The sequence below is a fragment of the Nannobrachium achirus genome (assembly GCF_963921795.1).
Source record: "Nannobrachium achirus genome assembly, chromosome: 2".
Taxonomy (NCBI): domain Eukaryota; kingdom Metazoa; phylum Chordata; class Actinopteri; order Myctophiformes; family Myctophidae; genus Nannobrachium; species Nannobrachium achirus.
This window is the reverse complement of record NC_137811.1, coordinates 34,469,267-34,579,183: the sequence shown is the minus strand read 5'-3', so window position 1 is coordinate 34,579,183 and position 109,917 is coordinate 34,469,267. Positions and strand designations below refer to the sequence as shown.

Below are 109,917 nucleotides of genomic sequence, written 5' to 3'. Positions count from 1 at the left end.
GTTATAGGTAAAACCACAAATCGGGCTGTTATAGCGCCACCATAAGGCTGATTAAAAAAGAATTAAGTGGCATTTCTTCCTCGGCCTAGTGGGAACGTGTGTGCGCGATTTCATGATAATTGCACTTTGCGTTTGTGATTTGAGGCATTTTGTTCAAAACGGCTCAATCCCACAAACTTTGGAAGCCAATCTTAGCCAATCAGGATGGAATATGCAAAATCGGACAGATCCGTGTCGATCACATGACTGTCGAGATATTGCCTACCGATTTGTAGGATTTTTGGACAAAATCTGTAAGAGTAGTGCACAGAAATGTGTTTAGCAAACATCGGCCACTAGTTGGCGCTAGAAAAGGCCCATTTGAAAAATTTAGGGCAGAGGTTCTAGATTGGCATCCAGGGAATGTGTGTGCTCACTTTGGCAGCGACCGGGCCAACGGCGACTGAGATTTGGCGCTCACAAACTGCGAGGACGCACGGACGGACGCACGGACGGACGCACGGACGGACGCACGCACGGACGGACACACGGACGGAGGGGAAAACATACTCTCCCTCAGCCTTCGGCTGGTGGAGACAATGACACTAATCCTCCCACCTGCTCACTTATGATAAGCTGCTCTGAGTAGAAGCATCAGCCAGATGCCTAAAATCTCAATCATCATAAGCACATAATGAGGAGGAAATTCTGAAAAACCCGGGCCACAAACTACACACGATACCTGGCTTGGCTATATTGAGTTGAGGCTGGGGTCAATTGGTTGATTCTCTTGAAATGTATGATATACCATGGTTGGTGGCAGAAATCATGTCAATATAAAAGGTACAAATTAGTAATACCAGTAAGATGCCTAAGGGTGAAAAGATCGCGCAGGACGGAATTCACACAGGACGGAATTCATTTCCAAGTGATTCGAGTTGCGGTTGGTTGTTTAAGATGGACAAAATGTGGACAAAATATTTTCCCAAATATGGATATGACTGACGTCTGACCATCATAGATGACCACATGATGGGACTCCATATATGGGCATTCCAAGCTACGGGATTAATATTGATGACATCAGGGATCTCTATATATTTTGTCATACAAGGGACAAGGACTGAATGTGATGTAACAATGTGATGTCACAACAATGTGATGTCATAGGTCAGCTATAGATTGCCCATATATAGAGATCAGGGATCTCCATATATGGGCATACAATGGGCATACAAGGGACAAGGACAGAATGTGATGTCACAACTATATGATGTCACAACAGGTCAGCAGCTATTAATAGACATAAGGCGTTACTCACTCACTCACAGACGTACGGACAAGATGTGACGGTTTTCAAAGTTAAGTGACCGACCTATGGTAGCAATAATTGTCTCCACCAGCCGAAGGCTGAGGGAGAGTATGTTTTCCCCTCCGTCCGTCCGTCCGTCCGTCCGTCCGTCCGTCCGTCCGTCCGTGCGTCCGTCCGTCCGTCCGTGCGTGCGTGCGTCCGTCCTCGCAGTTTGTGAGCAGCTAATCTCAGTCACCGTTGGCCCGATCGCTGCCAAACTGAGCACACACACTCCCTGGATGCCAATCTAGAACCTCTGCCCCACATTTTTCAAATCAGCCTCATGGTGGCGCTATAACAGGCCGATTTGTGTGGCCTGGTTGTTACCAGCTAATCTCCGGCGCCGTTGGCCCGATCGCTGCCAAACTGAGCACACACACTCCCTGGATGCTAATTCAGAACCTCTGCCCCACATTTTTTAAATCAGCCTCATGGTGGCGCTATAACAGGCCGATTTGTGTGGCCTGGTGGAGACCTGTGCTCGGAAGAGCACTGCTTCTAGTTCAATATGATATGATATGATATCATATGATGGTGTTCTCCTTCTTTCACAGGGGGTTCTTTAGATTTGAAAGTTATCTCATTAACATAGTCCATTACGGTATACGTTATTCAATATGAACTATTCCATGTTTGGACACTTATTATTTATCAATATATTCTATTCGAATACGCAGCTCTATCTCTATCTTAAACACGACTGAGCAGTCAAGCACCATCTCTTAACCTCCAAAGAGATTGAACGCACACTTAATAGTCTTAATGTTATGATGCTAATATGAAGCAATATGTAAGGTCAAGCTAAGGTAAAAGGCTTGCATTATATTGCTTTATATACAGTATATACACTGTACAGTTTAGCAACTGTGTATTATGTTAATATCAATATCATTAACTTTGCTCAATGAAAGCACACACACACACACACACACACACACACACACACACACACACACACACACACACACACACACACACACACACACACACACACACACACACACACACACACACACACACACACACACACACACACACACACACACACACACTTCCGTTTGCTCCATCAATCCAGGCAGCTTTAGTGGTGTCATCTGTCATGTGACACTAGGGCACCTACTCCTCTCTCCTGCTGTTGCCCTATCAACTGACATTTAGGTTTTATAATATACGTGGGATTTCATTATCATCATTACAACAATAATAGCAGCAGCAAGAGCAAATATAATTGCTATAATCAACCCTGCCTGCTTGCTTTTTCTATTGCTCTGCCTTAGTAGAGCAATAGAACATGTATTATAGAAAATAATATGTGGCTTTTAAACATTGTGTCTGTACAGACTGTACAGGATGTTGTTTAATCACTATTCACACTTGTGAATAGTGTAATTTTATGAGTCTTCAATGACATGGATTGAAAATGTGTATATAAATAATGTAATATATTGTCTATACATGTTTTGTAAACGATTAACTATTCAAGAACCTGAGAGGTTGCTTTTTCATGCTGCATGAAAAGTAAAATTGTTGATCTATGTCGTTTGGAAATTGTCTTGAAGTGTTGGACATCTTTGCATTAAAGATTTCATGAGAATATTAAGCCCAAGAAAGTCCTGTCTCAGACCACATCTCCTGTCAAATAATAGCAATATCATCAATATGTGACGAAGATATTCAGTGTCTAATTCTGTTTGGTTGTGGACTTAAATGTCCATGCATGAAACTGAAACTAAAACCATGACATACCAGCATAGGTAGGTAGGGCATTCAAAGAAAATCGAGATGATTAAGCTCAAGTTTGACCACAGCACCAGGAGGTAAGTGTAGTACTAGTAACCCCCCCCCCCCCACACACACACACACACACACACACACACACACACACACACACACACACACACACACACACACACATCAGACTTGACCTGGGGGATGCTAGTTGAAGCGAGCTGTATGCATGCATGTGCCAAAGTTTGACTGAATGAATGAAACAAAACAAAAAAAGCAGACAGAACTATCACATCTATCAGTGGTTCTCAAAGTGGATTCCAGGGACTCTGTGGGTTGGTTCCTTTAGGAGGGGGGGGGGGGTCTAAATTGACCCTTACAAGTCTGTAACTCTGACAGTGTACAAATGGAACCAAATTAACCTGTTAGTGGACTGCCAGAGTTAAGGGAAGACCTTGAAATGTAAAAGTGTGAGAACCACACTGACATATTGATGAGCGTGAGATGGTCGTAATCTAGTTACTCATGCTTGCTCAAAAGTAAACTCGATCACTGCTTGGCGACAGCAAAACAAAGATCATCTGTGCTTTCCAGGAATCCAGGTAGATGACTTGTCATGTCAAACAGCAGTGGTGTAAAGTAACTCCAGTACTGTAGGGCCTACTTACTGTACTGTAAGTAACATTTTGAGATATTTGTACTTTACTGGAGTGTTTTCAATTTCCAATGCTTTACTTCTACTCCACTACATCTCAGATCCAAATATTGTTGTAGGCCTACTTTGTACTTTTACCCAACTACAATTATTTGAAAAATGCAGCTACTAGTTACTTGCAGACATAAATGATATTACAAAACACACAATAACCACTTTAGCCCTATTTTATACCTAGTCTAATTGAAAATAGCCGATCGCAAGCTTGTAGATCTGCTATGTAGATCTGCGATTTTCAAACATTTTGTAGCCTACTTTTACTTTTGATGCTTTCAGTGCATTTTGATGCCAATACTTTTGTACTTTTAATCGCGTACATTTTGAATTACGGACAGAGTATTTCTATTGCAGTATTGATACTTTTACTCAAAATTGAGTACTTTTTAAACCACTGGACGTAATGTCAACAGTTTGCACTTTGGTAAACAGACCGACGACAGGTTTAATGTTTACCTGTAGTTCCGATTTCCATTCATGAGGTCCCTGCCCGGTTCACTACCCGGATCACAGTTGTCAAACGCTGGCTGGGGGGAGACTCTTATCTCCGCTCGGTCCTGTTGGCCGGTGTGCAACGCCTCTGCTGCCTGCGACTCCCCTCCCTCCCTCCCCGAGAGAGGGCTGTCAAAAAGGCCCCTTCCTACCCTCCGTCCCCGGAGAGTCCGTTAGGCCGGGCCGGGGGGGGTCTTTTTGGTGTCTCCGTTTTGTAGACCCCGGTCCGGGGGCAAAGTATCCGATCAGGTCTCGCTGCCACCGGAGAAACCAGGTCGCTTCAACGTCGCTGGCCAGACCCTCGCTAGCCGCCGTTAGCTGGCGCTGTACCCGGGGCTTTGGCAAAGTGGACAGATCAAACACAAGCTGTCAAGATATCATCACAGCAGCTCCGTTTGACTTCAGATTCATCCCTGAAAAGCGATTCCCGAGGCTCCCCTCGACGGCGAGAACGTCCACAAGAAGTGCAGATACAGATTGGTTATGCTATGATAATTAACTAGCTGGCTTGGCTAAAAAAAAAAAAAGAGGGCTGCTGGATAGTTGTAAATTCTGACAGAAGATGGCCAAACACAGCTGTTGCAGCAGATTCCTGCGACGTCGTTCTTTTGCAGTTCAAGGTTTAGTGGTCGCTGTGTCGGATTTGAGGGCTGTCAACTCTCCCTGGTTGTTTTTTCCAGCAGTAGTGTGAGGATTCTTTTCAGCCCTTGGTGACAGATCCACTGTGCTGGGGCTCCTGCTAAATATGGTGAAGTTGCCTTTCTGACACCGGCAGCAGGAAGAGGTGGGCTCAGTCACCGTACGTCACACAGCATCAACTCCGCCTATTTTGTCAGTGGTGGAAAAAGTATTCATTATTTTTACTTTAAGCAAAAGTATCAATAGAGGGTTGCCAAGTTGCCAACCCTCCTGAATCTGGCAGGATCGAGTCTTCTGAATTTCGACCCCATCTCCTGCGATGCTCCTGAATAGAGGGTATGCGCGTGACATCATCATCATACCCGGAAGTTATGTGGACGCCTACTGAGTGGCAAAAAAAACTACTTTCTGGCATTGACAGCCCATACATCCAAACAGAAAAGTCCTATCTTATTGCATTAAACGACGTTACGTTAAACTCACTTTGCCACTCGAGTTGCCAATTCACTTTATGCATGCGCATACCCTCTATTGTCAATTCTCCTGAATTTCTCCTGGATTTTGGTGACAAACTCCCAAACCAGAGGGTGATGTCATAATATTGAGGCATAGTGCATACAGTATACAAGGGCCATGAGACACAAACGGGCATATGTCCAATAAGCTTGAGGATTGGTGGCTTTACATCAGGGGTTTTCAAAGTGGGTGACGGGGCGACGGCAGTCCAGGGGTGCCGTGAGATCATTTGATAATATTTGGAATTTATTTGGACACTTGAAATGTTTTTTAGTATCATTTTAAAGTACAAAGTTATTTTCAGTCAGTTCTAACCAAAATGGCTATTATCTCAACGTTTTCCTACAGTCAGGCAGAAACCTCTGTCGCACAAAACTAGTGAAAACAGCAGATCTACAAGTACACAACGTGTGCTTGTAGATCTGCTGTTTTCACTAGTTTAGTACATTTTATAGACGATAAGTACAAAACGATTATTATTTATAATTGGGATCTCCATATATGTTATTATATTATTCCTAATTGTTATTAGGAATGATGTCAATGGTTTGTGTTGTGTGATGTCAGACCAGAGCTCTGGTCAACCTGAATAAGATGTGACGTAGTTTCTAAATGTCACATTTAGTCTGAGTACCACCGTAGGAAAACCTTTTACAGCAGAGTGTACTGTGAGAGTCAGAGAGTCACGGACATATAGAGACAGACAAAGAGATTGACAGAGAATATACCAGTAAGACTCCCTAATCGGGAGATAAGCGACCGTTATCTCCACAAATAGGCCAAAAAATTTGTTTTACCAATTATCAAGACATACGGGCAGTTGACAGTTTGCCATGGTTACTCATTGAAGTTGAATCTCCATATATGGAGATAACCTACGCATCACACTAAGTCTGAACTCACCAGCCCATATTTGGGCATGAGCAACTTATGTCTCCATATATGGAGATATGATGACATCACACAGTCCTCAGCCGATGATGTGGCGTGATGTCATACAATACACAAACGAGCCCTACAGTATAAAGGGGCAATTCTTGCCAGGAAAGAAGCATTTCTTCGACTCAGACCTTATCGCCAGGGTTGGCTTATCGGTAGGACCATATATGGATTCTGTTAGTGTGGATCTCCTAACAGGGCATCATCTGGGATACAATCCCTTTTATGCCCATATATGGAGATCCCTAACAGAATCCCTTTCATGCCCATATATGGAGATCCCTAACAGAATCCCTTTTATGCCCATATATGGAGATCCCTAACAGCATCCCTTTTATGCCCATATATGGAGATCACTAACAGCTAACAGAATCCCTTTTATGCCCATATATGGAGATCCCTAACAGAATCCCTTTTATGCCCATATATGGAGATCCCTAACAGAATCCCTTTTATGCCCATATATGGAGATCCCTAACAGAATCCCTTTTATGCCCATATATGGAGATCCCTAACAGAATCCCTTTTATGCCCATATATGGAGATCCCTAACAGAATCCCTTTTATGCCCATATATGGAGATCCCTAACAGAATCCCTTGTATGCCCATATATGGAGATCCCTAACAGAATCCCCTTTATGCCCATATATGGAGATCCCTAACAGAATCCCTTTTATGCCCATATATTATGGAGAAATCCCTGCTCTGAGTATCTGACATCAGTGTGATGTCACCTGTTTATGCCCATATATGGAGATCCCTGCTCTGCGTATCTGGTTGCTATGGTAAACAGTTGGTTGCTAGGGTAAAAAAACATGGTTGCTATGGTAAACAGTTGGTTGCTAGGGTAAACAGTTGGTTGCTAGGGTAAAACCATGGTTGCTAAGGTGGTTGCTAACGTACACTAACAAACCAGCAACAACAGACTGTTGCCACAGCAACGTACACAAAGGTTTGTGTACACATGTGGTGTGATGTCATACTGATGCGGAGATATGAGCAGGGCAAAGGTGTGACGTGTGACGTGTGACGTGTGACCGACCGACGGACGGCCGGTGGAGGTTTTCATAGTAAACTGCTCCCTGACGGTCGCAATTAGTCTTTCCAACCTGCAAGAAACGCCTTCCAATTTAGAGTCCAAGTAGCAGGTGTCCTGTCCACGCCTGTCCACGTGTCCTCACGTCTCAGGTCACCCTCATGAACATGAAGAGGAGCCACAACAACATCTACCTTCAAATGATGAGCAATGGACAGCTGCCCTCATCTTCCTGCCCGACGATCACCAGCTGTGTAACCAGACAGAAACAAGGAGACACAGACAAACCGAGATCTTGCGAGGACTTCAACGCAGCCAGTAGAAGTAAAGAAACATTTGATGACTTACACAGGAAAGAAAACCTCTTATGTGATACGAGTTTCATTGAGGTATCGACACATCATGTCCAGCATGTCCACACCAAAGAAAAACCTTTGCAGTGTAAACACTGTGACAAGGGCTTCAGTCAGTTAGGTCACCTGGAGACACATAAGCGTGTCCATACTGGTGAAAAACCCTTCATCTGTAGACAGTGTGACAAGAGTTTCAGTGAGTTAGGTAATCTGAAGAAGCACCAGCGTGTCCACACTGGAGAAAAACCCTTTGTATGTAAACACTGTGACAAGGGTTTCAGTCAGTTAGGTCACCTGGAGACACATCAGCGTGTCCACACTGGAGAAAAACCCTTTGTGTGTAAACACTGTGACAAGGGTTTCAGTCAGTTAAATAACCTGAAGACACACCAGCATGTCCATACTGGTGAAAAACTCTTTGTGTGTAAACAGTGTGACAAGAGTTTCAGTGTGTTATGGACTCTGAAGACACATCAGCGTGTCCACACTGGAGAAAAACCCTTTGTGTGTAAACAGTGTGACAAGAGTTTCAGTGTTTTAAGTCACCTGAAGACACATCAGCGTGTCCATACTGGTGAAAAACCCTTTGTGTGTAATCAGTGTGACAAGGGTTTCAGTGTGTTAGCAACTCTGAAGAACCACCAGCGTATCCACACGGGAGAAAAACCCTTTGTGTGTAAACAGTGTGACAAAGGTTTCAGTGTGTTAGGGACTCTGAAGAAGCACCAGCGTATCCACACTGGAGAAAAACCCTTTGTGTGTAAACAGTGTCACAGACTCTGAAGAGGCACCAGCGTGTCCACACCACATAAGAGTTTCAATCAGTTATATTCTGATGACAAACCATCATCTCCACACTTCACCCAATGAGTTGTCCACCCAATGGCGCTAACCACTCAGGCCATTCTTATTTTTTTTATCCCACGATTTTGCAACCCATTTTCACCCAGTGCCAATTGCCTATGTAATCCTGGGCTCTGCTCTCCCTCTGCCGTGCCTGGGGAGACAATGGACTGACCTCATGCTTCCTTCAATGCATGAGTAGTCCAAGTTGTTTCTTTTCACCTGATAGGGGGATTTCCCCAGGATGAATGTAGCGCGTGGAAGGAACACGTTATTCCATCCAGTTCCTTTCCCCTCCATCAAGCGCCCCGGCTGGCCAGGGGGAGGCATTATTGAGACCAGGATTACTGCATGTTTTTGTGAGGGTATCAACCCTAGGAGACACGGGGAGAACATGCAAACTCCACACAGAAAGGCCCTATCGCCGACCCCACCTAGGGTGTGGGCGTTGATGACGCGGAGGGAGAAACACGACCCCAGCACCCACAGCGTCCCCCGGCGGGAATCGTACCCAGGACCTTCGAGCTGTGAGGCGAAGCGCTAACCACTGCGCCACCATGCCCCCTCCACCATTCAGGCCATTCTTAAGCAGAATGAAACACGATGGGGATGATCCAGCTAGGCGACTAGTAAGATGCCTCAGGGTGCCACGCGAGCGACCTCGCCCTTTCTGGCCAGTGATGTATATCGGACCAGTTACCCATATATGGAGACCCCTGGTACCCATATATGGAAATCCATATACTGTATTTAGTACATCCCTTTTATGCCCATACATGGAGATCCCTGTCTGAACCAGCCACACAGATATGGGCTGTCTTCCTCCATATATGGGCATTCCCATATGAAGTCCTGTTAGATATGGGCTTAATATTGATGACATCAGGGATCTCCATATATGGGCCTAAAAGGGATTATGTTAGTGGTTCCCATGACATCACAATATACAATATCTTTTATGCCCATACATGCAGATTCCTATCTGAACCATGTCTTTGCCATCTGGCCAGTGATATATAACGATGACATCAGGGATCTAAGGCTATGTGCATAAAAGGGATTCTGGGGAATACATAGGTGATGTAGGAGCCAGAATGACACCATTGGTGTAGAGAACTACACCAATTCGGCTTTTCATGACGAATAAAATGGAACAAGTCTAAAAACAACAACCCGACAACACTTCTTCGGACCTTTAGATCTGCTTCCCACCATGGCCGTGTTCGGATCCCAAGTCCTGGTAGCTGTGAGTCGTTCAAGGGGGTCACATCTGATCTCCAGACACCAGCACCACGCTCGTCTGGTGTCCACGAAGTCTCAAAGCGCTCCGCTGTCAGAGCCGCTAGAATGGACCGTCCCACGCGCACACCGCCACAGAGCAGTAAACTGGGCCGTAGCACCTCCACAGAACCAGAGACCTCAGGTCTTTGGACGCCCTACAGAAGCCCACCTGCATCACCTAGGCTGCGTCCCATCGCGCTTCTTCCACCAGTCATGTGAGCGGCTGGACGAGGCCAGGCCCACCCCCCCACAGACCCCCCCACAGACCCAGGCATCACCCGGCAGCGGTGCTGTTGACAGGCCGCTAGTGGAGGCCAGGAAGCCTCTGAGTAAGAGAGTAGTAGAGGAGCTCCAACATTACTACAACGGCTTCAGGCTGCTGGCCATCGACACCAACATCGCCTCCAGCATGGTCTGGAAGCTACTGCACGGACACAACCTCACCAGGAGAGAGCGCCGACGATTGCTGAGGACGTGTGCAGATCTGTTCCGTCTGGTTCCCTTCACGGTCTTCATCATCGTCCCCTTCATGGAGTTCCTCCTGCCCGTCTTCCTCAAACTGTTCCCTGAGATGCTGCCGTCCACCTTCGAGACGGAGTCCAAGAAGGAGGAGAAGCAGAAGAAAGCTGTGGCTGCTAAGCTGGAGCTGGCCAGGTTCCTCCAGGACACCATCACAGAGATGGCCAGCAGGAACAAGGCCCAGACAGGGTTCTCCACCTACGTCCAGAAGGTGCGCCACACGGGGGAGCAGCCGGCCACCAGCGACATCGTGCAGTTCTCCAAGCTGTTTGAGGACGAGCTGACGCTGGAACACCTGGAGCGCAGCCAGCTGGTGGCGCTGTGCAAGCTGCTGGAGCTGCAGCCTATAGGGACCAACAACCTGTTGCGATTCCGTCTTCTAATGAAGCTACGGAGCATCAAGGCTGATGATGAGATGATCGCTAAGGAGGGTGTGTCCGTGCTGAGCGTATCAGAGCTGCAGGCAGCGTGTCACACCAGAGGAATGAGGTCACTGGGTGTGACCACCCAGCAGCTCCAGGAGCAACTGCATCAGTGGTTGGATCTCCACCTGACAGAGAAGGTTCCTCCGTCTCTGCTGCTGATGTCTCGTGCCATGTACCTGACGGAACTCAAACCCAAGACGCCCGTCATCCCCGCTCTGCCCAAACTAGAGAGCGTTGCGGCCCCTCCTAAGGAGGATGAAGCTCCAGTGAAAGACTTCTCAGCCTCAGTAGTCATGGTGGACTCCCTGGACCCCGCCCCGGTCCTCATGGACAGAAAGATGGAGCACATATTAGACCCGGCCAGGATTCTGGACGCGTCACACGACATGCCATCCATAGAAGCCCAACTGATCCACGCCCAAAGTGCAGAATTGGCCCAAAAGGCTCAGATGTCGGCTAAAATGTGAACTGTGTTGACCTGCGCAGGGGAACGGTTTACCTTGCCAAAATGTCCCCCCTGAGTCGCTGATCCAACATCACTGGAACCCTGCCGTTCCACGTGAAAACCCTGGCGTCTCCATTCATCACACAGGCTTCCTTTTATCCTGAAGGAGATGCATGCTTTAGAGGAGCAAGAGGAACTTATAAGGAAGAAAAAGGAGCAACTTGAGCTTGAAGTTGAAATAGCAGCCTCAAGGGCAAAAGTGAAAGTGCTGAGAAGCTCTGGAGGATCTCGCACAAGCAGAACATCTAAGCCATCTAATGCCATGAATTCATATGCGGAAAGAGAACAAAGGAAACTCAAAACACTCAGTGCGGATGCAAAATCATTTGTGCCTCATGCTAATAAGTCAGCAGGAGGCCAGCCCAACCCATATAGTTTGGGTGCAATACCTAAAAGAAGGAATGGAGCTCAGCAACAAATCAATCACCCAACAATATCAGCCAGCCACTCAGTAATACAAACCAGTCCCCCAGCAATACAAACTAACCACCCAGGAATACAAAACAACCAACCAGCAATACAAAACAATCATTCACCAGTACAAAGCATTCAGCCAGCCACACCAAGGAATCGGTCCACAACAAGCAGCAGTGAACAAAGTCAAATAATACAAGTACTGGAGCAACAAAATCAAATAACCGCATTGCTTGTTCAACAGCAAACTCTTTCATTCCTGCCTAAAAGAGACATTGAGGTTTTTGATGGTGATTGTTTGCAATATTACACTTTCATAAGGGCTTTTGAGCACAGCATAGAAGAGAGGACTGACAACCCCAAGGACTGCTTATACTTTCTTGAACAGTACACCAGGGGGCAGCCAAGGGAGCTTGTCAGAAGCTGTCACCATATGGCTTATGACAGAGGATATGCCACGGCTAAGGCTTTGCTGCTGGAACATTTTGGAAATGCCCAGAAAATCGCCTCCGCCTACATGGAAAAGGCACTTTCATGGCCACCAATAAAATCTGACGATGTGAAAGCTCTACAGGCATACAGTCTTTTCCTAAGAGGATGTTGCAATGCCATGGAGGAGGTTGATTATATGTACGAGTTGAATACACCTACCAACATGCTGGCCATCATAAAGAAATTGCCCTACAAACACAGGGACAAATGGAGAACCAAAGCCTGTGACTTGCAGGAAAGGAGCGGCCTGAGAGCTACATTCATTGACATCGTTAACTTCATTGAGAGAGAAGTGAAGATCGCAAGTGATCCAATCTTTGGAGACATACAGGATGCTCCGTCAATGGCATTAAAAAAGGATCTGTGGAAACCCAGAGTCCAAAAGGGAAGTAGCTTTGCCACCACCATTGCAACAGTGGAAAGTGATGTTGAACCTGGTACAGAGGTGAAGGAGAGAAGCTCATATGAAACTACAGTTTGCCTGTTTTGTGGAGGTAGACACACGTTGGATCTTTGCCTTCAATTGGAGAAGAAAATGCATAGTGAGAAAATTGGCTTCTTAAAAGAACACGGTGTGTGTTTCGGATGCTTGTGTGTTGGGCACATAAGTAGAAACTGCAAGAAGCGCCTGTCATGTAAGGTATGCAGTTTGAAGCACCCCAGCATCCTTCATGTTTACTCAAGAGAGAGAGCAGAAAACGTTCTGCAAGCCACAGGAGAATCCGAGACCGCAGTGAGCAGTGCTCTGATTTCTGTGCAATCGAGTGGTCTAACAGGGGCCGGTGAACAAGACTGCACACTAGCTATTGTACCAGTTCAAGTCAAGGCCAAGAAAGGACAAGAGACATTGATTACATATGCCTTCTTGGATCCTGGGAGCTCGGCATCATTTTGTACGGAGCGACTGATGAACAAGCTCAATCTCAGGGGAAGAAGAACCAACATTCTCCTTAGAACGATGGGACAAGAGAAGGTTATTGGAAGCCATATAGTTGCAGGTTTGGAAGTGTCTGGTTTGGATGGCGAGTGTTCATGTGACCTACCTGACATCTATACACAGAAAAGTATGCCAGTTCATCAAGGCAACATTCCAAGACAGAAAGACCTGCAACGATGGCAACACCTTAAACATGTGGTAATAACTGAAGTTGATTCAGGTATTGACCTTTTGATTGGAACCAACGTGTCCAAGGCTCTGGAACCATGGCAAGTTGTGAGAAGTGCAGAAGGAGGCCCATACGCAGTCAAAACAATGCTGGGCTGGACAGTGAATGGACCTCTCAGAGGAGACGGAAGGAATGACACTGCTCGTGGACAACCAGATGTCACAGTCAATAGAATTTCCATTGCAAGCCTTGATGACCTGTGGAAGCAGCAGCTGAAAGTTGATTTCCCTGAATGCAGTGAAGATGAGCAGATGGGGTTGTCAAGAGAAGATGGTCAGTTCATGGAGTATGTGGCAGAATCTGCAAGGTTGATTGATAGCCATTACACAATTGGCTTGCCTTTGAAGAAAAGAGATGTGAACATGCCAAACAACAGGAGAGTAGCAGAACAACGCACTCTGAGCCTCAAAAGAAGGTTTCATAAAGATGCTTCATTTCATGCTGACTACACTGCTTTCATGAATGACATAATCTCTAAGGGCTACGCAGAGAAGGTGCCTGCCGAGGATCTGGAACGCAGTGATGGTAGGGTATGTATATACCACACCATGGTGTATACCACCCTAAGAAGAGAAAGATCAGGGTCGTATTTGACTGTGGAGCTACATTCCAGGGAACATCATTGAATGCTCAGCTTCTACAGGGCCCAGACCTTACCGGCTCACTATTGGAGTAATGACCAGATTTAGGAAGGAGCCTGTTGTACTCATGGCAGACATTGAGGCCATGTATCATCAGGTCAAAGTAACATCTGAGGATTCAGACCTGCTGAGGTTTCTCTGGTGGCCAGATGGAGACCATGAGAAGAACCTGATAGAACACAGGATGGTTGCACATCTGTTCGGAGCCACATCCTCGCCAAGTTGTGCATGTTTTGCTCTGAGGAAGTGTGTGATAATAAAGACCAGTTCGCAACCAGAGTAACTGAAACTGTCCTTAACAACTTCTATGTAGATGATTGCCTGGCGTCAGTAACATCTGAAGAGGAGGCGATCACACTGTACCAAGATCTACGTGCACTGTGTTCTAAAGGGGGTTTCCTACTGACAAAGTGGATAAGCAACCGACGCAGAGTGCTGGCTGCTATACCAGCAAAGGAGAGAGCAAAAGAAGTTAAGGATCTGGACTTGGATAACGACACACTTCCTGTTGAAAGAGCATTGGGTGTTTAGTGGTGTGTGGAATCTGATGCATTTATGTTCAAGCTCATGCTCAGTGACAAACCCTTGACCAGAAGAGGGATCCTCTCCACAGTCAGTTCGATCTATGACCCCTTAGGATTCTTGGCGCCTGTGGTGCTGTCAGCCAAAATCATCCTACAAGACCTGTGCAGAAAAGATCTAGGTTGGGATGACGTGATACCATCTACATCTGCTGAAGAGTGGACAAGTTGGCTGAAGGAGCTCTGTCAGCTTGAAGGTTTTAAAGTTCCCCGATGCTTGAAACCAGAGGATTTTGGAGAAGTGATCTCTGCGCAGTTGCACCACTTCGCAGATGCAAGTGAAAGCGGGTATGGAACAGTTACTTACCTGTTATTACACAACATCCACAGAGAAGTGCACTGTACCTTCATCATGGGAAAAGCCAGAGTTGCCCCATTGAAAGCCATTACCATCCCTCGTATGGAGCTGACAGCAGCAATGGTGGCAAGTCGAATGGACAGGTTGTGGAGGAAGGAGCTGCAAATGCAACTTCAAGACTCAATTTTCTGGACTGATAGTACTTCAGTGTTGAAGTATATCAGGAATGAGACCTCAAGGTTCTAGACTTTTGTAGCCAAAAGGGTCTCAAAAATACTCGGTGTGTCCAATCCATCTCAGTGGAGGTATGTCAACACCACAAGCAATCCTGCTGACATTGCCTCCAGGGGAGTCAAGGTGGAAACACTACTGAAAGATGACACATGGGTTTCTGGACCACGGTTTTTGACTGGGTCTGAAGAGGAATGGCCTGTCAACCCAGATGACAATTTAAAGATCTCCCCAGATGACCCGGAGGTCAAGTTGATTGTCTTGGTTAATGCGGTGCAGGCCGAAGAGGAAGTTGATGCTGTGGCCCACCTGATTGATCGCGTTTCGTCTTGGAGACGTTTGAAGAGGATTGTGGGCTGGATTCTCAAGTTTGGGAACCTGCTGCGTTGTCTCAGCCGGAGGAGGAAAGAATTGAGTGTCACTCTTCCTCAATCTGGTTTGAATAAAGATCAACAGGAAAGAAAGATGGAAGGAGAATTGCAGATGATCAAGGAACATGTCAGTTCTCTTTCAGTGGAGGAACTCAAAAGAGCAGAGATGGAAATCGTCCGCTCCTGTCAGAGGAAGAGGTTTCCTGATGAACTCAACTGTTTGCAGAAAGGAGAGAATGTGAAAAGGACTAGTCATATCTACAAGCTCAACCCAATACTTGAAGATGGCATTCTGAGAGTTGGAGGACGACTCAGTAGATCGGCCATGCCTGAAGAAAGTAAACATCCAGCCATATTGGCAAAAGATCTTCACATTTGTGATATCATTCTGCAGCAAGTACACCAAGATGTAGGACATGGAGGTCGTAACCACATGCTATCTAGCCTACGCCAAAGATATTGGATCCCTGGTGCTAGTGTGGCCATACGGAAAGTTCTGTCCAAGTGCATTGTCTGCAGGCGTCTGAATGCAACTCCAGCGCACCAGCAGATGGCAGATTTACCTCAAGACAGAGTTTCTGCAGATCACCCTCCATTCTCTCATGTTGGAGTTGATTTATTTGGGCCTTTCGAAGTTAAGCGAGGAAGGAGTATGGTGAAGAAATATGGAGTTCTCTTCACATGCTTGGCGATAAGAGCCATCCACATTGAAGTAGCACCGTCATTGGATACGGATTCCTTCATTAATGCCCTTCGACGCTTCATCTCAAGACGAGGACAAGTGTTGGAACTGCGCTCAGATAATGGAACCAATTTTGTCGGAGCTGAGCGGGAACTGAGAGAAGCAATGGAAAGTTGGAATCTGGCTCGAATCAATGACACCCTACTTCAGAAAGGAATTAAGTGGATCTTTAATCCACCTACTGGATCCCATCATGGAGGAGTCTGGGAAAGGCTGATAAGATCTGTGAGGAAGGTACTGAATTCCACCCTGAAAGTACAGAACCTTGATGAAGAGGGTCTGCACACAGTTCTTTGCGAAGTGGAATCTATCATCAACAGCCGACCCATTACAAGAGCATCAACAGATCCAAACGATCTGGAGGCACTAACTCCCAACCATCCTTTGCTGCTTAAAATCAAGCCTTCATTGCCACCAGGATGCTTTCAAAAGGAGGATATGTATGGATATGTATTCCGCAGATGGAAACAAGTACAGTATATAGCTGACTTGTTCTGGAAAAGGTGGATCAAGGAATACTTACCTCTACTTCAGGAACGTCAGAAGTGGTCAAGAGTCAAGCGCAACTTCATTCATGGAGATATTGTTCTTATGGTTGATGACTCAGCACCACGCAACTCATGGCTCACTGGAAAGATTGTGCAAACCACACCAGATAGAAGAGGACTTGTACGCTGTGTGCGGATCAAGACAAAGACCAACTACCTGGATAGGCCTATCACCAAAGTTTGCCTTCTACAGGAATCAGAAGATCCATGAGGACTGCGGTTGACCTATGAACTTCATAGACATGTATACAGACATTGACCCCCCCCCCACACACAATGACATTGATGTTTTTCCCCTGACTTGACTCACTGAGTGATGGATAACATCACTTTATTAGGCTGAACTTTGTTTTGTGCCTAAAGAAGAAAAGAAGATCGTTTTTAAGTGTTTTCTTGCTGTCTCCTACATGTTATGATTGTGTAATTATTGTTCCCATAATTAGGGGCCGGTATGTAGGAGCCAGAATGACTTAAATGTAAATGTTCATTGACATGAATAGATGCACCTTTGATTGACATTGGGGAATGTGGACGGAGAGGGGGTGAGCGTGGGAGCGACAATTTCTGTTGACCGCATCAAACGTAAAATAACATCAACGGTAGTATGTATAATAGTGTGCTGGGAACTGTTATACTTTATCTGTTTTACTAAGAATTAAATGGTCAAACGCGATTCCTGCTGTGGACCTGAATTCTTTTGCGTGCGCGTCATACAAGTGTCTACACTCTCATGTTTAGCTCCTCGCGGCTCTTTTTGAGCGGTGGTCACACCGTCTCCATAGCGTGGCCGTGTGTGTATCCGTGTCTGTGTGTCTGTCTGTCTGTCTGTCTGTAGCCTCTGGTGTATGTAGCCTCAGTACCCTGGGTGACCAGAGAGGTGCTGTTGAGTCTAGCCTGGCCTGTGCATCAACTGCAATACACACACACACACACACACACACACACACACACACACACACACCCCCCCCCCCCCCACCGCTCAGTTCACACGGGTGTGATTTTTGAATGGCCTACAGCCGCAATAGGTGATGTCACCTGTGATGTCACAGTGATGTGTCAAGGGAACCACAGTGTCTCACAGCTCTTTCTTGAGTTTTTTAGTGCCAATTAATTTCCAGGGGATAAATCTGTCGACCTATCCATCTATCCATCCACCCATCTACCTACTTAAAACAAAAACACAAAAACAAAGAGTAATAAAAAACAAATTTATTTTCTTTAAAAAATAACCCCCACCCCAACAGAGTCCCCATACTATTACATACACAGAGCCAAAATAAGTTGCTTCCATGTCCTTTCATTCAAATCTATTGGGAAGTGCTATGACAGGGACTGTTCTTGTTCAGTGGCTTCATATTGCTTAGTCAGTGAGGCTGGGCGGAGAGGAGCGGACTCTCCCGTGTCCACATGATGCGTTTCCAGGGTGACTACTGTTTTGTCCCCCTTCTTTGCAAAAGGTGCTTGGTGGCTTCAGTGAGCGAAGAAAACTGCATCTGGATTCAGCGGTGCCGGGACATGCCCACCAGGCTGAAATCTTAAACACAGATTGGGGGGTAGTATTGTAACACTGGCCCCAACTGTGAAAAAGGCCCCGCTACCGGTGAGCCAAAAAAAAATACATAACAGGTTAATATATATTTATATATACAAATCACCTTGGACACAATGAAGGATCAGAAAAACGGTGTACAAAGGCATTTGATTATGCAAGTTAATAAACATGATTCAAAATCAAACTGATCTGATTCATATCATCATAGGATCCCTTTTCGGCTCAAAGGGGCTCTACCCATCAGATAAAATTTGAGGCGCTTTAAAAGGGCAACTGAGGTGGAAATCTGAGACTGTCCCCACAGTGCCCTCTTGAGGATACACTCTGACACTAGTCACAATAATCATAATACAGGAAAATAAAAGCAGTCTTCAACCATTACACAATCGAGGCAAAATGACTGACAGGCAGCAGTGAGCCCGAGGCTCCTATCTCTAACAAAACCAAAATAAGGTGGCTCAGAATATCCAGTCATAAAAAATTGTTACATGCATTTCTTTTGTTCCATAAAGCCAGAAAGTGACGAGATGTGAAGGCAGGGCATATAAAGTAGCAATAATGACCCACCCAGACTTAGTAGCAACCCCCTATCTGTGTTGCTCATGCACACAGCGCACCAATGGGGAATGTCTAGCACAGACTGGGGGGCAGGGCAAGGAATGACACAGGTAGATGACGTTAAAAGACAGGATAGAGAGCATAGGGCGAAGATAGAAAACAAAGGGGGGTATTTGTCCATATGTTTTTTTTGGGTTAGAAGGAGATAAGGGGCCAAGTGCATTTGAAAAGGGGGAATCTCTACATGCTAAGAGCAGAACTGAGAGGCTGACATGTTAATGTGCTCACGTTGGCGAGGCTCAGAGTAATCAGTGCCTGTAAAACACCTGCAAGGTGTAAGTGGAAGAACTTTATAAGAGGTGCGGGTGTCTGTCTGGATTATGGGAAGGTGTGCGTTTGTCCAGTCATACATATTGGAATGTGGAGAATGATCATAGCAAGGTCAAGTGCTGAATGTTGTTGTTGTTTGCAGCACTTAAAGTGATCACAGGCTTCCATTTGCCTGCATTCAAATCTACAAAGGAGATCTGATCTTGCCTTTGTTGCCTTTAGTTCAAGCTATGAGAGGGTGAGAGCGATTTCCAGGCAAATTGTGTCTAGCCTCATAAGACAGGTATCCCCATTCAGAAGTGAAACAAACCATATCGTAAATTAAAAAAGTGCCTCGTAATTCTTATAAGAGCTATGTATACAGAAACACAAGATTATCTTCCTGTTTAAGTGCCCCATTTCCATTGGTTGGTATCACATTTGGCTGGTTAATAATGCTGGTTTAGGTGCATGGGGTGCAAGTATATTTGATACACTCTATGCAAATGGTCCCTCTATCGTTACACTAAGTTTGCCTTTATTGGCTAAAATTATCTAAGGGACTGGCCAACCAGCACAGAGTGTGGCAGGAATTTACTCCTGTATCTACAATATGCTACACCTGCTCTCCCTCTGTATTCAATATTATAAAGACCAGAGGGCTAGCCTCACACACTAACAAACTTGTGTGTGGGGCTGGCAGCGTCTACATGCTATCGCTAAGTGCTAATGTACCATACCACTGCCTCATCAAGGCCTTAAAAGAAAACAAATAAAATAATTATTCAAAAACATAACAAAAACAAGAATGCAGTTCATGACAATGTTAAAATTATGATAAAGGTGTAGTGTCCATTACCACCCCTCTGAAGGGGCCCCGTACCAAAGAGCTTGGAACACTGGCATCCGCCATTCGGATGGGTAAAGAGGCAGCATCGTGGTGGCAGTCAAAAAAGTTTCAGGATCGTCTTTTTTTTGTTGTCATTTACCGCCCGTTGTCCTCCCATCCATATTGCATACATAGGAGTGTGAAGGTAGCATACAATACAATAACAATAATATAATACCCACATTTTAAAAATTCAACATAAAAAAGAGCAACAGTCCTGGTAAAGTAAAAACAACAAAAGGACAATAATAACAATAATATTCATAACCATTTGTGAGTGCATGAGGCTGTAGAGTCTGCCTGTGTTTTACAGGAGAAGGATTTTATGTTTTGTTTTCCTTGGGGGGCTGACTTGGCTTTGTCAGTTGCGTGGGCAGTTGCAGGGAGGAAGGGATGGGGATGAGGTGGTTGGTGCCTTACTGTGGGCCGTATGCCCACTCAGGTAGGAATGAAGGCGGGACGATGGTCATGGAGTGCGTGGCTCAGGCGAAGTACATGGTCCTCAGCGTGTCGTGGTGAATCTGAACAGCTTTGGCCAGCGCCTGAGGGTCCCGGCCGTTGCTCTGACCGGACACATGGCTGCCCTCCCCGCTAGAGAAGACAGAAGACATACAACAGCGGTCAACGTCGGGTTACAAGGCATTCTTCATATTTTAAATGAGAAACAACTACAGTAATTTGATCAAGAGTGTCAAAAGAATTGTCAGTTACCTCTGCTTCCAAGTGATTGTGAATTCCCCATCCTATTCTGATAAATTAACCCAGCGCTAATACAAAAGTGAACTTGTGGTGTGCATTGTTAAGTTGTGAAACCTGTCATTATCATATACAATACTGTATATCTACAGTATATTGTATGGTCAAGACCTTTTAAAGTGTTTACTTCCAATGCTACTCTTTCCTGTACAATTATTTGTAGATAACATTTGATATAAATCCTTGATAAGCACATACCTGTCATGTTCCTTGTCCACCAGATGGTAGCGGGCACGAAATGCCACAAGACGGGCATAGTAGGCTGGCGCGGGGATGGAGACAGAGCGGGTACAGCGCACGTAAGTGTGGCACAGCTGGTAAGTGAGGATCTGCAACTCGTCTGCGGTGAAACGATTGTCATCCCACAGGACATAGTAATGAGAGGGTCGACTGGTACCCTGGACAAACAGAACAGGCAATAGAATAAGCAAAAAAAGGTTTAATTTTTACATTTTCCCATTCAAGTCAATGGAGAAAATTAATTCACGAATACATTTAACTATATATTATATCTCATAGCAAAAAGCAAGCAAGCGATTCCCGATGAATCCGGTCGATTTGACATATGGCCCAAGTGCGTGCCACCAAAACTGTGGGAGGAGTAGCGTGGCAAAATAAAGTTTATCCTGAAATAAAGTCAGACAAGTACGGTATAAAGTATAGTCTAGTTCTAGTATATACTATATATACTATACTATAGTAACAACTAAACATTTGGTTATAAAACAACCTAATTAGACATGATGAAACATGAAACAGACATGGGTCTATTGTCTATATCAACGTATTTAATTACATTATCTATGGATCAATGCTGAGAAAGATTAATTTTACCTGTATACCAGCATGGCTGCACAGGTAGAAATCAAACTCAAAGGGATGAGTGATGCTGGTGTCCACAGTGGTCCCTGCAGGAATATTTCCACTCTTCCCAATCTAGGCACAGACAATACAGAATGGTTGTTATTAAATACTACATGCATACCCAGCGAAACAAAACATCATTGTCTTATGAGTCCCTCTCTTTAAAGTAGGTCAGAGAAAATACAGTAAACAAAGCACTCAAACCAAATGAGACCAAAAATCTGCTGTTCGTCCAAGTCTTCCTACTCATAACCTATAATATAATAGCATGAATCAGATTGCTCAAACAAGGGATTGTATAAGACTTTACATAAGACAGAAGGAAATAATACGCTGGGGAAATGAAACAGAACTCAAACTATATCCTGCCTATTCACAATTCAGCTTGTCTTTAACTGCTGAATCTGTCCTTGCTCGAGGCATAGAACGCTATGAACACTGGTTGTGTTGCTGACATTCACTTTACTTTAATACTAACAAATTGGAAAACACGGTCGACCAATACGATTCTGCACATGAGTGGCGATGGCTCAGTGGTTAAGGTACCAAAGTAAAAACCCTTTAGTCCAGCACCCTGCCTATATGGCTCTGGATGTGCATGGCCTTTGTGGCTGTTTGTCAGCCTATGTTTCCATCAGTGGTTAAGGTACACAACACATATAGGCTCTAATGCTCTAGTGACAGTGAGTTGTCTCTCTCTCCCCGTTTCCTGTCATTCTCAACTGAACTATCCAATAAAGGCACACAAACCAAAACATTAAAAAAAGGAAAAAAAGATTAGCCAGAGCAGCACAGGGCTTGTGAAAGCAACTCACTCTTTCAGACTTGTCGGCACAGAAGAGGCGTGTGTGGTGGCGTTTCTGGACCACAATGTAGGTGATACCCGGCTGATAATCCTTCTCCAGCTTGATGCACGCATCTCTGATGGCCAGAAGCTCATAGTGGAGAATCTGCACAACACAAGTCAATCCATGACTTAATTAAGTAATAATTACAAAAAAAGGTTAAGCTGTGGTTCATCTCACAAAAGCACAAGGGGGGGGGTCTAATTACCAAAACATGAACTATCGATTTCAATTTCATACATACTTGTGGCAGCTGCCCTTCTGGAACTCCATCTCTGTAGAAGATGATCCTGGTGGGCTTGAAGCGGGTTGATTTGTAGAACTGGATCAGCAGCTCACGCACCATGTAAGACAGATCTTCAATGATCTCCTGTCTGGGCCTCTGGACTCTCACTGTGGCACAGTATCTGCTGGGGTGGGCGTCCATACTGCCTACCACCTGTTAGAGGAGAAGTGGCAGTACGGAGATGAAAGAAGAAAGTCACAACAGAACAATAAGCATAGACTCCAAACCTACAGGGAAAAGCAGTGGGCGTGGTTTACTGGTGGCACTCAAAGAAATCGGACATCAATTTTTATTAGAGATTTAAAAAATATTTATATCAATTAATGTAAGCCTAGAATCAATATAAATATTTTTGTTAATCTCTATGGGAAAAAATGAATGGCCACTGCCCTATACAGTATAGTTAGTGGACTAATTTTGAGTGTATAATGTATAAGCATGAACAGTCCTTCCTCCCCCACTAGTACTCATTCATAGCTATAGATTTGTATTCTTATTTATTTTTTCACTTGGTTGACATGGTCAAATAAGTCAGTTAAAAAAAGAGAATTACAATAGGGAATTATTTAATCATAGAATTAAATCATAGAATTCACTAAAAGAGCATAGCTTTTTGCTGTTCCCAGTTATTCTATTGGTGCAATAGCATCCCCTACAGGCTGTGAAGGCTCAGTATAATTAAACATTTATAGCAGCAAAACCAATACATTACCTATACTATCATTAACATACTTCTCCTGTGTCAGTCAGTCAAACCACTCTAAACCTAACCTCTCTCTGTGACTCAAGTGTTTGTCATAATCGCTTGGCAACTGTGAAGTCAACCACAGCCAAGCCAACATAGGGATGGCGAGGCTTGCGGTGATGTAATTTCCTCTTTGGACCGTGAGTCAGGGCTGAGTCCACTCTTCTTTCCACTTATCCTTCTACTTCCTCTCTTAGTCGTCTGTGTATCTTGTTCAGCCTCATTCATGGTGAATCCGAGACATACTACACAAAGACACAGTGTATATATATTGACTGCAGATGAAACAGCATATCGCACTAAGATCCTGAAATTCCATTTAGACAGACTAATGTTGCCTGACCACATTAGACTGTCTGCTCAGCTAACTTTAATTGAAGACACGGGACAAAGAACCACATGAAAGGGGACATAGCATCAGCAGTTGACCAGTTAAGAGCTGTGACCACACTGAGAATAAAGTGAATATCCTTCCTGGCTTTTAGCCCACCACACATATTGCTCCTTCCTCCGCACTGCACCGGCCCTATTCATCCATGGCTGTAAAATGTTTAGACCTACAGCAGTAATGGAGGGCTTCTTCCCATCTCCAGCAGGGGGATGTGTGACGTCTGCTCCCAGAAAGATAACTGGCTGCTGGAACACGGCCGACCTGGGAGAAGGAACGGATGAGGGGACAGAATCACACTCGTTTATTAGGAGGCTACTAGGTCAGTGAATTTGAAATCATCAAATTATTATTTCAGGCAGTCGTGTGGACTTGACATGGGGAGAGGCACAAAGGTAACTGAAACGCTCCACACCATGCTGAATTATTAAATCATAACGTTCCTGCGTAGATAGTCTCGCGTCGCCAGACAACTATTCCACAAACTCCGAATGCTATATAGAGTCTGGAACTACACCTCCCAAAATCCGAGTAACGGAAGCTGGCATTTCCGTTCACGAAAAATTAAATAAAAATCCATTTCTACGAAGCAGAAATGGAAACAATTTTAGGATACATTTGCGTGCCTGTAAAGACGAAACGGAATAGAGGAGGAGGCTTTATGGCTTACTCATGATTCCGTGCAACAGTCTGGCCACGCGAGACTACTGCATATACAGTATAAAGTAAAAAGTTTATCAAATAGCTGTCTGCCATGCACCTTTTATCTACCTCAAGATGCGTTAAACAAGTAAATGTTTTTGGTAAACTCAATAGGAAACATGATGCCAGAAAACATAGCTTAATAGTTAAAGAACAAGTGGCAATGCCTCTTTTATAGTATCGTTCCTACATGCTCCAAATTAACCCATCCATCCACCAAACTCCCATATCCACCTAAAGTTCCTTATTGATAAGATACCATCATACTCCTTTGATGTTCCTCTGTTTCTGAACACACCATTGGAGAGGTGGGTGGGTGTAGAGTAAAAACAGCTACGTGTGCTGAGGTGACCAGTGACCACCTCACCGCTTATCACCGCTGCTCAGTGACGTCATGATGTAATCCACCCACCCAGGTCGGTTGGTGGCTGGATTCATTTGGAGTTTAAAACTTTACTTTAAGGATGAACAAATTATAGTAATACATTTTTTGGGTGGAGCCAATCGGAATGGAATATTGACTGATACATCTTGATCACATGGCTTCAGAGATAATGTTTACCGATTTGTGTGAGTTCTATAGTAGTAGTAGTAATAACAATATTGTAAAAAAAGATGAATAGACAAGTAATGTCAAACCCTGCTTTCATATTTATTGGATTAAAGCAAACTCATTTCATGGTAGTGAAATTCATTCAGTACACTCACCGTTGGTGAGGTACCAGGATGTTGTTGATGCCTCCCAGCTTGACGTTGATCTTGAGGCAGAGGTTGGAGAGGGTCTGAGGGGACGTCTTCACCACATTCTTCACCTGGACGCACTGGGTGGCCATGCCTAGGAGGGTGTCTCCCACACGCTTCACCTCCGCTGATGGGGATCAACAGAGACTGTCAGGTGTCAAGAACTACATGCAAGTAATGTAGCCTGTATTGTATATAAAACATTTACTGACTTGATCATCCTTCTAGGGTGGTCAATATTTCAACAACCAGGCATGCTCAGAGATAGATTAATTGAATGATGGTTTGCAAGCTTTTTCCCTCTCTTCTGTGTTTTAGTGTATAAATACACAACAAAAGAAACATTAAACAAAAGCAGAGTCCTCCTCACATGGAAAAGCCCGGTCATTATCATAATCTCTAACTATGTAAAAAACACTCACGATAATCGTATCGTGGAGATTTCATTTATCGTGAAATCGTCCTCTGTCATGCTCTGGGATCAATTCACCTTATTTGCCGAGGTGCATATCCGGTTAAGGGTTTCCTGCAGCACTTTATTGGCCAGGGGGGCCCCCTGGCCTAAAATCTGTCCCCCCTGGCCAAGAGACAAGAGTCAACCTCTCCTTTTATGTTGAGGGCAAAAATAAGAATTAGTCTAAAATAAGGGAATTAATTTAGTTGTATGAGCGCCTTCCTAGGAAGGTCCTCGATGCACGTCCCATTGTGAGGAGACCCCGTCTCCAAACTGGCTTGGGAACGCCTCGGTATACTCCCTGAGGGAGTGGAGGAAGTTGCTCGGGATAAGGAAATCTGGAGGTCTCAGTTGGAACTGTTACCCCCGCGACCCGATTCCGGATAAGCGGTTGAAGATGGATGGATGGAATTTAGTTGTGTTTTCCGTCATCATGGGCACATTTATGTGTTTTTTATAGGGCAAAATTAAGAATTAATATTACAAATTAAGTGAATTAATTACTTGAATTAATTAATTAATTATCAAAAAATGTCGCGCGTGCGCCATGAGATCCCCCCTGGTCAAGACCTTTTCCTGCAGGAAACCCTGCGGTACCATTTAAACCCTCTATAATTGGTAAAACAGACCTGTAAATAACGTACTTGATACAGTCTTTTTTTCCCCACACTCTACCAAATCTTTGCCAAAAAATTGCCGATCTACAAGCTCACAACACAACGCGTTGTGACGCTTTGTGAGCTTGTAGATGTGCTATTTATTGTAAGATGTTCTGCCCCAGGATAATGGATGATGGGAATATTTTATCGCAATAATATCGTAAATCAAAACTTTCATATCGTCCCTAGTCATAGTACAGGTGAGATATCCTACCGTAGACTGGAGTCTTTCCGGGCAGGATGACGATAATGAGCTGCAGTCCAGAGTAGGTGTTCTTCAGGTGTCTGAACATGGGCTCCACGCTGTCGGCCCCCTGGGCGTATTTACAGAAACATGGCTGGCCCTGGATGGGCATCCCAGCATCCTTAGAGATCTTACGCAGCTGGTCTGTGAAGTTCCTGAGAGTCACAAAAATCAAAAACCTGGCAATTAGAAAAGAAACTCTGCAACACAAGTAAGTCAACAGCATTTAATGAATGACAATTTGTCAATGTCAATCATATGCCTGTCGCTTTTTACTGCAGGTTAGGTCCTACTATTCCTGTACCATGTAGGGGCTGTGTAATCCTAAGCAGGCAAAATGTCTGCACCTCTACCTCCGACACCCATTCCTGTACAGCAGGTACATTTATTGTACTTGTTGAGTAAAATGTAAAATATAGGTCTAACTCCATTATTCAAACGGACACGGGTCTCAAACTTGGGAAACCAAACATCATCCAATCACCCTAGACACTCTGACTAGGGGAGATACAAGCTGGCCGGGGCTACTCCATTACATTCACTCCCCTTTCACCTCGGATAGGGCTACTCTGTTACAATAGGCTATTCCAAGAATGTTTCGGATGAATGCAAATTTTCCAATGAAGCAGCAACAGCAAATGCATAACACTCATCTGATGTTTTTAAAATTCATTTTCATTTGTACAATTATGAATTAGCCTGTGTCTTTTATATGAAGAAATGCTTCAATACTGCTTGCATATTGTTCAATAATTTTAACTTTTCTTTTTTTGCATGCATTTTATGGTAGTTAGTTGAGCTCAAAGACCTCATTTTGAGCGGTGCTAACTGCAAAATATCTGTCTTTGTCCATTTGTCCCGAGACTCTGTCTGTTTGTACGTCCAGGGTCACTTTGGACAACCTTCGCGGGGGGACGCTTAATGAAATTAATTCATAAATAGCAACGCTCACTTCACACTGGGTGTGATGTTTGAAAAAGACCTGGCCGAAATGGCATAATTTAAAAACTAAACCACAGATCAGTGTATGATGACAAATCGCACTCAAGTTCTGATGCCAACTAGTACTTACTTGAGTACCTCTTCCCTGCACTGTTTCTGGGGGGCAAAGCAGGCGATGGCCCACACTTTGATCTCTATGCCATTATAAAACTGCTTCCCCCTCATGTCCCACACTCCCTGGTTGGGTGTAGCTATGGCACGGTTCTGTGGGTGAAGTAACACAAGCGAGCGATATTCAAACAAAACTTCAATGAGACAAAAACAATGAACACAATATAACAGAACAGTTAGCTGAAATGATGCTGGTTGCAGAGATTTGCATTACCGCTGCCATCAGCAAATTAAAGCCTATCAAGATTCCATTCACATTTGATCCGTTTCACAGCAATTAAAAGCACAATCATGCAAACAGACCTCTAGATTTTGGTTTTAATCATGGATGTTTGGTTTATGTTCGTGAATTAGAATTTTAAAGAACAACACAGGTTCATATTTTAGATGGTCATTAGAGAAAAGAAAAGATGAGTGTTAAAATGTTTTAATTTACTTCTTTCTATTGTTTTAGTGATTTTAACTATTTTGATTTGCATGCATGCTCTCAGGTTGGGGGCATGATGTGACTTATGGGGGCTGGTGTAAATAGCAACAAAGACATTGCCGGCTTATTGTGTCAAAAAAATACATATTTATCCCCACCCACTGAAATCAAAATACAAAAATCGCTAAAACAATAGAAAGCAGTAAATGAAAACATTTTAAAACTCTTTTCTTTTCTCTAATTACAATCTAAAATATGAACCCTTGTTGTAAAAAGAACAAAGTTGTCCTTTAAGGAATTCCATGAATGCACCCTCTTATACATTACGACAGCAGAAACGTTGGAATCTCGTAAGTTTGGATCAGCGCAATGAAAAATATGCTGGAGGTGTATGCAGTGATGCAGCCATATTATAGTCTTCTAATCCTATCGCTGTGTCACGCCATGGCAAAATGTTTAAATGTTTTAGCTGTGTGGAAAAAAGTCTTGCACACAGCGAGGTTTGGGCAGCTGTCTTTACCTCTTGATGCGGTTATGTTAACTGAAAACAATGGGACGTTCAGGAGCAGCAGGGTTATTGCCACTATAGTGCTTAAGTAGCTTAAGTAAATGGATATCAAATATCAAAGCCATTAATCATCAAAAAACTGTCAACAAGGGCCAAACAACAGAAAGCGAGTCATGACGTACCCTTCCTCCATACTGCAGGATGGGGGCAGGTAGAACTCTTCCAGTCACTTCAGCCATTTCATCCTTTACCTTGATCCCAAACTCCTGGATGTATGGATCCAGGTTGAAGTTTGCGTTCTTCATCTGTGCAGAGTAAATTGTGGGTGGGTGGGTGGAGGGAGGGGATGTATTGCATGTTTAATAATTTGGATAGTAATTAAACTTAAATGTGAATCAATATACATTAGGGCTTGTACAGTATGAGGCCCAACAATTTAAGCCTCGACGAACTAGAACTGTAGGTCTTGTATTCAAAACCAACCCCAGCCTAATTTCCCTATAGGCTATCACCCATATTCTGCAGAGCGCAACTGAACTGTCAGCCCAATACATAAATGCTGCATTTGTCAGTAGACTTATACTGAACTATATGCAAGCAGTCTAGAAGCATTTTGCATATACTGTAAAATACACAGGCTAATAATTAAATAACTAAGTCTACTAATGCATTAATACAATTTAATAAACCTTAACATACTCCCTGCAAATGACACTGACAGCGTTGTTTCCTGTGCAAATAAGCCAAGTGCTTACTAGGATCTTCTTTTAGTTGACCTTGTACCAGTGAACTGTACCGTCATGAAACTTTACCTTTCCTATGCAAACTTCAAATAAAGTCTTCAATCAATCAAACAGTGTACATAGCCAGCAGGCAGGACACCATAGGTCTAAAAACTTAAAAACATTAGAATAAAAATAACACTGTCTGTAACTTTAATCTGCAATCCATCAGATTTATGTCCTACCTAGCATTCGAACCCTCTTCTCCAGTGCAAGGAAGACGAATGCTCTACATTTACATAATGCTGAGCTAGCAAGACCTGTTCCCACCAAAAAAACAAGGTCAACATTTCTCTGTAGAAGATCAGGGAGACAGCTTCCAACCAGTTGTATTTAACATACTTTACTATACTTGGAGATTGACCAAAAGAACACTGTATTCATAATAATCTCCAGAAGACAAAAGGCATCACCTAGACCGGTTTTGTTAAAGTAATTGGTGAGATTTATTGCAAAAAACTAAAGTCAGATTAAGCCTGAAAGAAAAATGCAACAAGCCCCATCTGGTTCTGGCAGATTCAGAGATAACAAACTCTATGCATTAAGTAACATTAAGCTCACTAATGTACACATGGCAACTATTACTATACATCCTTTGTGACTTCCTTTCATTATGTCCAGTGCAGTATTAGTAGACAGCTGTGCAGCCTCTGCCCACTAGGGGTCTCCACCACTCACCAGTCTGCTGATCTCCTCCTGCCTGTCGGGTGCAGAGCGAGCTGTGGCTTTGATCATAGTGGAGGTCTGATTATCAGTCAGCTTCTTGATGCACCGCTGACCTGCTACAATGTTACACACCTGCAACGAGCAAGCACAAAGTCAGTCAGTTGTGTGTATGAAATTGAGAAACTGGGACTACACTAGCTCTGGTCCATCGCGTCTCCTCCCGGAGACGCTCTGACAGACCCGTCGGGAAATGGCTAGACTCGAGATTGTCGGCCCCTCCGAGCGCTCAACATCAGTCAAAATAAACTAAACTACTTCACTACTCACCAAACCAAAAGTAGTTTTGCGTTGTTGAAAGTCTATTCTCCGCGGTGGTAAACCTCTCAGCACCCCACCTACTCTGTAAAATACATTATTTTTGTCATGAAATAAAACCTCAGGCCACCTAGCGGCCACCGCAGATACAATGGTTCACAACCCGGAAATAAGCGGCGGTCGAGTTGGATGCACTTTATTTCATGACAAAAATAATGTATTTTACAGAGTAGGTGGGGTGCTGAGGGGTTCACCACCGCGGAGAATAGACTTTCAACAACGCAAAACTACCTTTGGTTTGGTGAGTAGTGAAACAGTTTTGTTTATTTTGACTGATGTTGAGCGCTCGGAGGGGCCGACAATCTCGAGTCTAGCCATTTCCCGACGGGTCTGTCAGAGCGTCTCCGGGAGGAGACGCGATGGACCAGAGCTAGGACTACACCTTCAGTAATGCCAGTGTATCATTTAAAATATATTCCCATTTAGGCCTAGGATTATTGAATGCTTTAACTATTGAAAAATAGTAGATATACAAGCTCACAGCGCGCGCTGCGAGCTTGTAGATCTGCTATTTTAGAAAAATCTAGAAAATTTGAATTTTGACCCGATTCTATAAGTGTCTTTTGAATCCTTCTAAGGTTTTTTTTTTAAATGTTTCTATGTCAGCAATCTGGCTAGCCATCGTCAAAGAAAAGGTCCTTTTCACTTAACTGGAGCTCAGTTAGTCTGTTCTTGAGAGACTACTATGTCAGTGGTTCTCAAACTTTTTCATGTGAAGGACCCCCAAAATGATATTTATTTGGCCACGGACAACCCATCTCAAAATATTTAGTTCCAGGGACCCCCCAGAAGCAAAATTTGAGTTACAAACGTTTGCTTTAATAATACATACGGTATATTCAAAGATTTGCACACATTTTCACGACTTTTTCAAAAATAGCAGATCTACAAGCTTGCAGCGCGGCATTCGCTACCACGCTGTGAGCTTGGATAGCTGCTATTTTCACTGGTTAGAGCATTCAATAATTCTAGGCCTAAATGGGTTAAGGCCATGTTCTCATTTATGTTTGGTTGTATTCTCTTCTCACATACTATTATTCTTTTGTGTAAGTTGTTGGTCACCAGAAAATAACTTGTGTTTATTCACAAGTTCTCATTTATCCTTTGATGTCTTTAATGACGAATGCCTGTATGTTAGGCTTCCATCTACAAGATCTTCTCACCTCCAGGGGCAGGTAGGTGTGCTTCTGTTCCTGTCCCACCTGTAGACATGGCAGGTGGGGATATTTCAGCTGCAAGTTGTACTTCTGCTTGAAGTACTGGGCCACTGTACATTCTACTGTCTGCCCACTCTCAAGTTGGAGGGGAAACCTGGAACAGAGCATGAGAATAAAAACATTTCAATGTCTACATCCCATACATGTGCAATAACGCAATAACTAAGCATTACTATTATGAATCACAAATATGATTTGGAGTGAATATCCCACAACACTCAGTAGGCTATTGGTACATTACTTTTTTTGATCACTTTAAGCACTGGATGATTTTGCTTTTCTCATCACCACATCAGGTTGTCTGAGAAAGTATAATTAATCAAGTATCCCAGGTTCACTTTCTACATAACGAAAGCCTGGTGAACATTGAAGTGAAAAGTGGATCAAAGTTAACGGGTGCTGCGGGCCGCTGAGAGTACAGACAGGAGCAGTTCCAGAGCAGAGGAGGGGTTCGACAAGGTGCGCACGTCAATACTGTCCACATTAAATTACTGCTCAGCGAATATATTATGCCAACAAAAGCTGTTGATATAAGTTTGTTTATATTGTGCAGCACGCAGACCTCAGGCAATGTTATAATACTTTTCTCTTCCAATTGTGCTGATGGATATACATTTTCGAACAAGTTTTGGTTCGCACCCGGTTGGAAAAAACAGACGGACTCTGTTCCTGTCACCGCTAACACCGTTTACCCACGCCCCAGCAGGTGAGCTGCTGAGTTTCAAATTAATGTTTCTCCAGACCTCCATTTGGAGTGGAGCGAGATTAGAGTGTGGCCACACGAGACTATAGGGCATGTATAACCCATCTTCTCTGCATTTTTGGCTGTGACTGTGCACCTGTAAGTGCACAGGAATTGTTTTAAATTCCTGAGTGTGTTTGTTATTTTGTGGGAGAATGTCATCCACAAACCATATACTGTCTAATGTGGTTGTGTGCATATAGACTATAAGTGGACATTTACGTCTGGTGGCTTGCAGGACGTCGGGTGACATTGCATACACGGTACTTCCTTTTCATTTGACCACAGTGAGTCACCTCCACCTTAAGGCCTGAACACCAACCAAATGTGCACGCACACACACACAGACACACACACACACACGCACGGCAAGTACAAGTTAGTGTAACAAACAGCACATCAAAGAGCTACCCAATCCCAGCCTAAAACTGAATATAAATGTGACATTTTTTATATAATGAACTTGCCTAAAAAGTGGCAAAGATGAAAAGCAGAAATAAAATGAAAATGGGGACTAAAAGGTAGACATCTCTCAAGAGGTGTGTGAGGAGGTGGCAAAATAGTTTCTTACTGTTAAGTAGCCCACCTTTGATCTCCTTGGTGAAGCGGACCCGCTGGGAGTCGGTGAGGGTCTTGGGCTGCTCGTCGATGTTACGGATGTCCAGGACTTCACACATGAACTCTATAACAGGCTGGGCTTTATAGAAGGCCGTAGCAGACACTAGAGGGGGACAGAGAGCAGCGTTGAACCACTGGAGGTAGAATTCATCCAAGGATTGTATTTTATCCCTTAGTTTTAAAGGCATTCACACATCCAGAAATACTCACAAAAGGTCTAATGAGCAGATATGCATTAGATAACCAGATATTGTTAGTATATATTGAGTGCAATTCGTTTCTTATTTTGACTTTCATTTTAGCTTTCTTTCTTTTTTATCACTTATATTTTCATAGTTTTTTTCAATAGCGACAAACACATTTAGTCTTTCTGAATGAAGGGTTGCTTAGCGTAAATCTTTCCATCTAAACATCACATTTTTACATGTTCACGGGGGGTGAGGTCATTGTCTGGTCTGCGAGACTCCGTTCACCGATGAGTTCATCTCCACTGACTCACCGTCAATGTTGAGCATCATCTTCCACATGGCAGGACGCACCGACTGGTGGAAACCAAACCATACCTCCCTCCCCCCGCCCAGGGGGTGGTAGTAACCTTCAGGAGGGGAAAAGAAGGAACGACCCACTGGTGTGTACCTACAGTAGTCGATAGGAGAGATTGGGAGAGGGTTAAGGGTTATGTTATACTCCATCACACGATGGTGTCACTAGCCAAAATAACACATTTCCAGTTAAAATGTGCCGTAATACAGCAGTGCAGTATAAATTAGGCTTCAGAAGCAATAGCATTTGAAGGATGACTCGACCAAATTGACAGTTATGACCTCAGTTTAAGTTAATGTCCCAATAAAGCTATTGACTCACAGGGGACATTTCAGAAGAAACGCACACACTCATCGCTGCCATCAGGCACACTCTTTGTTTACAAAGAATATATATTATGTTAGAAAGCCTGAAATACAGTCACGTCTGCCTATTTTCTTTAGTGTTAAAACAGGTTTTTAGCGTTAAAACTTGGAATACAATGAGATCTGTCTGTACTTGCACATTCTGAAATGTCTATCTTCTTGTCATTTATTGTGTTTAAATTGTATGCTACAATATGTTTACTGTAAACAGGGCGTCATTGGAAAAGGGAGCTGGCTCTCAATTGACCTTCCTGAATAAACAAAGGTGAATGAAAGAAAGAATGGAAAGTAAAACCAGGGAAAAAACACAAAAGAACCATTTCCTTGACATAGTGGTTTGACTACCAGGTCAAGTGTGCAAGCAGTTTAATGCTTATAAAGGCTAAATTACATGGTGCCGGATCAGTATATAGACTTGTGTATTCACCAATTCCACCAATTTAGGCTGTATTGGGGTATTGGAACAACTCAGCTAACAAGCATCTTTTATTTGTTGACTCAAGAGTCCTGACGCATGTGCTTCCGAACTACACAAAGAGAAGCAGAGAGAAAGACATTTGGGTATTCTATGTGTGTTTTGTGCTTGGACTGTACTATACTCATGTGAATTAATGCACCTGTCCACCGTTTGGGTGTGTACTGTGCGTGATGTACCTCATAGAGGCCAGGTGGCGCATGGCTACATCTAGGGCTTGGACAGAGTCCAGGGGGACCTGCAGCCGACCGCTGACCAGAGTCTCCTGGAGCAGGCGCCATGACACCTTGGCCAGAAAGCGGATGGACACCTTGAAGATACGGTCCTTGCCCTCCCCAGGGATGGTCACCTCAAAATCCACCTGGAGGTCATGTGAGGGGTGAGATGATAGGAGAGAGAGAGAGAGAGAGAGAGAGAGAGAGAGAGAGAGAGAGAGAGTGAAGACAAACAAGACAAATGAAGCAATTAGGGATGGGACGATCCGCGATATTATCGTTTATCGTGATAAAAAAACACTCGTATCGTGGAGATTTAATTTATCGTGATATCCTCCTCCGTCACGCACTGGGATCAATTGACCTTTTATTTGCCGAGCTGCATATACTGTACCACTTTAACCCTCTTATAATTGGTAAAAGGTACTTATAATATACGTACTTGATACAGTAATTTTTTCACTCTATCAAATGTCTTTGCCAAAACAATTGCCGATCTACTAGATCTGCAATTTTTTGGCAAATGTTCCGCCCCAGGACAATGGATTTTGATTATCGCGATAATATCGTAAATCGCGATTTCTTTTGTCACAATAATCGTGATATGAAACTTTCATATCGTCCCATCCCTCGAAGCAATGCTTGTACAGCATCAGTGGATACAAATAATAGACAATACCGTTCAAAGGAAGATGGAAGCACAATTAAATTGTGTGTGTACACAGTTAGCCGTACACCCACCTTCTCACTCCCGATAGGAAGTGCTAGCACCGTATAGATGTTCTTCTTGCCATCATACACTGGCTTCCTATCGCCAAACAGCTGGGGCTTGAAGTGTTGCACCATGTATTCCACCACCTCCCTGCAGGGGGCGGCACAGAGAAACGACACTGCATTGGTATACCGACCACACAACCACACCAGAGCATCAGAGGCCCCCAACAGATGTCGTGCTACAAATTAAAGCCATCGTCCTATCAGGATGTTCTTTTGGATAGGGGGAGGGGGGTTGAAGGTGATAGGATATATATTATCGATCAACAGGATACAGCTGGTGGAAGCAATATCTCATGGTCGTGGGGGAGTGGCAAGGACAAAAGAAGTAGGTGTGCGAGGGGCCCCCACCTTTCAATGCATGGTGCCTTGGCCTTCGTATAAATTGTGGGGGATGAGGAGACGCTTTGAATGGGAGAGGTCAACGCGGGCTTGACCTTTGCATGCCTTCTTGGACCCTTTGTCCCGTCCCTAAAAAGCGGGCAACTACCTCATAGGAAGAGAATGAAGCCCTATGATTCTTTTAGAGCGTTTTGATTGAAAATCGTGTTTCAGATTGCAACCAGCAACGCGTTGTTTTTCCAGGGGTTTTGTTGTATTTCTTAAACAAAAAACTGACTTTCAATTCCAGTGAAAGGTTTTCTCTCTTCTTTGTGTTTTCGATCACATCCAAGCTCACACAGACAGACCGAAGTTCAAAGACTCTCCATGCTCCATAGAAAACTGCCCATTTGTTCAATCAAGTGGAGAGAGCTATATGAGGAGTCTGCTTCTGGGTCGTAGTTTTCTCAATAGACAGAAATATAACATGTTGAGTTATGCCTTTCAGGGTCTCCGAAAGCTGAGGTTAATCAGTGTAAGGCAACGCGCAAAGGGAGATCAATACCTGGCCATGGAACCAATAAGGGCCTTGACTAATCTGTAAACGATGATGGAAACACAATACCATGACTCTGAAAACACAGGTCTTTCTGGCTTCGTTCCAACCAGTGATTTCAAAGAGAGCAGCAACCGAAGTCAGGAGATAGTCAACCAAAACTAGATTTCCATCTCCATTTACTCAACGATTTACACCAGTGGGGAAATACGGCTCTTAAAATCGGGCACCAAAAATATCTATTTTTTGTTTTCTTTTATATATGTACATACTGTATATTCTATTCTAGTTACACTAAGAACAAAGGTCTGCCTTGTTACACTTGTATTACCATTGTGTAATTTGGTTTATTTAGTAGTAGTCATAACTAAGCAAGCTAAAATAAATAATATCATGCCCATTTAATCATGGGCATGATATTGAGTCAATGAGATCATGAGTCATGCTTCATCAGTTCTCTTATATGAACACCCGTTTATAATTATCTTCAACAATCCCTAACTACATGAACATTTTTGACTTGCATAATTTCAAATGTAGGCCAAGATTCAAACACCAAACACAGGCTCCTCGGTACATCAACACCAATAAAACACTGCAGGGTGAACAACAGCCAGGGTTGAAGGGTCAATCAAGTTAGGATTTACTTTCCATTCCACCATCTGTTCTGAACTATCATCATTGCAGTGTGGAGCAGTGTTTCCATACGCGACTTTGGGCTTCTTTTTCTGTAAAGTTGCTAGTAAATATTGTTATTTGCGGGTTGCGTTCTTTTGGGCTTGTTTAGTTGCTTATTTGGGCTTGCTTCCAAATGTTTAAATTATTATTTAAACCAGCGTTTCTAATATTTTCTTGTCATGGACCCCAAAATGTATATGCATTTGCCATTTGTCCCTAAAACCCATCTGAAAATGCCAGGGAGCCCGTACCAGATTTGTTTTGTTAGAATGTTTCCAAAATCTTCCAAGTATTCAACATTTTCTTCTTTCAAGATTTTTTGCTTTATACAGTATATACGTAGGTTTAAAGTGCTCATGTGGCGGCCTGGCTATAGCTGCTTCTTTTGGGCTTGTTTTCCTAGGCCAGGGGTTCTCAAAGTGGGTGCCGTGGCACGGGTGCCGTAGAATACTTTGATCATATTTGGAATTGATCAATATCACTTTGGTTTAAGCACTTGAAACCCTATATACTTTGTAAGACGGACCACCAAACCTCCTTACCAAAAATACACATCACAACGTGGGATTGGGATGCTGGGGTTCAAGTGTTAAAAATAAATCATAATTATAAATGATAATTATAAAGTTATTTTCAATCTGTCATAATGGAAACTAATATACTGTATAGGTTTTCCTCATGACTTAAGTACCATGCATAGTAGTACATAAGGACCGCAGGAATACACAAGAAACGGAGGGGGAGAGTGATTTAATCCGGTTCCTCCGGCCGTCCGGACGTAATTGATTGTCTCCGTAACCTTACGGACAACACTCAACCTGACGGACTAAAACCGATAAAAACGTACGTACACATGACATGAACTACCCGTGGCGAACTTGTGTCAACCGTGGGGGCAGTAGAGGGAGAAATGTTTCGTCTTTTTTCTTGTATCCATTTCGTAGGAGGAAGTAAAAAAAACAAACAAAAAAATCACAAGTACACGCTGAACAGTGAACAGGCCAGGACGCAGACCCATCTCTCGAATGCGTCTCTCTCCACTCCCGTGCACGCGATTTTTGCGGGTATTGGGGTGTTTTTAGTCGGTTTTGGGTCGTTTTGGGTGGCTACCGTGGCTCATTAACTGTCGGCGGCGCCCCCCTTGATATTGCGCTCTAGGGCGGTCGCAACGGCATGTGTCCACGCTCATCCATTCTCCAGTCCTTTTTATATTATACCCAGACAGCACAGTGACTAGCGCCGATGGTTAGTGTCGTTCAATCCGAGTGTATCCTCCAAGGGTGTCTATAAACCTCTCTGTCAACAATGTAGGCGCTATGTATGTAGCATTTGCTCATTGGGAAGATGCATTTGGGTGCCATCTAGTGGATATAGTATGTACATATAGGCTTTATTGAACCCTGTAACACAGAGACCGTACGGTAGTATGAATGTCAACGCAATTACCGTACGTACTGTCTCACCCCCAAACGTACACAAAATCAACCATACGTAACTATAAATGGCCCTATACTAGGCTACTGCCTCATAGGGGGCAGGATTTGCATATTTACGTACTGTCTGTAATATGACATGAATGTAAGGTGCTATAACGTAACAATGTAATTCAGGGGTGCCGTGGATGAAACCGTTATTACAGGGTTGACCTGAGCCAAAACAGTTTGAGAACCACTGTCCTAGGCTATTTCTCTCACAAAAAATCTGGCAACATTGGTGTGGAGGATGCTGACAGAAAGGTCTGCCAACCTGCCACTTATTCTGTCTTTAAGTAAGCGATAGCCCCAATTATAGCCTTGTTGCCACATACTTCATCTCTCTTAACTACTTCTTCCCCCTACTCTGATCAAAAGCTAATAGTAACCCTGTAGACTGGGCCCATTGTCTTTGTAGTAGAAATGGAAACATAACTGCAACTTTCTTGTTTACTACTACCGACTATTTGATCTGATGTTAAGAGTAACCTCCAGCACATTGCCTTATATTTGTCATAATCTAAAAGTTTTTAACTTAACCACTATTCACTACAATTACCCATATATTACTGCTGCTAAGTGAGTGCACAATAAAACCTCTGTGTTCACTTAACTCTGAGACTCTAAGACTGAGTTCCATCTAATTGTAATTTAACTTGACTAAGTTGACCATTGCTTCAGAGTTAAAGTAACACTGAGGAACTTACTGACAAGCATTGACAAAGGCCAGAAGGGCTGAAACATGTTCGCTCCTGATACATTAAACGTATACATTAAAATAATAAAAGGTTGATGTTCCTGTTTTCATTTTGTGTTTTTTTGTGACACAATTCCTAACAAAACAGGGGCTGGGTGGGTTGGATGGCAATCACAGCGATGCAGGCGAGGTTAAATTTGTTAAGAGTTTTCCAGCTCCATGTTTCCAACATCCACGAAGCATGCCCCCTAGAATCAAAACTCTGATCTGAAGTCGTCACGAACTGCAGCAAGGCAGTATTGAATCAAGTGTTATGTTTAAATTAGATAATTTGTAATGCACCGTCCGGCCGCCATCTTTGTTGAGCTTCAACAGAGTACCACCATCCTGTAGTGTCTAGCATAGGCTCATGAATAGCTCTGTTTGAAAGACCGATTGACTAGTGCTGGTCATGATAATATGATTGGCTAAAATTGGTTATAACCGAGGTTTAGATTTTTTGTATTGAATATTTTATTAGACAAAAATGGAGAACAGTAATCACGCATTACATTTTTGTTTGACAGGAAGTAATAAAGACTTTGATATGAAAGATAATCAAAAAAAGAATTGGGGGAAAAACATTTTTTCACTTCAGCTTGGTTTTTAAGATTCTGCTCAAGTGTTCAAGTGAGTCGGTCACTTCACCTGTTGACCCGCCGTGGGCACTTGTCGGGCTTGATGTCCACCTCATAGTGGAAGACGTCCATCTTGGGGATCTCCACCTCGAAGTAGTTTGCCAGCAGCTTGATGGGCTTGCCCACGGTGCCCATGCCCGGCCGGCGAGGCGCCTGGAACACCTGCTGCAGTGGTGGGGGGAAGGCCCCCATGGGCACTGGAAGGATGAAGAATGGGTTGACGGGGAAAGGTGAGCATGGGCAGGTAGAGAATGGGCACAATGGAAGGGAAGTGACAGAATATTTTAATTAGTGGGTTGGCAAGTATAGTCAACATTAGAGAGAGGGCAGAAACAGAGTATAAAAGTGCATTTATGGGTTGACCAGAAAAAGTTAAGTGTGGGATGTGGTAGAGTAGGCAGAGGATGCGGTTTTGGACAGCGGAAGATGGAGCCCAGATGGGGCAGCGATGCGGGCAATAGGTCCAGGAAGGAAGCGTAGGTGGCAGGGGCCAAAGGGGCATGATTGGTGGGCACGAGAATGCCAGGCAGGGACAGGAAGAGGAAGTCAGAGATGAGGAATGGAACCAGGTGTGGGGGAAGAAAAACAGTCGAGAAGCAAAAAGAGCATGGTGGGACAGTGGAGGGGAGAGATGAACGTCAGAGACGTGGTAAAGTGACAAAAGAGATAGATATTGGCGAGGAATAAAGAAGGGAAGGGTGAACAAAGAGATTAGGGAGGGTCTGAACAGAGGAGAGGGGTGAGGGACGATTGAATGAGAATTAGGGGGGTGGGGGGATATATTAGAGTAACGCTTATTTTTACAATAGTACAGACATTGAAGAATGCCAACAAACCTCATTCAGTCCTTTTCAGCTAATGGTCAATGCTTTCAACAGACGTCTTTACAATGAATTGTCTCATCAATGGCATCATGGAGGCTAATCTCTGTCAAGCATACTGGCCTACATCAGTGGTGCATTTTTTGGTTTCTGGAAAAATCGGGTTTCAAAAGACAGATTCCAGCTTTCCAGCACTGTCTGTTCTGGATCACACTAATGCTATTTACCGGTAGTCCGGTTGCCCAATCATATAGGCTTACACTACATGGGCAGCTACACCCCCAGTGTGGTAGAAGTCCTAATAGGTTAATAGACTGCATTCTGATTCCATGTCCCTCTTGTTTATGTCTATAATACTGAAGTGTAGTGTCTTAACACACAGGATTAGGCTATAGCCACAGCTTGCATAGCCATGGCGTTCCTATTAAGTTTGCACTTTTTTTCTTTTTTTTTTTTACTGTTCATAGGGATGGGACGATACACGATATTATCGTTTATTGTGATAAAAAACAAACACTCACGATAATCGTATCGTGGAGATTTAATTGATCATGATATCATCCTCTGGCATGCACTGGGATAAATTCACCTTTTATTTGCCGAGCTGCATATCCGGTACCACTTAAACTCTCAATAATTGGTAACTTTTATACTTTATAAATTTTTTTTTCACTCTATTCACAATGCGTTGCATTGCGATGCGTTGTGAGCTTGTAGATTGGCCATTTTTTGGCAAATGTTCCGCCCCAGGATAATGGATTTTGATTATCGCGACAATATCATAAATCGCGATTTATTTTGTCACAATAATTGTGATATGATCCCATCGTCCCATCCCTAAACGTTCATCAGTTTAACTGATAAATGACCGGCTACGACCGAGCACAGCATCATGCATGTGTCGAAGACACAAGTCTGAGCCAGGAGGCCTGGCAGAGAGGGGTCTGGACCTGGCTGCTAAATGTGAGGCTAGCCGTGACTCCTGCCTGAGAGGGGCCCTGTGTCTTAACCTCTGGACTCCCCAGAGAACAGCCCCCTCCACCACAACAAAGACCCCAGCTGCCCTGCTCCTCCATCACACACACACACACACACGTATGGATGTGAGAGAGAGGGAGTGCCCCTGCTAAGGCGAAACACACACTCACATACACACAAACATAGGGGGGCCCCCTCCACATTCTCAGCCTCACCATGGAGACACCACAGCAACACAGCATTGTCATGGAGATCAGGAAACCTGTGTCTGTGCGTGTGTGTTGGGGTGTTTGTGAGATGGGGGTGCCACTGTGGTTGATTGTGCTTAAAGGGACCTTGGCCTTTTAGGTCCCCGAGTGATCTTGTTCCCACATCGAGCCAAGACTCTCATCGAACTAGTGAAGAGTGTAGGAGCTCTGTTTTACCGGCTGCTCTGGTCAAACACGGTCCCTCAGTCATCATGTTTACAGTCATGTTGCCAGTTTTGGGGTGCCTTGCTGAAATTTGTGACACCCTAAAAAGGGACATGGAGAAGGTGCTTTCCTCTTTGTGTGTATGTGAGTAGCTAGCTTCAAGGGATCACTTACAAACAGTTGACACAGACATGTTCAGGCACTGGGCATGTGTTGATGACACAAAGTCTGTGGGCGTAAGCATTGCACGCACACAGCGACACACGGACGCACAGTCACACAGACACAATAACGCACACGTCACCCTCACGCCAGCGAAGACAGATGGTGAGAAGTGGAGCCAGGGCTCACACATATCCCCAGACAATAGCTGTCTTTCCCTGGCGCTGTGTGCTAAAGTAAAAGATGGCTCGAGCCATGTCATCTCTCTGCTTCAATGCAGCATCCCTGGATCACATGTATATATATATATGTTACAGTATGTTCAAGAAACCAGTAAAAGTTGTCAAGGAGCACTCGTTTTGACGTTCACCACACACTAATCACCACCAGATGGCGACGTCAGCCACTGCTCTGCCATTCACCAGAGTGTATATAAGAGAGTTACGTCACGCTTTGAACTCGCCGCAGACCGGAAGTGTTTACTCTTTATTTACTAGCCTAGCCTAGCCTAGCCTAGCCTAGCCATTAGCTCCATTGTAGTCACTTGGACAGGGCGTTTAACGTGCGCTTGCCCAGGCCTTACGGCCTGGGCATAAATATAACGATTGCATTCACCACGGCTTCGTAACTCGCGCGGCGCTCCGCCGGCCGCGCGGCCCTGGCCCGCTCTTCGCGGCCACTCGCGCCTGCGGCGCTCGGGGGCGAAGAGCAGGACCAAGGTCCGCTGGCCTTCGCGCCGCTTGGGGCTTCGTGGACCCAGGGGGGCCTCGTAACTCGTTTGGGCTTCGTGGATACAGGGGGGCTTCGGTAGCCGCTCGCAGTGTCGTGGACAATAGAGCGGCGCACCGCCTGGAGTACGTTGTTGTGGCGACCGCTTGCTCCGCCCCGTGCCGCACCACGAGTGCTCCGCGTCTCGAATGTGCTGTTTCTCTAATATACTATGACATATATATATATGACATTTCTATATTGTATAATATGGAACTACCAACTCCTTTTATAATGATAGGACCAGGGATCCCAGGTCAATTGCCCCTTAGAGAGGAAACTCATTTAAAAATTATAATGATATTTTGCTATGGCAGGACAGGACATTTTCCTGTTTCAGTGCATGCATACATACATACACATACACATATCATAAGAATGTTATTACATTACATGTTGGAATAACTTGATACCTCACTATGGGGGGGGGGGGGGGGGGGGGGTCGGAGTGCTTAAAGGGCAAAATGTTCAGCCCCAAGTGAAATGTCACATCATTGGTGGGAGATGAAAATCCCCATCTTATGCTAGAGGTAATTACAAGAGACTACCGTAACAGTATGAATGAAAAGGAATAGCCCATTATGCCCATTTTGGCTATACCACCTGGCTACCTGGCTATATATTCTAGGTTCAACATAATATACTGAACTGCAACTGACAGCTACTTTAAGTCAATAGGCGTAACTGTCAGTTATGACCAACCTAATTCACAACATGAACATAGCTATTTGTGGAAATGGCAGATCACACATTTTGACCTAAAACATCTGGACTGCCATGGACAAGAAAGTTCAAAGGTGCATTAATGTACGCAATGCAAGGGCTCAGGACTTTGCATAATTGGTGGACTTCAGACCACTAGCTAGTGATTTTAATAGTTCATCTGTATCTCAGTGTCATTCAAGAAACCTGGCCAAATAAAGAAATAAATTATAAACTTAGTTATTACATACTATAGTAGTGGCTATGGCTATAAACTTGATAATGCCAATATTACTAATAGCATTGTCAGCAGTCATGTGCCAGTATTGCTTCCCAATTCACCCACACTGCACAGATGTGGATATTTCATGTTGTGCTTTTTTTCTGTCTGTTTTTTAAGATTAGATATAGGTAAATAATTAAGTAATCACTGCATATGTTATGCCTATGCTCGTGTCCTGAAATAGTGCATGTAAGGACCAGTATCCAAGTTTTGACAACATAATAAGCTGACAAAAACCTGTGAATAACCTGGCAGGATGGGGCTGTGTGCAGTGCACTGCAGGGGTCATGACCAGTGTTGGGCAATATTACTCAGGACTCAGGAGAGTAATATGTTACTTATAACATATAACAACTTTAAAAAGTAATAATATTATTATATTATTTATTACTTGGACTCAAGAGTAATATATTACATATAGGCATAGTATATTACACATTAAGGTTGATAACCACTGCCCTACCTAGTACCTACACTACTCGTTAATGGGTAAAGTAATATTACAGTAATAAATTACTAGTAACTGCCCAACACTGGATGACATGGTGTGGCGTTGTGTGTGTGTGTGTGTGTGTGTGTGTGTGTGTGTGTGTGTGTGTGTGTGTGTGTGTGTGTGTGTGTGTGTGTGTGTGTGTGTGTGTGTGTGTGTGTGTGTGTGTAGGCTGCAACCACAGCCAGCTGCTGCTTGAAGGCGGGCTTTACCTCGTGCCTCCTCGCAGTGGAGATAGATTCCCACGACCCCCCTGCCCCACGCCCCTGGATCAGGACATTGTCAACGCACCAAAAGACCCCGGTGCACTGCCCATGAATCTTGATAAATTATTTCGTTTCATACAAAGTGCCATGCGTGCACGGGTGTCAAAAGATAAACCTGCACCGACGTTGTTGCAACAGCAGACAGATTTTAACAGCAGGCCCAATCTAACACCTCCCCGACGCTGCAAAGCATTGCTTCTCAAAGTGGGGTCCGGGGAGTCGGGGACCCCCAGGGGTCCTCGAGGGAGTTCCAGGGGATCCCCTGCTTAATGATAGTTAGGAACCAAATGGACCCTTATGGGTATAATGTAACTCATGGAGTGTACAAATGGTAACGTGTGTATTTGGTTCCATTTGTAGTGGAGTTAAATTAACATTGATTTTACAATACAAACGGGGGTCTCCGAGATAGAAATACCATTAAATGGGGGTCCGTGACCCTAATGCATGTTAAACTGGGGGGGTCCTTGAAATTAAAATGGATGAGAATCACTGCTAAAAATCTTCTCTTATTGGGAGGTGAGGTCCCTGGCATATCTTTTAAATGGGGGTCCGCGGGCTACTAAAAGTGTCAATTTGGGGGTCCTAAATTGGCATGAAAACGTTTGAGAAGCACTGCTCTAGCCGAATTAAACGACACAATGATGATGATGATGATGAACCCCCAGAAGATGAAACAATGAAAGATAAGACCTACCAGCGCCAGACGGTCCCGGCTCCATCCCATTCACTTAGCCGCACGGGTACAAAGCTAGCTAGTCCAGGGTTGTGTCTGCTCTGTGGCCACAGCGCCGGCCCCTGCCTCCCTTCAGGCTGGAAGCGGCGAAGAGTCGACCTCCAGCCCCCTCCTCTCCTCTCCTCCTCTCGGCGTGCAGGCTGCTCCGTTCCCGCTGTCCTGCCCCCCCACCACCGCCCCCTGCCCCTGTAGCAGCAGCAGCAGCAGCCCCAGACCCCGCAGAGGAGCGGAGGCTAACTACAACTATAACGGGCGTTCCGTCTGGTCTGGGTGACCCAGGCAGGAGGAGCTGCCGTCAGAAGGTGTCAAGAGGAGAGGGCCAGGGATGGTTGGGGAGTGCTGTTCCTTTCTAGGCTACACCACGACTTCGTCGGATTGTCCGCGGCGTTTAGTGTGACTTCTTGACTGCCTGATCTGATGTCCTCCTCCTCCTGCTGCTGTTGCTGCTGCTTTCACCGTTCCAGCAGGATTCTCCAGCGGAACAAAAAAAGGCCAGCCCCTCTCCCCCAAAATCTGAAGCTTCTTCTCCGCCTCTGATCAGAGACTGGAGTCCATAGTCGACGTGCGCTCTCGCCCCCAAAAGGAGGAAGGTAGGACATGCACCGCAGATTTGTAGCTTTTATCTAGCGCTGGTCCATTGGAAGGGGTTCTCCTTAACGCTATGTCACCGGTGAGCCCTTGTGCTCACACAGGCTGCTCAGCCTCTCGTCTGTAGTAAAACAATTAAAATACACTTTCGCCACTCACCAAAACAAAGACGGTTCTAAGATTGTGAAAGCCTACTTTCCTTAGTGGGAACACTCGGAGCCCCCACCTCACGTCTAAAATACACTTTTTGGACAGAAAAGAAAATATTTCACAGGATGTTTTAGTTATTCCACACCGCCCTCTACAGCTCGTGTCAATAGAAAATTCCATTGACCAGATTTTGCCTTCCGGTGAAATATATTCTTGTCTACCTAAAAAGTGTATTTTAGAAGTGATGTGGGGGGCTCAGAGTGTTCCCACTAAGGAAAGTAGGCTTTTACCTCTCTAAAGCCGTCTTTGTTTTGGTGAATAGCGAAACTGTATTCTTTATTTTTACTAAAGACGAGAGGGTGCACAGCCTTTCTTACGGCGCGACGGCTAATCGGTGACATAGCGTTCCTCAACGCTATTGCCGTGCACGCCGCGACAAACGTTGACACAATACAAAAATGCACGTGTAGTCCATCCGCATGATATACAGATCTGCTCCGCTAGCGAAGGAAGTAGTCACACACACACTATACGTCACTTACTCGAACCAGGAATTGAACGTCATCGTAAAAGCTGTGAGTTGGAAGGTCTGTACAATCAGGTGTAAAATAAACACCAATAGTCTTTACGCGCGATCGAACTATCCAGTTGTTTAAATTAACGAATGAAGCGACTGTCATACTGTTGGACTGTTTGATTGGCAATTTATTTCTGAATGCAGCGTTCAGTTGACAGTTTCCCTTGCACGTCTTGTATGCTCAGCTGACTGCTTGGAAGAAATGCACATGATGTATGGTCATTCCGAAATATTATTGTGTTATTTCTATTTAATTTGAGCTGACGAGTGCAGAAGCTATTCGGTTTTAAACGGTGCAGTTCGTTTCTCAGGTGTTATTGAAGCATCACTCATGTTAGTGTTTTTATCTATAGCCATCTTGATTTGTAGTACTAGCCCTATTATAGCTGTGTTATTACATAGGCTACAGACACACTCACACACACACACACACACACACACACACACACACACACACACACACACACACACACACACAAGTATGTAATATCTTGATTTGTCTAGAGTCAAGACCGACTAAGCTAAAATGGCATACTTATTTTATTCCGTCTGTATGGTACAGAATCAGATGTGTAACATGTCTATGAATCATGCATTCTTTTCCCCCCCCCAATCTGTTCAAAGGTTGAAGATGTCCTGGATTAGAGAAGGCGAGTTGAACTTCATTGAGAAACTCTCAGCCAACATACTCAAGGTATCACACATCTGTACCTGTACCTATCTCATAACCCAGGACAGGACATGTAATGCCAAACAAGTTAAATGTAGTTAAATGTAGTTATATTAACTGTTAATATATGTCAACAAGGCTATGCTATAGTGGGACTCTGGGTGGCGTGGAAACTGGAAACTGAGGATTTGTTTGGAGGTGTCACTGATCTGGCGACTCCTAGGAGTAGTTGGGACACCTGTTAAACAGGGAGCGGAACTGGGAATGATAGCGTGCCGTGTTCCTCCAAATGCGTTAAGCCCTCCTGAAGACTGGTGAAAAGAAGTGGCTGTTGATGTCAAGTGTTTTAGAGGTGAGAAAAAAAATGTCTTTTTGTCTCTCTTGAACAGGCTGGTCCAACCCCTAAGCATGTGGCTTTTATCATGGATGGCAACCGGCGCTTTGCCCGTAAGAAACATGTGGAGCGACAGGAGGGACATATGCAGGGCTTTAATAAACTAGCAGAGGTAAGGTCATGAGAGAGGGCAAATGACCCTCGTTTTCCCTCAATGCATTATATTCTACCGTCTCTACCGGCCATTCTGGAATGTGAATCTAGAGATGGACCCATTTAAAGAATGGACAAAATATGTGCCAAATATTTGCATTTTTGCTCCGTATCTATATTGACATTAGTTTAACACTATTTATGTAACTTTTAATGTTGTGTATTCTTCCGTGAAATTGTCAGTAATTGACTGATACTTAACAAACAGTACTAATGTTTGTTTGTTTGTTTGTTTGACATGTTAATAATGCAAATTGCACAATCCACATTGAAAAGTGTAGTTATGATGAATGATGAAGTACACAGGGCTGGTGGATTTCAGGCTTTTCAGGATGCTGCTACCAGAAAGAAAAAGCATCAATAATGATAGGGGATGAAGGCCATTCGTCTGAGATGTCTTTGCTAACATATTAGTGACATTTTGTTTTCCCCCTGCCAGACACTACGTTGGTGTTTGCATCTGAACATTAGTGAGGTCACAGTTTATGCCTTCAGCATTGAGAACTTCAAGCGGTCCCAAGATGAAGTGGATGGACTGATGGAGCTGGCCAAGCAAAAGTTTATTAAACTGTTAGAAGAGCAGTGAGTATCAAAAATCATATTTATTGAATCTAAAAGGCCTGTCACAGAGAGCAAATAAATCTTCCTGCACCTAACATATATCAGTCAGTCTTCTTTAGAAAGAGTGTCAGTTAAATGGGTTAGATGAGTCGGAAATGCAGAGAATAAATCTTGCATACAGCAATGTATTTAACAAATAGTAGGACTTTGGACAACAGCAAAACTATATAATAAATCGGATTATAAACTCTCAAACAACTCTCACAGTCTCGTTGTTCATTGGTGTTTCCATTTACGTGGAACTTTACTACTTTAAACACTTGGGTGTGTAAACAGTCTGATGCTCTGACAAATGATCTTGCTTATTATATTGATGTATTACCTGCTTTTTGTATGTCGCTTTGGATTAAAAGCGTCTGCTAAATGCCTAAATTGTATGCACAAAGGAAGAAGGCGCTTGGGCATGCATGTGGGTTTCAACACATGCTGAGTTCGCACCTGCACGCACTCACACATATGCGTTCCTTGTTCGTGCGTGAGACTGTTTATCCCAGAAGTGTTTTGATTGTAAAATTTGTGTGAGAATGTTAATTGCATTGTTTTTGGAATTACTGAGCATATGACTGCATACATAACACTTGAATTATATTGTATTGAGTAGTTCTACTGTTAATCTTGGCCGCCTATTAACTTGAATTCATAAAGTATTTTCCTCGTTTTTGGATTCTTTATTCACTGTAAAGGAATGCATCACAAACAAAGATTATCTATATCTATGCATTCAAGGCTTCACAGGGTGAGTAATTGATAGAAAATGTTCACTTTGGGGATGAAGCATTCCTTTAACCACTTTATTTTACAAGTTTTTAAATGAAGTGAAAATAGTAAATCTACAAGCTCACAATGTTTTGCATTGCGACGAGTTGTGAACTTGCAGATCGACTTTTTTCACTACGACAAATATAAAAGGTTTAAGTAGTTAAAGCAGCACTATATAACAACTATATAGTATATTTTATCCCACCAAATTATAAAGTTACATGTTTAAGCAATAACAATGAGTTTCATCCTGGCATTTGCCAAGGCACCAAGGCAGAACTGCCAGTCAAAGCGAAGACTGGCCATTCACAGCGCATCCTCATCGGACATGCTTGCAGAGACTCTTGGGTAATGAAGTCAAACACGTTGGTTTGGTTACACAATGTCAATTGTGTCCAGTATGGCCACTGATACCCCAAACTACATAGTTCTGCTTTAACAGAGTTGCTTCAGGGACAGCCAGTCACCATAGATATTGAGAGACTGGCAAATAACTCCATAGTTGTTGGTCCAATTCTTTGAACCCACATGCAGGTTTATTACAGGTTCAGCAGCCAGACGGTGGTTTGTGTAGGTTGTCTTATTAGGTTCCTGCCTTTAAATGAGGTCTACAATTGCTCCCAACCAACTTCACTATATGAGCTTCCTGAGAAGATTCATATGTGTAGCTAATGTTTCAGAGGGCATATGCAGAAAGGCAGAGATTTTGTTGTCCGTTGGCCGTTGGCTTAGGTGACAAATCAAGTAACCTCTCTCTCTTCGGCTCTTCTTTACCTTTTGTTCTTTTTTCTTCCCCAGCACAAGGGCAGATAAATGTACCGTCAATTTCCATCGAAAGGAGGTGTTATTCCCTGCCATTTCTTTTTCTTATATGTACACAAAGGGCCCTATTTTCGTCCATGCCTTACCCCTTATCCGTAAACCTCTTTGCCTTTTTAACTATTTTGAAAAACATTTTTAAACTAGCCCTTACCCGTTTAATGATATGAGCTCCGAAATGATGTGCAGTGTGTGGGTTAAGGGATGTGCACTGTGCACACAGTATATGAGGGATGGAAAGTAACTTTAACTGGTGCTTGCATGATAATATGTAGGAGCATCAATGTAAGAAATACCCGTTTCGTTTAATGGCTACAGAGATACTGTGTCCCCCCCGCCCGCCCGCCCACCCGCTTGCACACACACACACACACACACACACACACACACACACACACACACAGAGCTGGTTAAATATGTTGCCTCATGCTAGATGCAGAATAGATATGCCTCATGCTAGATGCAGAATAGATAGTAGATACATGATAAAAATGCTAATATATAGCATATGATTTGTGAAAGTGACAAACGGCCTTCACAGTTATGTCAGGTGTGTTCATATGCTAATGGTGATGCGATTTCAGATCAATTGCTCCAGCCACTGAGGAGAAACGCTGTTTCAGACAGACAGACAGACAGACAGACAGACAGACAGACAGACAGACAGACAGACACTCACTCAGACATTCCGAAAATTATATGTTTGATAGTTTAAATAGCTTTTTTGGTGTTAACCATTTAGCTTTAATGTCTGACTGTCCCACGTGCTGTTTACATTTTTGACTAATAAAGTATTCAATCAATCAAAACTAACCACTTCCCCTCCTCCCCCTCCCCAGGGAGAATCTTGAGAAGCACGGCGTTTGCGTCCGTGTATTAGGAGACCTGACACTACTGCCACTGGACCTTCAGCAACATATCGCCAAAGCTGTGGTCGCAACCAGATCCCACAACAAGTATGCAACTTTTTATTCATTCTAACATGTAAAGATATCCACTTTCATCTTACCGAGCATGATCACCTTTTTATTGCATTAAATAGTACAGTGTGCCAAATTGCAGTAAAGCCCCTTTTCGACTGCAGCTTTAGCACCACACTACACTACACTACACCGCACCACACCACACTCTACATTTTCCATGAAAGTACCCCTATCGGTGAGAAACAAATTGACCATTTTAACTGTGATTATAATACAATATAAATTTGTATTAGAACTATCCTAATTATAATACACTATAATGGATTATAACTGTGATTATAATACACTATATACATATTAATGTATTACTATAATAACTATAATACACGCCGCCTATCCTACCAAGAGTTGAAACAAGCAGGAGAAATGTTATGTCCAGTCTTTAGCTAGTCAGGTTGATCACATGGAAAAAAAATGAAATAAAAATAAATGAAAATAAAAAGGGATCCAACATGGAAATATAAAAAAAATCAAATACTTATGATAAGCTCATATTTTGTTATTGATTTAGTTGAATGTATTAGGCGCAATTCATGGCAGGGACTGACAGCCAACTAAATCAACTGGATGTCTCCTTGTGGGGCATGGTGGTGGCGCCCTCACATGGATGTTGGTGGTTGGGACATGGGACTTGCCATATTGTCCACTTTTCTATGTTGGAATCCTTTTGAGTACCTGCTAACAACCGTAACAAAAATATTCATCATATGTATCGAAGTGTATGTTCATTTGTTTGATATTAATTATTTATATCGGAGCACTCAGATCACCTTGACCTGATGAAGACCACATAACATAATCTGTTAAATGTATCACTGTGTGTATTCAGTGATATTATGTGTATAAAGTTGAATCATCTATACTGTATACTCACCTATATACAGATTTAGAAAACATCTTTATGACTGAACAATTATTTATTTTACCCTGTCTAATTACAAGAAATGTGTCTATGTGTTTACCTTTATCTGACAAAGATCAGATTTGGTCGAAACATGCTCACTCAAAGAAAGAAATAATGTGATCACGCTTCGACAACACATCTATCCTGACTACTCAGCACCTGCAAATAGCTTACATGTGCCTTGACTTTGTACAACCCTTCTCATCTGTGTCTCAGCTTTACTCTGTACCCTACCATGGCCACTCATCTCCTGACAAAATGAGCTTGTCCTGTTAAACAGATGCTTCCTGAATGTGTGCTTTGCGTACACCTCAAGACATGAAATCACCAATGCAGTCAGAGAAATGGCCTGGGGAGTGGAGCAGGGGCTTATCAAGTCAAGGTAAGTATCGGCTTCAGATACTATACACTGATTCTGTCTTGTGAATTCATCTTTTCCAATGGAACCAAACCCTTACTGGTCCATTTGATTTCCATTTGATTTCCATTTGTACATATACTCTCAGAGTAATTAAACTAATTACATTTTTCTCAAAGGATTTTTGTTTTTACATGGTGGATAATCTAGTGTTTTCAGTAACAATCCTAGTTTACAGAGGTTCTCAAAACGATTTTAAGTAGAAAAACAAAACATTGGTTATGGTATTGGTTAAGTAAAACACCTTCTATTTGATATTTCTGACCTGCCAGATATCTGTAATTGAATGCTATGAATAGCTGCTCATTGTGTACCATTAAAGAGCTTGTTAAGAACATTGTTGTGTGTTGTTGTTTGTGTGATGCTCAGTGATGTGTCCGAGGCCCTGCTCAGTGAGTGTATGTACAGCAGCAACTCCCCCAACCCAGATCTTCTCATCCGCACCTCAGGAGAGGTGCGCCTCAGTGACTTCCTCCTTTGGCAGGTGATTATGGGACTGGCCTCTCTATGGGACTTATCCAATCTACAAGCTCACAGCGCATTGCTTAGCAACGCGTTGTAAGCTTTGTAGATCTGCTCTTTTTGGCAAGGGACACTATTGCACAACAAGCCATTAATTAAAGTAGGATGTACATGTTTTTGTAAGATTAACTACTGCTAATTGCTACCCATTTACTGTTTGTGTTTTGTTTTTCTTCTTTTTTTCTTTTCTTTCTTTTTTACATTTTATTCCTGATTACCTTCAATTCATATACACATTTTGTTTAAACTTTTGTTTTAGTACATTTTTGTTTTAGTAATGTAACTTGACGATGGATGAATAATCCAAAAATGAAGAGAATACTATTAGGAAGTAATAACTAATATTAAGAAATATGGGTCCAGAATTAACAACAGTAAAACTAACCAATGTGGCACACTGGTTAGTTGGTTGGTTAGAGGGCAAAAAATACACAGCTTACACAGCTCTCAGGGTTTGCCTGGGTGAACACTGCAAGTGAACTCAGATGTGTTGAAGCTAGGGATGGAGCTCGAAACCAGAGCCTGTGACAAACTCGATAACAAATGTATTGAGTACCCGGTATCAATAAGCTTTGGGCTTATGATCAAGCCGCCTGTTATCGAGCATAGCGGCCCATGACGTCATGTTTAAACAATCAAGACAAGAGGCGATCAAGAAATTACTATTTATAATTTAAAGCCATTTAACACTTAATTGTCATCTTCATAGATGGTGGTCACTGGTCAACCACAAACTCACAGTCACAGCAACTGGCCAAAAGAAAAAAGATACCAGTTCTGTTCACAATTTGTCATCTCACGTCTTTCCACAAAATAGAAAACACTCGATAGTGGGCTCGATAAAAGCCTGGCTCAATAAGCTGGATCAATAAGGTGCTCCTTATCAATAGAAATTAACGAACTCCATCGCTAGTTGAAGCCCACATGAATGCCCAGGTGTGTTCATCATGGGTGCATGAGACTGTGTTTTAATACTATGTAATAATAATGTTTTGCAATTTATTTTTACATTATTGTCCAACAAAATATAAATGGTTGCGTTAATGACGTGTACACGATAATTTGAATCCAGTGTTAAATGGCACCGTCTTTGAAGGAATAATCAATGGTTCATTCCTACTAGCAGAATCAGGAGCAAAAGCTGTTACCATGACAACTGATCTATAGTGTTGTAGTACTCGAGTCAATGACTCGTCTCGAGTCAGGACTCAAGTCCAAATTTTCACTGACTCGGTCTCGTCTCGGTCTCGCCCTTAATTTGACTTGGACTCGTCTCGGTCTCGGTCTAATTTGACTTGGTCTCGCCCCCCACCGAGTCCACTCGAGTCAAGTCACTACAATGCAATGGAATAAATGTTATATCCATATGAGGAGCGCATTCACGTTAACATTAAGAGAGCTGCCTTGTTAAGTAACAGAGCATTCTGACGCGCATCTGATAGGCACACAGTAGTAGCACACACACACAGAGCCCCGCTCTGCACAGCAGCAAGCACCTAATCTTCCCATAAGTTATTTTTTTCGCCAAACAGACAACAGCACAACAGTCCACTTTCCTCTTACCTGCAGGATATCCTTGTGTCCCCAAATAAATAAGTCCTAACAGCTTCCAAACACAAGCCTTTGTGATCATGTGTTGTGTAGTTTAATCCACCCGCACAGCTGGATTAAGAATTTACGTCTTTTTGTATTTCCAGGTGTAGTCTATTACTCGTTAAGCAAGCCTCGTCCGAAAGTTTTAAAGTGCACTGATCAACAGAGAGAAGTGTAACATTGTAAGTCCCTGTAGAGAGGTTAAAACGAATCAAAACAACTTGAAGCAGTGACATGGGGTATTGTTTTGCCTTGTACTTGAAAGGCATCAGACTAATGACATAGGGTAGCCTACATTTCTCACCTTAAACAATGAAATGCAGACAGGCACATACTGCTATGTGTTTGAATGGGAAAACCTTATTTATTTATTTTAGCTTTTAGTCAAAATAAAATATTAAGATAAGAGTTTGTTTGAAAAACGTTTTGCTAAAATCATGCATGCTCTATTTCAATGCAACTATAACAGCAATGTTTAAAAATGTTATAGATTACAGTAGTAGACATAATTATTTTTTAAATAATATTATTTTTGTTATCACTTGGCCTTTTGGTGCATGGGCATCAATGTTATATCCATATCATGATATTAGACTGGATAGGCCTAATTATCGTCTGTGATTTGGGATATTGTACTGCAGTATATGCCAAGTCTTATTTGTACACTAAAGTACTTGTTCTCTGCTTGGGGGAAAATGTAATTGTAGGAACTCAAATGTCTAGTTCTTAGACAGAAAATTGGTATGGGAAAAAACTACCTCTCCAAAAAACTCCCTCAAACCTAAACCACAGCATTGACAGCAACCAAAGGTAATTTAGGGAGACATATTGATTTAATTTGAAGACAAGCCATTAATTTGAAAGGTATTGGTAGGAAACACCAGACAGGTGCATGCACATGAACGGGGGGTTCTTGCATTGTTTGTGTGTGTGTGTGTGTGTGTGTGTGTGTGTGTGTGTGTGTGTGTGTGTGTGGTGTGTGTGTGTGTGTGTGTGTGTGTGTGTGTGTGTGTGTGTGTGTGTGTGTGTGTGTGTGTGTGTGTGTGTGTGTGTGTGTGTGTCCGAAAAAAATATATATATATTGTTTTCTGCAGCCTACCTATCAAAAAAAAAGGAAAAAAAAGAAAACTGGACTCGGCTCGGTCTCGCCTGCCATTGGTCTCGGACTCGACTCGGACTCGCCTCCCATTGGTCTCGGACTCGACTCGGACTCGGCCCCCTCCCAGGGGCTCTTGACTCGGACTCGACTCGGACTCGAACCCCATATGACTTGGACTTGACTTGGACTCGCTTTAGATGGACTCGACTACAACACTACTGATCTAACTCAAGTGATTTCTATGAAAAGCTATTCCTTACAACAAAAAATATATATTTAGCACAGAATCTTAAGCATTATCTTGTGAATAATTGGCCTTTTAGCAACAACTCACAGAAGACATCAACAAAATAATCCATATAATAAACGAAACAAATAATTAGATTGTGTGTGCACGTGCGTGCGTGTGTGCGTGTGGTTCTTCTGCATGCCTAATGTAGTGTACCAGGTATTCATTTTCTTTTATTTCTTTCCCCCTGCAGACCTCTCACTCGTGCATAGTGTTCCAGTCAGTTTTGTGGCCAGAGTACTCATTCTGGAACTTGTGTGAAGCCGTCCTGCAATATCAATTCAGTTACAGATCGATTCAAGTAAGTATGCTATGTTATTCAGATTGCACAATAGCGTATACCTGCATTGGAGTAGAGCAGAGCTTGAACAGTCCGTTCCGAGCAGAGTATGTAGGTCGAAGTGGCTTATTGTCTGCCGGGCAAGAAAGGTGTCTTATCCCCCTTAGAGGGCTCTATACCACAGAGGTGGATTGATGAGGTGGAACGCCACACCTACTGTCAGCTCCCAGTACTTAGTGCACGTATTTGCTACCAAGCCGTACTACTCATATGCCGAGTTGGTGGTGCCTGGAATCGACCCCAAAAACTTGCATTTCAGAGGTGAGCACTCTACCCTGGCAAAACCAATATTTCTAAAGATATACTGTATATATATATATATTTCTTTTCTTTTTATTATTTATTATAATTTTTTAGCTTTTTGCCTTCGGGATCAACAGCCGAGGTGTCTGGACCGCTACCATAGCCTTCCAGGCTCACAACCATTATTTCTGCATTATTATAATGTTTCTGTTCTTGGATTCTACCCCCAACATAGTGTTTCTAAATCTTTTAGAAAAAGAAAAAAAGGTTAATGCCATTTTATTATTTATATGGTATTATTTTATTTATCCAGGGTTGGCTTGCTGATTGCGAAGGCTGTTTTTCAGCAACGCCCTGCTTCACTGTCATGCACACATTGACAACTGTGACAGGGAGCTGCAAAATACAACCACAGTGTTATACTGGAGCAGTTAATAATGTTTGCAATGTGCTCAAAAACACACATTATTCATGTTGCGCAAATAAATACTACAATTTACATCAGGAAGGCTAAGAATACGTAAGTTGCATTTCTTTAGCTTTCTTCCATATTTATTGTGAAAGTGTTTCACTTACAAATCAAACAGGATAATTGCCTTTTTATTCTTCAACATAATCTAGCAGTCACTGATTTACCCTCCATCGCTCTGCTTTTCACCTGGCTCTGTCAAAAACAGTACCACAAAATAAAACTGTTGGTACTACGTTACCAGCTTAATTCAAACATGCATCCCTGAAGGGAAAAGAAATACCAATAACACACAAACACGCACGCACGCACGCACGCACACACACACACACACACACACACACACACACACACACAGAGAGAGAGTTGAGGTCTAACTCTGGATAATTAAGCTCTTTATACAGTACATATCCCTGTATGACCCTCTTTAGAATAGAGCAGAGTGACCTTGGATTGCATGCAAACTCAGCATACTATACTATGAGACAAACAAGATTAAATTAAACAGAATAAAACTATTTAAATACATGTATTTGCGACCGTCAGGGAGCAGTTTACTATGAAAACCTCCACCGGCCGTCCGTCCGTCCGTCACACGTCACACGTCACACCTTTGCCCTGCTCATATCTCCGCATCAGTATGACATCACACCACATGTGTACACAAACCTTTGTGTACGTTGCTGTGGCAACAGTCTGTTGTTGCTGGTCTGTTAGTGTACGTTAGCAACCACCTTAGCAACCATGGTTTTACCCTAGCAACCAACTGTTTACCCTAGCAACCAACTGTTTACCATAGCAACCATGTTTTTTTACCCTAGCAACCAACTGTTTACCATAGCAACCAGATACGCAGAGCAGGGATCTCCATATATGGGCATAAACAGGTGACATCACACTGATGTCAGATACTCAGAGCAGGGATTTCTCCATAATATATGGGCATAAAAGGGATTCTGTTAGGGATCTCCATATATGGGCATAAAAGGGATTCTGTTAGGGATCTCCATATATGGGCATACAAGGGATTCTGTTAGGGATCTCCATATATGGGCATGAAAGGGATTCTGTTAGGGATCTCCATATATGGGCATAAAAGGGATTCTGTTAGGGATCTCCATATATGGGCATAAAAGGGATTCTGTTAGGGATCTCCATATATGGGCATAAAAGGGATTCTGTTAGCTGTTAGTGATCTCCATATATGGGCATAAAAGGGATGCTGTTAGGGATCTCCATATATGGGCATAAAAGGGATTCTGTTAGGGATCTCCATATATGGGCATGAAAGGGATTCTGTTAGGGATCTCCATATATGGGCATAAAAGGGATTGTATCCCAGATGATGCCCTGTTAGGAGATCCACACTAACAGAATCCATATATGGTCCTACCGACAGCTGCTATAAGCCAACCCTGGCGATAAGGTCTGAGTCGAAGAAATGCTTCTTTCCCGGCAAGAATTGCCCCTTTATACTGTAGGGCTCGTTTGTGTATTGTATGACATCACGCCACATCATCGGCTGAGGACTGTGTGATGTCATCATATCTCCATATATGGAGACATAAGTTGCTCATGCCCAAATATGTTTACTATGAAAACCTCCACCGGCCGTCCGTCCGTCCGTCCGTCCGTCACACGTCACACGTCACACCTTTGCCCTGCTCATATCTCCGCATCAGTATGACATCACACCACATGTGTACACAAACCTTTGTGTACGTTGCTGTGGCAACAGTCTGTTGTTGCTGGTCTGTTAGTGTACGTTAGCAACCACCTTAGCAACCATGGTTTTACCCTAGCAACCAACTGTTTACCCTAGCAACCAACTGTTTACCATAGCAACCATGTTTTTTTACCCTAGCAACCAACTGTTTACCATAGCAACCAGATACGCAGAGCAGGGATCTCCATATATGGGCATAAACAGGTGACATCACACTGATGTCAGATACTCAGAGCAGGGATTTCTCCATAATATATGGGCATAAAAGGGATTCTGTTAGGGATCTCCATATATGGGCATAAAGGGATTCTGTTAGGGATCTCCATATATGGGCATACAAGGGATTCTGTTAGGGATCTCCATATATGGGCATAAAAGGGATTCTGTTAGGGATCTCCATATATGGGCATAAAAGGGATTCTGTTAGGGATCTCCATATATGGGCATAAAAGGGATTCTGTTAGGGATCTCCATATATGGGCATAAAAGGGATTCTGTTAGCTGTTAGTGATCTCCATATATGGGCATAAAAGGGATGCTGTTAGGGATCTCCATATATGGGCATAAAAGGGATTCTGTTAGGGATCTCCATATATGGGCATGAAAGGGATTCTGTTAGGGATCTCCATATATGGGCATAAAAGGGATTGTATCCCAGATGATGCCCTGTTAGGAGATCCACACTAACAGAATCCATATATGGTCCTACCGACAGCTGCTATAAGCCAACCCTGGCGATAAGGTCTGAGTCGAAGAAATGCTTCTTTCCTGGCAAGAATTGCCCCTTTATACTGTAGGGCTCGTTTGTGTATTGTATGACATCACGCCACATCATCGGCTGAGGACTGTGTGATGTCATCATATCTCCATATATGGAGACATAAGTTGCTCATGCCCAAATATGGGCTGGTGAGGTCAGACTTAGTGTGATGCGTAGGTTATCTCCATATATGGAGATTCAACTTCAATGAGTAACCATGGCAAACTGTCAACTGCCCGTATGTCTTGATAATTGGTAAAACAAACTTTTGGCCTATTTGTGGAGATAAGCGACCAACGGTCGCTTATCTCCCGATTAGGGAGTCTTACTGGTATTAGAGAATATTGTATATCTCATTTCGATGTTCCACAGACATGAGTTATTTTAAACGGCATACAACAATTACGCTTTGCAAGCAAACAGCAGAATATTTTAAAATCCTTAATAATGATGTGATATCCGTGGCAATACAGAATGATAATCGTCTAGTAGTCTATACAGGCTAGTGGCTGCCCTACAGTCCCTATTGAGAATTCAAACGTATGAAAATGCATGTTGCTCATGGAGCATGCATTGATACAACGAGGCAATCCGAAACATGATGTTGTATGGAGTTTGAATGAGAAGGTTTTTTAACTGGTACTGTAGATGATTTCTTTTTGGAACAGTTAAAGTATCATTAAGCAGCTCAGAGCCCTGGAGGAGAGTAAAACAAAATGATCAACCCCGAGGCTAATCATTTAAAAAATCATATTAAACTACCATGTAGTGTTATAGCTGTTGCATGACATAACTGCCCATTTAAAACTGCCCTATTGTCCATGTACACGCTGTGTTTGCGTTTAAATTTGTATCAACAAAACTTTCCTGTTCATTTATCAAACATGAAATGAAGTAAACCTTTTGGCTTCATTAAATGACCATATTCTCACAGCAGGCATTTTGCTCTCATGTCATACTGACGTAATGATGAAAAATGGCTGCCGTGTGAATTTGGTCAATTAAACTAACCAGATCTGATCAGTGGTATCTGTGGCTTTGCAGAAAGCCAGAGAGCTCCACAGAGAGGAGCAGGCTCGACTGCAGCTGGAAGCAGACCGTGCCTGTGCAGCAGAGTTCCTGCAGCATCATGGCAATGGGAAGCCAGCTGATGCCCAGCGGAGACAGGAAGTTCTGTTAAGCTACACTGCCCGTCGGGAGGAACGGACTCAGGACTTCCTAGGAGCACTGAAGCATAAGAGGAATACTTTCTTCAGTGATTTATCCAGCCAAGCTGCCATGGCATAGAGAAGCTACAAAGAATAGACCCCCATGTTGAAATGGGGATAAACCCCTCTCCCTTCCTCTTTCTGAATACGACTGCCGGTCGGAAAGGGAAGAGCGAACACAAACTTGCAACAGTTTGTTTTTGTATTATTGATTTATACAAAGATGAGAGGCAATTTTTTACCCCTATGGGGCTATACTGTAGTTAGTATATGGGGGAATATTTATGGCTATAGATCTAAGTCTTAAAAGGACATGTCTGGTCAAGATGTAGCTTAAAGATGTATATGTTGTATAAATTGTGTGTCAAATACATGCCACTTACTAGAATTTCAGGTAGCCTACTGGGCCCAGGTTTTGAATACAAATTCGAAAGCAGTTTGTGATTAAGGTCAGAGAAATATAAACTAGTCCCATTGAGTGCTTTTCTTGTGGCCAAAAATGGTATCTCATTGTTAATTGTAAAATTTGTCTGTGATGTTGACAATATACAAAACTATATTTTGACCAGCTTTCTTAGTGAGAATAAAATCGTGATTATCTGTATGTTAATGCCACAATGACTCACTTAACTCTTTATTTTTTACTATGTTGCCACTCATTAAAAAAAATACAATTGGCTATTTGACTGTGACATGAGTCTGAGGTGTGGTGGTGTAAATCATATCAGATTCTTCCATCAAACTAATAAGCTGGCCGCTATTACTTAGCACTTTTATTATATATTTACATATTTTACTGAAACCTAATAACTTATGAGCTAATATGCAAAAGATATTAGTAATTATTCAGTGTTTTCAACAGATTCTACCGGTTTCCATAGATAGTACTACTTTGTAACATGAGGTTCACCCTTATTCAATTCGGTTGCAGTACACTACAGTACAGAGACAACTTAGACATACTTTTTAAAACAAAAAAAAAAATGTTTAAAACAAAATGTGCTGGAACATTCCATCAGCGATCATGGCTCGTGTCTTGAGTGAGTTGAGAAGGTTGATGGGTGAAGGAATATGTTTATATTTATGCTACAAACATTTACAACAGCCTTTTTATGAAAAATCATACCCAAGTACACAGGTACGGTTTGTTTGGCCTGGGAGAAACATCTTACATTTACTATTAATTAGTATTTATTCCAGTCACCTTCTTATTTAGGCTATTGGGAACTTGTAATTGCCTGTGTGTGAACGTATATGCTGTAATCAATCTTCACAAATAATATACCAAGTAATGTGCGCAACTGTTTAAGGTGCACCTTTGAGGATTCTAATAACAATTTTTTATATAGTCACTACTGAATATTATTGACTTGTATTTTGATAATCACACAATGACATTTAAGTACCACTTCACTTTGTGCCACACTCCCTCCTGCTTACAATATACGCGCGCGCGCACACGCACACGCACACAAAAGTACTTTTACTCAAGTCATTTTTCAATGTTTAGGTATTTGTAATTTAATTGAGTCTTTCCAATTTCCAATACTTGTACTTTTACTCCACTATATCTCGGATCCAAATATTGTACTTTTACTCCACTACTTTTATTTGAAAACTTTAGTTAATAGTTACTTTGTAGGTTTTGATTATTATTACAAAACATACATTACCCACTTCAGCCCTATATACATTTGGCCATTTAAAAATAGCTGATCTACAAGCTCACACCTGCGACGCATTGTGAGCTTGTAGATCTGCTATTTTCAAAAGATTTGTATACATTTCAACAGGCCTACTTGAAATGGGACAATCTTCATGAGTACTTTTACTTTTAGTAGCCTACTTTAAGTACATTTGATACCAATACTTTTGTACTTTTACTCAAGTAAATGTTTAATTCCAGACTTTTACTTGTAGCAGAGTATTGATACTTTTACTTAAGTAAGAAATGTGAGAGGGGCCTACTTTTTACACCACTGCAACTAACAATATGAGGTTTAAAACTAGTAACTAACTAACGATTTGCTGAGTCTGTCTTTTCAGACACTCAACAAGAAATACTGCCTGTAATACTACGCCCCCTTGTGACATAAATTCGAATTTATTTTTTTAAAACTGCCTCTTTGGCGTAGGGGTGGCGCTTAAAATCACGTGACACGGTCGCATCCAATGACCGACTCCAAAATACAAAACCGGTTCGAACCGGTTTCGTTCTTATATTTCAGTGTATAAAGTATTAAAACATTCTGCTTGTTATACATTCGCCATTATACCGCTCAAACCTATAGCCGGTCTCTATTTCCTCTTGGAGGGAAAATAATTTGCAGTTTCATTTTTTTGTGAAATTTTCTGTTCCTTTCCTGTCCTCAACATGCCCAAAAGAAAGGTAAGATTCTTTTATTTTTTAACAAAAAATTACTTTTCTCAGTTTATAGCTTGTTCTTCGTCTCAAAGCTTCACGTTGTTCTTTAGATCGAGGTTAACGTTTGATTTGATTTCTACATCAGAAGAACGTCATCACCGTTAACCCACACAGACATGGCGCTCTAAGCAATGGAGGAGACCTATTTTTGTCATTTTTATGCATCCTCTCGTGCGCTGCCTATTAAAGGATTTATTTATACAACATTTGACAAATGCATTGTTCACACTAAAGTCGGGACTGACGAATATAACTCTTAAATGTGCATATTGTCCATGCAAAAGCACCAGAATCTTGGATTGCGCCTTGCAAAAAAAAAGGCGCAATCCAAGGGGGGGATGTGTTTTCTGCCAGCGTCAGATTGTGCTTTTAGGGCTTGGTAATATTAACGTTACACGTCGTGCACGAAAATACAATGCTTGTGTATTTTAGACCGATTATTTAGTCTTTATGATACGCGTAAAATAATAGCGATTGCGATAAGTATTCGACGTTATTAAGCCGAGTGTCTGTGGCCGGGCGGGGAGGGTTTTTTGGGTGTGTACATTAGTCACCTAGGAGTCAAATAAGTTCAGCTTCCAAAGTTGACGAGGACGGTGGGGGGAGGGGAGTGGGGGACGGGTGTGTGGGGGAAATGCAAAATGTTACTGGTGGTTGAATGGCGGGCTGGCGGCCTACTAACCACATTTATAAAATAAAAAAAAACATTTTCTTTATTTTTTAATAAAGAACGTTGGCATTTTACGTCCATAAAATAGGGTTTTGCCTACTGTTTGCAGTTTGCCAAACGGCACTATCTCTATTTATTTAAACCTAGGAACAACAGCATGTGGGGGAAACGTTTAAAAGCACTGTTTCCCAAAAACTGGGTCGGGGCCCATTTGTGGGTCGTGGACACATTTTTTGAGTCCCTTTTTTTATTCCTTTATTTAGTTTTTTTTATTATTATTTTTAAAACATTCCCCAAAAAGAAAACATTTTTCATGAGTTAAAAAAATAAATAATCAAGTAATTTCATTAATAAATAAGAGAAATTTTAAGAAACCCCATAAACTAGAAAACAAATGTTTTAGAACTAGTGACCTCGAGCTAAAAAGTTAGGGAAACACTGATTTAAAGTGTTTAAATATATACCGGGTAGGCTATTCTTTCCCTCACGAATCCGGGAGGGGGGAAAAATATAGGAACTAATCAAAACGTCATTAAAAGTCTACTCGTCAATTCTTAATTTTCTTTGCAGTTGATTGTAAAAGTTGCTAACGTATGCGGCTTTGTATTCGGGGCCCATATGTTGTGTGGAGATAAAGCTTATAGCAGCATTGTACGGTTAATCTTATCATGTTCTTAACAGCTGTCGGGCGCGCACTCACTGAGTGCAAAACAAAGGAAGTGCCCAAGATAGCAGACCTACAAGCCCACAATGGCGTCGCGGACGCGTGCGTTGTGGGCTTGTAGGTCTGCCGTTTTCCATGCGCGCGACACCGTCGTACGACGGAGGGTAAACGGGGCTTCTTCAGCGCGCCAACAGGGGTGTCATCATCATTACTCGACAGAGGAGATTTCAAATTCGAATATGCGCGGGAGATCCTTTTGTCAGACAGCCCAAAACACTAATGATGTTTTTTTCCTCCTCCCCCTTGATGGGCCTCTGGCGCGTTACAATAAATAGCAAATAATAATTGATCTGTATACCAACTGCCACTATTATTCCCCGTTTTGTGTCATGTTTTGTTATTTTCAGAAAATATCTGGCTCTATTAGCAATAACAATTTCTATCTGAGTTTGACATTCTGTTTTCTTTTGAATTATCTGTTACAGGCAGCAGCAGGAGCTGAGGTGGCGTCCCGGCGGTCCCCACGGTTGGCAGCGGTAAGTTATATTGATGTAATATTAAGCAAATTGTACTTTTCTTTTTGATAATTCTTTTTGATTTTTTGATAACTTTATTATATTTTCATTTTTTATTATTTTCATGACATAAGTTAGTTGTCAGTACAGTCAAATGTATTTGACATTACTGTTTAGTAAATGTTATGTTTTAAAAGCCAACGCCCAGGTTTATACTGTAGTTTAATATATACAATACTGTAGATTAGAATGCATAGTTTAGATGCATGTTGTTGCATGTAATCTTCATGGACTAAAATCATCTTCTTTCTTGTGCTTCCCCTGCAGAATCCAAAGCCAGTCGCTGCCGCAAAGCCGAAAAAAGCTGCAGCTCCAAAAGTATGGAACAGACAGATGTCAATCATTGCTTCTACACCTGCATGCTTCAGCATTGGGTCACACATGTGAAACTGATTCGTGACCTTTAGTGTTTCTCAGCTATCGTGTCTGACCTAGTTTCAGCTCACGAGAAAGGGCCCTTGAAAAATAATTTAGACAGCTTGGTAGCATTTAAGTGAGCTTTGAAGCATATGATGCAAAAGCAAAGATTTAAGCAATAAGCATACTAACTGTTGATTATTATCTTACCATCTTCCAGAAAGCAGCCAAAGGAAAGAAGGCCGCTCCAGCTGAGAATGGCGATGCCAAGGCTGAGGTGAGAGTTGCACGCACACCCACAAACAATATATATAATAATATATAATATGCATAATGTTACATTGTACAGGAAAACACTGATGATGAAATAATGGTCACATTAGAAGGGGCCCGTCTGTCATTGTTTAGTATAAGATAAAAAAATATATAAAATATAAATCTAACTCCGCAGTGCTCTTCTTTTTCTTGTTCCAAGGCACCAAAGGCTGATGCCGCTGCAGATGCTAAATGAATAACAGTTCGAGTTTTGCTTATTCTGTGTACTTGGTGATTGTACAGTTTTAAAATAAGTATTTTTTACCAAGTTTTATATTATAGATGTCATTTATAGTTTGTTTTGGGCTTGCACTTGTTGTATTGAAGCTGTTCCAAGAGAGTGTGGGGGGTGGGATTTCACATTTCATATCCATTTTTATGCCATGTTGAAACGATTACCGTCCATATCTTGTAAAAGTAACATTTTTATCTTTGTCTAATTCTGATTTTTTTTATTTTTAACTGCTGAATAATACAGATATTTTCCTACGTTTTGGATTTTAAATATAATTTTAAAACCCAAATAATATCATGAGGCAGCTAAAGTGTGTTACTTAAACGTTTAGGGAGAATAGGAGTGTTGCCACTATCTCCTTGTATTTTATTGTAAGGGTAATAACTAATGCAATGCTTACCAAATGTTTTGAAACACTGTACGTCAACATGAGACCCAGTCATTGGAAATACCATAGAAAAAATATCTGTAAGGATAACTTGTATTAGGTCAACAGTTAAATACAACCAGACAACGAGTTATGTTGTGAACTCTGTCATCTGAAAATATTCTTTTGCTTCTTAAATTATGTTCTGTAACAGTGGAAGGAAGGAAACTTTTCTGATTCCTATGGGTTTCAATGTTCTAAATGTTATTGAATAAAACAATCCAAAATGTCTATTTGTTCCTCTGCATGTTTTTTTTATTCAATTAAATTCCTTCACTGACATTACCATTGTTGTAACTGCAAAAAATAAATAAAAACATGTGCAACTCCCATTGATAAGATTATTTTTAGTTAAATGTGTTAAAATAATGTGGGGGTTGCATGTTAAAGATGGGATTATATTGTATCAAAGTGTCAATACAAGTTTCCAACTCAGTTTTACACCACCATTCCCCAGTTGTAATCATAATTTATGTACAATGCCATTTAGATATAGATGTTTTAGGGCTAACAAAATAAATACAATTTCATTTTTTCAATTCAAAGGAGCATTATTGGCATGAGAAAACAGGTTTACATTACCAAAGCAAGTGTCAAAATATACATAAAAACAGTTGAAAATGGGGAACATAATACAGTTGGAGATGCATGGATTTTTCTGCAACACAATTTTTTATTGAGTTCATATTAGAGAAATGTAATGTATACAGTGTTTTATAAACACCACTACTACCAGCTTTTGCTGTATGTTCACCTACACAACATTTTTGAGACATGGGCTTGTGAAACCCATTGAGACAATGCACATGAATTCTTACAAAAATGTACTGATGAAACCCTCTGAAAAATTCAGCTATAAACTCAAAATGATAACCTGTCTGCAGGCAAAAGGCACATTTTGTCACTGCATCATTTTGTAAACTGAACTGCATTCGTATAAGTTGTAGAATCACCCAAATCTCATCTTTGCTATAGTCTCTTAATGTTGATGGTGTCACTTGCCTGCCTTCGTTGATAGTACTACAGAGTGAAGAGGGACAGTAAACAGGGAGAGTTAGAGGAGTGACATGCAGCAAGGGGCCTCCAGGCCATGGACTCGCTGCCAGGCATCAGAGCCCACATGGTATGTGGCCCAAACACACAGCCCCCCCAACACTGGCATCAGAGGTTTCTCAGTTGGCATAGCCCTTTTCTGAACTCTGAGCTCTTTCTGAACTCTTCCACCATCACGGCCCAAATAGCAATATATACTGTAAGTCTATTCAAAAATCTTGCAGATCTACCTGTGTCAAATACATTATGTGTACATGTACATACAGTATGTGTATATGACTCACTGAAAACATTGAACATAGGTATTTATATTAAAACAATATATCTATTTCTCATCCAACTTCTGCTAAATAGGGTAAGTTGGATGACAATGACATGGACACACATAATACATACTGTAGTGTACGTGTATATATACAATATACCCGTATGCATGTAGGAAAAGGAGTTAATAAATAAACAGTCAGTGGTTTAAAGCACAGAAGTTTATTCCAAAAATATATATTAAACATTTACATAAGGAAAAGGCCACAATAAAGAAAACAAGACTGGGTCTAATTAGCCTTGGAAACCCAGGCTAATAACACTGTGATTCCTATGTGGATCTTGGGCCTTGTGCAGCCAGTCTGTATGGTCAGTCATCTATGAAGCATCTACATCTATGAAATGATCGGTCCAGCCATTTGAGAGATTAGTCCAGACCCACTTGTAGAATGCTCACCTCCTACAGAGCCCATGGCATAACAAAACTATAAATAATCATGGTCAGCACGCGGAAGTTGGACTGCCAAGCTGTCTCGCCGACCATGCCCACTTTGTTCCCCCCTCACCGGGCGAGGTGGAGGAATAGGCACACTGTCCTCATCCAGAATGGGCTCAAGGGTGTCTCCTGCAGTCAGGCAGATGTTATGGAGGACGGCACATGCGGTGACGAGCGTGGGGACAAATTTGTGGGGCACATCCAGAGCCTTGAGGAGTAGGCACTTCCAGCGCATCTTCATCATACCAAAGACTCGCCCAATGATTGAGTGAGCCTTGGCATGGTGGTGGTTGAAGTGACTCTGCCTCCCCTGCAGTGGCTCCACATATGGAGTGAGGATGGCAACAGGACGGTCGATGCAGGGGTAGCCACCATCCCCTACGATGAAGTAGCCTGGAGGAGGGTACAGAGTCTCTTTATACATCCTGCTATTCTTCAGGACTCTGGTGTGGTGGACAGAGCCAGGACACCCCACAAAGGTGTTAAGGAGCCTGCCCTCACCATCACATACTGCTTGTAGCTGTATGGATAGGAAGAGCTTCCTGTTGACGTAGACCTGGCTGCCTGGTACGAGAGGGGTCTTGATGTGAACATGACATGCATCTATGGCACCCACACACTTTGAGAAGGCCGAGCTGTTGGCCAACTGCTCAAAACTTTGACCAATGCGGTCAAGCTCCTGAGCAGCGGGAAGGCGGATCACCTCGTGGCGTAGGGCTGCAATCATCTCTGTTCCCCTGTGGACCAGCCTGCACAAAGTGGATTTGGGTATGTGAAAAGCGTGGGACACGGCACGGTAGGACAATCCATGTGCCAGCCAGTACACCGTAACCAACACCATTATGAGCTTTCCCCAGCCTTGTGTCGCCTTCTGTCCAGGCAGCAGCCTAATAAGGGCTTGGATGGAGGTTCTTCTCATACGGTAGTCTGAAAGGAAGTCCTGTTCCCCGTTAAAAAATTGTTGCAGCACTGGCAGGGCTCTGTTGACCCTAGCATATTTCCGGGGCCCTGGAAGATTCTTGCCCTATGAAGGAAAATTACAAAGTGATTATTGACACACACACACACACACACACACACACACACACACACACACACACACACACACACATATATATATATATATATATATATACACACACACACACACATTAGATATCAATGATGGCATGTTAATGTATTAATGACATTACTTATTTATTTATCCAGATTTTGAATCTGAACTTATAACTGCTAGGTTTAAGGCTCCATGTTAGTCCTAGAATGGATGATATTCCATTCTCTGACTGCATGCATTCCATAGCCATAGAAAACAATGCAATTTCGTGGAGGGTAATTATTAGGTTATACACGCAATACATGCAATAATATCAGACTTTCTAGATGATGATGGCACTGCCATGTCAAACAGTGGAAGTGACAAACACAAGCTTTGCTTTGGGTACCATCCATGATTCATGAATGTTTCTGCCGACTTTTACTTTTATTTTCACATGTCAGTGTCATGCAAGATCCAAGATTGGCACAACTTTTTACCACAACTTAGTTCAAAGTAGATAGTGAGCTACTACCTCTTGTAGTTTTAAGAGCAGGATGGCTCGACGCAGCCGAGCTCTCCTGCGCGCTGAACGCCGCTGTTCCTGCAGTATCTCCTGCCATATGGCCACGACACAAGCTACAGCCGCTGCCTTCACCGCGTCTCGAGAGAAAGGGAGAGAGTACAGATGATCAGGGTTTGGAAAACGCACCATAACTTTGAATTCGAGAGATACAGCTGTTTGTGTACAAACAGTAACTACGTCATAAGCAATTGACAACGTCCCTTCAAAATGACGTTTCACTTGGGTCGTTAGGTAGGAGGAGCTAAATACAGTGTGGTTTTCAACCTTTGAGCCAGGGACAGGGACCACTATTTGATGAGATTTAAGGGTCATTCCCACCGGTCAAGATAAAGAAAAAAATCTTTCTCAATTGAAGTGGATGGTAGTGTCCACACTGGATGATCCATCCACCCCCATCCATATATTTTTCATCTTTTATCTTTATCTAGGAAATAAAGGATGAATTGACAGTGACTGTGAGTGTTGTAGTACGGCTATTTTCCCAAATTCCCAGTGTGGTAAAGATAAAGGGATGGCTGCTTTGGTGACATCAACTGAAGTAATGAACAAGAATACATTGGAATACACTGGATAAACCGTGTCAAAAGCAGTCAGATTGTAGCATGGAGACGTTAGGGCAGAAGTTGTCATGTGTTTTTCTATCCAGTAGAGGGCTCTCTTCATTCATTTCAAAACAAAATTGAAAACTAGGTCAAAGTTACAAGAAGGTTTGTTTTGGACCATGGGAAATAATTTGCCACGGTGGATGTACACATGTCATATGTCGCCCTTATTTGCGTGGTTAATATATAACCATTGTCTAATCTGAATAGCTCTCATATCTAACTGTATGTCTCGTGTCTGACTCTCTGCCCTATAGATCTGAGGAGGCAGCAACAGCTGGAGGCAGCTGGTTCTAAATGTGGGTCAAATTGGACAATGGGATCCTCATTTGAGCATAGAAGACAAAATGAGGCAAGCAGACGCAAAATAAATATGGAATACCTTTTCTGCCATATTCAAACACCACCACTCACAAATAGAGAACAGAGCCTGTGATATAAATATCAGACCATTCTGGTTATTGAAAACCTATAAGTTGAAAACCTATATGTGTTCATTGTCCACACAAAATTCAAGTGTATACAGTAAACATGAGGGTAGCCCAGAGCAGAATTTTGAACAGGACATCAATCAGAGATGTCAAAGGTACAATATTTACAGTATGTTTTCATTGGCCAGCATTGGGTGAATGCTGAGTAGAGATTAACACTTTTGAGCTTGAAGAACTGTTTTCCTTTCTGACTTCCATCAGTTAGGACTAGGATAGGACCCAGCCAGTCCCCAGGCAGAATCTAAGCTGGTTGTTCTAGCAAGGATTGGTTGATTGATTGAGGTATTTAATAGAAGTTTAGGAAAAGGTACAGTTTCATGACAGTACAGTTCACTGATAGAGCCTACAAGGTCAACTAAGGAAACTCAGGTAAGGCAAGCTTATCCTTGCCTTGCCTCATCCTTGCTTATCCTTCTCATTAACTCATAACATTGAATGACAGACGGATATGTTATGATATTTTGTAGCACAAACTTTAGCATGCACAACTGAGACCTTGCAATTACTAGCCTATATTACTCTGCCTGTTGTAAGTTGTAACCAAGGGTCGCTGTATAGGCTTAGGCTTCTCAGAACAGAAGCATCCTTGAACAACTTCATTTTCTATTTCACTTCATTTTGTATTAAGGGTGTGTGTTTCTGCCATGTGACCTTTCATTGTGTATGTCCATGGCAACTGGCAACATTCTAGTTTGACGAAATGTCCATCACAAGCTGGCATAGTGATAAATAAAGGGTCATTCCCAGTGGGCAAGATAAAGATAAAAAAATATATCTTTCTCAATTGAAGTGGATGGGAGTGGGTGGTAGCATCCAGTGTGAACACACTACCATCCACTTCAATTGAGAAAGATATTGTGTATCTTTATCTTGCCCGGTGGGAAAGACCCTTTAGGCTTAATAGACCTGTTCAACCCCCCTGTCCATCCACCATCCTGTGGTGGGCTGTCCAGGGGTCAACCAGTTCAATCTGTCCTTGAAACTAAAGTCACAAGGAGGTAAGAGTTCTAACATAAATGTGCTAAGTAGAATATTAAGATGTTAACAATAGTTTAGTAGGCCTACAGGCTAATTTACCCCCTCTCCCAGGGTTCCCAGTGGGGACCCTGGGAACCCCCTGGAATCTCTGGAAAACCCCTGGGGGTCCCCTTTGAGAACCACTGTAGGCTGCATCTCAGTCGTGCTAAATGAAAAAATAGGCAATATTTCCCAGAAGGCCCAATTTAAGCCAAATGTTTTAAACATTGAACCCAGAGCTGAGCAGACGAGTGTATTTTCCATCAGGGCCCAGGGGGCGCATAGTCTGTATACTGCATTTGCATGACATGCACAATGCACATGTGCTTGCCGTGTACTACGAACGTGCACTCTGTTCGCTGCAGCAGCTGCCCCACCCCCATCATGAATGTATAGGCTGGCCCATGCAGCTTCCTCCTATATAGTTTGCGCTGTGTGTGTGCGACTGAACATTGTGTGCTTATCTTCTCCACAGGCTTCAGCGTGACCCAAACTGCTCCAAACTATCTCAATTGCAGGTAAGCACAATTTACACACACGTTACATTTATAATTCTGTCCAAAAGTCTTCAATTTAGGGAAGAGATGTTCAGTCTTTTCAATTTAGGGAAGAGATGTTCAGTCTTTCAGAAACTGGTTTGCAGCGCGTTGGTGAATTTGGTTACAAGACACACAGACAATGGGCGTTCTGGTATTCTGCTTTTTTGCTTTTAATAGGCGCAGCAAACTTACACAAAATGCTGTAAAGTTTACGGAGTAATCTTTCGTTTTTAATTTGCAGTAAAAAACAATAATGAAAAATGACTCCGTCCGTCACTTTCATCTACTCCTGTAACAGGCTACAGCTGGTTGTGGAACTAAAACTTTTAAAGAGGGTCATTTTTATTTTCAGAAGTCAAAACATGATTTGCAGTTGCTATTTGTAGGTTCATCGCTTTGCTTATTGGGAAACCTAAGACTTTATTGTTTTGCAAACGCAATTTAACTCAATGTAGGCTAATTCTAGTAGGCTAGTTCAATTATATGATTTGTCAAATCATAAATTGTAGGCTGTTGGTTGCCGTGAGGTTTTCTATGTGTACTGGATTATATAGGGCAAAAGTGAGTTATTTTTTTTATTTTGTGTTAGGCCTATTATGTGCGCTTATAAACAGTTCAGGGGAGCGTTCTTTAGGTTAGATTATACTTTATTGACAAGAATGGCAGCAGCAACATAGCATATAAACATCAGCAAGATATGAAGGCAGCAGCACGATACATAAAGGCAGCAGCATACACTAGGCATACTAACGGCAGCAGGAGAGCGACAAATGCATGACATGTATACTGTGATACTATACTAAGGCCGCAGCATACCAACAGCCTAGGAATAAGAACAGGCATCTATGGCAACTTAGGCAGGAGCATAACTTGGCGATGGATTCTGTATTCGGGTCATTTCCTGCAGGCCCACGATCACACGTGTACCATGTACGGCGAAGTACATGTATGGCTGTGTACGTCGTGGGCTTAACATATCTCTGCAGGCAATGACCCGAGACCCCCCGCGGGGTCTAACACAGAACCTACGGTGGAGCTGGGGTGGTGGCGGGGCAGTAGCTTGCGCAACAATACCTTACCTACAGGCAGGTCTACCTATATATTGTATAGGGGGCGGGACGCGCAGGTCCCGACCACGTGAGCGCACGCAACCTCCAGAACACTCCCCCGAACTCGCTACGTCATTACACTCCTTCGCATCATTTCAGGGGAGCGTTCTTTAGGTTAGATTATACTTTATTGACAAGAATGGCAGCAGCAACATAGCATATAAACATCAGCAAGATATGAAGGCAGCAGCACGATACATAAAGGCAGCAGCATACACTAGGCATACTAACGGCAGCAGGAGAGCGACAAATGCATGACATGTATACTGTGATACTATACTAAGGCCGCAGCATACCAACAGCCTAGGAATAAGAACAGGCATCTATGGCAACTTAGGCAGGAGCATAACTTGGCGATGGATTCTGTATTCGGGTCATTTCCTGCAGGCCCACGATCACACGTGTACCATGTACGGCGAAGTACATGTATGGCTGTGTACGTCGTGGGCTTAACATATCTCTGCAGGCAATGACCCGAGACCCCCCAAAACAACAACCCCCAACACAAGCAAAAGCTAAGAATCCACTGCCAATGCCAACCAACGGTGAAGGTTGCTCTGCTGTAAATAGGCGACTAGTGCTGAGCACAACTACACTAACTGCCTAACCTTAATACTCTAGAGCGATACCAAATGAATATGCAGTAATACTGGAATTAATGAATACTAACAGCATGCAAAGACCAACAAACGGTGAGGAAGGTGGCGCTGCTGTACTTTTAGCGCTTACTGTGAGCAGGAGGCACTGAACTATATAACTACCTAACACAATACTCTGGAAAGGCCAAGCTCAGTTATTAAGTAAAGGCAGCGGGACAGCTCAGAACATCCTACCTAAAGGGACACCCCAGCAACCACCTTGCTTTGCAGAGAAAATGGAGTGCGGCAGAGCAATGCAACTATTCATAAAAACGTATACTAGAATGGACAGCAAATGAAATACGCTGTAGTACTGACATTTATTAATATTAGCAGCTTGCCAAAGGCCAACCAACGGCGAAGAAGGTAGCACTGCTGCAATTTAGCGATTACTGCGGTGGGCAGGAGGCAACTAAAGTGTAGATACGCCGACCAACACTAGAACTCGAGCGCTATGCTATACTAGAATGGGCAAACGCGATAGAAATACACAGTAGTACTGAAGTGTATTAATATTAGCAACCGCCAACCAACAATGAAGGTAGGTGTCATTTTAGCGATGCTATACTGAGCAGGAGCAACTGCGTATAACACTGGTTTATACTGTTAAACTTACCCATCTAACCTAAAAGACACCTTGGCTTGCATATTAAAATGCATGTGAAGCGCAGCAGAGAGGCAGCCATTAACCTAAAAAGACACCCCAGCAAACACCTTGCTTTGCATATTAGACATGTGAAGCGCAGCGGCAAATAAACACACAAACATATCGGGTACACGCCGAAGCAGGACGGCATAATGTAACCTTATGAAACCTGAGCTAGTAGCACAGCCGCTCAGTCCCGAGTTGCATGGCTTGATGCTCATTGGTAGCTGGGCGTGCCGGATTTCAGATTGCCGAGTCTGACGTAACGGACATAGCTGCCGATGCCCGGCGGCTAGAGGATTTCCTGGTTGATGACAGCACCCGGAGCGCTGCTGTTGTCACTGCCCCGGTCCAGCGAGAGAGCTATGCGGGTGGACGGGTAGCCGGGTGGGGGGCGGCGTGCAGGTGGGCAGCTGGTTGGGCAGGCCACAGCTCTCTCGGTTTTATGCCGTACCAGGCTCGTGTCATGGGTGCCGGGGGCAGACATCAGGCGGATGTTTCAGCATGGAAATAAAGGACGGAAAAGTGAATTAGTTCTGCTCCAGAGTTTGCTGATGCGTAATATAAGAAACTCAACAAAACCCCATCTTGACTTTTAAGTCAAGCAATGCAAGAGCGGCCAAGCCAATATACCAACCAAGCTAATGTGCTGCTATTTACTAAGGCTACCTATTGTTTCCAAGCTTAAAGCGACTGAAACCCCAACAGCACCGAACAAGCAAATGCGCTGCTATTTACCTGCTAGAGTCTGGCTCCGCAGTGCTTCTAGGATAGCTGTTGCTGGTGAGAGGAATGGAGTTCCCGCCACTGGTGCTGGAACTGCAGTTCCCAGGTTCCTTTGCGGCATAATGGCGGCGTCGGCGTGTTGCGCCTCCGGAAGACGAGCCTGCGCCCCATGAGCTTCTAGCACGACACGGCGGGCTGGCGGGTGGGTGGGCTCGCGGGCAGGCGGGTGGGCTCACGGGCAGCGGGCTGGCGGGTGGGCTCGCGGGCAGCAGGCAGGCGGCGGGCTAGCGGGCAGCAGGCGGGTGGCGGGTGGGCTGGCAGGCGTGACGACCGCCTTGCTTGGGTTGGCCGATGCTGTAGAAGCAAAGCCCTCTGCAGTGCTAATCGACTCCTGACTGGCCTCATGGTATTCTACAGCCGTGGACGAAGCTATAAAGATAACATGTTAATAGACAACGCAGCCACTGCAGCACGACGCTGCAATGGCAAACATGCTGTAGCGACAGCCATGCATCAGCTCCAGCCCGTATCTGAAAACCTGTTAGCAGGCATGTGGCAGCCGAAGCAAGAAGCTATGAAGAAAAACGCACTGTTAGCGGAACCTGTAGGAGATTAGCCAGAAGCTGCAATGATCAAAATGCTGCTGTAGTAGCGGGCCTGCCACAGCTCCGGCATGGATCTGCAGTGATAAAGATTATGTTAGCTGCTGCAGTAGCAGCTATGCAGCCACTCCAGCACGAGCTGAAAATATAGAAATGTTAGCAGCAGACATGTAGAAGCCGCAGCAAGAAGCTATAAAGTAAAACATGATTAGTGGAACATGTAGCCGCTTTAGCATAAAGCTGCCATGATAACCTGATGCCGAAGCCGTGGGCCTGCAGCCGCTCCGGCCTTGAGCTGAAATAATAAACAGGATGTTAGCAACCAACATGTATTAGCTTTAGCATGAGCTGTAAGAAAACATAAAGTGTGCTATGTGACCCAATACTATAACCTTAGTTTGAAACGACATTTAAATTAAATCACTTTTACTTCTGATACACTGGTAGCAGCTTTAACATGAAGCAGTAACGATTGCAGCGGACCAGAAGTGCTTTAGCCAGGAGCTGTAATGATACAAATAATGTTAGTATCAGACACGTGGCACTGAGCATGAACTGCACAGATAACATGATGTCAGCATCCTACAAGCAGAAGCGTCAGTTGTAATTATTAGCAGCCATAACAGCAGCATTAGCAGCTTGAGTAGAGCTAGCCTCCGCCGAAACCACGGAGACATGACGGTATCCGACTGCGGCAGCAGCAACAATTGGCGTATTTATTTAGCATTTAATATAGCAGCACAACTGACAACTTAGAACTTATCAACTTTAACTAATAGCCTGCGATGCGAAGAAAAAAGCTGATGAGCTGCAGCTGATGGATGCTGAAAACTGAAGAGAATGGTTAGCTTTAGAGTAGACTACGTTTCCCTGCATGCACTAGCGACTCAACTGGTGACGTCAGGTCAGACAGGCACGACTTGCGTTAGCGGAAGCAAAACATTGATCGCACGTAAACTGTGGCACCTATGAGCTAGCTGGTTCCTCCTCCCAGGAGCCCGCGCAGACAGACATCCTTTATAGCTTCTCAAACGAGCGGCCATAGAGTTATAATAGCGAGCGGCGATTAATGTTTTAATCATTCATCCCGCGAGGGCCAGTGCAAAACATACACATAACCCAAGGAGAGGCAGAAGCAATATAGGCCCCAGATACTAACTAGATTAAGCACGCTGCGACGAAGCCTGAATCGAATGCTTTCCTCCTGGCCCGACGTGTAGTTCATACGACTATTACTTCTAGCACAACGCCGAGGCTTGGCATGATAGAGAACTACATTTCCCACACGCAGCGCTTAGTATGTGCTACCGTAAACCTCCTCCGTGAAGACGTAAAGCTCTGCTAGGTAGATTCATAGAGTTATAATATGCCGCTTACTGACACGCGCAACCTACATATTAATTTATTCCTCCTGACATGAGACATTACTGTTAATAGAGGCAACGTTTTCACACGGGGCCATACTTGTGCCTAGAACATGGCTAGCAAGCTGTTTTACCAGCTAACAGCTATCCTTACAGAAGTTAGAAGCTAGCCGGCTAACAACAAGCAAAGCTAGCCCTTGGCTGACTGAAGAAAGGAACGCTGCTCAACAGTAGCAGATACGGCTAGCTCCGTCGACGACACACCACTGTTCCCGATAAGCACAACCAACTGAGTTTACCTTTATAGCGAACGGTCGCAAGCAAGCCAAGCACAATTAAGTTATTTTAGCATTAGCCAGTAGCCACAACTACTTCCATCTTGATCTGTAGTATGCAAAATCGCTGGAATGGGCAACATTACCTTGATGAAACAGTAGTTAGAAGTAGACCTCAGCCGTGTTTACTACAAACAACAACCCAACAGTTATGCCATAAGCCTTGCCTTGATCACAGCAGCTAAAAATGCGCTTTAGCAATAGTGAGCAGCCGAACAAGAAGAGCAATGGCTTACAAAGGCACAATTAAGTTAGCTAAGCAACAACAACAACAACAGCACAAACACACTAAATTAGCCTAGCCACGACAACAACTGCCGCAAGGATCAGCAGCACTGCACTGCAGAAATCAGCTGGGAATTAGCAACATTAGCGGAGACCCACACACTTGTTGAAGCAGTACTAGAACACAGCATTGTCTACCCAAATCCATAATCCCAAAGTTTTTCCCATACAACCTTGCCTTGAATCCCTTGATCCTAGCGTAGACAGCGGCTAAAGACGCGAAAGACATGATCCAAGCAGAAGTCAGCAGCACAAACAACCAGTAGCCCCTCGAGACAGCCATGCGTAGCAGCAGCAGTAGCTTGCGCAACAATACCTTACCTACAGGCAGGTCTACCTATATATTGTATAGGGGGCGGGACGCGCAGGTCCCGACCACGTGAGCGCACGCAACCTCCAGAACACTCCCCCGAACTCGCTACGTCATTACACTCCTTCGCATCATTTATATATACAGTATATAGTTTGACATGTAAAGTAGACTACTCTGCTTGTGTAATATGAACATTGGCTGATTTAGTTATTTGCGCTTCTTTTGCCTGTAACAACATGGGTGAGAATCATCTGTACATTATGTACCCACCGCTGCAGTTCAGATAAAAGCAAAGAACTGACCATTCATTGTCTGCAGGGATAGCTCTGGTTGTGGGGTTTAATTAAGTATAGTGTAGCTTTTTGTTGAAAGAACCGTTGCAGTGAGCGAAATGGCATTGAAATTATGCATGTTGATAGTAACATATGATGTAATTTTGAATTGTTCCTGGCTGCAGTGCAATATATTCAGCCACATTTGATCCATCAAATTATGGCAGCATTTTCTAGGCACTATTCATTTATCAGTGTGGCAGTGTCAACTCAGAAGGAGACATTTTGGCCATGGTCTTTTGAAAAGGTGCTCCATTTCTTGAGGAGGCTGATCTGGTGCTTCAATCCAGCTCAATTAATTAATGATAACAATGTTAATCACTCAAAATGTTCTTATGTGATATTTCTCTTTTGACTGACTTTCTTTTGCACTTTTGAGTGAAAATAAGCTCTATTTTAATGTAGTAGGCCTACTAGCCCTGAATACAGGACTCTCATATACATGAGAGTCCTGGTGCCGCCTCAACATGAGGAGTAGTGGGCAATCGAGCCCTTAACGGTTTGAGCTAGGAACGTCAGATTTCAAAAATAAACTGCTTACCCAAGCCAACTTTGCTAACGATTTGACGCCGCACAACGTTCATTACACGCCGCTCCCCGGTTGTTGAATAAAACGCATTTTTGTCCGAAATTATTTTGCTTAACATAGGACGTCCGCCTCTAGTGGACAGTCGCGTCATCGCATCATCTCCGTTCACTACAATGATCAACCGGAGATGACGCGACTGTCCACTAGAGGCGGACGTCCTATGTTAAGCAAAATAATTTCGGACAAAAATGCTTTTTATTCAACAATCCGGTAGCGGCGTGTAATGAACGTTGTGCGGCGTCAAATTGTTATCAAAGTTGGCTTAGGTAAGCACTTTATTTTTGAAATCTGACGTTCCTAGCTCAAACCGTTAAGGGCTCGATTGCCCACTACTCCTCATGTTGAGGCGGCACCAGGACTCTCATGTATATGAGAGTCCTGTATTCAGGGCTATAGGCCTACATGCACACCTTGTAGTAGCCTTACATTAAGACGCTCCTGCAGTGGCTTCCGCATTCTGGCTTTAGGATGGCTGCAGGGAGCGTCTTACCGACTATACAGACAGGTCGGGGGTATGGTCGGCAAAACTGCAATTGCGACTCTACACATGCACAAAAATGCGAAATATAGCACATCGCAGAAGTTCTGCAAGATGTATGCGACTTGTCCGGAAGCCTTGTTTAATGTATTAGTCCGTATTTTTAAATAAAATTAGTTTTTTACCAAGTGTCAACTTTTCCTCGTTTGCTACAACGTTAGCTGCAACAGCGCCCGTTGGTGGCTGGAAGCATTATTGTGCATTCTTCCGTATACACTTACATCATGTCCTTGTATGAGCGAATGGGGGAATGGATGAACGTCACGTGATAAGTGCAGCCATCTTTAACCAAACCAGAGATGCTAGATTTGGAAAAGACACACACTTGGTAAAAACTCATTTTATTTAAAAATACGGACTAATACATTAAACAAGGCTACCGTACAAGTCGCAAAAACCTTGCAGAACTTGTACGGAAGATATGTCTCGCATGTGTGCATGTGTAGAGCCGCAGTAGCAGTTTTGCAGACCATACTCCCGACCTGTCTGTCAAAGCGTTAAGACGCTCCTGTAGCCAATACGTCATCAATGCAGAAGCTACTACAGGTGCGAATTAATGTAAGGCTAACCTTGTAGTACATGTCTCATGCTGAAAAGGAATTGTACTTTGTCCTCATCTACTCAGACGACACTCTCTGACTCCTGGGCTGTGCATTGACTGCTGCTATGCATACCCCCTAACCTCGCATCACCAGGCTTTCCGCTGGGGGAAAGCCTGGTCTTCGTTTACTAAACGGGCCGTTTGATCCGGTCGGGAGCGGAAGAGCTCCTACGTTTTTCTGTAGTCCAAAACGGACTACACTTTGGCCGGAAACAACGACCGGAAACAGTTTCAACCCAGTTAGCGCATGCGCAAGTAGTTAGCGCATGCGCAAGTACGGGTTAAAACCTGGTTAAAACTGTTTCCGGTAGTTGTTTCCGGCCAAAGTGTAGTCCGTTTTGGACTACAGAAAAACGTAGGAGCCCTTCCGCTCCCGACCGGATCAAAAGCCCGACATTGGAAGCCAGCCCAGGCTACATACCCCCTAATCTCAGACTTTTGGGCTGTACTGTAGGCCTACATGACTGAATTTAGCACAAGGACTGTTTGGAAATACAGGTTTACTAAAGTTATGCATGAAGATGAAGGCAAATGTCCTCGCTAATGTGACTTTTCCTGCAATCATTGTGGGGATCACCCTTATTATTAACCTTTTCTATGTTGCCTCTGCCCATGAAGAATCGATTGCAAGCTCTCGGTCGAAGACATATCTCTTCATCACGTGAACAAATCACAATAGCTGAAATGAAAATACTCTTTAGTCTTGATTTCAAGCAGAGACGCCTGCTTGCATGCCATGTTCAATATGAGGAAACCATGGAAACGGCTGCACGTGTTCACACTGTGGTCATGTGTGAAGAGGAGGGAGGGTCTTAGTCTGCCCAGGCAGGGTAGGGTTGCACAGCTCCACTGTCAATCAAGGTCAATGCCTGGTGACGTAATGTTTACTAGCCTCAGTCTGCTCGCTGTGATGCTAGTATTAGATGAGTGATATATATTTGCCAGACCCATGAAATGGGTAGGCCTACATAAGCAAATGTCGGTCTGTCTGTCCGGGTTTTCTATATAAAGGGTATATATGATGATGACATGATGATGACATGCCTACAAAAGGCATGATGTCATAAATGATGATGACAGACAGGGGGTCTGGCACAACCAGGTTGACCTGGTCTATTTGCCAGACCCATGAAATGGGTAGGCCTACATAAGCAAATGTCTGTCCGGGTTTTCTTTATAAAGGGTATATATGATGATGACATGATGATGACATGCCTACAAAAGGCATGATGTCATAAATGATGATGACAGACAGGGGGTCTGGCACAACCAGGTTGACCTGGTCTATTTTTTTATAGATTTAGTGTTAAGACAATATTCCTACCACAGTTGATGCTGATGCTTCTGTCTCTTACCCTGCCTGCCATTGTTCACCACAACCAAGCCCATTCGAATCTGTCGAGATTACAATGTTTGGATTGATTTGGGTTGAGAGTGACAGTGAGGAGGTGGGATTAACAGAGGAAGAGAGGAAAAATAAAGGGGTTTCATTGGTTGTGAGCACTGGGACATTGTGTACCCGATATGTATTTTATTAGCCTGGAGCAGATTCTGCAGAATTTAATCTGTATTGCCTTTATTCTTTTCTGGCATCTCTGTGTGATTATGTGAAATTTGTGTCAGTCTCTCCAGCCCAAGCCCTGTCTGTCTGTGTTTTCACAGGCATTCTGTTCAGTGTCTGCTGGTCTGAAAGCGAGGCTTAGTGTGTCGTTTTTTGCTGGCTTCAGTTTGGTTCCTGAAAAGGACGGACAAAATGCCTGTGTGTCCTATGTTGTCACTGATCAGGGACACACTTCACCTCAGGGTAGCATTTCAAAATCATGCTCTTGAAATATGAGCTCCACCTTCCTACGGAAAGTAAATGCCAGACAGCTGAGTGATGGCTGACTGCATATGTTTGCTACACGTGTGAGCAATAGCATGGCTTCCTTCAGGGCCATTTTGGTTGAGCTTGTTCCCAATGTTTGGGAATGTAACCACAAAGCCACCTGACATGGTAACACCCTTGATTCCTTAGTATACCTGCATAGTTGATAGGTGATTCACCTAGTTCCATGATCAAGCATGAGAATAGTAATGATTATTCTCAGGTTAGGTTGTGTTATTCTGTTCTCATGTCTCTGTAATCCCAAAGTTTATTTCATTGTTGTTTAATCATAGGCAGTGAAACAAGAGTGAGATTAACAAGTGAACTTAAATTCTGCCAGCAGATGGTGGTAAAACATCTTGTTAAGCACATTTTCAATTGCTTGGAACCATTTGACCTTTTTTATATTAACTTTAATGGCAATCATGTTTTTCTGCCCTATATAATGAACCTGAAATTGCATTAAAATACTTGAAAGGCCTCTCCATTGTTACATAATCAGAGGAAGATCGGTTGATCTTTATTTAGCCTTGTTTTTCCAAGTTGACGGCAATTAGTATTGGTATGCATGTCCTAACCCTACCCCACATTGATTTAATCACCTAATCGGATTGTTAGCTACCTAAGCTTGTTTAAAGGTAATTTAAAAAGCCCTCTATTACAAGGAGATTAAATTGGCATGGGATTGGTGTGCATTTGAGTGAGATTTTGACGATTGTAGATGAAGAGTTGAACGTAATTAACTCCTATTTAGGACTGTCATGTTTAGTAAATGTATGGCTAGTACCTGCTGTGCTGATGCAGTCGAATGCTGTAAACTGTGATGGAAAGGAAATGTACACAAGTCCTTAAAACCTCTAATTTCGGATGTTTAGGGGCGGTCATAACTGAATGCGGTATAGATGCCGACTGGGAAACCGAAGGCCCCTGGTTTGCCTTCCAGTGCTGAAAAAAGTGTCCCCGTCAAAGACACTTAACCCTAACTGCCCCCACAATCAGATAAGAAAGCTCTCACTTTGTCTGCCAGTTTTGTCAACGTTGGATTGTATTCCACAGCAGGGGTCTGCAAGATAAGGGGTGTCGAGGAGACAATGCAGAGAGCAAAAGGGAAGGCCAGAACATTCCTATGGAGGTGCAGGCAGGAGACCTTTTGTTAATTTTGCGCGGGAAATTCAGCTTCACCCAGCTGATGGCTGCTCCGGATGCCGGTTATGATGAGCTCCCAGCTTGAGTGTCCCTGAGCAAGACACTTAACTCTAACTGCCCCCTAATCAGATCGGTCAAAAAGCTATCCCTGTGTCTGCCAGCTTTGTCAACATGGCTTGCATTCCAATTCAATTCAAAGGAGCTTTATTGGCATGAGAAAACATTTGTTTACAATTTACATTGCCAAAGCATTCCACAGCAGGGGGCTGCAAGATTAGGGATGGTGAGGAGACAATGCAAAGGGCAAATCGGGATGCCAGAACATTCATAAGGAGGAGACCTTTGTTTATCTTGAGGGGGAAATTCTGCTTCACCCAGATGATGGCTGCTCAGGTGGTAATGATGAGCACTCGTGTGGACACTTTGACACACAGACATGCATTATGTGCGGGCTGGGAGGTGAATCGGTGGCCTTCTGAGTACCGGAAATTCACATTTCTCTCACAAACCTCATGGTAAAATAAACATTTTTTGAGCAGTGCTACCCACCGGTCTGCCTCCCTCCTATCTGGCTTTGTTGTAAGACAGAGAACTTATTGCATTATTCATTGAAAGAAAATATGGAGAAATGTTTTATTTAATGTCTGAATGTCACAATCCTTACTCCAATAAAAAGACCTATAAACAGATCTGTTTGGAGAATCTGCAACTCTGCTATCAAAGGGGATTATATAACTCAAAACCAAGCTATGAAATCCCAAATCCACCACCAAAACTCTAATTACTATTGTGAGTAAAGCTCATTGTTCTCAGGTTTTTCAAAAGCATGTGTGCACATTTCTATTTTGTTTCTTTAGATTAAAAGGATAGGTCTGAGCTGTTGTATCAGATGAGCCTTGACTGCAGCATACATTCATTTAAGCATGCACATTACTGACTTTTAATTTGTTTAGTTTACACCCGCCCTTACCATGTGTTTGACTGGAGCGAATTGCTATTCATCCAGTGTCATGGAAGGTGTGGTTTTGAGAAAGCAACCCCACTGAGGAGTGGTATATTTTGACAGCCATGTGTATTTTACAGTGGGCGTGTGCATTGAGAAAGCCTGCAAATCTGGTTGGGCGAGAGCGGGGCTGCATAAAGGGCGGAGTGCAGTCAGTGTTGAATATCTCAGTACTTGATCTTCATCACACTGGTGGGTTGGGCATTTTGGTTTGGCTGTGGAGTGGAGTAAGTTTGGCTGGCCACTTGAAACCATCAGTTTTCCCATCAGCAAATTTTTTGGAAGGCGAAGAAAATCCCGCAGCAATTGGCCTACTACTTTTCCACATGCAAGATCAACTTTCTACCCAGAAGCAACTTTTGAAACGGATTACTTTTTGTTGTTGCTTCCTGTAAACAAAGGGATCTATTTGCAACCAGGTTGGCAGAGTAATCCCTCACACATGTTTTACCTTCCTTCCACATATCTTTCCCCACTGTTCCCTTGTTTAAAAAAAAAAAAAATTAGCCGATGTCAGACACAGCAAATAGCCGATCTATAAGCTCACAACGTGTCACTGCACAATGCCTTGTTAGCGTGTAGATCTGCTATTTTTGGTATGCGACACCAGTGCGAAACTAAGTATAACGGGGCTCTAACTAATACAGACCATATAGTTTGGTCTTGGGAGCTCACATCTTGAAGCTTGTCCCTGCCATGACATGTTTGGTCCCATCTACCTGACATGCTGGCCGCGCTGATATGTTGTTACCTTACACTAGATGGTTTGAGAGAATATAGGTTATCCGATTTGAACAGTTCACAGAAAACATGGAGCACAGTCTGTTGGGCACATTTGCTCTTAATTATGTATCATTGAGTGTCCATTCAAAGTTTTGGGTTAAGTTTTTCTCATCCGGCAACTAAACCCCCTCGTTATGGGGATTATCTCTGGTGATTGACCAAATTTGTCATTTTCCTGCTTCATGACGCAGCATGAATAGAGGTACTGTTGTTCTAGTCAGACAGAACCAGTTCAGACATGGCACTTAAATAAAGGGAGACATTCTTAGCAGTAGGGGGTGGACAGAAACCATGCCCAGTACATCACATCTAAAATTTAGTCCAGATGTATCCGTTATTGGCTTTTCCGTTTTGTTTATGCAATAGCTTCAGGCTAGAGGTGTTCCTTCCTCATGCAGAGCTCAGATAGTGCTGGTCTACATGGGCAAGCAAAGGCTTTTAGCTTGTTTTCAATGTTCCGAGAGAAAATATCTATGTATTTGATCATTTTTATTTTACAACTTGGAAGTCAGCAGTGAAGTTACAGAATTCTCATTCAAAACAGGGATGGGAACTGTTCTTGAGACATGAATCTTCCTGGAATTTTGAACGCCATCGCTCATAGAAATTACAGTTCCATTCAACTATTTTTGTATTCTTGATCACATGCATTTAGTAATTGTTCCTCTTTCTCTGCAGGTGTTGAACTGCTTCAGCAGACCAGACCTACCTGCTCAGAGCCTTTCGCAGACCTCTGCATCACCACAGACAAACATGATCATCAGACTAGGCAGACTGACACCTGGATATTTCCGTCTCCTTCAGGTACTGTAGACACCATGACTTACATTCTAGGCCATGGCAACTGTGAACTTGACAATGAATTAACACTCAACTTCATGAAATTACTTAAATCAGTAGTGTTGCACAGGTCCAATTCAACCTTAGTTGGTTTAAGGAATGGTGGCTGTTAAAATGTCATGATATAATAGCTTGCACAATAATAGAATGGTTGAGATATGTAAATGGAATAGGGCATTGTTTCTGATGGTAAAATAGGACATAAGACTGGCATTGACACAACAATAATATCTTCTGCCATGATGTGCAATCATACTCCAGTGTACATAATGAGTGACTGGTCGTATGGCATGTCCCTGGCATGTTCATGTTTTTGTTGTGCTAATTGGAAGACAAAGGTTGTCTGTCCCATTGGTGTGATGAACTCAAATGCTTAACAGACCATAGATAATTGAGTTATGTAAAATTGGATACACTGGCTCGTCTATTGTACATTCTAAGCTATACATACAAAGATATTCTTTAATAACGGTTCTTGCTTTCGGAGGTAGATGGAAAACAAATATTTAGAGGTGGTTTGTTATCACCCCAGATGCCTGAGAACAAAATGGCGTAATTCCAGTCTCACTGACCAAGCTGTGCTGGATCGGGAGAGTTTTTTCTGCTGGTGATTCAGTCCGAGTGTATCAAAGGGTGAGTTCGGAAATGCGCACCTGGTGTGGTTAGTGTTAGGGATTAGGGTTAGGTTTAGGCATAGTTTTACTGAGGTTAAGGTTAGGGTTAGGCATAGTTTTACTGAGGTTAGGGTTAGGATTAGGGTTAGGTTTAGGCACTCACTACACTGAGCACACACCCGGTGCGCATTTCCGAACGCACCCTTTGATACGCTCGGACTGAATCACCAGCAGAAAACGCTCTCCCGTGCTGGATCATGAAAGGCAACAAAGGAGCTTATCAGCTCTATATTCTTCTCACTGCTCTCATTTTGTACAAGGAACCTTGGGCAAATAACGATTTTAAGGGAAATGGGGCACAAAGGAAGAAGCTTCTTGGCATGACTTTCTATTGATTTGTCATGTAAATGGTTGTTTGTATCATAGTATCATAGTTCTTTCTTAATCTTTGATTTGGAACAGTTTCTTATTTCTACTGTTGGCATAACCTCTGACCCATATGCTCATATCTCCACAGAGACAAGTGGCTGGTGAGGTGCAAACCCACCCACAAGACCGTGCGGTCAACCAGATAGCCATGATGCTGGCCATCATGGGCCTCAGCCTGTCCTACTACAGTGCCAGACAGATGACGGAGACGGTGCAGGTCGTCCAGCCTGGTCCCTGAGGAGATGCCTTGCTGCTCCGGTCGGCTTTGACCGGAGGAAACATGATGAGACAATAAGAAGTTTGAGGAAGGAGAGCAGAGATGTGGAGATGTTCTCGGGTCAGAACATTTTCTGATTCAAACTCGGGAGACACTGAATTTACTGGGATCCATCACTGATCATGCATGGAGAGTTTGGGGCCGCTGCTCGGGTTATGTAGTCATATTCTTTTGATGCCAGGACCGTGAGGAGGTTTTATGGTGTTTGCTCACTCAAGGTGTTGGTGTCATGATATGGCTGGCTTTGTGTTGTGGTCAAACAGAATCCAGTTGCCAACAGTCAGGCTGGGGCTGGACTTTAATTGTTGCCAAGGTACATATCTCAAGAACTTTGTTTATGAGCTCTGTTAAGGGGGAAGAGCTTATAGAATTCTTAAGTAACGGTGAATCTAAGCTGTCCTTTAAAAAGAGGCTTATGGGGTAAATGATATCGATTCAATGGCCTTCCTAAATCGAATTCTGTTTGCATTTGAAATGTACCTGATAAAGTTCGGCCCAGAGCATGACTGAGAAGAAGGTGAAGATGAACACACAATTCTAGGTTTTTGTAATTTCTTTAGTTTTTTTCAATGGAAAACCCTACAGAGCCATGTGAACTGAAGTGGAGCTGTAATTATAAATGGGGTTAATATGTATACATGGTCAATATTTTTTGTCAAAGATAATAGTTTAAATATTCGCACAGTAAAGGTGAACTAAGGTTGTATTTTAAGGACCCTGCTGAAGCGGGTCAGAAAAGGGATAATCCTACTCACTACATTTAAAAAATGTTTTTGTTTTGCTGCGCTTTCAGTGTTTAAAAAATGTGTTGTTTAAAGACCTGGCTTTCTTAATGAGAATTCTATACCATACTAAATGTTAATACAAAAAACCTCTGAATGTTGCATGAGTGCTTTTTAATCTAAGCAGCATTCATGGAAAGTCATGTTTTGTAATGATAAATGAATGTACTGTATATTCTTTTTTTTTCCTTCCCTGTTTTGTAAGATTGAATAAAGCTGTGACAATTTTGAACAAGATGTACGTAACTTAGTTATAATTTAATTGAGTAATGAGTAAATAAGGATTTATCAGATTATATTGATGATTGCAAATCTGCTTGGTAAACTGTTGCGACTGATCTAGTTTGATCAATACATTATGGGCATTGAAACCTGGTGCTTAGTAGCCACTTCCCGTTTCAAAGGGTTTGTGGTGTCGACAGGAGCGGTTTGTCTGCACACAACAGGAAGTGGGCTGGCTGCCTCGTGCCAGCTGTCTTTCCTAACTGGTATCGAGGCCTGTCTCGGCCAGTATGTCCCTAAACCCCCTGTTGGCACACAGTCAATTAGTAGTGAATTGGAAAAAATAGCGTAACTGATGGAAAGTATTTGGAGGCACGCGAATCTGCCGTTTTGTTCTTTAGAAAGTCCTCTTGAGAGGTCCAGTTCCTGGGAAGCTGGTTTGTTAAGTACACAGTACACTGTTCCAGTCAGGATAAGGGCCATCATGACACCCCTCCTGATCTCTTGTTATCTTTGTAGCCTGTTATCTAGAGAATGGTGAACTGTATGGAACCTGCTGTAGGCTATATGTGCTTTAGGGCCTGTATCTAAACAAGGAATGAGGAAATCCAAATATAGTTGTAGGCTGCAAGTATGTTAAAAAAGCTGTGTCAATGCTCTTGCATTATCACAAGGTTGTCTGTTTGTTAACCTGCCTACTTTTAGGTAAGGTGTATGTATGTATGAGATGTTTATGATAAGAAGGTACTGTAAGTGTCGTGTGGATTTGCTTTTATGTTTAGTGTTTGTCTTTTATTCGAACAGAAACAAAACTGCTTTGATTAGAAGGCAGATTGGAGCATTTGCTCCTGCACAGTTCCCCTTTATGTAAGGCAAGAGGCTAGGGAAGGACGCCTGCTCACTCACTGCTAGATGTGATGCCCTGTGACAGGCAAAGACCCCGTTGGACGCCACGTGTCCCACGCCATCCGTGGCCCAAGCTCCTCCCATCTACCCCTCGGTGCTCTGCCTTGCGCGTCACTGGGCAAAAAGACCACTCTGGTATCTCAGTAATGTTAACCGAGGACACGACCACAAATATAAAGCGCTCATTGGCTAACCGGTGATGCGTCACCCAAATCAGCCAAATTCTGTGCCGTAGAGACAAAGGATGGGGATCTGCTTGGTGGGAGACTTTGAAGGGGGGGGGGGGGGGCTGGGCTGGCCGCAAGAAAAGGCTTTCAATGTCCACATGTGTTTTGGTCCAACCATTAAAATAATTATTTTACTTATGAGTGGCCTTAATAATTAATGGCATGTACTAGGTTGTTGACTCTTATATTCACACGGGAAAATACCTACATTAGTGTGTGTGTGAAGCTTCCGTCAAATCCTGATCATAAAGATGATGTTTGAAGCTCATCCTCCAAGCATAATTTAAGAACAAGATTATGTTACCCAAAATGTGTTTGAATATCTTTGTACTGTATATCAGATTTGCTCTAGTAATAGTAGTTCTATAACTATACTGAGACTTTGAATAATGAAGGGAAAACGTTGTTGCTATCTATGTGATTGTTACGTTTTTGTACCGCCAACACTGTGAATACCTCCACGAGGGGGTCTACTGGCCTTGCCCGTGGGCCTGTACAGCTTATGAAGTAGCATATCCTGTTGTTAGCCCAGAAGACTCAATGGCATCTTTCTACAAGCATGCACCCGTTCAGCTCCACACCCAATCTCTGCTGTGTATTCAAGTAAATGCTGTATAATTACTACAGTACTATATTGAGTAGATGCTGGCATGGCCTTATGGGGTGTCATTGTGGGACCGTCCACCCCCGCTCCTTATCCCAAGATCATGATGCTGTTGTGTTGCTGCTTCATATATCAAAATAAAGTTAAATCAGAGTTTTTGGCATCAGTGATCATTGTCTCTTTTCCTGTGAGAATATTGCTGAAAACAAAAGAAAACATGTTGAATATTTGTTTTTAATTAAGTTTCAAGTTCTTCCGCACTGTAGTGGTACAAGGCAAAGTATTTGACCCAAAGATGCAACTGGAGGAAAGAATCATTTTGACGTTGCTACCGCATCTTGCTAATTCATTAAGATTTGACCTAAGGACACTGTACGACAGTTTGTCTTTATTAACAATACTAAGTTAGACTATAATGTATGGACAGCTTCACAGAATTAGTTACACACAGTGTAATCTCTCAACAGACTGATGCTATAGGCAGAAAAGGAAAGGGAACCTTTTTTGACGATGGCTTGCCAGATTGCACACAGGGGCCTTTTCCCCCGACAAAGAACCGGTTTGGGCTCTTTTTCCCGCCTATGGGATGGCAACTTTTCTTGGAACCTTGGTTCGTTCTTGCGAACCTGCCGCAAACCAACTTGTACGGTTCGGAACCAACTCGGTTCTCGGTGGAAAAGCTCACCTCTGGTTCATCCCATAGGCGGGAGAAAGAACCCGAACCGGTTCTTTGCCGGTGGAAAAAGACCCACAGTGTAACCAAACAAGGAAGAGTAGACTAACTGGGACAGTTGAATGTGGTAAACCTTATCTGCCCCCAGAAATACGTGTGTAAATTGTATAGTCCTTTATAGCTCCAAAGATCACAGACTCAGACAGTCGGGTACACGTGCTTGGCAGTGTGCCGGATGGAGGTTGCAACTGGATCATTCTGCTCACGGGGATGCTACCGTTTTGGTTGTCTAGCATCTGACCCTGTCTCTAGAGAGAACAGAGTGAACCTGCAGCATGACCATCTTTAGAAAGTACACTTTCATGAATGGCATTAAAATATAATTGTTTGGTATTATACGCAGCAAAATCCTCAGTGCTGTTTATCCACTGAGAGTGAATCCATTTGGTTCCATTTATGCATTCTCAAAGGACAACTTTGGTTTTTTACAACAATGGTTCATATTTTAGATTGTAATTAGAGAAAAGAAAAAGTGGGTGTTAAAATGTTTTCATTTGCTTCGTTCTATTGTTTTATCGCGTTTACCGTGCTAAAATGTGGGACATGCGTACGCATGGGGGCATGTGTACAAGTGGCTAAATATGTCTTTTTAGACACAATAAGCCAGCAGTTTCTTTATTGCTATTTACAGTAACACTTCTAGCCCCCATAAGTCACATCCAACCATGAAAGGTTGCTGAAGTTGTCAAAACTGGAATACAGTTTTCTGTCATGTCTATCTGAACCTGGCTGGAGATCCATTATGTACTGTCTAATCTCCCGCTGGGTTTTCTCTCTCTACTGTACATACATCTCCCCCATGGCTCCCTTTTTAGTAGGATTTTCAGAAAAGCTGCTTATCTGTGGAGTCAAAGGTTGCTTGCCTGTTTGTCTATTTGTGGTCTGGAAAGTTATTTCCCAGTTTATGATCAATTTGCTTTATTGTATTTGCTTACTGAAGATGACATGTGCCTGACAGACATGTGCCTACTGCCTGTAAGTTATCTTTGCCCAGGGCAAATTCCTCAGTAATTCAAAGATAGGATCACAATACATTTTCAACCTAATTCCGTCTGTACTGTGTTGGTAGTCTCCATCATCTCTTGATCTGGCTATACGAGACTATTGTGTCAGTATTGTTGGCCATTCCTTGACTATGTTCCACATTCCACTCAAATACGAAATAATTACAAATGAAATCACAAACTGAAATAAAGTGAAGTTGATCTTCTTTTTCTGAGACCCTCTTTTCCCCTCTGATTGCCAAGCAGCACTGATTCTACACATAATACATTTTACTAACATTTACTTCATCTTAACAGAGCTATTTCTGGCAAATTGGTTCCTCTTCCCATGTTGGAAATATAGTGTTGAACCTTCTCAGATTATCGGCTACTACAGACTGAGACATTTCAAGACTGAGATCAAATCATGACATGAGAGAAAGCACAAGGGGACAAACATTGTGTAGAAACTGGTGTAAAACCCAAGTAGGAAGTGGCAGTGACACGGATCACAACAGCCTGACACTACACTATAAGAAAGAAGAATATGTATGCGTATGTGTTTAATAAAACCAACAAGGCTTATGTCAAATAATATTCCTTAAAATGTGATGTAGTAAACTATTTGACGCAGTACTAAAGATATGTGGTAACAGAGTGAAAATTTACCATAACTTATTCATGTTATTATATCAAAGCCAGCATTGACAACTGTAAAAGTACAGTCTGAGTGTGTTTTCTAGTGCTCACACCTTTTCGGCCTATTATTTGTTCACTGACTGAGAACAAAATAACTTGAGAAAGTAGGAGTGATCTTCTGGGGGGAGCCATATGCCCAATTTATGCTCCATCGTATGACAGTGTTGGGCACCAAAAATAGCAGGTCTACAAGCTCACATCCTGCTATATCTGCATTGCACTGAGCCCACAGATCTGCTATTTGGAGAGCAACATTGTTAATGAAGTATAAACAACTGGTGTAGAGGAGGGTGTATAGCAGGGGTAGGCAATAGGCGGCCCGCAGGCCAAAACTGGCCCCTTGGAAATTATTTCTGGCCCCCCAGATTATTTTGAGAATTATGTTTTTATTTTATTTTGATTATTATTATTATTATTATTTAATTTTGTATACAATACTGGACTGACAGTCCCACATACGCTATCGTAGATGTCCAAACAGAGAACGCATTCCCACATGGTTTTAATAATTATTCATGCTAGGTGAATAGGCAGAGGGAACACGCAGCAGCCATGTGTAGTGACTGAAGCTCCTTTGAATTGAATTGAAATTGACTGAGTGGCGGTGCTGCTGCTTGCTGCTGCTGTGAGATTTTACCTGTGGTCAGAGTGCGTGGCTGCAACTAACTTTGGAGGTGCCATCCATGCTTCATCTTGGTGCTGTCTAAAATTATTTCCTTTCAAGCAGCCAAAAATGTCACGGCAAAGCTGTTGCACTTCTAAAGGGGCTTTGCATTGATGAGTCCAGGTAGGATAAACAGCACATTTTCTGTCCATATTCCTCTATAAACGCCCCTTCCACTTGTTTCCTCTTCTTTATGCTTTTGGTTCATGTGTCATTTCTCTTGCCTATTTGAAGCAGATAAGGCTGATGTTTAGCGTTCTAGCAGTCTTTCTTCTTTCTGCCGAGCAGCTGCGATCACTTCACTATAACGACCAATTTGTCGACGTCCAGCGGTGTTGCGCAACTTGCGCACAGTATATTGAATCTACAAACTCACAACGTGCTACACAGAATTGTGAGATGTGCAAAGTGATTCATTATGATTATATATGTTGTAGCCTACGGCAGCAGAGAAGAAGGAAATAATAATTATTAACATAAAAGTATGTACAGGTAGGCTAATCATTACAATTATTAAAGGCTTCACTAGATCAGTCCATCAATATTTGCAAATAGAAAGGGGGGAAAACCGCTGGTTTTTCCACATATATATTCTTTTCTTTTTATCACAGATGTCTATGTCTTGTAAGGCAGTCTGTCTTGGAGTTCCAGTAACATTGTTTAACTATGAATTTCTTAAATTAGCCTTTCATTATATGTTCTGGCCCCCCATCTCAAGTTTAGAAAAAAATTGGCCCGAGGCCAAATCTAATTGCCTACCCCTGGTGTATAGGCTTTCAAATTATTTCTGTAATTAAAGTTGACAACCACAGAAAAAATGTAAGGTCCTGTGCATGGTTTACAAACTTTACATGTAGGCACAGCTAACCTACCGGTACGCCCATTTCAGGCATTGTATAGAAGACAGAGCTTACAGCTGGTTGGCTCTCTGCCCAGATTTCGGGGAGAATGACTTTTGGTGGTCATGGCTGCGGGTTAGAGGTTTGGCAACTGAAATGGAAGACCATTTAAGATAGAGGCCAAGCCATGATTGCGGCCTTCTCAGTCTCAGAGCTATTTATGTCACAACAAATGTATTTCAAGATAAAGTGACTAATGTCTCTCTCTCTCTTGTCAAATGTGTGTCTCTGCAGTCTGCACCTGGTTACAAACAAGCTTCCATTGGTTTCAAATGGGAAAGTTGCACCTCTCTCAAGGAATCTTTAGTGCTTTGTGTAAAGTAATTTAATGTGTTTACTTACTAATAAACTGTGGAGTTTTTTTCTATCCTTTTCTTTCTGCAATCTTTTCTGAATTTCTTACATCCCAAATGTCCCAAATTTCACTTTACATGCTACGTTTTGTCTTCTCAGCAGTGAACTGGCTGAGAAAACGGCAGATACTATGGAAATAGTTAAGCTCACGATACATCATGTTGTAAGCTCATAGATTGGCTATGCTTGCTGAAGAGTTTTGGTGTAAAGGAGAATAAGGAGAGGACCAATTATAGACCCCTGGGGAATCCCTGTTAACAAAGGGTTTTAAGAGCTAAGGTCATCATATGCCTCATGGTTATAGTAACTATGCATTTCTTTTTATGTCACACGCATCTCAAGTCAAGAAGAGGTTAGTATAACTGCTTATTGCACAATAAGTGCCCTGTGTGTATATTTACTGTGCCCTCTGCCCTACAGACCAGGAGTCTGCAGGACACAGGGGCGGCATATCTCAAGGGTAGAGAAACCGTTATTAGAGCACGAAGGGTTCCGAGTTCAAATCCGGGCTCCCCCTGAGTTAATGTCGAAGAGTCCTTGGGCAAGACTCTGAACCCCTAATTGCTCCCGGTGAGTAGGTTGTTGCCTTGCATGGTTTCCTCCGCCACCGGTGTATGAATGTGTGCGTGAATGGGTGAATGTAATGCACAATCTATGTAAAACGCTTTGGATAAAAGCGCTATATAAATGCACCATTTACACAGGGGTAGATCCTTTAGGGTCAAAAGGATTTCACTTTACATGCTACATTTTGTCTTTCTTCTCAGCAGTGAACTGGCTGAATCCAAGACGTCAGACCCTCGCATGTTTACCATTCCAGAGAATGTTGAATGAGAGCAGATCAGTATCTTGTCACTGTCAAGTTCATTGTCAACAATCTGACCTATATGGCTGCCCTTGGCTATGCCCTTCGGAAAAATTACCTACTATTCATTTGTAAACACAATCTAGGTTATACCTGTCCTACTTCACATAATGCATTTACACTGCACCGGCCTCTATGGACCACACCCTATACTTCAAAGGCTCTGTCTCTGCAATAGAAGGACAGAGTGGCTGTTGCCAAATATTCCAGAGAGAAACAGCAGCTCTTTTTCATCAATGCTCTACATCACATAATTATATAAGGCTAAACACACTCACACCTTGAAAAAAGGATTTTAGTCATCTACTGTTTTCCCTTAATTAAGAGCATCTTGTCGTGAAACCACAACCAGTCACAAGCCTGCTTCTTTAAGTTTCAGAATACCGATGGAGAACAATGAAGAAATAATTATTCAGTCTGTGTGAAGGATATGGGGCCATTACATATAGGCTACTATAAGTTAGAGTTCTTGCATTCACGTTACATGTTACTTACTACACAGTGTGTTTCAAAAACAACTTTCAATTTGGCCAATGTACTTCACAGGCATTTCTTACTTACTTCTGCATATGCTTGTAGACAAATGAAACATACATCCTTTCCTGAAAACTGCAAATGATGGGAGCTTGTACAACAAAGAAATGCACCGCCTTTTTTACACCTGGAAACCTGTGATGTGACAATAAAGTTGAAGTATTGCCATCTCCCATTGCCGCTCTATCCCTGGCCACATTCCACACACCCTGTATCTGATTCCGTTGCTGCCCTATTTAAACTCATCTGGCACCTGATTCATTTCCATTGACACGAGTTGTTTTCAACAGCTAAGAAATGACTGGGATGAACAGTTGACCGTTACCGTCAAACAAACCCCTCATCTCATCTCTCCATCTGGCTGAAACCTCTCCCATTAATCTCTTTTAACGCATCTGTTATTGTATGCCACAGTCCAGCTCACTCGGCACACATGAAGAGCTGGCTCGACGTTGATTATAGTTTAAAGTCAAGCCAAGGAGACATTTGTATGCTTATTTGTCACCATGACACTATGTTTCTTTAAACCTACAGCTGGCCTGGGACTGTGTTCAAATGGAGCAGCCATGGCAGGATCACCTTGAGTTAAACACAGAAACCTTTACAACAACTCATAAACATTGGTTAAATGGACAGATAGTTGCTCCAAGATTGGCTAGGATTGAGAGAGGGCGGTGGGGTCCGTCATAGTAACGATAGACATGATTGGCTGAGGGGTGTCACTCAGTTCTGCAATGGAAACATTATTTACATGGCACTGCCATGTAAAACGCAGTGGTTGTCTGTACTCTGTACCATGCACGTGTTCATGTAAGAGTCAACAATGCTGACTCTGTGTGCCGGAGAAGAATTGAAAGGAGGAGTCAAGATCATTTACACTCTTCCATGCACACATGTATAGTATAGCATGAGTGCTGTTGTGTTCATATATGAACACATGCAAATATGTATGCATGAAATGTGAATGTGAAAGGTTCAGCACCTTGTGTACAGAGATTGTTCAATGGCAGTTTTCTTTATTTGTTAAATGAAGTGGTTGTAGTGAAATGCGGAGGTCATCTTGTAATATGTAACATGTATGAAAATCACTTGCAATATGACATGCATGTATGTTATGTGTTACAGCAACAATGACCATACCACACACATTACCTTCAGTAACTATTAACACACAACTGCATGTATGTGTGTTTGCTCCAGTTGTTGTGAGCTGGGTGAGTGTCTGTCTGTCTGTCTGTCTGTCTGTCTGTCTGTCTGTCTGTGTGTGTGTGTGTGTGTGTGTGTGTGTGTGTGTGTGTGTGTGTGTGTGTGTGTGTGTGTGTGTGTGTGTGTGTGTGTGTGTGTGTTCTAGCTGTTGATATAAGACATTTACAATTACATATGCAATAGTGTATGTGCACGTTGGCATGCATGTGTTTGAGTTTGTGTATACGTGTAACGTGTGTCTTTCATGGGAATGAAAGTTAGTGCTTGCTGGTAGAAACAGCAGGCCCGTTGTGGGGGGAGTTGACTCCAACCCTGAAGGGAAAACTTCTGGAAACCAGTCCTCAGCCGGTTTGAACAGGTTATCCTGGAAAAATGTTTAAGAAGAGACACACATGCATGCTCGCATGTATATAGTGTGCGCACGCACGCACGCGCACACGCACGCACACACACACACACACACACACACACACACACACACACACACACACACACACACACACAAAACATTGGGTCGTTTCATCATCTACTCTGCATTCTTTGTTAAATGTGGGCCAGTAAAGCTTTTAGATGAGATAATATCTCATCTAAAAGCTTTGTTATACTGATCAGTGATTATATTATAATCACTGAACAGTGATTAAGAGCCACACAAAAACATGTAAGGTAAGTTGATGAAGCACATGAAAGGAAGTCTACATACCAGACCTCAAACAGGACTGTCTCAGTTTCCTTTCAATCAATCCAAGTGAATGCATGTGTACCCAGACCCAATGTACACACTCATAGCCACCTCTCACATTCATATCAGCAAGCTGGCAAACTGCTGCAGATTCTTCCTTGCTTACTTGGGAACACACATGTTGATACCCGACACCAAAATGTGATGCAGAACACTTTTATGAGACTATCTTGGCACCTTGATCCAGATGGCATCCATCCTGGCATATGACCTACAGAATCTGACATCCTCCTGTGAAATTAGAAAGCAGACCTTGCAAAACTGTTATTTTATTTTGAATCATGCATATAGTTTCTCCACCACAGGGAAAACATTTGGCCCTGTTGATAGTGTACCGGTATGTGCACAAAACATACTGTACCAGCATATTGTTTCATACTTACGTAGCCTACATACCGTACAGTCTCGTTGAGACTGCTGTCGTACGTATGCATAAAACCAAGACTTCAATGGGATGTAGCTGTCTGTCACCATGATTCATATAAAGTCCCAGTATAACTAGAAGGGCAATGTTTTTGAATTGTCTTAGCAATGCAAAATCTTGGGGTTTGGATGACGCATGCAGGATACATGCGTATAGCACCTAATGTCCCTATTCTGTAGTGAACATTAGGAGAAAATGGCAGATACAAGTTAACGTTTCATTGTGTTGTTAGCTCCTAGATTGGCTATGCTTGCTCAAGAGATTTGGTTGAGGAGAATAAGGAGAGGACCAATTATAGACCCCTGGGGAACACCTGTCAACAAAGGGTTTTAAGAGCTACGGTCATCATAGCCTCATGGTTATGGTAACTATGCGTTCCTTTTATGTCACACATGCATCTCAAGTCAAGCAGAGGGTATAAGAGTAACCGCTTATTGCACAACAAGTGTGCAGAAGGTTGGCTACAGTACCTCAGCAACCACAGTGGTCCTGTGTGTATATTTACTGTGCCCTCTGGCCTACAGACCAAGAGTCTGCAGGACACAGGGGTAGATCCTGCAGCCTGCTGTGTGTGGTTATAATAGGGTCAAAACGATGCTGGTGTTTTGAACATTTTGGAACTGCTCAATGTCAAGGTTAACCTCTCAGCTCAGAAGAAGTCAGTGTAAATTGTGTGTGTGTGTGTGTGTGTGTGTGTGTGTGTGTGTGTGTGTGTGTGTGTGTGTGTGTGTGTGTGTGTGTGTGTGTGTGTGTGTGTGTGTGTGTGTGTGTGTGTGTGTGTGGTATCGAGGATAAACACATGGCTCAAGAAATAGAGATCTTTGAAGCTACAGTTCCCACCAGGAGCTTCGTTTGGTGGCTGTTTTGTTATTTTGGTGCAGGAACATTTATACCGTTGACAAGAGAGTCTACAGAGTCTTGCAGGATGCTCATTTAGGAATGTTTACTCTGACTGTTAGCTGCTACTTTAATACCAGTGTGTGACAAATACATATTTGCCTAAAGGTATTAGAATGCAACTGCATATACATATTATAACACATGCAAATATTACCAGAGGAACACATAAAAAGTGAAATATTCCTTTATATGCCCATGGTCAGTGTCCACAGGGGGACATTTTTATCTTGGTCCATTCTACATGGGAGAAGTTCATCTTTGCAACTTTAGGGAAAGACCACATACTTCTCCACACATACTGAGAACTGTTACTATTGCTGTGCTGTGCTTTCTGAACTGTTTTTCCATACATAATATCAAATAAATCCCAAAGTGTGCTAAGATTAGTGTATACTTGGCTATTACTTTACCATACTTTATTGTAGCCTTGTGAACCAGCCTTTCCCCGGAAATCTAAATTCAATTAATTTAGATTTCCGGCTGCAATTAGAAAAAATAAAGTTCGAATTGAGAGGGAGTGAAGACAAATTCTATAAGATCTGGCAACCTTTCATCAACCACTTCAATAAAAGTAAGCTGACCCCTCCAACATAGTAATTATTGAAAATAATAATAATACAAATCTATGTGGAAAAGATGGAGAAGAATGAGAAAGACAAAAAGGACTAGAGTATTTCCATTTTGTATTATTCCATATCCCTTTGTTTCATTTTACAAGTGAAATACATCCATGTGTAACACGCCCAAGACCACTATCGATTAAAGAAACAGAGGGAACTAGAAGCAGTGCTCTTCCGAGCACAGGTCTCCACCAGGCCACACAAATCGGCCTGTTATAGCGCCACCATGAGGCTGATGTAAAAAATGTGGGGCAGAGGTTCTGAATTAGCATCCAGGGAGTGTGTGTGCTCAGTTTGGCAGCGATCGGGCCAACGGCGCCGGAGATTAGCTGGTAACAAGCAGGGCACACAAATCGGCCTGTTATAGCGCCACCATGAGGCTGATTTGAAAAATGTGGGGCAGAGGTTCTAGATTGGCATCCAGGGAGTGTGTGTGCTCAGTTTGGCAGCGATCGGGCCAACGGTGACTGAGATTAGCTGTTCACAAACTGCGAGGACGCACGGACGCACGGACGCACGGACGCACGGACGGACGGACGGACGGACGGACGGACGGACGGAGGGGAAAACATACTCTCCCTCAGCCTTCGGCTGGTGGAGACAATAACAGAAAGGGCACGATCCGTGCTGGAAGACTGAGAGCAAGAGTGTCTATTTGTTTGTTTCTGTTTTTCTTTCACGTTATATTTGTACTTATATATATTATTCATTGTACCATATCGCTGCCTTTCTTATATTTTGTTGTTTATAACTGTGAAATTATTCCTTGGTATGCCCAAAACTCAAATAAAAAGAGTATTACCAGTAAGACTCCCTAATCGGGAGATAAGCGACCGTTGGTCGCTTATCTCCACAAATATCACAACCTCCACCTCTCACGTCATACGGGCAGCCATAGTTACACCTGGAATGTTGAATCTCCATAGGAGATAACCTACGCATCACACAAAGTCTGACCTCACCAGCCCATACTTGGGCATGGACGACTTATATCTCCATATACGGAGATGGCCATATATGGAGATACGATGACATCACAGAGTCCACAGTTGATGATGTGGCGTGATGTCATACAATACACAAACAAGCCCTATATAAAGGGGCAATTCTCACCAGGGAAGAGAGCATTCCTCGACTCAGACCTTATCGCCAGGATCAACTAAGCTTATAGCTTATCATCACATCCAACCATCTTAAGATACTCAGCTAGTGGGGAATGCTCTCTTCCCTGGTGAGAATTGCCCCTTTATATAGGGCTTGTTTGTGTATTGTATGACATCACGCCACATCATCAGCTGTGGACTCTGTGATGTCATCGTATCTCCATATATGGCCATCTCCGTATATGGAGATATAAGTCGTCCATGCCCAAGTATGGGCTGGTGAGGTCAGACTTTGTGTGATGCGTAGGTTATCTCCATATATGGAGATAACATTCCTGGTGTAACTATGGCTGCCGATGTCATACTGATGTCAGCAGTGTGATGTCATACTGATGCGGAGATATGAGCAGGGCAAAGGTGTGACGTGTGACGTGTGACCGACGGACGGACGGACGGACGGACGGACGGACGGCCGGTGGAGGTTTTGATACCAGTAAGACTCCCTAATCGGGAGATAAGCGACCGTTGGTCGCTTATCTCCACAAATATCACAACCTCCACCTCTCACGTCATACGGGCAGCCATAGTTACACCTGGAATGTTGAATCTCCATATATGGAGATAACCTACGCATCACACAAAGTCTGACCTCACCAGCCCATACTTGGGCATGGACGACTTATATCTCCATATACGGAGATGGCCATATATGGAGATACGATGACATCACAGAGTCCACAGCTGATGATGTGGCGTGATGTCATACAATACACAAACAAGCCCTATATAAAGGGGCAATTCTCACCAGGGAAGAGAGCATTCCCCACTAGCTGAGTATCTTAAGATGGTTGGATGTGATTGCGACCGTAGGTCGCATTTACTACCAAAACCTCCACAGGCTGTCCGTGAGTGAGTCAGTCCGTCAGTCACACGTCACTACCAAAACCTCCACAGGCTGTCCGTGAGTGAGTCAGTCCGTCAGTCACACGTCACACGTCACACTCTTGCCCTGCTCATATCTCCGCAACCGTTGCCCCGATCCATGCCAAATTTTGCACACACACTCCTTACCTGCCAAACTACAACCTCCAAGGACCCCCGGAGCTCCAGGGACCCCCAGGTCCCTGGGGGACCCCCAGATGTAACAAATGACCAAATGTGCTAAACTGACCAAATGACCACCCCAACGGGGCTGCTCACAGGGAATTCCCGGGGACCACCGACTCCTGGTGCTCCAGAACGGATGCAAAAGTGGTGGCGCCCCCAGTGGAGGACCCCCTACACTGCAGCTCACATAAAATGCCGTAACTCCGGCTAGGAGCGACCGGGACAGCCGGGGCCGGTACCTATTCGTCCGCCTTGACGGCGCGGAGACCCCACCCCTCATTTCTCACATGGCCCTCTTCTAGCGCCACCATGAGGCCGATTCTTGCAAAACACATTTTTGGACACTGCTCCTACAATTTTTGCCCTAAAATCACGCAAATCGGTACACAGTATGTCTACACTCATCCCATCAACATGAATATCTCCCATATAGCGCCACCTCCAGGCCGATTTTTAAAAACACATTTTTGGACACTGCTCCTACAGATTTTGCCCTAAAATCACGAAAATCACTACATAGTATGTCTACACTCATGTCATCAACATGGATCAGGAAGATTTTGGCAAAACACAATTTGGCCCTATTTGTGGAGATAAGTGACCTACGGTCGCTTATCTCCCGATTAGGGAGTCTTACTGGTGATAAGCTATAAGCTTAGTTGATCCTGGCGATAAGGTCTGAGTCGAGGAATGCTCTCTTCCCTGGTGAGAATTGCCCCTTTATATAGGGCTTGTTTGTGTATTGTATGACATCACGCCACATCATCAGCTGTGGACTCTGTGATGTCGCCACATCATCAGCTGTGGACTCTGTGATGTCATCGTATCTATGAGTTGGGGAAAAGTGTGACGTGTGACCGACGGACGGACGGACGGCCGGTGGAGGTTTTGGTAGTAAACTGCTCCCTGACGGTCGCAACTAAACTGCGACCTTACGGTCGCAAAAAAATATATATATTACATTTCCAGGGTAGGCTGGTTCACGAGGCTAACTTTATTGTTTTTCTTTAATTATTTCTTTTGTTATTGTGGCTACAGTATTGAGGGACCAAAACCAAGTAATGTGACTTACTCGTATGAGATGTAACACATCTTACTATCAAAATATTCAACTCTGTTAACTGCATGCAAACCCAATGTTTTAACGATGAAACAGGGATAATTGGTAGAATTCTTCCACAATGGCCATAGGCCAATGTAGCCTACATTTTCTGGATGTCTGTTTGCATGTGTGCTAATTTGTGCTCAACAGTGACAATGGACAGACATGCATGATGTTTAATAGCAAGCTGTTGCATAATACATGTGTGTTGTTTCTGTACACAGTTCCCTGTGGCATTTATACGAGTCAACTAACTTGTCAACTATAGCTACTGTGAAGTTATTCCCGGCAACACGTATATAATAAAATGGCCATGCCCTTCTCGGCATCAAAAACAACAGGCTTCCTTTTTTCCCTGTCATCATCTTAGCCCAAGACAATGGTTATAGACTCCAGCTATACTCAGTTGTACAGTACAGGTATTTTCCTTTTCTTTTTCATAACATCTGGGACATACAACCCTTCCTGTGTGGAGCTGAGTGAGTGTTATAGGCTTCTTGGATTCATACCAGGTGTGTCCGACTTGAGTGCCAATTCTGCCAAAATGGATAGGCTAGTAACCGCTAGTTCATCACAAAACTGACAAAATACACTTTCTGTTTGGTTTAAGAGAGGCAGACATTTTTTAATAAAGTTATTTTATGGAGCCTTTTAAGATTTTATTCGATAGAGACAGGAAATGACAGGAAACGGACAGGGAAGGAAATGCAGCGAATAGCCTCAGGTTGGATTCAAACACAGTAAGAAAATAACAGCCAACACTCTGAAGTCCTTCCAGTACTGTTAATTCATAGACGCACGGACAGTCACAGCAGACACCTGTGGGACGCGTTTCAGCGTCAGGCCTTCCTCAGTGTGTATCAAAACACAGGCCTGCAAAAACACGAAGGCTTCAAAGACCCTTGATATACCAAGATAGCCAATCCCACACATCCTAGGATCAGGGTAGAGGTCAGATCTCACACATGTCTTACAGTATGATCACTGTTGCTAGAGAGTTGCTAGAGAGTGTATTGGTGATGACACAGACAGATTAGATAGATCTGAACAAAGATAATTTCCTCCTGATTCGTCTGTCTATAAAAGACTTTAATGTCATACAGTATGTGGATTGCGAAGAATGGATCCTATATTTACATCAGTGACCAATGGGGCAAAATAATCTGCCATAATATGTGTTCACATTCCCTTTTTTCACTGGAATTAATTGACTCACATTCTACTTGGCGGAGTTTTTGGAGTCTTGTTTTCCCAATGTATTGTCTTTGGCTATGGCAAGGACTTAGCGTTGACATGTGCTCTACTTCAAGGTAAGTCACCGGGGTGCGCCAGTCTTATCTGTTGCAGGTCCATGGACCTAACCCTAACCTCAGTAACCCAGATGCTGGTGAGTAGTTAACCTGCCGACGCTGGTGACCCTCCCGTAGTCAAAGTAATGACGAAATAGCGAGATTTCATCGACACGAGATTTCATCGACACGATTTCATCGACACGAAGTCCCTCTCCTCCATGCACCTGGTCAATTGGTTGATCAATTATGAATTCACTGATCGAACTTTCAGTTATTCTCACAACCTTTACAGGAGTTTATTTTAAATAAACACAACACCAACAACCACAGGCAAAGGCAGAATAAGATGGGCATCAGAGACGCAGTAAATTAGCTGGTATTAACCTGGAGACTTCAGTTGCAGTCGACCCAAACTTTCAACTCCATAATATATGGACTGCTCGCCCAAGCCAATATTGGACTACAGTAAGTAGCGCAGAATTCAGAGTCCATATGACACCCCTCCTGAGACCCCTTGTGTAGGCTATACATTACATGGCTCCATATGTGGCATGCATGGCTGTGGACGGGAGAAGTGCCAACCTGCATTCTTGCAGGGTCATCTGAGCCTCTCTTTCCATAAGAGGTCTATTTTGGTAAGTGGAACATTTTGTCCAGCTATAGCAATACATAAATTAGTCTATATATCAAACTCAACCAGTGGTAGTCCACACATAGAGATCACGTGGCAGAATGTTTTTCTCTGGTCAGAGTCACAACATGGGGTTGAACTCACCGGGTCCTCAAAAGGATGGATACAATATCAGGGTGTAACAGGAGAGATGGAGAGGTAGCATAATTTGCGGTTAAAGAAGGACAGGCGTATGACTACCATGAATAATGATACATGAAAGAACATGCACACTGCTCTGACACCAGACTGTGTAGAAAGTTGTAGTGCCATGTGACTGACATAAAACATATTAATGACGTTCTGCTCCTCAAACAGAGTGTACTAATGCGTCATGTGTGTCACTGTGTATCCATGAGCTTTTTCTGAGCCTTTATACTGAAACATTAAGAGAGATTAGGAGTGATATGCAGCAAATGGTCCGTCTGGCTTTCTGGCTTGGAATTGAACCAGGTATATGTGGGGTTAGGGCGTATACCACACTCTGCAATAAGTGTGGTATTTCAACATATCACGAACATTTGAAACTGACTGACTGATATCTGATGCCAATTTGTATTATTATTTTGATCTAAAGCTTGCATTACATTCACTAACGGCGAAGGCAACCATGCAAGACATCATCCTCACCAGGAGCAGTTAGGGGTTCAGTGCCTTGCTCAAGAACAACGAACAGTGAAGCCAGGAGGAGCCAGGGTTTGAACCAGAAACCTTCTGGCTCCCAGATGGCCACTCTGAGCCACTATGTGATTTATCTTCCCATCTAATAGAGTGATGAAAATATGTACAGCATCAAGCTCTAGAATCCATCCTAAACAGTAGCTAATGGTGATTACCCTATGCTGTATCAACAGCCCACGTATACAGTATGTTTACATATGGGTTGAGAAACTTGGTGTACATTGTCAACATTCCAAGAGACAGTGCCAAGATGAGGGGTGCACATGCATATGGGCAGTGTGTGAGCCGGTCTCTGGTGACATTTCACACACTGTGGCACGTGCGTGTGTTCTGTACATTGTGCTCCTCATCTCTCCAGCTGCAGTGGATCATAAAAGTGCACAGCTGTGTTGGACCAGCTTATCATCCCCACCTGGTGGCAACAAAAGGGAATGTTGGATGAGAGGCAAGTCTAAATGATGGATAAACTGGACATAAAATCGTAGCCTGGCATTGCCAGCCTGATAATGTGGATTCACTCATGTTCTTCCATAGTGGTGGAACATGTGAGTGAATCCACATTATCAGGCTGGCATGGCCAGGCTGATAAAATTGTGCATATCAATCCATTAAGAAGTGAGGCCGATTCTAGAAACGCCTTCTAAAGCAGTGGTTCTCACACTCTCAAGATTTTTTGAAAATGTTCAAAAATAGCAGCACTGCACAAAGTGAGCTGTGAACTTGTATACCTGCTATTTTTTTTTTATATCCAACGCTAAAATCTAAAATGACACGCTTTCCCAGTTTTAATGGGTTAAAGGAGCCTTTAAAGGGATATTTCACTTTCAAAAAAGCTTTTGGTCATTTTATCGTCTAACCAGGCTTTTATGAACACCCTGGACAGATTTTAATTTGCTTCATTCATTAATTAGATATTTGATGTAACTTATCATTCCTCCCCCTCCAATAGGAGGGCCCCATACACACCCATTGTAACTTAAAACTCGTGAGCAGGCCGTGTTTTTTTTTTTTTTTTATAACTTTTTTAATTTACTTTTAATAATTCTTTGGGAAAATAGAAAAGATAACAATAAAAAATATTAAACACAAAATTATCAAAAAACACGGCCTGCTCACATATTAGGAGGGTAGTATGAGTCACTAGAAAAATAATGGGCATTTCTAATGAATCTATCATGGTTAAAATGAAGTTTGAAGTTACAATGGGTGTGTATATGGGGCCCTCATCCTGGAGGAGGAGGACTGATAACATTTACATCAAATATTTAAATATTGAATTAAGCAAATTAAAAACAGTTCAGAGTGTTCATAAAAGCCTGATTAAAAGATAAAATGACCAAAAGTTTTTTTGAAAGCGAAATATCCCTTTAAACAAATGTAGGTAGGATGAAAACCAGGTTAGGGCCATGATAGGCCAACAACAGTAAAGGCCACACCCAGATGAGCCAGATCTAACAACACTAAAAATAAAAGCAGATTGGTACACATCATACAGATAGATAATTGGAGTTTGGACTATACAGTTGCTACTTACAGATGCATGCATCAAGGTTGTCTTAAGCTAAAATGGTTGTGATTGAATGGTTTCTTCCACTAACTTCTTCCTAAATGCAAAGGCTCAGTAAAGGCCTAGCTAAAAATGCTGTGCTGATTTAAAGTACACAGCAAACTAATGATAGAATATACAGTCAGTAGCAATTTGAAATGATGTCAATAAATTAATTTAAGTGTTTACTATAGATCTCTTGCGTCACCTAGTGGTGATCTAAAGTAATGATTATAAGACTGACAAGCCTGTTTTTGCTGTGTTATCTTGATGCACTGCAAATCATTATGCCCATATTATTCATTTTAACCATTCATTGATTCAATAATTATTCAACAATAATTTGTCAACAATTATTATAGCTTGTTGTTCTCTGTTGTCTGTCTTATCTGTATTACTTTAAGTAATTTTAGTGACCCCCAAAAGTAAAATACTTCTCTGCATTGACTAGCTAGCTCAGAGTGATCTCACAGGGGAACATTTGGGGACACTCAGTGTCTTTCACAGGGACACTCAAACAGGTGCAGGCGACATGAACCTGGCTGGAGGAGCCAAACCTGGCACCTCTGACTCTGCAGACAGCTGCTCTACCATATTGGTACTTCCGTCCCAATATGGTTAAATAAGGTTCAACCAACCTATTTATAGCACAGCTTTGTGTTTGTGGAGAGGTGTACCACTCTGGTAACTTAATATGGACTAATTGGAGCCAGCTCTGGCCTGCACAGTGCACACCTGCTACCTGTGTTACCTATAGGCCTACTGTGACCTACAAAATACTCCTGGCCATTCGTGGACAACCCCCCCCCCCCCCCCCCCCCCCCCCCCCCCCACCCCCACCCCACTGTCTGTGACTGGGCAGAAACGCTCCTTTAGCAACAGACTGTTACATCCAAGCTGCAAGAAGGAACGCTATAGGAGATGTTTTCTGCCTGCAGCAATAAGGCTGTACAACTCTCATATGGTTGGCTTGATCATGCTTGATCAAGATGGAGGATGTGGTATTCAAGCAATCTGACTCTTGTCTTTAATAATGTTTGGTCAGTCATTTTGTTTAATATTGTAGGTGGTTGACTGTGCTTAGATGCCTATTTTAGATGTTTTTTTATTATAATGTGGTTTTTATTGATGTCTATTAGAGTCTATTAGTAACACATGAATTTCACCTTGGGAATGAATAAAGTGCCTGCCTACCTACCTACCTACCTACCTACCTACCTGCCTACCTACCTACCTACCTACCTACCTACCTACCTACCTACCTACCTACCTTCCTACCTATACCTACAGTACATGTACTGTATGTAGGGTGACCAGATGTCCCCCTTTGGGTGGGACAGTCCCACATTTCCCTGACTTTTCAGGCGTCCCCCAAATTGAGACACTGTCCCACATTGTGACTGTCAGGCACTAATAAACCAAGCTAGTCTGGACACTTTTATTTTGTTGAGAGACACATTTCAAAGGAGCCGCTGCAGCATCGTTGATCTAAACAAAAGTGGAATAGGTGGAGTAGTCTACTATAGAATCAGTTAGAACACATTTAGGCCCACACGCTAGTTTTACAAATTAAACAATGTAATTGTTGCATTTTTCCTACAAGATATGTTTTAAACCTGTAAAAATAACAATAGAAATATCCTCAGGCTATACAAAAAATTATAGGCAGAGCTAGGCTATTAGGCCTATAGTCGACTATAGCCTATGACATCAAGGAACTTTAAGTAATACGTTGCTATAACGCTTCCAGGCTGCATCATTGAACCACTTTGTTGAGTTTGTGTATGCTCCAAGCAGAAACACTGCCCCCATGGAATGATGCCATGTTTGTCCCCTGAGGATAAGGCATGTGCAATAGGGCAAGTGGAAGCCGGTGTTCTGTTACGCAGATTACACATTATTTGGTGTCAGCCCGCCCTGGTACCATTGCTGGCAGGTGTGTGCCAGTCACTGCTGTGTGACTGGTCACAGGTGTGTGACTGGCACCTGAGCAGTGAGCATGGGTCCTGCAACTTTTACATCTGTCTTTGGTACCGTTGTGCAAATCTCTGGAAGAAAGCCTTTGGCTCCTCAGTGAAGCAAGGGTGAGGAACCGGTCTTCAATCTCAGGGTGTCTTCTTTTGACTTCACCAGTCTCATGGAACCTGGTCCTAGGTTTGCAGTGGCTCAGGAAGCAGGGCATCAACTGGGAAATGGAAGGTTCCCAGTTGATCCCGGGGTCCCCCAGAGTTAGGGTCATTGAGCAAGACACTGAACCCCTAATTGCTCATGATGAACAGGTTGGTGAGATGCATGGTTTCCTCAGACCTCAGTGTATAAATGTGTGGGTGAATGTAAAGCGCT

General features: G+C 42.9%; 4 protein-coding genes and 1 long non-coding RNA gene across 7 annotated transcripts; 3 read left to right on the top strand and 2 right to left on the bottom strand.

Moving 5' to 3' along the window:
- Positions 1-9,706: 9,706 nt before the first annotated feature.
- Positions 9,707-11,281, top strand: LOC308297823 (LETM1 domain-containing protein LETM2, mitochondrial-like; the record flags this gene model as incomplete). The annotated part of the gene is made up of 1 exon (XM_080741390.1): positions 9,707-11,281. The coding sequence occupies exon 1, from the start codon at positions 9,803-9,805 to the stop codon at positions 11,279-11,281; it is 1,479 nt and encodes a 492-aa protein (XP_080597516.1). The 5' UTR covers positions 9,707-9,802.
- A 7,798-nt stretch (positions 11,282-19,079) lies between these two features.
- On the bottom strand, positions 19,080-45,700 carry ago1 (argonaute RISC component 1). Its single transcript, XM_080750143.1, has 19 exons — positions 45,597-45,700; positions 40,027-40,213; positions 35,583-35,703; positions 34,806-34,987; positions 33,743-33,879; positions 33,197-33,346; positions 32,848-32,935; positions 31,830-31,977; positions 30,304-30,423; positions 29,026-29,148; positions 27,868-28,001; positions 26,766-26,950; positions 25,406-25,565; positions 24,169-24,259; positions 22,821-23,015; positions 22,547-22,681; positions 21,702-21,803; positions 21,066-21,265; positions 19,080-20,702 (listed from the first exon to the last, which is right to left on the bottom strand). Exons 1-19 carry the CDS (start codon positions 45,619-45,621, stop codon positions 20,594-20,596), a joined length of 2,592 nt encoding a protein of 863 aa, XP_080606269.1. The 5' UTR covers positions 45,622-45,700; the 3' UTR covers positions 19,080-20,593.
- Positions 45,701-46,127: 427 nt separating this feature from the next.
- Positions 46,128-61,549, top strand: dhdds (dehydrodolichyl diphosphate synthase). 3 transcript variants are annotated; one of them, XM_080750084.1, is made up of 9 exons: positions 46,128-46,225; positions 47,575-47,644; positions 48,010-48,126; positions 48,607-48,749; positions 51,206-51,322; positions 52,534-52,635; positions 53,041-53,155; positions 56,368-56,475; positions 60,757-61,549. In XM_080750084.1, exons 2-9 carry the CDS (start codon positions 47,582-47,584, stop codon positions 60,997-60,999), a joined length of 1,008 nt encoding a protein of 335 aa, XP_080606210.1. In that variant the 5' UTR covers positions 46,128-46,225; positions 47,575-47,581; the 3' UTR covers positions 61,000-61,549. The 3 variants fall into 3 exon arrangements, with proteins under 3 accessions (XP_080606210.1, XP_080606209.1, XP_080606208.1); XM_080750083.1 differs by lacking the exon at positions 46,128-46,225 and adding an exon at positions 46,923-46,948; XM_080750082.1 differs by lacking the exon at positions 46,128-46,225 and adding an exon at positions 46,927-46,960.
- Positions 61,550-63,167: 1,618 nt separating this feature from the next.
- On the top strand, positions 63,168-66,819 carry LOC308305371. Its single transcript, XR_013963108.1, has 5 exons — positions 63,168-63,309; positions 65,165-65,215; positions 65,522-65,572; positions 65,832-65,888; positions 66,087-66,819. It is a non-coding gene; the product is annotated as an uncharacterized lncRNA (long non-coding RNA).
- Positions 66,820-68,124: 1,305 nt separating this feature from the next.
- On the bottom strand, positions 68,125-70,062 carry LOC308305332 (uncharacterized protein). The gene is made up of 2 exons (XM_080750108.1): positions 69,973-70,062; positions 68,125-69,425 (listed from the first exon to the last, which is right to left on the bottom strand). Exon 2 carries the CDS (start codon positions 69,318-69,320, stop codon positions 68,391-68,393), a length of 930 nt encoding a protein of 309 aa, XP_080606234.1. The 5' UTR covers positions 69,321-69,425; positions 69,973-70,062; the 3' UTR covers positions 68,125-68,390.
- Between the last annotated feature and the right edge of the window lie 39,855 nt (positions 70,063-109,917).

Coding starts and splice junctions, on each gene's coding strand:
- ago1 (XM_080750143.1), bottom strand. CDS start 45,621: ATGGAGCCGGGACCGTCTGGCGCTG. Junction 30,424..31,829: donor ACACCTACCTGCCCCTGGAG/GTGAGAAGATCT, acceptor TGCTCGTTGCAG/GTGTGTAACATTGTAGCAGG. Junction 23,016..24,168: donor AGAAGCCCTCCATTACTGCT/GTAGGTCTAAAC, acceptor CTCCTCTAACAG/GTGGTAGGCAGTATGGACGC.
- dhdds (XM_080750084.1), top strand. CDS start 47,582: ATGTCCTGGATTAGAGAAGGCGAGTTGAACTTCATTGAGAAACTCTCA. Junction 52,636..53,040: donor CAGGGGCTTATCAAGTCAAG/GTAAGTATCGGC, acceptor TGTGATGCTCAG/TGATGTGTCCGAGGCCCTGC. Junction 56,476..60,756: donor TCAGTTACAGATCGATTCAA/GTAAGTATGCTA, acceptor GTGGCTTTGCAG/AAAGCCAGAGAGCTCCACAG.
- LOC308305332 (XM_080750108.1), bottom strand. CDS start 69,320: ATGAGAAGAACCTCCATCCAAGCCCTTATTAGGCTGCTGCCTGGACAG.